Below are 144,179 nucleotides of genomic sequence, written 5' to 3' on the forward strand. Positions count from 1 at the left end.
AAATCCTATCTTTTAGGTATTTGAAATAGGCAAAGGAAACTTGAAATTCGGTAGAATTGTGGGTTTAAGAAGTGATGGGCCGTAGGTCGGGCAAACGTGGGGGTTTGGAGGTAAATCCAACTACAGGCCAAATTTCGGAAATATTAAGGACAAATGCACGGAATTCATTTTTCATGGAAAAGCTGATAGATAAAAGATGCAAGGCCGTAGGCCCAGCAAATACCAGGGTCTGGGAATGAAGGCCCCCATCTAGCCAAAGGCTAGTCTATATTATGAAATTGAAAGACACGATGTTAGTTACACTTAACATCCTGAACTACCCAACCGATTTCGATCTAATTTTCAACGTACGTTAGATTCTGGCCTGGGAGTGTTTTTATTTATTTACTTTGACGGTAAAACTTAGGGAAGGGGAGAAGGAGATATAAATAAAACTTAATAACTTTCGAACAATCCAAGCAATTTGAATTAATTTTTCAATATAGATGAGGTTCTGGGAAGCTTATAATTATTTCATTTTTTACAATAGATAAGGGAAGGAAAGAGGGAGGTATATAAAAATAAATAAACATTAATTACTCTCTAACCATTCTACCGATCTTTATCAAACTTTCAGCATAGATGAGCAGCAGACCTGGGATTGTTCTCATAATTTCACTTTGATTGTGGATCGTAGGGAAGGCAGAGAGGAGACATAATAAAAGTGAAAATGAAAGTGACTGTTTTTGTGCTTTAATAAATCTTGAACCATGACCCCGATCTGAATCTAGTTTTTAACATAGATGAGGTTCGGACCAGGGATGACTTTTATCATATCAGTCTGACTTTGCAACTTAGGGAAGAGGGACAACGCGAGATATTGAAAATGATTGAAGATGATTCATATTAATGTCGAATCTATAGTTTTCTGGGTCGCTGAGAAGAACAATGACACCTTGTCCAATCCAAATTAAGCCCTGAGCTCCTCCGTGGCAAAGCGGTTTGCGTGCGCGCCTTTGGCGTGGAAGACCCGGGTTCGAATTCCTGGCGGGAGCTCATGTGTTTCGGATTTCCCGTTAATCAGTAGGTCCAATCTCATATAGCCTCGCTGCTGGAAAAGAACGTTAAACTCAAAATCATCATCATCATCCAAATTCAGCCCTGTAACTGAATGAAAAGGGAGGAGGGGATATATAAAAATTACCATTATTAGTGTCAAATCCGTAGTTGCTGGTTCGCTGAGTTGAACAGTGAAATTCCCGATCCTGTTTACATCCAAACAGCCATGAAAATTGGGGTTGGTGAGGAGGAGATGCATATAAATGATCAAAAATGTCCGATATTAATGTTGAATCTATAGCTTTCTAGGTCGCTCAGATGAACAATGATAATTTAGATACTGTTTAAATTCATGCCACTAAAAACATAAACAGCATATTTCACTGGTATCAAATACGTGAGATAAGGAGAATTTTTATTTTAACCCAGCTAAGAGGGTAATCAATTCTAGTTTGCTCTAAATTTAGAAATATATAAATAACTTTCCCAAAATGATAAGTTGTATTCACAGAAATCATATTGTTTTTATTTTTTTAGAAGTTTCTTAATCATATAGTATACAGAATGACTAAGTTATAATGTTTTCTCAGGCTATTTCTTGAATTACTGTTGTTGTTGGATTAGGTCTTTGCATCCCTTTCACCAAGAAGGCAATAAACCCACCCTTTCGAGGTTTGGACTTATTGTTTAACGTGTGATTCGACACACTAGTGGGCCCGAACGGAAACGAACACGTGTCTACCGTGCCAAAGATATGTATGTTTACCAATAATAGTTAAGAGGGAGGGAACTGTTTTCTGGAATTAGAAATTTATATGTAATAATATTTGGGGAAATAAGGAAGTTAGAATAATAAAGTGCTTTCGCTTTCACCTACAGAAAAAATATCTTTATTAAGAAAAGACAATTTGTGTCTAATTTATAACAAATGTATATACATGACGGGATAAACTGATATAAAAGAAAACTGAAGTTGTTCTCGCTTTCTTGCTGCTTTCAGCAGGGAAACGAACACATCCTTGGGTTCGAAAGCCACTTCACAAAAATGTTATGTGGCTTTGTTGAAAATGACCATCTCACAACTCTGGACGGAGCTCAAATCTCGCACAGGTTACTCAGCGCAGCGTACTAAGAGAGAGAGAGAGAGAGAGAGAGAGAGAGAGAGAGAGAGAGAGAGAACGAAGCGTAATAAATGCGCTATTGGTAATCTTCACATTAGAAAATGGGACAAATAGAGAACTTAATTAATGCTTGTAAAATTCTAAATCCATGTGTTCAGACCTTGGTTATGGACTGAACTCGATGAGAAATTTTGTAACCGTTTGTTCATTCCTAACTTTAAAAATGGCCGAAAAGTTTTAACGTTATTAAATAGGGAAACTCAATTCAGTGAAGACCTTCCTGCTGCCAAAGAGACTATAATCAACCAATTAATATTGGATGCTCGAAAATATTGCTATATACTGGTATATTCATATGGAGGTATTTGTTTCAGTTTAGCGACCCGAGTCTAGGTGAGATATATATCTACAATTTAAAGCGGAAACCAAACTACCGTACTGCACAAATGTCTTCTTACCCGGAATGAGACTCGAGATCTGGTGTACGGAAAGCGCGCGCATTGGCCATTGGATCAGCGGGAATTACATCTGACAGTATCTCGGTAAATAAGTTGTTAATTCTTGACGCATGCTTGTGATAACCTGAAACTGTATAAGTAAACTAAGCAAATGATTTTCTGCTTATCAATCGTATATTCTGAAATTTTCCGAAATCTAGCAAAGTACGAATACTTATACTAAATCAATCTTTCCTAACATTGGAATTTTCACTTTACGGTACGTACACGTCAGATTCATTTTATTTAAAATTAACAACTGTTTTCCACTATTTAATAAAACGTGTTCTTTTGGTTTTAATACAGTGTGCCAGATATTATCAAAATATGATTCTGAATCAGAATCATGAACTTTGAAACTATTGAAAATGGTAGTTTGAACAATTACTGTATACTTCTGGATTCAAGACGACCTTTTTGTCAACATTTCGTGCTCAGAATTGTATGGTCGTCTTGGTTTCGTTGAAACATAAAAAAGTTTCTCTCAACAGGACCACAACTTTCAATTAAACTACAAATTTACCCACCTCGTTGCCTACCACATTGAACGTTAGGATATCGCGTGGACCATTCCAGTAAGGAAGAGTAAGGGAAGCCTGTATCTGATATGATTATTAGTATAGTTTTAAAGTTCAGAAAACATAGGCAGTATATACTGTGAATGTATCTTTTTCTGCAAGGATGTCATTTGGAGAGGATATGGGACAATTCGTCTGATTAAATTTGAAAACACATGCTTTGGTATACATTGTATATCAGGTATACTAATATCCTAATGAAACATGTGAGACTCATGTCATCTTACAATCTTGCTCTACCTGGCAAAACTTAAAATGACGTAATTGGTTTCTTGTAAACCTTTGTTAAAGAATAGGGGTCGTCTTGAACTCGGAGTCATCTCGGATTCAGAAATGTAATTCCTAGTCTCATTCTAGTAAAAGACCACATACGTTGTTTCGATGTGAATAGAAATCTAAGAGAGGAATATCTTTTTAGGAAATATTTGGTCCTCGAAGTTATTTGCCGTTTTAGAAAAAGAAAGTGAAGGAAAACAACAGAAAGCAGCCTAGATTGTGTCACTATTGGTAGAGGACTTAAGGAATGCTATGTTTTTGGCCAGTGATACACATGATAGCACCTAATAATAATAATAATAATAATAATAATAATAATAATAATAATAATAATAATAACAGTGGTCTACATATGAGTTTTCTGCTTATTTAGAAATTTTAAATGATTATTTATAAATCAACTTTGCCAATTTTAGTTAGGAAGTTACTTTCTTGAATCACTAAGATTTTTTTGGAATTTAGTCATAACTAACATTATTCTATACATGTGTCATGTAATATTATAAAGTGACCGATATTAGCTTTTCATCAATAGATTAATGATCGTCTGAGATGCATAGTGATAATCTCTTTAAGATTACCCCAATTTTATTCCCCATCGGTATGAGTGGTGAGGGGATTTCTGTTGGGAACTGCTGATTACGAAACCATAATGCAAATATATTGTTAGAACTAAAGAGTATCTGTCTGAAAAATTCTGCTGCAAATTATTTCCCTTTCGAGGGTAGCTGTGTTGCGTTTAGCTGCTTTAAAACATTAAGCACTCATTGTCTTCTGAGTTAAAGGTATTTGGCTACAGAGTTTTATGTTTCCCACTTCTATCGTTTCAGAGAAATATTTCTTCAAACAGAAATAAATGGATAGAAAATGAATTTTACATACAGTAATAACAGCAGAAATTTCCGCGCTTCCAATTTAAGGACGCCAAATTGTCAGTATGTACGGAAGAACTTTGAATATACTCATCTAAGATCAACTGCGACGTTGCCAGCTTGGGGACGTCAAATGATCGGCAAGATGTATAGAATATACTCCTAAATGTATATACAAAACCGACTATGGTACGCCTAGCGGGAAAAGTTGGAACTACCAAAAGTATATTATTTTACAACTTTCTATCATTTTAACGTCCTCTTCCATTTCTTCACTTCGTTCTAAAAGCTTTAAATTAATACTAATAATAAATCTTTAGCTCCAATTACCCTATATATGAATGAATCTATCAGACTCATGCATCAAACATAGAAAAATAAAAACACAAAGTCGATTTCCAATGGCTTACAATTTGACGTCCGGTATACGGACGTCAAAAGATCGCGGACGTCAAATGTTATGCAGAAACGCAATGTACGGAAGTCAAATTGATAGAGTTCTGTATATATATATATATATATATATATATATATATATATATATATATAAATGAAAATATATATAACACTATAACAACTTCGTGAGAACTTTTACACTTTTAACTAATACACCAATTAGAACACTTAAACTATAAGAGCAATAACTGTATTCCGAGGAATTTAAATATAAGATATAGAACCAGTATTAATTCGATGTGCCCAGTTCTACATTTTGTTCCGAATGGCCGCTTAGGTAACCCGCAGCTCATTCGAAACTCAGTAGTTTTTAAGTTTTCCTCTAGAGACGCTGCATATGCCGAGTGTCCGGATGTTTAGCATAACCTCTAGGATAACATGGTTTCTTTTTGTTGTTTTTTTATTTATAACCAAAATAAAGTGTCATAAAAGTTATCACACGCAGCAACTATCAGAAATGAGTTACCACCTCTACAGCGCGTGCTGGGAGTGTCCCCTGTTTTGATTCACACACTGGTTAATACATTTCACTAGGTTGGTACCAACTTTATGAAGCCTAGAAGTGTTAGTGTTCTCAATGGCACTGCGAATGTTTGTTTCCAGGTCTTGAATAGTTCTAGAATTGTTCTTGTAAGTCTCTTGCTTTAATAGATCCATATAAATGAATAGTAGTGTTCCCGGGTGCAGGTATGTAAAAATTTTATCACGATAGTTTTTAAATTCGTTTTTTCATTGTATTCCGAAATTGCATAATGTTGACAGATCAGCAAGGTTGTGTTAATTTTTGAAAACTACCATTTCCCTAGTAGCTCCTTACAGATGCCTTATCCTATTAGTTTTCGGTGGAAATGAAAAATCCTTTTTTCTACTCCATAGTTTGCATGCTACTCCAACTGAAGAAACTGAATATTAACGACAGAACATTCATACGTATGAGCCCGAAAAGTGAACTTTTTGGTGGAGAAACACCGAGTGCGTGGGTTTTCTTGGGGGTTCTCCCGTTTCCTCCCACTTTCATCATTCGACTATTTTGTTCATCACTCATCACCACCGTCTCCTTTAGTATAACAGGCGTAAACGTAGGACGTAAAACTCAAACATTTCATTTCATTCTTTAAATTTATATGTTTTGTCAAAATTGATTTACACCTTTAGTTACATCTGGCAGCACTGTGTTGTTCCTAGTGTACTTCAATCGTTGATTTCTAGTTTAAAACTTTTTGCATGAACAAGTCTTCATTTTAGTGTAACCATTATTTGTTTGTCTCTTCAAGTTGAAAAGTTCTACTATCCCAAACTCCAGGTTGCACTGTATATTGGACACCTTGAAATTTTAATCTGCAGTAATCATTTTCATAATTTTTCTCTTTCCTTACTTTCAATAAGTAATTTTAAAACAACAAAAAGTGTTTATAAAATTAGAAAATGATCCAATTATTTACGAGAAATGTTATGAATTAATAGCTAATTGAGTATATATACTTATTGAAACTAAACATTTCGGTACACATTTGATGGTGTCATAATCGTCTTAAACTTAAATTCTCGTTCCGTATACAAAGTGTTGATACATATAATTAGATTATTAATTAACATTTTATACGTTTTACGTGGTCCAAACGTATCTTCTTTCTTTTCTATCGCTCTGTATCTCCCTTGGGCTTTCTGTTTAATCAGCTTTTGATTAAAAGAAGGACGAAACGTGATGAAAGGTCTTAATATTCTGTGCTATACTACTCCCACCAAGGCAAAAATATTGGTATACTAGAGTTTCTGCCAGTGAAAACTCGGTTCACCCAACACTTTGCTAAATTTAGACAATTTCCATTCTACATATTCTATCAGAAATATGGTTTATGTGTTGGGCAATGTAAGGTATTTTCAATCTTTGAAAAAGTTTTTGTTTACCTGGCGAAATTAAACCAGAAAGAGCTTCCAATAAAATTAATGAAGTCAGTTGGAATTAAATGTACCTAGATAGCAGTAACTTAAACAAAAGAATAATAATTATTATTGTCATTTAATATTCTTATTATTACTGTTGTTACTAGAGCTTTTAGAACGAAACTGATAATGTTGCTATTGAGTGTTAACATATAACTTTTCCATCTCGATACAAATCTATATTTATTAAAGATTATTATCGAAAGCAGTTTAACATGTATATAAAATTTCCATCATAACTTTGAGATAAGTTATGATAAGTTATGTGTATGTAATAACTTGGTTTTAGGTTAACTGAATAAGGCCGAAACAAATAGAAGTTGTCAGAAATATATTCTTCATGTTGACAGTCATATACACTGAAAGTTAAAGGGAAGTTATTTGTATATTTTTAAAATATGAAATGAGTGACTACATGTGATTCCAAGAACTGCAACATTACAATATTATAAAATCATAATCATTTCCTTTAGATTAAGAATGAGAAATAATAACATTCTTTAAGATTTATATGACATTCCCTTAGAAGAAAGTTCATTTGTTTCTGTCGGTGTGTATTGGTAATTGTCATATATTATCAAAGTAATTATCCATATTGAATTACGTATCAATAAGTCTGTTGTTCTACACGTACAGAATACTTAGGTCGTTCTTACTATTAAGCACGTCAAAAATCAAAGAATACATGCTATTTCTTAAAAGAAAAGCGTTTAATACAATGTCTACGTTCTCGCAAAAAACCAAAAAGATTTTATTTCGTTCAAGGAAGCAAGTGAAGCAAAAGAACTGAAAATTGAAGCTAGGTTTTGTCTTCCTATTGTTTTCCTCAACAAAGCAGATGTAAAAATTAGAAGGCTGTGGACGTTTGGTATATGGGGCGATGCATACATTTTAAATTAGTTTAGTGTGTGTTTGTTTCAAAGCATGTCTTCCAAATCTTTAGTTATTCTACGTAATAAACAAACAACTTTCTATGATTTTTCTCAACGTATGTGCGTTTGTAGGTACAAATACAGTCCGTAGTTATTTGCCTAGTATAAAAGGCTAAAGTTTTGATTTGGATTATGTTTCAATACTAGGTTACTAACCATATAACATTCTCTTTTCAAACTATAAACCTCAATTAAAGATGTTTTATTGTGTTGCGTTACGATTTCCTAATATATTAACGCCAACTGGCAGGGGAAAGCGTTGTACCTTTGAAACAATGTATCTTTGAACACCTGTGCTTTTCTCGAATTCAGAGCTATCTAGGTGTAGTGATTAAAATTCGTTTGAAAGAGTAAATAAAAGAAACACTACATACGAGTTTGGCTGTTGTTTACTGAATGTTGTGCCGAGTAATGTTAATTTTTAATCTTTTCACCCTCAAAACGAAGATTTTTTGTAGTTAGCTTTTCAGTTTTGTGCTTTTCAGTTTTCGCTACTTGTGATATTTATTTGTCCAAATTTGAATCATTGGTGAATACAGTAATATTTTTAGTTTTAACTTCTCTTCAATATTTAAGCTAGTGGAGATTTATTTTTTCCTCTTGTACCTATGAACATTAATGCATCATGTACCTTCGAACGATAGATAATACTGTTTAAAGCTACACAATGTAAGTAGTTAAAACAATTGACATATTTTATATAAGTTAGGTTAGGATATAATGTTATTAATTATAATTTTATGTAGTTTCTAAATATTCGCTTATTGTATAACATATAAGGTTGTTAATATTTTTATATGTTCAACTTTATTGTTCACAAGTTTTTGTTAAATCAATTTTTAATTTAATTTAAAAAAATTCAATTCTGGGGAACTCTTTTATAGCTAAACCTTTTTTGCAATTTATAACTATTAATATTTGCGGCTTCTTTTTAGATTATTGCCTAAGAAACGTTGTAATTATCACTTTGTTCAAAGGTGCAAGAGGGTCCGTTCAATAGTAAATGACCGTAATGTACCTGTGAACAAACCGGATGTGTTCTTCTTATATCCCATAAAAGCTACTGTAATTATGTTACACGTTTAAAAATCATCCTAGTTGATACCAAAGAGATGACATTTCAAATATACGAGAAAAATTGGGTTAAAAGTGCTGAGTGTTAGCACCAAAATTTCGAAGACTAAAAGTGTTCACAGGTACAACGCCTTCCCTTACAGTAAAATGGGTTCAAGGAATTTAGCTATATATCTCAAGATCAGTTCATCGATGTTTCTTGGAACCGTTGAGCATTTTGCGTTTAACGTATTGTCCTTTCACTGTTGAATTTATTATCATCATATGTTTGAGTGTGAAAAACGTAAACGCGGGACTTAGAGCTAGCAAATAAGTAAATAATTCTTTTATCTTTTCCAAATTTTACATTGTCGAATTCATACAGAAGCAACTTTGCATAGACATCTCCACAACTAGTCCTATCAATTTGAAAAACCATCCATTTAAAAGCATCATTCGCCACCTTTTGAAACAATGTCACTTGCCACATCAACCTCCCTATTTCGTCAGAAAAAAAAGCTATTGATAAGCAATCACTGCACCAATGTAGTGTAGGGAAGAACACAACACACAAGAATTTGAACACTTCTTTACTCACTATAGGCCTACAGAAATGCCAAATTGAAATGATTGTCTCCAACAAGAAATAAAGCTATGCCTTTGAAGCAGACAACAGTTCGTACAGAAAAATCAAAAAAATGTAATGTGTAAATAGAAAGTAATGTAATAAATCTGTAATTAAAGATTATAATTATAGCAATATATAGGTAACCAAGAAAGTTCTTTCACTTTTTCACCCATCCCTTCGAACACCATATATCACTTAAGATGTACCTGTAAGATCAACAATATTCCCCATCAGCTCCGACGACCTTGTGCCAACGTTCTGGAACGTCATAGATTTCATCGTGGTAGAATTTGGAGGGCCGTGAAGAATCCATAAAGCGCATTTTTACTTCTACTAACAATTTGAACTGGTGTCCTCTTTGTACAAGTAATGGATATGGGATAATCGGACGGTGCGATGTCCGGTGAATACGATGGATCTAATAGTGTTTTCTTTCGAAGTCGTAGAATAGTGTGCCGACTTATCCCAGCTACTTGGGGCGGAACGTTATCCTGTAACAGGAGTACCCCTTTGCGATTCAGGAGTGTTGGCTCCAGAGGTTTGAGTTTTTCTTGAACACGGCTCAACTGTTAACAGTACACAGTTGCTTCGTCCAGGTGTTAGCTATTGCCGGTGCTGGTAGCTGCACGATGCCTCGAGTAGTCCACCGAAAACACAGAATGACCTTTTTCTGGTGCAGTGGTGGTTTCGGCAATTTAGATCCTGTTCATGGGATCTTAATCAATGAGGGACCTTCGTACAGGACCCACTTCTCATCTCATGTCAACAACCTGTCCAGAAATGGCTCCTTCCTTAGACGAGAAACCAAAGAAACACAGGTGTCAGTTCGTGTTGCCTTCTGGCCTGGCATCAAATAATGTCGGACCCATCGTCCTAACTTCTAATATTCCCAACTCAATGAGCTGCAGAATGTCTTCTATACTCATATTGAATTGTAGTCCCAGTTCCTTACATGTCTGATTACTGTTCTCTTCAATATATTGCTGCCTGAAAGTCTTCTTTATATTGGGCTTCCGGCATGTGGTGCGTCTTACAGTGTTTCGTCATTGTCTTTAAACTTGCTAAACCACCGCTGCACTGTCCATGTAGTCACAAAACCTTCACCAAAAGTCTGGCATATCTTCCGCTCCGCTGCAGAGGCTTTAAATCCCAGTTTGAACTTGTGCAGCATACACTCCCTTATGATGCTGTGTGCAGGTCCCATGTTCACTTTGTCCTTGTGGAAGTTCACGGTGTAATTGAACTGCCACAATCAGAATGCATGTTAGATATGTCCCCTATCAAGACCTGACATTCGTCTTATCTAAATTCGCAATCAACGTCCGTTGTGAGGGCCAATTGAACACAGATCTCCATAAAAAAGTGACAGAAATTTCTTTGTCACCATTATAAACACTGTATAAGCATATGATCTATATTACTGAAATTTTCAAATTTGATAAATTACTTCAATTGTACTTGTTTTAACTTGTGCTAAGTTCTAGCCGACAATAATTCGAAATGCACTTACTTATAACCTGATAAGCTTTCTCGTATCGCATGCGACAAGAAAGGAATACAACGTAAACAACGTTGATGAATATAAGATGGAAATAGACGGACCAGATACTTGAAGGACAGTATTTAACTAGCATCTTCCTGAGTTAGTCTTTTCAAAAGATGGCTATTTTAAATAACATAGTTTTTTATACGTTTCACGTTTTATACTATATGGCGCATATTTTACCATTCATACAAATGCACGAGTTGCTCGTGCTGTGCGGCTACTCGTCGGTATTCTCTACAGTTTCCAGAGATGAATTAAACATTAATTAAAGGATTGGATATCTTTCAATTAATAATTTCCATCTATTTCTTTATATGTAAAGTAGACTTGCTTTATTTATTTATGTATATTTTAAAAATTATTGGTAGTGTTCATGACGGATTTGTAATGCTATGTAGTGCTACATAGCTGTGTTTGAAATTAATCTCATTCGTCGTCTTTACATATAGAGATATAAGAAATATGATACTTAAATCCGTATGAAATAAAAAGTGTGTGTTGTTTTCATTTTAAAAATTATATCAAATTCACCTATATTTCTCAACACTTAAAATGTGTAAGTTTGCGACACTTAATAAAATATGAAATCCCAGACTCATGTAAGACAGGTAACCCGAGCAGTACGTCAGCCGGGGTAGGGGGAACGCGTACGATACAGTGGACAAAATTTAATGATGCAATGTGGAACACTTTTATGCATGAGTTTAAAATACACTTAAATAGTGAGTGCACAGTAGCATGTATAAATTGCTGGTTGTCAATCTGACATCTTTCGTCCTGAGAATGCCCTAAAACCCGTAATATTTAATTCGTACCACTTTCGGTTTCAATAATGGCTTAAGGTAGGATATATAACCTATTCTTGAGGCAATAAGTAGATTTTTTTTAAAAAATAGTCTTACCGTTTTTGCTCTACGAAATCAGTATTCAAATTGTAAGTATTAGTAAGTTTCAACTTTTAAAAAATGTTGCAAGCTTAATTATGCATACTTCTGAGATGCTGAATCAACCAGCGGAAATCGATTATCAGTATTATCGTTTTCGTCGTATAGTGATGAATGTAGGAGTTGCTATCGTTGTCTTTGTTGCCATATTGAAACGGGTCGAGTTCTGTGGCCTCGCTAAGTGTATAGTACCACTTACAGGTCCTGAAAGTAAGCTAGTTTGATGTGGTGGTGTAACTAAAAGTTGGGAAGAAGTTTGTAGAGAAACAAACTTTTCATGCGGCGATACTGATGACTTCTGCGTTTATACATCGGTGATAATTTACGTAGCATCATCTTCATTCGAAAGATTTCATGAAACTTTCTCATCTTCTGTCAATTCATCTTTGCCGAATTCAGAGAGATGTTGTGCCATACTCTTTGCAATGGTAACAGCAGAATAGTTGGTGCCAACTTTGCGTGCAGTATCACCACTGTTGTTTTGCAGACACAACCCCAGAATACTTCAGCTGGTTGACAACCTTTGGCACTCAGAACCTGGATGAAAGGTCGCTGGTCCTATTTGCACGGATTGGGGATGTTGATCGCCATCTTTCACTTGTTGTATCTGTTAAACGGAAACACATATCAATAACTATCCTACATCCAACACAGAGGGACATTAGCCATTGCACGCTATTAAACAAACAATATCCTCCTACACACTATACCAATAATACATAGAACGGACTTTTATTTAGACATACCATTAGGTTGCACATCCATCAACTTGGGAATAGTACAAGTTGGGTTGATGAATCCCAATTGATATGACTTCGATCCAGAAGGCAACACGAGAAGACACTTGTGTTCCTTTGGTGTCTCGTCGGAAGAAGTGATCATTTCCGGACACGTTTTTGACATGTGATGAAACGTTGTTACTGAGCGAAACTCCATCATTGGTTAAGATCTCATGAACCGGTTCCAAACACCTGAAACCACTGAAGAAGATTCGCTTGTGTGTTTTGTAAACTGCTCGCTCCAGCGTGTGTCGGGAGCTACTATCAGCTGGTCCAAGTTTCAATGCAACTGTGTACTGTTAGCAGCTGAGTCGTGTTCAGGAAAAAGTCAAACCCCTGGAGCCAAAACTCCTGAATCTCAATGGGGTACTACTGTTACAGGACAACGCTCCACTCCAAGTAGCTGTGATCAGCCGGTACACCATTGTACATCTTGGATAGGAAACACTATTGCATGCACCGTATTCAACGGACATCGCACCGTCCGATTATCACTTTTCCATTACTTGTACAAAGAAGACAGCAAATGAACTTTATACCTCCTTCGCTTCACGGTCCGCCATGTTCTACCACGATGGAATCCATGGCGTTCCAGAACGTTGGCAGAAGGTCTTCGGAGCTGATGTGGACTATTGTTAATCTTACAGGTCTTGAATGACATATGGTGTTTCAAGGGATGAGTGAAAAGCGAAAGAACTTTTTGCTTACCCATATATTTCTAAAGTGATGGTCTTTAATTACAGATTTGTTACATTAGTTTTAATTTACACATTATATTTCTTTATGTTTCTTTACAAACTGTTGTCTGCTTGAAAGGTATAGATTTAGTTTCTTGCTGGAGACAATTATTTCAATTTGGCTTTGCTATAGCCCTATAGTGAGTAAGTTGTGTTCAAATTCTAGTGTGTTGTGTTCTTCCCTACACTACTGTAGGGCAGTGACCAGTATATTTTTCTGACAAAATAGGGAGGTTGAGGTGGAAAATGACATTGTTTGAAGAGGTTGCAAATCATGCTATTTCAGGGGATGGCAAATTGACAGGACCAGTTTGGAAGATGTCGATGCAAAGTTGCTTCTGTATGGATTCGACAACGTATAATTTGGAAAACAAAAAAGGATTATTCATTTATTTGCGAGCTCTAAGTCTCACGTTTACGTTTGTAACGCTCAAACATATGATGATAATAAATTGAACAGTGAAATGACAATATGTTGAACGCAAAATGCTCAACGGTTCCAAGGAACGTCGATGGACAGATCTTGAGATATATAGCTTAATTCCTTGAATCCATTTTACTGTACCAGTTGGCGTATATATAATTGGAAAGCATGAGGCAATACAATAAAACATCTGTAATTGAGGTTTATGGTTCTAAAGGCAAGATTATATGGTTTGTAACCTAATATTGAAACATAATCCAAATAAAAAACTTTCGCCTTTTATATTATTCAAATAACTGCTAACAGTATTTGTACCTCAAACGCACATATATAGAGAAATAATAGAAAGTTGTATCTTTCTTTCATAGTATAATGAAAGATTCGGAAGACATTGTTTGAAACAAACATACATTAGGGAAATTTAAACCTAAGCATTGTCACATATACTAAAAGTCAACGGCCTTCTTATTTTTACATGCGCTTTGTTGAGGAAAACAATAGGAAGTCAATACCTAGCTTCAGTTTTATGTTCGTTTGTCTTACTTACTTCCTTGAACGAAGTAAAATCTCTCTGGTTATTTACAAGAACGTCGACGTTTTATTAAATGTTTTTTTTTAAGAAATAGCATACATTTTTTGATTTTTGAGGTGCTTAATAGTAAGTTCGACCTAAGAATTGTGTACACGTGGAACAACAAACTTATAGAAACGTAATTTACCTTGATAAGATATGACAATTACCAATACAAACCGAACGGATAGGAAGGTATATTCCTTCTAAAGAAATGTGATCTAAATCGTAAGGAATGTTATCATTTCTTATTATTGATCTAAAGGAAGTAATTATGATTTATTTATATTGTATTGTTGTAGTTCTTGGAATCATATATCAGTCACTGACTTCATAGTGTAAAAGTATGTAAATAATTTCCTTATAGCTATTAGTATATATAAAGTTAAATAGGAGGTATAGATTAGTAAGTTAAAGCAAACCCTTTACCATTAGACTGTTAACATGAAGAATATCCTTCTGACAACTGCCATTTGCTTCGGCCTTATTCAGGTAATTTATTACAAAATTATGCATTTTTATTCTAACTTATTCGAAACTTATGACAAAAAGTGGTATATATTTTAGTTTATATAAATGTTAAACTGATTTTAATATTAACCTTCAATAAATACAAATTCGTATCTAGATTGGAACGTTATTTGTTAGAATTGGATACCAGAATTATAAGTTTGATTCTAATAACTCTAATAATAATAATAATCTTTATTTTAGTGCCGCGAACAGCTTTTGGCAAAAAATACAGCACTTGGTATCAGAGTATGCGATGGAATAATAATACTACTAAAAATAAATAATAAGAAAGGAAACAATAAAAAGAAGGGTACTAATATAAAACACAATGTAGCTAAAAGTCAGCTAAGCAGAAATAATTCCTTGTCAACGCAGTAAAACTTACCAAGTTTTCCATCCATCTAAAACAACAAGAAGCTAAGAACAGCAGTCATAAAATTACATTTGGCTTAATGTTTCTAAACGTCACTGATTAAAACCTGTCAGTCAGATTACATAAAACTTTCACATTGTTTGATACAATAAGTCTAAAATGAGCTTAAAGAATATGTCAATCTTTTTAAAATTTCACATTTCCAATTCAGAGGAACTGGTATTTCTTATGCTACGATTTGGCAATTTAAAACCTATGTTTTGTAAACAATATTCACTGATATAAATGTTATCTAGTATTTTTTGCATGCATACTCTGTCGAAATTTCTTCGTCTATTCATAAGGCTTTCTAAAAACCAATAACCAGTTCAATATTCATAACTATGTGAGTAATAGCTCATTTTCATTGTAAAATATAGAAGTCGAATAAAACATCTTTGCACAGATTCGATCTTGTTTGTTAAAGGTTTAGAAATGCTGTTCCAAATTACCGAACCAAATTCTAAGTTTGCTCTTACAAGTAATTTATATAGAAATACAAACGTTTTATCTCTTTGAAATACAGGCCACTGTTTAAAAATAAAACCTGTTATCCTTCTGGCACCTTGTACAATACAATTTATATGATTAGAAAACTTTAACTGACTGTCAAATGTAATATCTAGGTCTTTAATAATGCTTACTTTCTCAATTTGTACACCATTGACCTCATATTTATTGACATAATATTGAGTTTTATTGGTGTATGTCATAAATTTTGTTTCCTTATTATTAATTTTTAGAAAATTATTTCTACACTACGTGTTTACTGCATTTAAGTCTTGTTGCAGTAAATAATTATCGAACTCATTGTTGACTAATCTGAACAACTTCATATCTTCAGCATATAGGAGAATTTTAGAGTATTTTATTTTTTCTGTCAGGTCATTTAAAGATAAAGAATATAAGAGAGGGCCCAAGGGCGACCCTTGTGGTATTCCGTTTTTTACATAGCATAGAATGTACAGGTCCGATTTTAACTTCGTAAGTTCTGTTTGACAGCTTTCAAACCAGCGAATGTACAAAGGTGACAAACTAATATTTGATAACTTGCTAATGAGATACTTATGGCTGACAGAGTCAAAAGCTTTTGATATATCTATGTATATTACAACGCCTTGCAATTTATTTTTCAGTGCGTTATAGGTATAGTCTGTAAAATGAATTAGATTAGTTACAATTGACTTGCGCTTATAAAAACCATGTTGAGACTCATTTAAGATATTTCTTACATTAAAATATATGTGTTTATGGACAATTAGTTCAATATCTTCGAGAATGCATTGACAAGAGTTATTGGCCTGTAGTTGCTTGCAATCTGTCTATCACCTGATTTATACACCGGAACAACATATACTTGCTTCCACATTGAAGGATATACACCTGTACGTAATGAAATGTTAAATATATTTGCCAAACTAGTTGAAAGTTCAGTTGCACAAGCTTTTATTACATAATAAGGAATATTATCTGGACCTGGAGTAGTGTTCGGTTTAGTTTAATTGCTTCCATTACTTCTAAAACAGTAACGGTAGGAATTCCGATTACTAACGATATTCTCAGGCAATACCTCTTGACCTGCTTCTAAGTTAAAAGCTTCATAAAGTACTCTTAAATGCCTCAGCAATTTCGACAGTGTCTTGAATTAGCATACCATTACAATTTACTTGCTTCGGTACTTGTTTACAGTCAGACTTTTTAAAAACGTTCCAAAAATATGAGCTGTTCTTATAAATACTATTTTCTAAACCTGAATAATAAGATTTTCTTGCTTCAATATATTTCTTTTTTACAAGTTTGCTTAGGTCTGAATATCTCTGATACCATACGTCATCATTTGTTCTTTTGGCTTTAACAAAATATTTAGTTTATTTGTTTATAAGTGCTTTCAATTCTCGCGTCATCCATGGATAATTATATTTTTGTTTACAACCAATTGACTTCTTAGATACATGCTCATTAAATACAGAATAAATTAAATTATATAAATAGTCAGTGGTTTCATTAACACTGTTACTGCAATTGTTTATTAAGTCAATTTCTCTAATGCCCTTGTATATACCTAGGAAATTTGCTTGTTTGAAATTATATGTATCGTACTGAGGAACGGGACAATATTTGCCACTATCTATAATTTTCCACTGAAACATGAATGGGGGAATAATAGTAATAATAATAATAATAATAATAATAATAATAATAATAATAATAATAATAATAATAATAATAATAATAATAATAATAATAATAATTTCATCTAGTAATTGCTTGTATTTATAGTTATATTCCGTAATTTTTGACAAATTTCCTCATTTCCTTGAAAAGTTAAAAATACAGTACAGTTCATTTTCGTTACGTATAACAACTTCATACACATTTCAAACGCATCTTCGACCAAAAATGTTTTGGTTTCTTGAGGACAAAAGTCTAAAACGCTTTCGTGAAGTGATAGATTTGAGAAGGGTTATTCAAAATGGGAGAATGTTTCCCCTCATATTTAAATATTTCTCAAGATAATGAAACCACATTGTAACATTACTTCCACTAACATTTCAACTTGTTATTGTCACATGCTCTGATACTTTGTCACTAGTATAGAAAGTTTCATCAGGAATGCTTTGATACAACCGGTAACTGATAAATTATTCTTGAAAGAATTTTGTCTATTATTTCTTTCAAGAAATTATATAATACTAAGACAAACATTGTTTCACTGACGAGGAAGGCATTTGTTTCCGGAACTCTTCTAAACACTTCGCTAGTAAATGTTCTTCATACTTTGCAAGAACTGGGATATCACCAAATGTTGATTTTGTCTGCTGTGTCAAGCACTTTTCAGAGTTGACCTGAGATCATAGTATTTTTCAATAAATTTAATTTTCTGTCCACCATGAACTGTATCGTATATTGTATATCTTTTTTTCTATAGTGAGCCATTTTTCGTCAGAGAAGTCCTACTCTGAAACAAGGAAACAGACATTTTGGTACTCTTTCCTCTTTTGTAGACTGTATAATCTTTCATTCGAAAAATTACTTTTTGCAAGCGAACTCTAGATTTCCTAAGAGAACAAAAATCACGTTTTCTTCTGCAATGAAAATATTTTGCTGGATGTTTCCAAAGATTCGCAACCACTTAAATTGACAAAGCAAAGTGAATGAACCTAAGCTTGCCTGTCCTTTTCTTTTAAAAATTGAAACAAAAGGAACTTAATACAAGTTTTAAAATAGGATTGTTGATTGGTATTTTTAACAGACCGAGTCAGTTTTAAAAAATCTAATTGATACGAGTTGAATACAAGTATTATAATTGGTTAATTTTAGAACACTACATCCAAGGAAAAATTTTGTACATCACTTAAATCGGGGCACACAAAGAAAGATAATAGTTTTCATAGCCAGCAAAGGAATGTAGGTTCCTCACTTCAATTCATAATATCATTGATAGGCATGCAAAGGACACCGTGATAGGCTCTGTATCAATTACTGTAATAAGATAAATTTTATTTCCAGTGACCTCCCCTGATGCCTTCTGCTCTTAACATGCGGCGAGCAGGAAAGCAGATTTCTTAGGATTAATTACTTTCACATGCTCGTGGCAATAAGTTGTATTACAAAGTAATAAATAGAAGTATCAACGTAAGATTATCACTTAAAAGGGTTACACATTATCACAACGATATTTACAGGAAATGGTTCTCCTAAACGTGCGAAATAATATTGCTTGGAACCAATGACTTCTGTTCTTCTTTGTTACACTTGCACGGTCTTCATTTTACATGAGGAAACAGGATTGATATGTAAATCTGCACATTATAGAAATAACTTTGTAGTATAAATGTTAAATATTTTCTAAATAACTTACCCTATGGCCTATGGAACCCAAGGATTCAATGCGAAGATTTAAGCTCTCTACTGACTTCTATAATTAGTCAATTGGATAACGTTTCTAGTTAGTATTCCTATTTCTGCGAGATCTATCTTAATATTGTCCTCCCATCTGCGCCTAGTTCTTCCTCATTCTCGTTTCCCGGTTCGTGGGATTTTGAAAGCGATTCTACTTTCTTCCATCCTGGCTACATGACATGTCCATCTGAGCCTCCTAGACTTGATGACCCTAACAATGTTTGGTAAAACATATAAATTATGTACCTCCTGAATATTAAGTTTCCGCCATTCCCCATTACCGTTTTTCTTGGGTCCGAATGTTCGTCTCAGGATCTTGTTCTCAAATTCTTTAAATCTATGTTGTTTCTTCCGAGTAAGTGACCGTGTTTCGCAAAAATACAGAACTACAGGCACAATCGTTTTTTATATTTTAAGTTTCAATTTACTCGACATAAATTGCAACTACAAGAGATTTTGATCTGAATAGTAACATGAATTCCCTGTTTTTAGTCGACATTTAATTTCATCGTGAATATGGTTTATGTCTTGTTACGTGTGATAGCTTGATCACACTTTATTTTGGTTATAAAAAAAGGTAAAAAGAGAAATAATAGTTAAGCATAATGTTATCCTAGAGGTTATGTAAACGTTCCGAACACTCAGCTTATGTAGCGCCTCTAGTGGAAAACTTTGAAATTACTGAGTTTCGAATGAGTTGCAGGTTACCTAAGCGGCCATTCGAAACGAAATGTAGAACTGGGCAACATCGAATTCATACTGGTGCTATATCATAAATTTTAACATAATCGGAAAACCGTTATTGTTCTATAGTTAAAGTGATCTAATTTGCGAATTACTTAAAAAAGTGTTAATGTGTTAGTGATATATTATATTATCATTTATATATATTTGGTGTCTAAATATATGCGGGAATTTAGGGCCGAAATTGAGAAACTGTTCTCCTGGAGGTATTTAACGGGTTTTTTCAATGTGATTGAAGAATGGTGAGTGTTAAACTTTTCTCATATAAATTCTAGTAATTTTTACATAAGGTATCAATATGTGAGATAAATTATATTGTTATAACTTCTATATGAATTCAGGAGGAACTCTACAAGAAATAAATTTTCTATGATTTATAATATCATTAAAGAATTTAGTAGTGTCAGGATTTGTACCTTTATTGGCCTATTTAAACTCGTGCTGTGTTGCATAATAGGATATTATATTCAAAGATATTTCATATTAGTTAACATATTTCATATTGTAATCATATTTAATGTGTACTTTCAATAAATTTTTGATAGATGATATAAATTCTTCTAAAAAAAGAGAAAAAACTGAATTTTCCATCAAAAAGAACGTACTATATATATATAACCTAGAAAAAAATAAGACTAGGGAAGTTAGTTTAGAGCGAAATTAAAACATGGTTATTATAATATATATATATATATATATATATATATATATATATATATATATATATATTTAAGGATAATTTATCCATAGATAAGGGTCCATAGATTAATGCTCTACATCTTTTGATGATATACCAGTTTATTAAGAAGGAAAATATATGTCTAAGAACTCTAACCCCCAAAAATATTTATTTAGGTTTCCTGGATCATATGACCAGCGGCCCAGAACGGAGCTCCTTTGAGGCTCATTACAGACTGCTAATATTGATCCTAGATATTTTAAGTATCCACATTTTCAAAAGTATTATTTGATATTTTAACGCATCCATAATTTGCCTATTACGGTTCCGACGAACTTCCAAGTATTTAGTGTTCTCTGCATTTACTTCTAAACCCATGTCCCTGCAAGCGCATAATAAGGCCTCTGTATTTATTTCTGTTGTTCTTCTATCATCTCCAATTTAGTTTATATTACCAGCACGTGCCATAACCTGGTGAACCCCATTCAGCTCTAGGACCTGGTCGCTATCTTTGATTTCCCTTATAGTGTATTCCAGAAGAAAGTTGAATAATAATGGTGGCAAAGAATCTACTTGTTTTCACCCATTCTCGACGGGAAAGCTCGTGAACAAAAATTTAATTTACTTTGGGATTCATTTGAACATATCTTGACTAATGTAATTAGATTTTTCGGTATTCCAAATTCTGTAAGAATGTTTTACGATGCTTCTCTCCTAACTAAGTCGTAAGCCTTTCTAAAATCAATAAATAGTTGCTGTACAGGGATATTGTATTCAAACTTATTTTCGAGTATTTGTCGAATTGTAAATATTTGGTCGATAACTGATCGATTTCACCTAAATCCGCACTGATAATCTCCAATAATTTCATCTGCGTATGAAGTCAATCTTGCTAATAGAATGTTTGAGATAATTTTATAGGACTTTGACAGAAGATATTTGCCTCGATAATCACTACAGTCAGTTTTGTCTCCTTTCTTGTGAATTGGAACAATGATTGATTCTTTCTACTCTTGTGCAGTTCTTCCTTGTTCCAGATAAGAAGCTTGAGTTTGCGTATTTTGTCCACAATTTTTTGCCTCCAGTTAAAATTAACGCAGACGGAGTTTCGACTACACCCGGAGATTTGTGTTTCTTTAATATATTTATTGCGATTTCTACTTCTATTCGGTTAGGTTCTTGTATATACGGTTCTGGGGTGTGTATTTCCCTTTCTCCACGAACATTAATTTTTGATTGAGTGTTAAGCAATTCTTCAAAGAAATCTTTCCATCCAAAATTTAAGATGCTATCTGTGTCAGTGACAAATGTTCCGTCAGCTTTCTTTAATATATACGCACGAGAGTAGAAGTTTTCTTAAATTCGTTGATCTCTTTATACATATCCCGAATGTTTTATTTTTACTATTATCTTCAATTTCCTTAATTTTAGCTTTCAAAAAATCGCATTTCTTTCTTCTAAGATTTTTGGAAATTTCCACCTTATGTCTACAAAATTTTTTTGTAGTTATTTTATTCGGATTTTGTACCCAATGCAAATTTGCCTGTCTTCTCCTCTCCGCTAGTTGAATGCATTGCTGATCGAACCATGATTTGTTACTACGTATTTCCACGTGCCCTAATTTTTCTTTTGCTGAAATTTTAATGCTACGTCTAATTTCAATCTAAGTATCCTCAACACTAGTGCACTTCTAATCTTCCAAAACCGAGAATCTATTCGAAACTTCAATTTGGGTTTCCTCTCTTATCTGGCTCTCTTCTAATTTCTTTAAATTAAATCTCTCCGTTTTCAGACGTTGAATATTTCTTTTATTCAACGATAATCTCTCTCTTATTACATATATATAATTTTTCTTATGTTATTATTATTATTAGTTTTATTTAAGTATGACATAGGTGACTACAGAAATGAGACATTTTAAAGTGTATTGTTCTCTTTAATAGGCTCTTGTATCTTCTAAGATAAATCATCTTCCTTCAGCGCCATCAGAAGGTAAGACTACAATTTTTATTTGTATTTACAATTTCCAATGAAATTTAATTTGCAATTGTGTTTATTTAACTCATAGCATATGCTATGATCGATACCAAAAATGCATTCTTCCCATCAGCGTGGTTTCTTGTCCAATGAGTCTGGTAATATATAATTCATTTGAGTGGTGTTTTTTGTAATTTATGTTTACTTTGCGAACCTGAAAGTTTCCCTTATTCTAATTGGTTCATTCACTACAATGGTTTCCCAGAACATATGAAAAGTAAATATGGGTGTTTATTCTCAACTCTAGGAAATATGTTTATAAATGTGTACTGAAATATGTATAGTTAACCATAAGGGGATAGATATCAGTTTCAAATTAAAACACATTATTGTTTGTAAGATAATTGATCTAACAGAGTTAAAGAGTAGAAATTATATTTAATTTCTGGAATTAGTATAATGTTTATATCACAAAACACACTACAAATATTTATGTAAGACATAATAATTACATGTAGGGACTTGTTTTTACAAACTTTACAAGTTGTACAACTCTTCATTTAAAAAAGTACTGTAAAACAGAAACAATAAATTCTTTGAAAATTATTTGCAATAGTATTGGTCCTAGTAGCTTAATGTTAGTAGTGAATTTTATTCTGTACTTCCAAAGCTTGAAAGATCATTACCGTTTATACTAAAAAATTCATATGAGATCTGTGTTTTATGAAACGTGTCCCAGACTGCCGAAATGTATGGAATGTATTTTTTTTTAAAAAATACATAACTCAAGTACACATATCAAGTATAAGGAGCACCTAATGGAGACTAATATGAAGAAGTCAGAAACGTCAAACTAGCAATGATGTACGAATTGAGGAGAGATAAGAATATCACAAAAAATAAGCTAACAACGTATTTTTCAAGAACATTACAATGCAATAACACTAGATATCTCATTTTTATTATTCAAACCTTGAAACCACATAGAATATCTACGGTATTAAGTGAATATGCCAATTATGGTCCTAATGACTATACTCTGGCTCTTAATCCTTAAATATACTTGCTTCAGATATTAATTAGCTATTCAAATTACATTTGTAGGACATGGTGCGAAACTACACAATTCCAACAGAATCGCAGGTGGTATAGTTGGACTTCCTGGAGAATTCCCATTTATGGTGAAGATGTGGTACCCTGGTGGGTGTGGTGCTAGCCTTATTAGTGATCAATGGGTTATGACTGCAGCTCACTGTCTGAAGTAAGTTGTGCGTTCTATTTCAAATTATTATAGATTTTATTATTATAATATAGTTTGCGGAAAAGAATCGCGATTACGTACTGCATATCACTTGTTCTTCTGCAGTACTCCAACATGGTATTTCTATTTGTACTTGCTCCTCAAATAGTTTGTGATTTTCAACATTAAATATGAGTCGGCAGGATCTCCTTCCAGACTGTTTTAGAGTCTTTGAATCGTCTCCTTGCTGTTCGCGGGAGAAGTAGTAAGACACGTACAAAAACAAGAATGTTGGTTCCGGTTAAACCGTACTGCATGTACGCAAATAGTTCCCAACACAGTGCACAACTATCACTAGTAACACGTAGAAGAAAATTTGAAAAAGACCACTTATATTAGGATAAGTTGAATATATTATTTTCAGATGACAGATTACAACTAGAGTTTATAAAGTAACATATGATGTCTTCATTTCAAAATTCTTCTAATTGTTACGTTAATCTAAATATATAAGGTACTTCATGAAACAGAATGAAAGAATTCCCCAAACCACAAAGCACATTAGGAATACCATCTAAAATTTTTTATCTAAAATTTATATATATATATATATATATATATATATATATATATATATATATATATATATATATTATTTTTATTTATTTATTTAAAGAAGAAAATTAATATATTCGGTGAATCCAATATATTAAAGAATATACATAAAAATACAAAAACATATTAAATTATAAAATAACAATATACAAAATATTAATGAAAATTAAATAAAAGAATAAGAAAAAAATAACTGCTACAGAAATTAACAAGTAAATTTTCTACTTATAAGTCCTATTACTTCTCTAAAGGAAATCGGACTTCCTAGATTCCCTTTATTAGTAGAGTTTAACGTACCCGGTATTCAGAGATGACAGGACTTCGGATTTCCAGAAGTCATGTCTATCTCCCAGTGTCGGGTAACTTTATTCAATGCACTTATTTCTATATTGCCAATTTTTTGTATTTTTTATGCAAAGAATAAAAAAGATAGAAAATGGCTCACATAAGCAAATGCTTGTGTGTGAGCCTGATTCTCGTGTTTTATTTTTCTTATCGTAACATATGAGGTTTATTCTTACTTTTAGCTAACAATATTTTTTTTAAACACTTTTTAATTCTTTTAAACACTGTAAAATTAACCTTTTATATGTTTTCAAATTACTTTCATCTTTGATTCGGAGTGGGAGTTCATTACAGATCTTCGGAGCTCTGTAATATGTTTGGTATTGAGTTATAGATCTACTCGTTGCTCTAATTTCTAAATTTTTGTTTGTCACATTTCTGGTTATATACGTATGTTTTATTACTTCCAATTTATTTCTGTTCTTTTTAACATATATTAATACCTTCTGCAAATATAATTTTGAAAGTGGTAGTACTGAGAATTGGTCATAGATTCTATCTAGTCTACTTTCAAGTCCCTTTTTAAAACATATTCTTACAATTTTATTTTCCTGAACAATCAGAAGTTTTAAATGAGTAGGGTAAGCAGCACCCCAAATTAATATACCATATGTAAGTATACTATTTACCAGAGCATAATATACAGTTCGTAATATTTTTATGCTTGGAATGTTTCGTAATTGAACAAATTTATATAATAATTTTCTTAGTATTGTGGCGATATGTGTAATGTGAGAAGACCATTTTAGATGCTTATCTATAAATATACCTAAGTATTTTACTTTATTTTCACTAATAAGAGGACTACAGTTACATTTTTCAGTATTTTGACAATATTGCAATTTTAGTGACATGTTCTCTGGCTGTCCTGTTATAGTTGGTGAAAACGTTATATACCTGTTTTTTTCAGCATTTAATACTAACTGATGATTATCAAGCCATTGTTTTACTTTCTTCATTTCTGCTTCAGGTTTTCTGAATGCATCTGTCCATGTTTTACCAGCAAATATAAGTGAGGTGTCATCAGCAAATGATTGTATATGCCCGTCCATTTTTAAATTACACAAACCATTTATATAAATTAAAAATAATATTGGGCCTAATACAGTTCCTTGAGGGACTCCTTGTTTTACATATAAATAATTGCTTTGAAAGGTACCTATTTGGACGGCCTGTTTTCTGTTTTTCAAGTAACTGTTAAACCAAGATAGCGACAAACTCCTTATTCCACATCTTTCTAGTTTATTTAAGAGAATTTTGTGTGATATTGTGTCGAATGCTTTAGCTAGGTCTAGGAAAACTGCAATTACTTTTCATCTTTATCAACATTTTTACAAACAATCTGTGTTAAATTGTATACCGCATCTGATGTACTTTTACCTTTTTGAAATCCATATTGATTTGAAGAAAAGAATTTATTTTGTTCAAGAAAATTAACTAATCTTCTATTCATACATTTTTCTAACAGTTTAGCACAGTTACTGAGGATTGATATAGGTCTATAGTTATTAGGGTCAGCCTTTGAGTCTTATATATATATAAGTTTTATTACAGCAGTCTTAAAATCATCGGGAAATACACCTGTTTCTAAGCTTAGGTTAAAGATATACTGAAAGGTTTTAATATATTTGATTTCGTATGTTTCAATACACTTGCTGATAATCCTTCTATACCAGATGTTGTTTTTGGTGATACTTCATTTATGAAGCGTTCAATTTCCTGTTCAGTGATTGGAGTGAAGAATATAGAGCTTACTACTTTAGTTTGAGAATTCAAATTCAAATTTATTTTATCATCAATCTCTTTGTTAACTATTTCTTTGCCAACACTGGAAAAATGCTCATTAAAACTATCAACTATTAACATTGGATCACGTTCAAACGTTACCATTTTTAGTGTTTAGTTCATTTATTTCTACATACTTTTTGTCATTTTTATCTATAATATCTGTTATTACTTTCCATAATTTACTAACATTGTTATTACATAATGTAATTTGTTTTCTATAGTACTCATTTTTAACTTCTTTTATTAATTGTGTTAGTTTATTTCTATACCTTCTGTAATATTCCTTAAGTTCTAAATCGTTTTGGTTTTTTATTACTAAACGACTTAATCTATCTCTTTCTTTTACAGAGTTGACTAATCCTTTTGTTATCAATGGTTTTATTTTGCGATATTTACTACTTACTTTTTTATTTTTATTGTTAATACGTGAATTACTTATACAATTTTTCATTATTTGGATGAAATTCGAAGTTGCAGTATTAACACAATTACTGTGTTTTACCAGATTCCAGTTACATTTTTTCAATTCTTCATTTAATAAAGTATAATCTACAATTGTTTCATATGATATATTTTCCCTCTTTTGTATTGTAATGGGAACATTTATACTAGTGAGAAAGTGGTCAGTTATACTTGTTTGCAACACAGCTTATGTGACGTTCAGTGGACTTTGATACTTTAAAAATATATTATCTATACAAGTCTTACTATATTCTGCAACTCTAGTGTGTTTATTTATGCATGAAACATAACCATGACTATATAGTAAGTTTAAATACGTGTCTATATTTTCACAGTATTTGTCACTTAATATATCTAGATTAACATCACCTAAAAGCAAAGAGCAAGTTGATGAATTTTTAAGCTCATCATTTAGTGATTATATGTAATACTATTGTCATGAACTATATTGTATTGCAAATAAATATTTAACTTAATATTTATGATTTCAGAAATACAACTGCTTACTACCAGGTAATTTTGGGAGATATGAATCCATACGACACTGATAAAAATGGAAGCCTAATTATAAATGTAACTGAAACATACATACATTCGGGATTTCCTACAATAAAGCACGACATAGCACTCTTAAAATTGCCTCAACCAATTCAATTCACCGGTAAGAAAAACATTACAAACTACTTTATTAATAAATTCCTTGAATGGTAAGATACAGCTTGTTTTCGAGGAAATTACTTCTAGTATTTTAGTTCATATTTGAGTGAAAAAAATGAAATATTAGTATATTTTTTCACTTTCTCATAGCATTATCAAAAACAAGAAACGAATATGTGTAACGTGAGCGTGAACCAGATAGATTGAAAAAGCTCTAAGTTAACGAATACAGTTTAAAGAGCTTCAGGTAGCAATGGATTCTTGTATGGTCAGAAATTGAGGAGGAGATGAACCATCAAAGGGCCCACTGTCATTTTTTTTACGTTATGTGTTATTATTGAGTCATGTACAGAAAAATAAATAATTGTTTTACACTATAGTAAAGACTTATTTTCTTTAGTCTTATAATAATAGATCTTAATTTTATTGAGCATAATCATCTTTGCAGGTTTCAGATCAACTTATTATACTTTGTTTCCACTTACGTAGGAACCTACCTTTTGTATAATTATGAAGTTAGAGAATTTTATATTGCCATTAGTTTGTTTTCATGTATTTCAAATTCAAAATGAGATTTTCTAATCCATATCATAGTAATTGAAATTCGATATTACCTCAGAAAGAATGAGGAAGGTTCTCACCAGTCTTTCAGTTTTTGTGGAATACATATTTAGAGTTAACGTATTTTCCACATAAACGAAATAAAGAAGACTTGTTCAATTTCAGTTTGTGCCTTTTTAGCTGTTTTATTTTTGATTTACTGTTAGTGTTTAAAAGTAAAATTTTCCTCTAAAGTTACAGTAATTTTTGACTAACAAAACCTCGGCAGAAAATTGAAGTACAATAATTCTGTTACTTAACTTGGATTAACGCTTAGTGCAAGCTGGGTTTGAAGGACTTTTGAAAAAAGTAGAATCGTACTATGTTTTAACTAGAAAATTTAAAGCGCTGATCGCCAAACCGCCGATAGCGAGCTAGTAGTAGGTTGCACGGATATTTTCAGTAGCTATCGTTAACGCTTGAGTTGATTAACTTTGATTCCTTCACTGAGCTAACCCTAGCAACAAAACTGCTTGTTTCTCGTGCACAACCGCCATTGTCAGCGTCATTTAACAGTTGATTGTATACGCGTGGGGTTGTGCATGTTATGTTTTTTTGTATATATTAGATCTTTTCTAATTTGCATAGTTAAATTTTATATTTACTAGTAATGTAAGTTTATAAGGAAGAAACAAATGTAAGGCTTTTCTAAGAAAAAAGTTGATAGTTCTCAGTTGGTAGATCACAGTAAAATTTAAAACCGGTACAGTAGTTTAAAGGCTTTATAAATTTCTGACAAACGATTTAAAGTATTTTACGTTACATAATGAAAGAACAGAGTTAAAATCATCTTATGAAGGAGTGTATTTTTCCCCTTTTTGTGAAATACTAGTTCATGCACCTTTAATTAATAACGTTTAAAAATTGAAATGAAATCCTTCAGTGTAACGTCCCACGATTATTCTCTTTAGTATAAAGGAGATGATGCTCATAATGTGTAACTGTTAGCAAGTGATAGTGAAACCATTGATAATATTGAAAGGTTTTATTTCAGTTACTTTTGTTGGAGGGTTTTGAGACTTTAATACAATAATAGCTGTGTTTATCAGGTAAAACATTTTCTACCAGAAAAGTTCATTAATTTTATGTAAAGTCTTAAATTTATACTCCTTAAATTAAGGAAAAATACACATAAAATAGCGACTATTTTATTTAAAAACACTTAATTAACGATATGGTAGCAACTATAGAATTTAAACTAACAAATAATCATGTCTTCCAAAGTCATTTTCAGTTATTACTCTGTTCATTTTTGACATGAAACCCGTGCAAAACAAGTTTACACCTTAAAAATAAACCCAGTTAGCCTTTCAGAAGTAGCACAGTATTTTCATATACATACTTATGGATTAATCTATAATTAAGTGTACCTTTTCATATTCATTGTTGAATGCTGCATGTAGTAGAAATCAATTAAAACCTTGATATTTAATGAATGCCACCATAGTAATTGCACTCCAGTTTCATTATTTATTATTACACATAAAGTTCTCTAATGACGTAAATACGAGGGTCATTACGAAAATTTTGAGATCTGAAAAAACTTACATACTTAAAATCAATTTATACACTTACATTTTCTCAAAGTATTCACCATTACACTGTACACAGTTTTGCATTCTGGAAAACCTCTTTTGGAAGCAGTGTTGCCAGTCTTTTTCTTTAAGTGTTGAAAGTTCATTCTATTAAGCCACTACAGTTTCTTCAGGGCTGCAAAACCTCTTCCCAGGCATGCGATTTTTGATCCTGGGGAACATAAAATACCACACGGGGCCAGGTCAGGGCTATACGGCGGATGAGTCATAAGTTTGACCTCCGTAGATTCTAAAAACTGTATTCTGATGTTGGCCGTGTGTGCGGACGCGTTGTCATGATGAAGCAGGACCCCACGCAATCCAGTTCTTGGACGCCGTTTCCGATCTTCTGGAACACTTTTATTAGGCAAACAGTAGTGTACCACTGAGCAGTAACCGTCCTTTGTTCTTCTAGTGGAACAGTTGCAACTTGGCCGGATTTGGAGAAGAATGTTGCATATCATATTCTTCCTCACACTTTCGTGGGTGGATTTTCGTCTGGAAAGACCCAAACTGTAGATTGTCGTTTACCTTCAGGATCAAATTGATAGATCCAAGTCTCATCGCCAGTAACAATGTCAGAGATGCGTCCAGAATTGCCTCCATCAAATTTTTTCAAGCATTTCTTCACAAGATTCCACACGCATGCGCTTCTGCTGTTCAGTCAAAGTGTCAGGCATCCAACGAGATGAAACCTTCCTGAGCCGAAGATGATCACGAAGAATTTTTGTTACTGCTGGCGATCCAATGTTCACAGTAGATTCAATGTCCTTGAAAGTTGTTCGAGGATTTTTTCGAATCATTTGTTCTACAGCGGCAATGTTTTCATCTGACACAGCTGTTGCCGGACGTCCAGCTCTCTCTTCATCTTTAAGCGATGTCCGTCCTCTTCTGAATTCATCAAACCACCGAAAAACTGTAGCACGGGAAGGAGCAAGGTCCCCAAATGCCCCCTGCAAACGATCAAGGCTTTGTGTCTTGTTCAAACCACTTTTGAAATCGTAAAGGATCATTGTCCGAAAATGTTCCCTTTCGAGCTCCATTCTAGACAGCCGAATATTGCTCACATGAACAAACAAGTGAAGGTGATATGTCCACGCCGATAAGAGAGGCGAGTTGAAACTTGCTTCGCTTCTTCGATCTGGATATCACTACCGAACGCAATTGTTGGAATTCAAATACTGTGCCACAACAATGCCTATCTCAAAACTTTCGTAGTGATCCTCGTACAAATTGATAACACGCATGTATCAATTCCCATTGGAAAATGTAAGCATCCCTTTTCGTATAATTGTTTTTCCATTTATTAATTATGAAATGCTTCAATGAGTTCTTTTTTCTTTAGATTTAATCAAACCAATAGGGTTGCCCTCCAGAAATGGTGATACATTTGCTGGACGTTCTGCTATAGCTGCCGGATGGGGAATCGATGGTGATGGTAAGTAAACTCTTCCATAAGTTCTTATGAAAAATGAACATCAACCAAATATTAATAATTTAAAGTATGAATCACAATAATGTGTTTTCAATCATATTACTTTTTATTTCAGAGATGTTAGAGTAGCATATCTTGAACTTAAGTAGTTGTTTCTAAACATAGTTGAACGTGAAAGAAAAAAAAACTAATATTTATCTCTTTAACTTGAATCGTACTTTCTTATTTATAGATTATTCTCTCGTTAGAGGCTCCAGAAGTTTATAATTGGATAGAGACGTAATGGAATTTATCATTCAGAAGCGTTATTCATAAATTCACGGGCTCAGTCAATGTGTACTGAGCGTTTATTGCACAGAGAAATATACTTACCAGAAATGTAGAAAAAGAAAGAAGAATGTTTGGAGTAGTACGACATATTGAAAACTGTTCCCTAAAAGCAAACTCCCATTCTGAGAATGTTGTTCAAAGGAAAAGTTCACTGAGTTTTTTATTAGGGCAATTTTCATATATGATGATCGTAACATGGTTCCAGTGATTTATTTCACAAAACAGTAGAGCCTGCAATTACTTTTGACTATACTGAAATATTATGAGAATGGAGAAAGCAATGCAAATTAATTGCAATATTTAGTGCTGTGACTTTCGATTATTTTATTCTGAAAATGACTAAGAGAATTTCATTTTGTTTTCTATTGCAGAGAGAATTTATTTTGTTTAAATCTATTGCGACACTTTTGTATTGTCCTTCATACGGCAGGGAATATTGTGTTTATTATCTAACGTCCGTTTTGAGCATAATATAAAAAACTTTTATCTTTCCTACATGTCTTTCTTCTTTACCTTAAGCATAATTTTGAATACTTTTGCACTTATAAATATATTTTAATGGGTATGTCTTCATTATAGGAAGATTATATGCGATATTTTCCCCTTTTACAGGCGATAACACCAATAATGAACCTTTAACATGGACAACACTTAATGTTTTGAGTGATGAAGATTGTTGGTGGTGGAATGTTGATCCCTATGAAGTTTGTGCTGTAGGAGAGCCAGGGCATAGCAGCTGTTCAGTGAGTGTTAAGTTTTAGGGTAATAATATTTTAACACAAATTAATATATTGTAAAATTTAATATAATGATTGCACTAAATTTAGTTTCCAGTAACTCATAACTCGAAATACATTGTCATAATAACACTAAATCCAAAGTAACGTTATAGTTTGTAAGTAATTAGTGGAACTCAAACTCTTTTGCGTGGATAATATTGTTTGAAACGCAATCTAATAAATCAAATTGATACATCCAAAGTGATAAGTGAAAATTAAATATTTCTAAACCGTATGTAGAGTGTGTTGCGAATACAGATACATACAATAGTGAAAGAAAGCATTTTTCCTAAGGATGATAGTAGCACCAAAAACCTATGGGAATCGTGCCATTTGTACTTTATATGTCTCTGCCTATTTGACTTACCATTCGAAAATACTGAAGTATATGTAGCGTATATATATCTGATTTTGACGTAAAATTAAGAGATTTTTATGAACTAATAAATATATTATTTGTTGCCACCAACCGGTGCTGGTAAAATATATTTCTTATATTTTTTCAGTTTCGAATTGAGTTTTCGTCGTATGAAAATAATTCTACCCTCCAGTTAGATGTTGAAGTAGCTGAAGTTCATACCAAACTTTTATTAACATATTTGTACGAAACTAATTTGTTTTACACATTTGATTTAATTTTCATTTTCAGTTTAGTATCCGTTTTCAGCAGAGAGGCTATATTAGACCTAGCCCTATAGTTTAAAGTGGCATCCAAATAACAGGAGCTCCCGTCGGGAATCGTAACCGGGTCTCACACGAGAAATGCTCATACGCTAAACAGTTTGTCAAGAAGGAGCTGAATTGTTCTCTATGAGAGAAAGCTAACTTCAGGTTTGATGGGTTAACAACAATTTGAAATTCTTTTAAAATCGAATTTTGATATCTTTGTTTTTCAGTTTAAAGTTGTCTTTTAGAGTGTCAAATTATTTTTTTTAACTTTGAGTCAAATTTTCTGAATTCTGATAATCGAAGTATAAGTTATAAAAGTGTATTATAGATTGTTTATGATTATATAATTTTGAGAACATCAATATAGTAACCCTACGTGATGCTACAACAGTTTAAGTTTTACGACGAGTGTAGCTCGTCATTGCGCGATTTGGCACCAGGAGGCCATGACAAGCTAGACATGTCATTCTAGTGCAAGAGATTAATGAATGCCCTCAATATTGTCCTGATAATTTCTTTGATAGTAGCATGTATTAAATTAACGATATGCATACTATAAAATCATATATGTATTAAAGAAGACTTCGTTAGGATGTATCAAAACAGATACACCAATAAAATTGAACTTTCTTAATAGTCAACAAATTGTTTATTAAAAACTGATTATTTTGAAAATGTATGCAAGGAAATATACATATACACTGATAGTTATATAATTGTTGAAGACAACTAGTTTAACAAGTTAATTTGAATAAAGTACTGCCTTATTCAAATAGGAATTATTACTATTAAAAGTGTCATATTATCTGTTGGTAAGAATTGATAATGAAACTGCTTTAATCATATGTGTATTGGATTGAATTTGAGTTTAGCCAATCCCATTCACTAGTGAGAGTATATGGGATATAGACCGACGTCTTAACGTGTGATCCGAAAAACTCGAGCTTCCGTCTAATATCAAAGCCTGGCCTCCTCTCCCACACCAAAGGCGAGTACACTATTTATCTAAGCATATGTGATCACGAAATATTTCGACTGAGAGAACTAGTGTATGGAAATGTTTATCAATTTGCATTATATAGGTGTGGTCGTAGAACCACAGTCGGAAATACGCAACTTACAAATTTTAATATATTGCATGTGTAAGACCACATGGAATGACATTTTAAGTGATTTGATTAGATTTCTTTGGCTTTCATTCGTTTAGCTGGAATTAAATAAAATTACACTTTGACATAATTGGGGCAAGCGTGTGTGTAATCATTTGATCTCATTCAGTGGTAATTTATAATGGTCTGCTCCAAAACAACACAAGATCTACGTTCTATATTGGGACAATGTGGGAAACAGTATAATTGATTTTTGCAACGTTTGCCTTGAGAAGTAACGAAACCTGGTAAATAATGACGCTGTTAGTATTCATTAATTCTTACAATGCCATGAAACAATTACAACTGAAATATATTACAGTTAACATTGCTGAACACTATTGCTTTTACTTTCTGATATGAAATTGTTAAGCTATTTCTAATAGAATCTGTTAAGGTAAACTCTTGCCTAAAATAGAACTCTACAAACTTCTTTAAAGCTTCTGACATTCCTGTTCACTGCTCATATACAATAATATGTACTTTTCACAATACTCTTTATTTCACATTTCTACAATAACATATTCTCTGAATACCATCACATTTCTTGACTAATTATATGTCTTTTCTCTCACCTAACTCTGTTTATCACTTTACAACATTATTCTGCAACAAGCTCCGAAATAACAACAACTAACGTCATATCTCTCTAAATTCCATAAACAACTAACTTGATATCTTCACAACTACATAGCAACCATTCTCAGTTCTTCTTCTCTCTCTCGCTTTTCCTAGTACAGTTCTAATACTAAAATACTTTCCACCCCAAAGTATTACTCAAGCCTCATTCCATACACTAAGCCTCATACCCCTAACAGAAATGGACTTCAAAATGTGATTAAATGTGTTGTGCCTATCATAAAGATAGAACACGTAATAGGAGAATGATGATGCATCCAGAATATAAAATTGATACCACAAGGTCTCACATCACTGACTAGCGTTAAACTACCTTCTAATTTAACACACATCAATATTGTTTATGAGAGCTTTGGCATTGATGTAAAAAATAGTCCCTCAGTAAATCCACAATGTATTGATCAAAATCAAGCATAATTAAAAGAATCACAGTTCAGTAACTACACAAATCACGAATATTTATAGTAATTAATATACCGGAATTTATGTGATATACCTAACTACCATCAAAAGGAAGTACAATTGGACCTAATAGAGAGATTAAACCCGGATTCTTCCAATTGCACAACTACAACATTAAGCGCCATCCTACAACCTTCATGAAGTATACCTTATGTCCTTAATAATAATAATAATAATAATAATAATAATAATAATAATAATAATAATAATAATAATAATAATAATAATAATAATAATAATAATAATAATTGTGAATATATTTTAAATTGTTACGTTTTCTATTTCTAATATTATCACTACTATTACTTTCAGGGAGATAGTGGAAGTCCTCTTGCCGTAGTTGATGGAGATGGATATGTACAAGTTGGTATAACTTCAAGATCTGATGGAAACTGCCCCACTTCCAGACCAGGAATGTATACTAGAGTATCATACTATCTAGACTGGATATCAAATATAACAGGGATATCAGTATAAACATTGAATACTATATACTTATATAAAAGAATGTTAATGATTTTGTATATTATCTAGGCAGTCGAATAATGTTTTTTGACCTTATTTTTGACATGAAATGTTAAATCATTTATATAAATAACACTTTCGATAATCTTGTACTTAGTTCCAATGACCATGAGCAAATTATATATACCTTTCAAAATACTGTTTTATTATGATAATTATGTGTTGTGTAATGAAATCCTAACTTCTGTGTAGCTCTACAATTTTATTAGTACGTTCTCAAATATTTGAATAAAGATTATTGATATTAATGTACAGACGTTTTGATAAATAATCCCAACGTATCTATTACATATTAATATAACTTCTCAAACTACAACTTATACTTGTAATAAGAAAACAAACATTTTTACACCATTCATTAGTACACGTTCTAAAGTATGATATGTTTGTGACTACTCCATGGATTGTTTTGCACAAATAGAATAATTTCTTACCGATAAATGTTGCATTGTTTTGTGCTATTATTGGATAAGTATCAGCACGTTTGTTGGTTTACTCTTAATTGTGGAGATCATGTCTGTGGAATTTATGTAAATACTTTACATCTCATCTTAATTTATTCTTCCAAGGAGAAAAAAATGAATACCTAGTTACTACAAGATATGAATTAAGTCTAGAATGGCACATAGTGACATACTAACTTTGAATGTATCCGTACTTCCCTAAGAATGAGCCTAATGTATTCGTGAATTGTTTGTTAAACACGTTACGTTCTCACTGTCAGACAGTACGAATCAAGGTTGTAGACATGTGTCGCAATGTTATTAATATTTCCTCTGTATAAAAGGTGGTTCCAATTCTAAGACCGAGAGAAATGGGATATTTTTCATATTATTATACATCAGAAGTATCAACATTGTAAATGATTAAAAAAATTCCCTAACGACCTACGCGGAGTCGAACTTAGGACCCTTTCGTTACGAAACGAATGCTCAAGCCACTACTCTAAGACCGCTCTGTTAAGTAAGAGGGACCACCCATGTTTATAGCAAATTGCATACCTTTACTATACAAAGGTTTTAATAAGGATGATACACTCTGATTTCGGTCATGATAAAATACTATAGTGGAGAAAATTCTAATGTAAATTACAAAACAAAAGAAGACACACAAACACGAAAGGACATGAACCAGACAGTGATTTTCAGAGTCATTCGAACGCTTCACTTTAACATGGTGCTTCAGACTACTTCTTAACTACAAATCAGATTTTGAAAAAGTTGCAGTAAAAGTTGTTCGCTTCGAAGATGGATATCCAATGATACCACACTCGACCCCCTACCCCCATCGTCGGGGGCGGGAGGGGGTGAACTTTGAAATCATAAATAGAAACACCCATTTTTTATTCCATATTCAGATTTTCCCTGAAAAATACGTAACTTTTATATTGAACATTTTTTTCGTTCGTAATGGATGGCGCTGTAATCGACAGAACTCAAAATAGCTTAAAAAGACGAAAAAATGAGGCATTTAAAACTGTTTTTGGACATATCTGGAAAACTACAAATTTGATTTTGAAAAGGTTGAATTAAAAGCTGTTCGTCTCGAAAGGGGACATCCACTAATACCACACTCGACCCCCTACCCCCATCCCCCGGGGGCGGGAGGGAGTCAATTTTGAAATCTTAAATAATAACTCGGTTTTTTATTCCTGATTACCACTCTCCATGTAAAAACGCATAACTTTTGTATTAAAACATTATTTTTGTTGCGCGATATATTGCACAGTAATGTACAAAAAATCAAAATAGGTAAAAACTGTTAGGGATGGGCCGAGTCGAACTACGAGTTCTGAGCCGAGTCACTGTTTATGACCTTGAGTTTCGAGTCGAATCGATTTTGATAAGTAGCTCACTCATTCAGCTCGTTTTAACTCGTTTTGAAATCATGGCCTGATGAGAGTGCAAAGCGAAAGTCATTTAAAATGTAAGCAGTAATGTGGAATACTTTTTGTGCTGCTCACGAGATGGGACACTGGTCGCTTCTAGTCTCGTCTCGATAAGAAGACGACAAGAAATTTTTATAACGATCTTAGTTGGCCTCGGTTCAACTAAGCCGATGTGTAGAGCCAGCTCGCTTGAGGTGAGCCATCGGCTCGGTTGGGATGAGCCATTTCCTCCGTTTGGTTGAATTGAGTCCAGAACTCGAGCAAGGTTGGTTGGGTGAACTGTTAGCTCGGCTTATTGTTCGGTTCGGCTCATTAGTGAATGAAATGTGAGCCGAGATGTTCGAGCGGTTGATAGGCCTAAGCCCGGGCCGAGCAGTTTTGAACTCGTTTAGACGGCGCCTTCTAACTTATAAGTTTTTGGCTCGAGCCGGAATACTTCCTCCTCTGGATCTCAAACCCAGAACCTTCTGAACGATGTCCTTGCTTCCTAAGCTTCACTACTACCGAGGTCGGCAGACAACTAGTTTCTAATATTGAGATACAAACCGCCTATCTTTCGTATTTATACACGGTGTTGTAATAATAATAATAATAATAATAATAATAATAATAATAATAATAATAATAATAATAATAATAATAATAATAATATGCAGGAGTATCTTTGATAATAATTATATTGTCTATGCAGGACAGTTGAAGAGAGTACTTGAAACTACATAGACCTACAGGAATTAACTCGTGTTGGGTCAACTCGACTCGAAACTCGACCCGAATTCTAGTAGAATTGGAGAGAATTTTTCGAGTAGAGCTCGGTTGAATGTCTATATCGTCTGTTTCGAGTCGAGCTCAAAGAAATCTATTTCTAGTCAAGTCGAGTTTCACAGAAAACTCGCTCGAACTTGCTCGTGTCCATCCCTAAACGGCATTGACAAGCGATAATAATAATAATATTAAAATGTTTGAAATGGTCACTATTTTCTGCGATACATTCTTTATCATTCACATTTACGTCTATGAAGCAAGGACTGCGGTCGTGCGTAGCATTCGATGGTCAGACTCTCATTGTACATGTAAAACATACAATGTGTGTTGCAGAAAACGCGCACCATTTGGAACATCTGTTTCAGGAAACAATGGAGATGTATGAGAAGCAAGGAGACTCTCCTAAAACAAGCACCTCGATGGTGAGGGTCCATGATATATGGGCGCGAGACGTTTAAGAGCGGCCCCTTGGGCGCGAAATGTTTGGACGCAAAACATTTTATACAAATAGGTTTCCTACCTACATATACTGTTTTTCATTACTAGAATCCGGATGTATAGGCACTAAAATATGAAAATAGGCACTGGAAATTTCAAAAAAAACTTCCACAACAATTTTGCAAAAACTAAAAATAACATCTTCAACACAGCAAAGTTCCTGCACGTCATGCATAACTTATCTGTACCAGTAAAAAAATAAATAAAAAATGCCAGACTATCCGCATCTCTAGTATCAGATCTCCGTACCGGGCCTGTATTCAGGGGGTCTAGGAGGAAATATTTCCAGCCTCCCTAAAATTTTTACAGTAGGTTTGAAATGGACTATAATATGGCGACGAACTATAATATGGTTGGATCGGAGCCCTTTAACATTTTTGGACTGGCTACCGACCTGCTCCGTACTATGCGATTAATTTTGGAAGAATATTTATTTTTAATAAATTAAGATATATATGTAATAACGACATGTAATTTGTGTAAAAAAAACATTTTTTCTTAAGGTTTAGTTATTTTAAAAATGTGACTTAAAATGTGTACAATACTGTACATATTTTCATTTTTGCATTTCCTTTTTCTATAATGAATTATGAAAACGAATGTCACAAAACATAGGAAATATTTATTAATTACTGGTCTGTATCAAGAGGTCAGAAAAATGAATAAGAGCTGTTTCTGAAATAAAAATGGAGTTTTAATGTTATGGATGGGTGGTTCAGGAAGTGAGTATTTATTGAATGCTTTTATGTTATTCGATCTGCCCATTAGGCCGTATAGTACAGACTCAATTGTATTAACAGAAAGTTATATCAGATTTCATAAAAATAGGCACTAACTATTCGTTGGAATAGGAGAAGTGGTTTAAATAAAATTTACTGTAGGCAGCCTGTGAGACCCCAAAATAAAATTCTGTCTTTTTGATATTGATCGACTTGGCAGTTTATTGATGCACTTCGAAGGACAGAAAAAAGTAGAACTTATTGTACGAGGCAATGCTTCGAGAAGAAAACCTCCCATGGAAAGAAGAAAATATATTCGGGCAGATGAAAAATTTGTACTGTTGTACAAAAATTTTGAAACTGTTCATATTGTAGAATACTTGCAGGGTTTGGCCCATAATTCCGTCATGTAATAATAATGTCATGGTAAATGTAACATAAGATTTTTCTCCATCTGCATTAGGCATATACAAATATTAACTAGGACAAAACTAGGCCTAACTATTTAATGCAACCGAGACTTTCAGTGACTGTTTTCCATAGGGCATACTGTAATAACGTAACGAAAATTTAGTTTTTTGAAGATTTTTTAAAAAGAAAATTGATGTAAAATTTCATATTTCTGAATTTCTTAAGTTGTGCAGTTATTTTTTATGACAGAGTATTTATGATGTTAGTGATTATTTTCAAGGCTTTTAGTGCGAAACCAACCGAGTTCTCGTTATGAAATACATTATAATTATAACCTATTTAAGTCGGTTAACCTATTTAGATATACGGCTTTGCGCCCAAACATTTCGCGCCGAAACGGCATTGCGCCCAAACGTTATGCTCCGGATGGTGAGAGGCAAGGGAACTTGCATTGTAAAAAGCATCCCGAAGGGAACAAATTATGATATTACTACATTCAAGTCGTTGTTCCTAAGAAACGCTAATACTAGATTTTAATACATTGATAAAAACAAACCGTGAATGTTTCTAAATGCTGTCTCCTTAAGTGACATCTGTGACAGAAATTACACCAATAATGTGGGCATAGTAATGTATTAAATTGTGGAGAATCAAGTGTTTTTGCTATAAAAACACCGGTTTCTCATTACAGATTTTAGAATAACTGTCTTCCTAATATCAGATGGTAGTGGGAGGGATCAACTACTATGTAATTTGATAGCATTTGTGAAAATAACACAAGTATTAACTTTTCTAATCTGATGTGTATTTTGTAACGTAGCCGACTTTAATTTTATTGACTGTTTGTAACCTATCTTTATTTTGTCTATTACAGCGCCGTCTATCATGCAAAGAAAAAAAGTTCAAAACTTACACATTTTTTTCACGGAAAATCAGAATATGCAATAAAAACTGGGTTTTCTATATAAGATTTCAAAACTATCCCCCTCCCGCCCCCGAGGGTGGTGGTAGGGAGTCGGATGTGGTACTATTGGATGTCCTCCTTCGAGACGAACAACTTTTGCTACAACTTATTCAAAATTCGATTTGTAGTTTTCCAGATATTCCCAAAAACAGTTTTAAGTGCCTCATTTTTCAAGTGTTGGTAAACCATTTTGATTATTGTCGATTACAGCGCCATCAATCACGCAACGAAAAAAACTCAATCAAAAGTTACGTATTTTTACACGGAGAATCAGAATATGCAATAAAAAATGAGGGTTTCTATTTAAAATTTCAAAGTCGACCACCTCCCGCCCCCCGGGGTAGGGGTAGGAGGTCGATCGTGGTATCATTGGATGTTCCCCTACGAGACGAACAACTTATATTACAACTTTTTAAAACATCCGATTTGTAGTTTTCCAGATATCCCCAAAAACAGTTTTAAATGCCTAATTTTTCGTGTTGGTAAATCATTTTGATTATTGCTGATTACAGCGCCATCTATCACGCAACGAAAATAAATTTCAATACAAAAGTTACGTATTTTTTCACGGAGAATCAGAATATGCAATAAAAAAATGGGTGTTTCTATTTAAGATTTCAAAGTCGACCACCTCCCGCCCCCAGGGGTGGGGGTAGGAGGTCGTGCGTGCTATCATTGGATTTTTCCCTACGAGACGTACAACTTTTACTACAACTTTTTCAAAATCCGATGTCTAGTTTTCGAGGTATCCGCAAAAACAGTTGTAAATGCCTCATTTTTCGTGTTTGTATGCCATTTTGATTTTTGTCGATTACAGCGCCATCTATCACGCAACGAAAAAAATGTTCAATATAACAGTTACGTTTTTTTTTCACGGAGAATCAGAATGTGCAATAAAAGATGGGGTTCCTATGTAAGATTTTAATGTTACAACCTCCCGTCCCCGGGGTTGGTGGTAGGGGTCGAGGCGAACAACTTTTATTACAACTTTTTCAAAATCCGATTTGTAGTTTTTCAGATATTCTCAAAAACAGTTTTAAATGCCTCACCCGGTATATATATATACACTGACGGTCAAAAGTTTCCGGGCAGGCGCTTTAATTTACATTTTCATGAGCTAATTAATATATATTCGATAGAGAAAGCCATCAGTTCGAAATATTTTGTTTGTTTATGCCTCTATAATGTTTCAGGAGGATAATAGACGTTTTTCGTTTTTGTAACATGTTTACATGCAGTAGAAAAGAAAGATTATTAAATTATTGTAAATTGTAAGTAAAAATAACGTGATCAGGATCATGAAATAACTTTGCCTGGTCAAAGTACGGTTAAACGTTAGCAGTTAATTCCTTATTATAGTTACCCTTCGAATATAATTCCTTAGTATACAGGCCTTATCAGACATAAATAATGTCAGAAGTTTACATTATTAGTGAACAATATTATAAGGTACAGTACAGTGACGTTTTGAGCAGTGTTTGTTTGGATGTTTTTGCCTCTTCTGACGATTTCTTGCCGTTATTGTTTGAAATCGTGCACAAAGGTAAGATATTAAGTAAAGAGGTACACGTTGGTTTCATTGCGCTTCATAATGTGGGCTTTTCTATTCAACAAATACCTTCCAAACTGAAATAGACTCCATCTAATTTTGCTGATTCCATCAAGCATTTTCAGCGAAGACGTAAGAACGTGGACGAAATTCAAACTGGAAGATCCTCGTATTACGTCACGTACGAAAAAATGTATTATTGTATTGTTTGGGAAAAAATTTGAAACTTACTGCAGCGGAACTATACTACTATATATATTTGTGTGTGTGTGTATGTATATATAGAGCCTGTTTCAGAATTTGTGTAATTTTCTATAACACTGGAAGAAGATTCACACTATTAATGTGAAATTCGGCATTCTTATTGACAAATATCTGAATTTTACAAATTTTAGCAGTAAATGAGAGAAAGTCATTGTTTAGCCCCTGTTGTGGTGACGTAAACACAAAACTTAATTTTCCTCATGGGAGATTCAATGATAATTTTTTGAAGCAGTTTTCTTCAATGATTATTGATAAAGATTTTGGCACACATAAGTATATTTTGTTACCAAATGCAATAACACTAATCCGAAATAATATTATAGTCGTCCCGAACATTAATTTGTAAAGCTCCTGTTTTGTGTCGTTAAGCGATGGTCGATGGAGAGTCACCAAAATCCCAAATTGTAGTTTGGGAACGTCAGTAAGCGTCACCTTAATCACAAATGTCACAGAATTAATGGTATGATTAATGGTGCTCCTTGCATGTGCCAGTGACTGTTATTGGGCTGTATTCCAACTTTTAAAATCTCACACAAAATTGCCTTAAATATTCTTAGGAGGGACTATCAGAATTTATTTTCTTTGGATCAAATGATATGAAATTCGGTGTTATTGTAGTAGAAGGGTGTGCGTAAAATAATATAAGATATTATTTTGATAACGCACTGCCTTAAGGGAGCCCAGGGGGGAACAGATGATTGTGAATATCTATGTGAATTCCAAATTTTAGTGTGGAAATGCCAATGAGCGTCAGATTAATCATAAATTTCAAGGTAATTATATTCCAATGTTTCTTACATGTGACCGTGACTGGTATGGGGCCTCAGCTCCCGTCCAAAATTCACATAAAAATTCGGTATAAATATCCTTAGCAGGAACATATGGGATTAAACTTTGTTTTTAGTCAATTAATGTGAAAATTGGCGTTCTTGTAGTATAAAAGGTATGCATTTTTGAAGTCTGGATTGCTGTCTTAATAAGGCAGCTCGATAGGGGCCATAGGGTGCGTAACATATGATGTTGAATCTTTACAAAAACTCTCAATTTTATTTTGAACATGAGAGCGAGTGCCAAATTAATGACAAATGTCACAGAATTAATACTCCGATGCTTCTTGGATGTGTCAGTGACTAATGTAAGGCTACAGACACTCTTCTAAAAATCACATGAACAATTTACCATAAATATCCTTAGCAGAAACATACCAGAAGAAGCTATATTTTGGATCAATTAACGTGAAATTTGATTATGTCTTATTAAGAAGGTATGAGATTTTCAAATTTGGAATGCTATTTTGGTAACGGCCCGCCTTAGGGGGAATCAGGGGCAAAGGGGGTGATTTTTTTTATAAAAATGCAAATATTTTCTAGAAATGAAAATTGGCTTCAGATTAATTCAAATATCACAGAATTATTTTTCTAATGCTTATTGCATGTGCATTTGGGGCTACGCTCCCCCTTCCAAAAGTCGTATCAAAATACGCGATAAATATCCTTAACATGGATATACGGGTACAAGGTAGATGTAATGTATTTTATCATTATTGCAGACAAATTTTGTGATATTGTTATTTAAAAATCTCAAATCTACTGTAAATAATTATCTTCTTTCACTGTAACAGATTATGCATATAGTTTTGTTGTTATGGTATCACTGAAATATAATCAGACAATTTGCATTTGTTAAAAATCAATTGGGCTCTTGCTATAGCACAGGATGACACACACAAGTTCCATCGTACTTTCTGCACACTTAAGCAAATCCAGCTCGAAATAGAACATAAAATGACAATGGAAAATGTCTCAGGAACCACAAAGTTACAAATTTAGAAAGTTACGTTTACATTTCAATATTGGTTTCTTTATTCGTAAATAATAAATCTTTTTCATACTTCTTACACAATAACTGTATGATCCCACTTTCCAGATAATAAACTACTCTTATGTACTGTATACGTAAATACATCAATAAATCGTATAATATCAGCACACGGTTGTAGTAGAAACAAATGCCTCGCCAGGAATAAGAATCATTTCTTCAAAATTACTCCTTCTTGAAAACAACACTTTGTGGTCCAATCACCATTAAATGCTTAAAAATATAATTAAACTATGTATAGGAGAGATAATATCAACTTACTTTTATTCAGCATGTTCTAGTGAACGAATAAGACAAAATAATGTGAACACCTAGAGCATTGTGAACACCTTCTCTAACCTAACTAGAGTGATCATCTCTACACCCTGGACAATTCTCTGTTTTAACTCATCAGGTAGATATGTTACAAAATGTCAAGTTAAGGTTGGTCTAAAGCCATGAAATAGTGTCGCCAGAAAGAAGTACAATTTTACGTTCTCAGGGGGCATAGCTTTCAGTTTTTACGAAACTTACAAAAATAGATGGCAGTGTTGTCGAACCCAATTTGGAAGATTGAATTAGAAGTTTACCTCCCCTTCTTTATTTTTTTCCTCGCGAAGGATGGGGGATTTGGTTTGTCTGCGACCTTCCTAGGAATTCTGGTAAAGAACGCTGAATAGCAAAGAGGAGATCAGGCACCCAAGTTTATATCGTATACCATTGATCTGTACAATATATGAACGGGTAAAGTGCAAACATTTGAATTCTTTATCCAGTATAGGAGTTTTGAAATGCGTTACTCCTTTAAACCTTCATGTACTATCGGTGTGGAGTCATAACGCTGTTTAGCGATGAAGACAATATAAGAAAAAGAGAGAGAATTGGAAAATAATTTTAACGACAAGATTAGGAAGAGAGAGTAGTGTTGTATTTACGAAGATACAATAGTTATTATCAAATATTTGGAATTAATGAAAGAAGTGGCTAAATTGTTAGTCAATTGTAATGGGTCATTTTGGCACATTGTCCTTACTGTTATGTTTAGGCTTTGATGTAGTATGTCATTTTGTTAAGTGCTGGAGTAGCTGCTAATTTCTTGGTAATTTCTCTCTTTGAAACGTTGTTTATATCTAGAAAGTCAGTATGCAGCATTAAGACCAATTTCGAATAAGAAACTCCATGATTATTATTCAATAGCAAATGAAATATTTAGTTTATTTAAAAATTAAAAGTAATTATAAAATATAAACTTGTAATTTTCTGTAAATTGAACCCAAACTTTTGTTCTTTTAAGTAATTCAAACTAATTTATAATTTATATTAAAATAAGGAGAACAAGATGTTGTTGTTCATTTTAACATCCCCTTCAGCAGCAAGGCTATGTGAGAGGGGACCTACTGATTAACGTTGAATCGGAACCACATGAGCTTCCGCCCGGAATCGAACTTGGGTCTCCCACACCAGAGGCACGTACGCTAATTTGTTAGCCACGAAGGAGCTCAAGAAAAGAAAAATACAGAAAGCAAAAATATGGAATTTCAATATTCTATAAATTTGAAATCAGAAGCATTTGATCTACGTCTTGGAATTGCAATATGTAGAATTAAGCTTAAAACAATACAAGTTATCAACATAGGAGTCGTGGAAAATATTTAAATGCTTTATAATAATTGATATATTAAGTACTGAAGTTAATAATTAAGTATTTTTTCCCGAAAGTCAGAATGAATACGGTAAACAAGGGTGACTAGTTAGACATTATCTCTGACAATCTTGTATTACATGATTACGTCTTACCTACCCATTTACCTTTGAATACTTCGGATGTGTACCAGGTGGTAGCGGTTCGTAGTACAATATCAAAGTTATGTACGTACGAGCGTGCTTCCCCTCCCCGGCGTTCTTGAGTGTTATCCAAATAATATTTGGAAATAGGAAGATTGAAGACTCTTCACGCTCTATTTGTATATTTACTGATTGAAGTACATTATCTGATATTGATTTAATATAGAGGCTGTTATCGTCTTTTCTTTCAAACAAAATGTACAATTACTATCATTGTATATTTATATACTATTTATACAAAACGTATATAACGATGTTCCTGAACATGAGATAAATAGAATATAAAGCATGTGTTGTAAGACATAAATGAATAATTTACGGAGAAAACACAAAAAATATGCAATTGATGTATTGTACTCATGCATGCAGTTATTTTTTAAATTAAATACCAAACTATACGTGATTTAAAACGGAAACTTACTTTTCGTAATTTTCGAGTTACTTTTTTTGGGGGGGGCGGGGGTATTACCTTCTGGTTGAAATATAGAATGCTCCTTATCAAATCTCCCAGTTGTCAGAAAAAAAATACTACCGCAAATGTTTCCTGCTTTATTTTCTTTAGATAAACACCGCCCTCCTCCGACAATTAGCATTTGATTATAATTTTTATATGAAATAAGGGCCAGAAATCCAATTATTAGTGACTATGTATTTTTGTCTGCTATTAAATTGTAAAATGCATGAAATCTAAGATTTGCTTCCTTCGAAAGTGTAAAAAGTAATTTATCGAAAGTGAATAAAAGTAATTTACAGGCTTATGTCCTTTAGGCTAAAGGAGGTAGATAATTATTGGATGGAAATTATTTATTAATTTTATTAAGCTTTTCCGCAGGAAATCGAACACGGGACCATGTACGCCATAGGATCAGTTGCTAACCACTCGGAATATGTGAATTTATTTCCTGTGAGTTGTAGGAGTATATTTCGACGTAGGAGAAAAGAACGAACTGCGATTGCAAGCACTAGATATTTCTGCTGTTAACGTTAACTTTATTTCATTTGATTTATTATTCATTCTGTACATCATACTACAGGTATATCATATTGAATTGAATCTGTCATATTTCCTATTTTCAACACTAACGATGTGTTAAATGGAAGAATTTGTTGAAAATAAAATTAATGAACCGATTAAAAATAAAGAGAATATGTATACTTCTGTACATAGCAATATAACTATTTTTTTACTTTCAGAATGATTTCATAGAGTATAAGATCTTGGGGTCTCTGGTTCAATCCGAGCTCGCGTCAAGTAGACTTTGTGGAGAACAAAAATAACGCACTTGAGTTTTTTCAGGGTTCCCTGTTTCCTCCCACTTTCTTCATTCCAATATTTGATTCGTTCTCAATATTTCCTTTCACGCTTATACTTGAAAAAAGAAAGAAATATATCATAACAAAATGCATCGCAGTAAGCTTTATCCTCAAATAAGGAACAGCTAGGCTGCTGGGACCTTCCGACTTCCAGCAGAAGCATTACGAGTCCCGTTTGTTATGGTTGTTTTTTGCCTACTTCAGACCTGTCTTGCAATCAGAACATATTTGATAATTCTGTTCAGATCGTCCTTGGAAATTATACCCTGTACATAATTCCTTGCTTAATCATTATACAATTGATTATATATATATATATATATATATATATATATGTGTGTGTGTGTGTGTGTGTGTGTGTGTGTGTGCGTATTGATAGTGAATTAAATTTTAGTTGTGTAGCGTTATTTTTTTAATAATTTAACCTTTCTTGTTTCATAGTATTTAATATTTGTTATTAACATCTTCTGTGTTTAAGTACTATTTAATTTTCTAATTACACCTTTAGTTTGATTCAAAATATAATACAACAAAAGTTACTGGTTTATTATACTAAATACTATAGATACGTTGCAATTTCAAGATTGTTTTCAACAATTGTTGATTCCAGTGGCGTATCGGGAAATAGTTGGTGCGGTTGAAAAACTCTCCTATCATTCCTTTTCATATACCGTTGAAATGGGACAAATGTGAGTTTTCTTAAATCTGGAAACATTAACAATATTTCTATTATAGTTAATTTAAATGTTAACACTGCATCATTTCCAAATCTTTATACAGTATGAATGAACTAGAGTATACACTTATCCAGGAAGTGCAACGAAGTTTACTTTTATTTAAATTGAATGTAGTCATGAGTCATTTCTAACGATTTAAGTGTTCATCTAATAGTGAAACTCTAATTGAAGCTTGAAGAAAATGTAACAATTGCTTGAGACACTGAAACATTTTTCCATTACGTATACAGGAAAACTCGTGTGAGGTACCGCGATTATGATTTCAAAGTTTCCCAAAGAATACAGTTCCAGAATTTCCCAGTGAGAAACTTGTGTTTGCTTCCCGACATAGTATCATTTATTCTGTACAGTGTATGTCTCCGGAGGTTGTAGTGAAATGAACAAATAATAGGGTAACAGAATATCGGGATCTTCTGTATGGAATTTCAATATATTCGTGAGGAAGACATGATTATGTAATGATGGTCAGGAGCAGGGAAGAAACATATGTTCAACGAAACTTAATAGGATGGATTATTATTATTATTATTATTATTATTATTATTATTATTATTATTATCATTATTATTATTATTATTATTATTATTATTATTATTACTATACCCTGTACATATTAGTAGTATTAGTCAAGGTAGATAGGTTTCACCCACCTTTCGCATTCGAATGGCAGGTTGACGAAAAATTAAATTTCTTAAATGCAGATACAGCTCAAGCTCAAGGTGAGTTATATAGCTATGTAAGAGCAGACTTCTATCAATTATACGAGGACATTAAAAATGAGATGAAAGTAGATACGTTTTCAGAAAATGTAAATAACAGTACGGTAGTATTACAAGATTGTTTGGAAAATATATTGAATGCAAATGTACCGAAAAAGCATATTATACAAAAGAAGAAATACAAGACTCCTTGGATTACTAAAGAGTTAAAAGCATTAATTAATAAAAAACAAAATATTTTGTAAAATTGGTAATTTAGAAAAGAAAACTGGTAATTTAGTCATTTATGAAAAATTTTCGGTTTTAAGAAAAAAAAGTTAAAAGAATGTACAGTAAACTTAAAAAAATGTTATTTTGAGCAATTGGAGAATAGTATTCGTACCAACAAAGTGTATTTTTGGAATAACTTTAAAAAGTCTCAAGACAAAAGAGTACCAAATATAATTTTGTTCAATGGTACCACAATTACATGGGCAAGGCAAATTGCTGAATTTTTTAAAGATGTATTTTACAATAATCTTAATTTAAAAGTTAATACCCTAGATTGTGCTGTAGTTAGTAATCTGAACAGCGATAATATAACGATTCCAGTAATATGTGAAAATGATGTTACTGAAGTAATAGGTAAACTTCGGCCTTAGCATCTTCAGGACCTGAGAGCTTTCCAAATTATATCCTTAAAGCATGTTCGAAAGAAATAGCTCCAGTCTTGTCAAAAATATACAATACCTCATTAAGAACAGGGTCATTCCCATCTAAATGGAAACATGTACAAGTGGTACCGGTTTACAAGAATAATGACAAGTTAAATCCGAACAACTACAGGCCGATAGCCTTATTGAACATATTTTCTAAAATTTTTGAAACCATCATTCACAAACACATGTTTTTTAATGTAAAAAATATATTGCAAAAGTCACAGCATGGCTTTTATAAAGGGAAATCAGTTGTAACCAATCTCTGTGAAATAACGGATTTTATCTACTATGCAATGAAAAGTAGACCACAAACTGATGTCATATACATTGACATGAGTAAAGCTTTCGATCAGTTAACCATAGATTACTATTTAAAAAAACTGTCAAATACAGATGTAACACCCTTATACCTAAAATTTTTTGAAAGCTATCTGACTGGTAGAACATACCAAATTAAAATTGGAAATGTCATGTCAGATTCAGCCCCCGCAAAGAGAATTTTGTGGTGGATAAACAACGAGTGCGTGGGTTTCCTCGGGATTCTCCCGTTTCCTCCCACTTTCTTCGTTCCACCATTTCATTCATTACTCATCATCACCGTCTCCTTTAGCCTAACGGGCACAACGTGGGACGTAAAACCCAAAGATTTCATTTCATTTTCTTTTCTAACGCCTTTGATAGTTCGACTTTAGATCCCATCGAATATTTCTGGTTGCGTTGTGATTGACAACCATGTAAAGAATATTAGGTCTTGTAGCGTCTCGATCTCTTGCCTATTATGTACGAAAGTCAATTTATATTGATGTCTAATTTAGTCAACTTCAGAAAAATAATTGTGCGTCTTTTCCATGCAGTTTCGTTCCATCCAATTTCTGTCTGATTATGAAGTTAATGTTGATCTTCCATTTACATTTTGATACAATAGTGTTACAACCAGTGACAACGCCAGCTTGTTCGGGAATCAAGTAGGGCGGCAGAGAAATTTTTGGAACCAGTTCTTATAACCGAAAAATCCACTTTTCTGTTACTTGACTTACAATAAAATACATGTCTTCGGGTTCAGTCGACAATGATGGTTAAACACCGGAGGGCGCTCGCTCCATTTCCCCATCTGCTCTTGTAACTGCATTTTCCTATTGGGTGCTACAATTTACTCATTAATCTCCTTCTAATTTTAATACCTGAAGCCGTTCGTTCATTTCATTGAAGTTTGCGTATCTTTCATTAGCGAGGCTATATGGAATGTGGACGTTTAAACCAGACCTTCTACTCCAACGGTGCGTTAACTAAACGTATAGCACAAGGGATCTCTAGGATCGCCGTTCTGCTCTAAAATAATTATAAGTAAAAAATACTTTCTTTCTCTTGACGGAAATGTTTTTCAGATGAAGCTGAATCTGAGCTGACCTGCGGTTTTTCAATGCTAGAATCCTGACCGCAGGCGCGTTGGGTCTCTGAATCGATCTAAAGTCCCACTAGTGATCTTCTAATCTGGGCATATCCCAAAGAATATGGAGATTACAAAACATGAAACAAAATAAATATCATTATACTGCATGAAAACAAAAGTAATTTTTGCAAGTTCTACGAACATGTAACTATTTCTGTTTTTATAAATAAATTGTTTAATAAAAATTATTTGACTGTGAAATATAGTGTTTTCTTGGTTTGAAAGTTAAGGCTTGGTCCCAATTTCCACAATTGTAATTAGTCAGAATAGAGAAAGAGAATACATTCAATTTTAAAAACAAATTTAGTAAGGGCTGGATCATTCGTTGAAATTACCAGATTTTAATTAAACTTTGGAAACACTTGAAAAATAAGTGAATTTCAAATTACTCTTATGAGTCTTCAGTGAAATTCGATTTTGATGGGAAAGTCATATTTTCTTTTAGACTTTTCAATAATCTTTACTGATTGTGGTTTCATTCGGAAGAAAACAGTTAAATTTGCTTGTATCAATTAAAGAAAAGTTCAGCGATTAATTTTGTAAAAGAAAATCTAAACAAGGGTTCTGGTTTATTTGGCATATAATTACACATATTATTTAGAGTTGAAATTAGACAGAGGAAATTAGTCGTCCCTGCAAGAAAATAAAAAGAAACCTAAACTAGGCATATTTAGTTGCATTTGTTCAAAAATAAAGGGAAAGAAAAGCTTTTTTATGAACAAAGTCGTATGCTTTCACGAAGACTTTCTAGTTGAATCTATATCTTATGGTTGACGTCAGGCAGGATAAATGATGAGTTCAAATTGTTACTTAGGTGTGAAGGGGAGAGGTGATTTAAATCTCCCTTTATGCTAAAGAAAATAGGTTTCAAGAATTATTAGGTATTGTTTTTTTTATTTTTTTAAAAAAAATATGTTTCCAAGCATTTATTTTCTTTAAGACTTAAGATTTACTGCTATTACTTGGAGTTGACATTAGAGATAAGGATCAAATCCACCGGATGCTGATAAAACATCTAATTATCTTCTTTAGCATTATTTTCTTCGAATCGAATAGGGTATATGCTTTGTATACGGATTCCCAGCGGGGTTCATCCTTTGGGATTGAAATTAGTCTGAGAGTTGCGGATTGCAACTCAACCATCTTAAAACAATGTGTATATGAATCTTCAGGAGAAGTTCTCGCGGAGGTGCCCTTCCCACACCCCTTAGTGGCGCTACAGAGTCTTATCGATGCTAGAAACCAAAGTTGAACTTAAAAGGTGTTAAGACTATTACCGAATATCTTATTGATCTCATAAATGATTAATTGATTATATGTATTAGTCTTTTTCGATTGTTTGCATATCACCCTTCCCCAGACTTGCAGGTGGATGCAGAATTTTGTGTTAAATGTTATCTGGAATGTGTCAAGCAGCAGCGCCCTAAACCTATGTATTCGACATTAATATCGACCTTGTTTTGATTATTTTTTTGAATCACCTATCCATCCCTAACTTCATTAAGAGTATTGAGACTTCTACCACTCGTGTAAGATGAAGTTGTACTTGAAAAATATCGGAACTGTCACCAATTAACTTGGAGACATCGTAAATTCTAGATCCGACGTTAATAGATGTAGTTTTCAAATATTTTTACACGTCATCCATCATTTGCTGAATGTGGACTTAAATGTCATCTGTAATGTCGCTATTCACATAAGTAATCCACTAAAACTATGAATTGAATACTAATATTGGTAGTGTTTGACCATATTTACATCTTTCTTCCTACTCCCTCCAGGAGTGATAGATAGATGTAATCCACTGGGGGGTAACCTTGGACTTTAAAAAAAATCTGAACTGCCAACAATTAATTTAGCAACGCCGAAAACTATTGATGATGTAATATTCGTCCTTTTTTAATTATTTCTATAAGATAGATCACTGTTTCACCCTACTGGGTGCTAATATCAGCTAAAATTGGTCATAAAGCTCATCTACAGTATCACGATTCATCTCAGTAGCATCGAAAACTATGAATTCGACAATAATATTGATCATTTCCTGTCATTTTAATGTCATCCCTCCCACTCTCTCCTATGAGCGAGCTGATCGTGCACCAACAGTACTGTCTTCCAGAGAGTAAGTAATATGTCTACCAAGTTTGAATAGCATTGCTCCAACTGTTTCAAAGTTATACTGGAATGTACACACATAAGTATATATACATATATATATGTATGTATGTATGTATGTATGTATGTATATGGTCATTTTATATAGATAGAATATTTGAAACGAATATCTGTTGCAGAAATTTCATCACATGTCTATTAGTTAAATATACTAAACTGTTCAATTTTGTTTCTTTATTACATTCATAAACAGTCTTTACGGTGTATTCGTTGTTGCAGCAAGCGATGCGACAAAGCAGATTATGTTGTTATTAAGTGCATTTCTAAATCCATTATTGGATACATCTTAACTCAAGTTAAAAATGAAATCCTACGATCTTAACATTTCTAAACTTAAGATTCATAATTAGAACATTATTACATTAATTTCCATTTGCATATAGTTGTTATTAATTTTATTTTTCCAAACTCTCGTAAGCGTAACGGTCATAGCATTTAGTTATTTGTTAGAGATAATTACTTGAAGTTGATTTTGCTGTAGTTCTATAATGCGTAGTGAAGCATTCAAATTTAAAAGAGTTGAGTGATACCGTGTTGTATACATTAGCAGTTGGCAGTGATGTTGGTTATAGAATTTTGTGGGAAACTAAGGACAAAGGATACTCAATGTTGGTTTTGGTACAGGTTGAAAATTCAAACGAGCAATTTTAGAGATATCAAATCAAACATTGCTCAATATGCATTCGACAATCTAAATTTTGGAGAAAATAAAAAGAGTATTTATTTATTTCTGAGCTTTATGTTCCACATTTCTGGCAGAAGCAAATGATGATAAAGAATTCAAGATTTAAAGGACAATATATACCACATAAAATGCTCAGTAGTTTCTAAAGTCTAGACTACAAGCTTTTAGATATGTACCTTGGTTGTTTGTACCATTTTTGGTACAGTAGTTGGTGTAAATATGAAAGGAAAACGTCAAACAACATAGTAAAATACAATAGTTTGTAAAGACAAGATCATGAAGATCGTAAACTTCTTTCAAAACGTAATCAGAACGAAAATGCAGTTTATATGTATTCTAGAAGCGTCGGACCTGAAGACGCGTACTCGCTAAACGAATTCGAGAACAGTTGCAGATTTATGTATGTAGAATAATACCAAAAAATGTAAGACATAGATCAAATCAAATACGAATTCCACAAAAGACACTGAATCGTAAGTAGGGTTGCATCTAGTAAAAGGCCCAGTTATTATTGTTAATAAAATCCGTGTGACCTTTTGAGCAAACTAGATTGAAGACAAAACTTAGTTTGAAGTTTATATTTCTTTTAGTTCACTTTGTTTCCTAAAACAATGTAATACAATTTTGGTTCTCCGCAAGAAAACCGACAATGTACATGCTTTCATTGTAAAAAAGTAACATTTATGTTTGAGATATTTGAGGGGTTCAACATGTTGAACGAAATAAGCATAGAATACGGAGGAGTCAACAAAATTTCTGATACGTAATTTAGAATGGATTATTACTTTGGTAAGATAAATCAATTACCAATACACACTATGTAATCTAAATCCTAAAGGCATGTTATCACTTCTGAGTAACAGTCGAAACGAACTAGTTATGATTTATTGACATTGTCTTAAAACACTCAATAAATACTACAAATTAAATTCCCCCTTATTTATTCTATAGCGGAAATAAAGAAGAATTCAACATTTTAGATTTTATAATCATATATACCTGTAAGCCATTGACTTCATGGTTTAAACATTTACAAAGAATTTCCTTATACTTAGAGGTATATATACAGCTAAATAAGCGTTGTAGATTAGTACGTTAAAGCATACTTCTGAATATTAAACTGTCAACATGAAGAATATCCTACTGACAACTGCCATTTGCTACTGCCTTATTCAGGTAATTTATTTCAAAATGAAACATACTTACTGTAAAGTTACTCATATCAAGCTTATGACAAAGTTATTCATATATTAGTTAATATAAATGATAAGTTGCATTCAAAAATAATTTTCGGAAATAGAGATTTATATTTAGATGAACCTTAAAACTGAAATGATAATAATAATAATTTGGTTTAAGTTACTATTTCATACGTTCTCGAATATTCCGTTCTGTAGAGTGACAACTAATTGTAAATAACTACATTAAATTTAATTAAAAATGCTTCATGTTTCTTTTTGTGCACATAAAGAGATATGTAATGAAAGATTTTAAATGTCTTATACCTAGCAACGCATAAACTAGAATATGAAGAATGAAAATTGACTCAATTAATGAAAGTATATCGAGGTTCTCGTGGCAGAAACTTGAACATCTCACCACTGTTCTTTTGAGGGTACGAGTATAAAACAGAATATTCAGACAGTTTATTACGTTCCCTCGTTCTTGTAAACAATTACTTTTTGAACAATATAATAACAATTATAATTCAAGACTGTTTAAGCAGAAAATGAACTTAAGTTCATGATTATGACATCATAAACTGTCAATTCAAATTTCTAGTTTGTATAGATAGACCTCACTGTATTTTTTCTACACAATATTAGACTCAATTTCCATTTTCATGGGATTTTTGAAAATTGTTTAGTAAAAGAATGAAATGGGGAGAATATGGAGATTTAGTTAGTATATCTGTAAGATAGAAACTTCTAAAAGTAATAATACATTACTGTCGGATAATATAAAGGAATAATTGATATACAAAGTTCGATTTTTTTTAAATTGTGAGAATCGTGAGATACATTTTTTCCATAAATTCTAACTTACAATTTCAGTCTTAGCGTTTCTATTTTAGTCAAAGTAATTTAGTGAAAACCCAAGTTAGAGAAGGGTCGAGTAAGGGACCGAAAATGATCCAAATTAGTCCCGTAGTTTAAGAGGAGTTAAGGGGAAAATAGTTTCAATCATACAATTGACATGGTAGAACGAACATTAGAATTTTATAGAAAAGTTCTATGCAATTCAGATACTTATAATTTGTTTGTATACAATTATTACGTTTTTCTATATATGAGGACCATTTATCTAGAAATATCCTTGAAACTTCATGGCATATGATATGTTACCACTAGAATAAAAGTATTGCTAGTCGACTAAAAACTCATATATTATAAATGGAAATTCATAGGGTAATTTTACATTTCAATCTTACTTGTTAAACAAGAACATACTTTGTCATATTTATCATCGAGTGTGGAAAATTAGAGACGCCACATTACCACAAATATCTAAATTATGGTGCTCATTACAGGAGAAATAACTCACGTGAATGAACGTGTTAGTTCACATGAAAATACCTTCGTGCAGAGTAGTATAGTCACGACATAAGAGAATGAATACAAACAAGATATTGAAAATTATTTCATGGAACGGCTTAGATAAGCATCATATTCAATTATGTCCATGATTTTCAATTTATTTGAATACTAAAATACAATTTACAGTAGAATTGATATCTACTGTCCCTCCACAATTACTTTAGAAACCAGTGAAGTTGAAACACTGTTGACATTATGTAATTCGGAGATCTTGTTTTAATTACAGCTACCAAAAATCTTGATGCAACATTATGGAAGAAATTCAATAAATAAATAGTTTAGAAAGTTGCCAAAATGCGAAGTTTCAAGCAGTATGTTAAATTTTACTATTTTTATAACTCTCGAATCAAATTCCTGTAAATGACATGATGATCTTTATGTCTATTGGAAACCATCTTTGTAATTGAATCTGATACTTTTCTAGAAAGCCTCTCGAATAATATTAATTACAACATTTGTCTCACTTGCGTTAGTACTCTTATAGAATCTTGCAAAATTTGGTTGCTTTCCGATTTTTTTGCTACTGTAGCGTCCTTAATTTGCATCACTGAATGACAAGTGTGGCATTGTAAGTTTTCGTTTTAGAAATAGTTTTCAAATATGTAAATAACGTAAGGGAGTGTCAGTTGAAAAATACAACTTTATGTTTGTTAGCGATACTGGTAACCCGAGTGTATATCAGAGTATTATGAACAGTGTCCGTCTATCGCTATTTACATGTTAGAAGCTCTTAGCGCTTTGTATCTAGTTCTTCGGAAGTCGAAAGGAAATATAAATATACATGATCCACTCTACATATACAAATAACTGTAGGAATTCAACAGAAAAATACATGTAACAATATGAGTTTATACCTTATTCTTTCGGCCTTTAAAAAGATACATCTATCGTCACTATTATTTATGTAAGAAATCTTCGAGAGCACATATATTATTGTTATTTATGACATGGTTTGTTACAGAAATAAGAAATGTTCATGTGTATTTTTCTCTTTAATAGGCTCTTGCATCTTATAAGATCAACCTTCTTCCTTCAGCGTCATTAGAAGGTACGACATCAATTTTTGTTATTTATTTTTACATTTTCAGATTAAAAATACATTTGGAAATCTATTTCACACTCTCATGTTCTGTGATCGACATGAAAAGTGTACGTTCCCATTCATTGTGTTTCCCAGTTAATAAGTTCGGAATTAACCAACACAATTTGAAATGCAGCTTCCAGTAATATATATATATATATATATATACTGAACGTCTCGAAGATATCTGAATTATAATTGGCCCATTAATTTCAAAGTTTTTTACAGGATGCAGATATGGGCGTTTGCTACCAATACTAGAAAAGAGTTTTACAAATACGTAACGAAACTTATTTAATTCACCATAAGAATATTTGTATCAATTATAAAATAAAATACATCATTGTTGAAAGATAACTCACATTATAATGGAATTAAAAAGTAAAAACAAGTATATTTACATCCTGGGGTAAATATAAGATTTTTATCATCAGATACAGTACAAATATTTCTGTAAAATAAAAAATGCATGGAAGGACGAGTTTTACAAAATTTGAAAGTTTTACGACTGTGTTTCAAAACATTAAAAAATAACTGGGAAACAGAAACAACGAAACAATATTAAATTCATTTGCAAATAATATTATTTAATAGCATTATGATTGTCCTTGTAGATTTGAATATTCTATCATTAAGAATTCAAAGGTTGTTACCTTTTTCAGTTACACGAATATAATATGAGCTCTCTATTCTGTAATACGCTCTCCAAAGTATCAAAGGAACAAACAACGAATTTTAAATGCATACATAAGGAATACGTCTCAATGGTAAGGGGCTTCAATTGACATTAATATGACAACATGGTATCAAAGTACGTTTGGGGTTAAACAGATATGTACGTTTTACTTTCAATACCATGGAGTCACAAACAATCACAAGAATGTAACAAGCTTGCAGTAACTGTGAAAATAAAACAAAACTTTATACACTATAGCATGAGATCTCATGTCTCAACTAAGAGCTTATAAAACTTATAGACATATCAATTGTATCAAACTAATACGTCAACTTCGGTGTCAAGAACACTAGTCTGTCTTTCAATCGTATAGGGTGATTATTTCTAGAGTTTAAAAGTTTAATCAGTTATAATTCTTTATTGGAACCACATACAAACTTGCGTTACAGGTCATTATACTGAAAACACTTCACATTTTTTGTGACAAATCCATTATTTCTCAATGTGTGTATTTGCAATTATCCTGGACACATCCCAAGGAAAGTCGATATACTGCCGAACAGTAGAAAGCATTTCGGGAGTATCATCCGCTGCTGTCATGCGATATTTCAGTTCAGTAACATTATCATTTAGGGAAGGGGTGTACACCGTATCATTCACAAACACCCACAGAAAGAAGGGAAGTGGCGTGTAATCTGGAGACTGTGACGGGCAATTGGTCCACCACTGCTTATTCACTTATCTGGAAACGCTGATCAGGAAATTCCCTTACGTCTTTCAGGTAATGAGGCACGGAACCATCTTGTTGCCATCCTGGTCATCTTCATCTAACTGCGGAACAAAGAAGTTCTGGAGCATATCAAGATAGAAGATGTCGGTGATGATGATTTTTTTCAAAGCATATTGATCCATACACCTTTGCTCTGGAAACATCGCAAAACACTTTGGGGTTGTAACGAACCAGCTCCACGCGCTCATGTGGATTTTCTGTGCCCCAAATATGACAATTGTGTGTGTTGAGTCAGCCAAAAAGGTGAAAAGTTGATTTGTCAATGAATACCACATTGTTCAAGAATGACTCATCACCACTAATGCGATTCAACATGGTAACACAGCATTCATGTCAGGTATGTTTAACCGTTTCACTCAGTGCTGGAACCAAGGACAGTCTGTGCTTCACGCACAAATATCTACGCAATACACGAAAAACAGTGGTCTGAGGTATTCAAATTTTTTTGTGATGCACGTCGTGAAGATTTACGAGATGCGGACAAAACTCTCCTAACTGCTTCCACCATATTGCCAGTTACAGTTGAGCGCCCTGATGTCTTTTTGTGTCGCACAGAATAACCTGTTTCAACAAATACTGGAGCCATTTTTACACTTTACACCGTGTTGTATGCGAAACTTAGGCTGTTCACTCTTTGCTGACTTCGTTTCTTCAAACCAAAACACGCAGTTAGCTCTTTCCTCACAGTGAAAGTCTATTTTCAACGACTGACCGGTGGCGCCGTGTGTGGTCAACTCCGCAACTACTCACTACATGAGTCAAACTTGAAGTGTTTTGCAGTATAGTGACACGTAAACTAAGTGTGTATGTGGTTGCAATAAAGAATAGTAATTGACTGATGTAAACTCTATAAAGAAGCACCATATATATATAAATGATTAAGATATTAATCTGCTATTCTAATTATATTTTTAGTACGTGATGGAAAAATATCCAGTAGAATCGCTAATGGTTTAGTTGCAGATCCCGGACAGTTCCCATTTATGGTAAAGGTGTGGAGTCCCCGTGGGTGCAGTGCCACTCTTATTAGTGATCAATGGGTTTTAACTGCTGCTCATTGTCTGAAGTAAGTTATTCTTGGAATTTTAAATTATACTAGTTTATATTATTATAAAATAGTACTGTACGAATGTCGCTATGAGTTGTACATAATGTATTATTCTACCATCGTCTATTATTACTAATGCTATTTCTCTTATCATGTTTCAAATCCCAGTAGCTCATTAAATGATTCATGACTCTTAATTAAGTGCCTGTAGGACAGAGTATCTCCTTCTAGATGAAATCTATGAATCACTTCCTTGCTGTCCGCTAGGAGTACTATGACTTGAGTAAGCAAAAAGAATATTGATATTAACTTAAATTATGAGCATTTCAGGTAAATAGTTGGCAACATACAGGGCTATAATCGATAGTGACACGCAAAAACAGAGACGAAAAAAGCCACAAGGTTTATATAAGTTTTATTGTTAATTTTCTATTGAGATATTGTGAGTTTAGGTTACAAACTAATCTATGATATCCTCTTTAAATATTTTTAATCGTGAGGTTGCTCTGTACATATAGTGTAATTCATGAAAGGAAATGAGACATTTTCTCCAACTACAAAGCGAAGAACAAATATTTTTGCAAAACAAATGTTCTATTACTATATAAACGATACATATAAATTGTATGGAATAAATATTCAACTTAATATTTTTAATTTCAGATACCTAACTGCTTATGCCCAGGTGACTCTGGGAGATACGAATCCATATGACACTGATAAAAATGAAAGCCTAACAGTAAATGTAAATGCAAATGACACATATATTTATCCTGAATATTATACAGCTTGGCACGACATAGCACTCTTAAAATTGCCTCAACCAGTTCAGTTTACCGGTAAGAATATCATTTCAAATTACATTTATAAATACCTTGCCTCAATAGTAAAATACAGCATCTCTTTAGAGAAAATATTTCAAGTATTTTTGTGCATAGTTGTGTGAAAAAGGATTGCAAAATTATAATATATTTGGTTTCAACATTAGAAATAACATTTTTTATCCTTTATAACAAATTCACATTAGGCATTTAATAAGATTCAACAGAATTTGTGCAAGGCGTTGGTAGAAGCCAATTTTACTGTTAACGACTACTTACTCTTAAGAAACGACTGGTGCTCTTTACATTTAAATACCAGTTTTAACTACAAAAATAGAATATGAATAACTTAGAAATTGAGGACTAAATAGGCTAACGAAAATTCTACCAATTAACTAAGACAGTTTCCAATGTTGCAAGTAACATTTTTCTTATATACCCGAAATTGGAATATGAGGCCTGCTGTAGAAAGTCCTAATAATAAGTGTTCTTACACTGTTGGTTCGTATTGAGTCATTTTCAAATGATAAAAGAATGTTGGAAAGAATAGTGAAGAACCTTATCCTTAGTTTTACAACGATATATCTTAATTTTAATTATCACATTAATACTCACAGTATCAGATAAACACATATACTTTGCTGCTGCTGACGCCGAAAACTCCCTTTTACATACATATATAAATTTTGGAAGTGATTTTGCTGCGCTAATAACACTGATCAACAGTGAAAATGCTTCGGAGATAATAGTAACCAAACTTTCATTCTATTCACTATGAAAGGGACAGAAATCAGGAAGTCTCGTTTTTAACGTTGGTTGCTACTAAATAGCAACGGTAACAGATAGCGAAAAGCGGTTTCTTTCAATCAAATAACCGTCCCAATTAAACATTCCATTCCACAAATTGTCTCTTTAAAAAACCTAAAATTGGTAAAACTCTACAACCAGTCCCATTTTCAATACTAATGAAGATAATATCAGGTCATACAGATCGAACTTCACCAAAGAGTATACAATGACACTGCTGTTTGTTCATTGTTCCTAAATGTGTGAAACAAATTAAATGAAATAAAATCTTCAAGTTTAACATCCCACGATTTTGCCGGCTGGGTTAAACGAGACAGTGATGAGGAGAATGAATGAAAGAATGGAATGAAGAAACTGAAAGGAAACGGGAGAAATCCGGGAAAACCCACGCACATGAACTTTGTCCACCACAAGATTAATTTGTGGCGAGCTGGGATAGAACCAACGATCCCATACACCAGAGATGAACACTGTACCACTGATTCGCCGCTTCTACCATGGGTGAAACTGTTACTATGCTCATATATGTTATGAAATCTCTGCCAGTCAAGTTGTCAACTCTGCCAACATTACTTCTCCTCCAAAGGAGCACACTATTTTATATAGGAATAAATAATTATGAAGTCGTTTACAAATAGGTATACTTTTTCTAATATTCATTATTAAACAATGTGTACAGTAGGAAATTACTAAAATCTTAACAGTGAATTGAATAAAATCTTAATATTTGATTTTCACTTTTTAACAATGAGCAAAGAACTTTAATGTTATAAGCCATATAAATTGAAAACAATCATTAATTTACACAAAAAATGTATATCGAAGTTCTTGTGTAGTTATCTTTTACGTTTATTAATTATGAAATACATTACTGGGTATTTTCTTCCTTTAGATCTAATGAAGCCAATTAAATTGCCCTCCAGAAATGGTGACACATTTGGTGGACGTCCTGGTTTTGGTGCTGGATGGGGAATAGATAATGATGGTAAGTAAATTCTTCGATAAAACCTTGTCAAATGTGAACTTCTATAATATTACCATTTGAATTACTAATCACCAGAATAAGTAGAAACAGCCGTTTTCAATCAAATTACTCTGTTTTAGAGAAGTTAGGATAGCATATCCTTAATCTAAAGAGTCGTTACTAAATATACTTTTACTTCTAAAATAAAATTTTATTATTATATTTTTAACTTGTATCAAATAATCTTAAATATAGTGTGAAGTAATTGTGTATTGGGTGTGAAGTGACTGTGTATTAGAAGTAACTGTGAATTTAATTCACTAAAGTTCGATTATCTTATTAAATTACATTATTAACGAAAGAAACGTGAACTTTTGAAAATTCATTGGAAGAAAACTTTGATCAGGATTGTACATTCTCAAACACCTGTTGTAAACACATATTTATTAAATAAACTCGACTAGCTTCCTCATTACCCTTCCGCATACCTTCAAGCATAGCCTGTTACTTCCCGATTCATTGGACTCTTAGGTCATCATTCTTTAGCGGAACAAGACCACGAGGGACACAAGAACAAAGGGGTATTCAACGCACAGTTAGAATAGGTGCAGGATCATCGAAGAGAAGCGAATCGCACCGTTGGAGAGTAACCAGTTCCATAGGTCAAGAGTACCATTCTGTCGGTTCATCGCCGCAGACACCTTTGAGATTGTTAGCAAAGTAGTGGAATGAAGACGTAGGAGAACATCATCTTGAAGACGCATTACCGATGTCCCTTGCAGATCAACAGGATAGAGATCCAGATGTTGACTGTCTCCAGCTTATCCAGGCACCTTCAGAGAAAGTCATTAATCGTTCCAGATGACTAGGGCGACGCCAGCCTCGTTGGATCTATCAGGCTAGTGCTCACGCCTTTATCTTAGTTAAAACCTTTCTCTTTCTCTTACCTTTCCCACAACTAGTCATTTTTCAAAATTAGAAACGTTTGAATTTTATTTAAATTCAATCATAATTTCACAGTTAAGTACCGTGTTGTGCATCAGTTTCGTCCCCATTTGGTTGCGTCTATTTAATAAGTATATTGAGCTACAACTGATGGCACAGCACCGGCACAATAAATGGCTTCTCTATTACAAATTAGATAAAGACGTAGTGTACATCATAGACCAAAAGCATGTTTTCTAAACTCTCACGCTCAGCCAACAGGGTGTACGGTACACTCATATTACAGAAATAACACTTAAAACAATAGAAATGTAGGGAAAGGAAGAATAAGTGTGACTGTCGTCGTTGTGACTGTTGGAAAATTACATAATAGAACTAAACTCGAATTCTTCCGATATCATTGAAAACAAAAATAAACTGAATTTTTTTTTTTTTACTACGAAAATTTTGCTTTGAGAAATTAATGTTATCGAAATGTATCTCCAGAAATCTATTTAAAAATTCAGCAAACATTAGAAGTTAATTATTGATCATCTGTGCATAAATAAGTTAGCATTGATCTTGCCTGTTATGAAAACGATGCACTTTACTTACCTATACATAAAATTAAACAACAGCAGAATAGTGTACGGAAAGAGATCTAGTTTCAGTGATATTTGTCCTACCGAAAAAAATATTTTCTTCCGAGAGACTTTTATGGAAGTATGATTTATTGAAGACAATAGCCAAGAGTTTTTCTATACTAATCATGGAAAAATTTCATAATAAGTCAGGAAGCCATGAATAGTAGTGTATGTATTTACTTCAAGCACACTATAATGTTTGTGGTACGAATATCGCAAGAAATGGTATTTTGGAAATTAGTCTAGGCGCTAGCCCATGTCGCGTGTGCATTATGTGTTCCCTCATTTTCACCGCTGGGTGTTATTACGCACTTAAAAGACAGTTATTTCTTTTGGCCATGTGACCTGGTTCATAGTCGTTTAGTCGCCATATTGGATTCAAGACGGCGGATCATGATCTTTAAATGCTCGTAACTCCGTCATTCATGGACCGATTTTGATCATCATTTTTCCTCTGGAAACAGAAAATTATACTGTAGATATTGTATTCTTCCACTTTTCTCGAACTCTGGGATATTTTTGTGGAAAATTGGAAAGAATAGAATTGAAGATAAAATTTTATTTTAGTAATTCTCTGGAAAATGGCTAATAATTCAACATTTTAACAAGACATGAAAAAGAAGCAGAATTTAATAAGCTTTAAAACGGTATACAATATGCTGGATTTAGTTTAAAACTAGGGTATATATTAAAAGAAAACGAATAGTATGTATAATTTTAATTGGGCTTACAATAATAGCTTTAAAGCCGTTTTTACCTTCTAGCAATATATCTGTACTCCAGGCGCTAGAATATATCACGTTCGATGTTTCATGTCCCCTAAATCTTGTTCTGGGGTTTGTTAAAAACTCATACGAGTATAGAAACGGTCACATGATTCAAATCATAGTCGTTTGGTTGTCGTATTTAAAAGTGGATGACTAATTACTAGATTTTTTGTCTAAGTATATCTACGTACCCAGTGATCCGAATTTACAGCGTGGATGCTCATTTTACTTCTTTGTAAATAAATCTCATAGCTTTAAATTATAGTGCCATTTGGAACAAAATGGAAGAGTGACGTATTTTCAGATGCAATGTTTTCTCATAAAAAACGAGGATAAAAAGAGCAAAACATAATTTTACAAATAGGAGAAGTATGTACTTTTAAACAAATACGTTGTAGTGGATAATACTGATACAAATTAATAACCTACTGCCAAAAATTAAAATGATTATTGCAAATCTTTCAGAGTTGAGATAAAGACTTAAACATTATTATTTCTTAAGGTTCCTGCATTGATACACACTAATACTTTTACATTTACATAAGTCACAATACAATATTTCTAACTTTTTATAGGGACATACTGTAACTCTGAAGCACATCTGGCAATTACATTGCGTAGAAAGGTATTTAGACTCCAATGGGTCATCTGTCACGTCCGGAATTAAAATACAGTCTTGGCTTATGAAACCATAATCCAACTGAGTGAGTTTCTCAGATGGTTCCAAAGCATGAATCCATTTATAACATCGGAAATATCTTCTTTCTATGTGAAGACTGATAGATTTTGAAGTAGGGGCCAAAACTTTAAAGTTTCGAATTGTTTTGATGGAAATGATGGAAAAGTACCTAAGCTTGAGCCAAGTGCACGAACCAAAAGTTCTTAGGCTTTTTTCATGTTCTCATTTAGTGGTGCTTTGCCAAAATGTAACAAGAGATCTTTCGCACATGATTCTTGTTATCACTGGTGCGGGAGGCCACGTCTATTTATCCTTTCACTTAAAGTCAAGACACACTAACATGGGAATATCCCAATCATCTACCACACCATGATTCATATCGTGTTTTGCCAACTGTCACTTAAACTTGGGAGTATTTAAGAGAGAGTTGGTACGCAACGTATGTGGTCGTGTTTGAGCTATCTTTCTGCAATGATTAATACTATATGCCTATCTTTTGCCTTTTTAAACTCAACGCGAGGGATAGCTCACTGCTTCTATAAATTACCAGAAGCACAACCACAACCTACGTCCTCGCGGTATGAAGGATTTTCAAATTCAATGTTAAATGATTACGCTGATAACGTTTTGCATTTAAATGATCATATTTTCAATTCTAAAGTTTCCTATATTACATATTCCTATAATTGTTTTAGTCATATAATACTGCATGTACATAAGACCACAATAAGAAATACATTGACATTACTTTACAATATGAATTCATTATACGGCCGTAAAAATATTAAATGAACTTTATTGCCCTAACTAAATATTTTTCTTTCTTTACTTAAAGATCGATGAAACAAAATATACGAATATATATATATATATATATAAAACTTATATTACTTTCCTTTCTTTCCTTTTCTTAATTAAATCTGTAGTTGGCGTGCTGGCTGTATGATCAATTCTGATTTTAATACAATATTCTCCACACGACCCTTTCATTGTGGGGTTTCGGTATTCGCTTCCCGACTGTCTCCGTGATGAAGGTTTTAAGGTTCGCTGCCCGACTGATTTGCGCTTCTTCTGGTCAACGTGGGTCCTATGACTAGCAACAACCCACTTGATGTAACATTGTCCACCATCGGTTGATGACCAAAAATTGTCCAATCGGGAATTAGTTTATGCGTCATTTGGGTACCTGGGATGACTTGCTACTTTTTCTTCCCGTGAAAATTGACTCAGGAAAAGTCTCTCAGCAAGTTTTCGAAGAAAGAGGTATTGCTTTAAGCACATACACTTACAAAGACATAACTAACTTTTGCGTCTTTGAGTCGAAAACGACGATAAGACTGATTGCACCTTTGCTAACTCGTGTCTTTTTCACCAGAGTTCTGTAGAAAAACTAATAATGTGAACGTTTTAATTTTCTTGCTTTGACGAGCGTCCCACTGTCGATGGAAGTTTGCAGCTTTCAAAGCTGCTGACTATAGTGTCGCAGCCGGTTAAAGAATGAATAGCTTGCAAAGCTGTTAAAATAGCAAGCGGTACTCTGCTTTCAAATGAGTGAAGTGGATTGCACCGTCATGATTCGCCTACTCCATAGCAAATCCAAAGTTCTTGCAGTCCTAAACTTTTCCACCTCTTTGGGTAGTGATACAAAACATCAAGAAAATAACATCGGTATCAGCAGAACAAATAACCACGTTGCTTACTTTTGAAGTCATGTTATGTTTGAAACATGGGAGAGGATTCTCTCCTCTGCTTCTTCATGATCAGATTCCAAACTAAGTTCATTCTCATCCATCCAATTCTTTCTTGAAACACATATTGGCTGACTATGTTTTACTACACCACCAAGATAAATAGGAACAAATAAAGTAACAGAATCTTTTCCCCGGGATATCCAACCAGCAAAGTATGACAGAAACAATTCTTTGTTTTTAGGGGAGGCCTCAGTATCTGCAGGAAACGATGTGCTGTAATTTAGGGCTCCATATTCTACAGGTTGTTTCCGTGATCGCTTGCTGTTACAATTTTCTTCTTATAAATGTCGAAAATAATGTTGATGCACTCACTTGTGTGAGAATCTTGGCAGATAGCTTTCCAAATGCTTCTTACTAACTCTTCATATGTTTTGAAGTTTAAAGATTTTGTTGGAATCTTCCTTGCAACCGCCAAATGGTCCATAACTGTTGCTTTACCAGATGATTGAGGAATTTCAAAATTTGGCAATGTTTATAGCTTTTTTAGTTCATAAACCAGCTGTGATTTTTTAGCTTTTGTCAGAAATCCATTTCTCGTCAGAAAATAAAGATGTAGAAACTAATTTAAAAATTACAAAATTTTCAAGATTTGGCACCTACTTCAAGACCTGTCAGTCTTCACATAAAACGTAGCTACTTCTAATGCTACAAATGGATTCATGCTTTGAAACAGTCTGAAAAACTCAATCAGTTGGACGATGTTTACATAGACCAAGACGGTATTTTAATTCCGGACGTGACAGATGACCCATCAGAGCCTGAAGACTTTTCTAAGCAATGTAATTCTCAAATGTGCTACAGAGAAACTGTATGTCCGTATAGGAAATTGAAAATACTGTGTTGTGACTTTTGTAAATGTAAAAGCACTAGTTTGTACCAATGCAGAAACCCTCATAAATAATGTTGTTTAAGTCTTTATTTCGACTCTGAAAGATTTGCAATATTCATTTTAATTTTTGGCACTATATTATTAATTTGTATCAGTATTATCCACTACGATGTATTTGTTTAAAAGTAAAGTACTTCTCCTATTTGTAAAAAAAAAATATTTTGCTGTTTAAATCCTCGTTTTTTTAATAAATTTGTATCTGAAAACACGTAATTATTCCATTTTTTTTTCAAATTACGCTATAATTTAGAACTAAAAGATTTATTTACAAAGGAGTAAAATGAGCAACCACGCTATAAATTCGGATCACTGGGTACGTAGATATACTTAGACAAAAAAAATCTTGTAATTTGGCATCCATTTTTACAAATGGCTACCAAACGACTATGATCTGGATTGTTTGACCGTTTTTATACTCGTATGGGTGTTTAACAAACCCCACAAAAAGAGTTAGGGGATATAAAAGTTCGCACGTGTGATGAGCTAGGGTCTGCAGTACAGATATATTGCTAGAAGGTAAAAACGGTGTTAAACCTATTTTTGTAACAATATAAAATCATATATACTATTCGTTCTCCCTTAATATATAGCCTAGTTTTAAACTAAATCGCGAAAGATGAAAGAATATAATATTGTATAGTTTTCTCTATCCCGAGGGAAGAAAAGATTATCTAAATCGGTCAATTAATGGCCGAGTTATGAACGTTTGAAGGTCATGATCCGCCATCTTGAATCTAATATGGCGACAAAACGACCATGAACCAGATCAAGTGATCAAAGGAAATTAACTCTGTTTCAAGTGGGTAATAACACCCAGCAGCAAAAATGAGGTCACGTATAATGCACACGTGACAGAGCCCACACTTTATTTTATACTCAAAGAAAGAGAACTTACTTAGAGCTTTTCGTTGGTTTGCTCACGTCTATTAACAACTTTCGTTCTACTTGTCACGCGCTCAAGTGAAAGTTTCTAGCAAAACAAGAGGATTTTATTTCCTAAAGTCCGCTTTGAGCATAATATGACGAATTCTTATTTTTTTCTATGTTTTTCAGTTCTTTACCTTCACTTAAATTATTTTACATATATAATTTATTCCAATCCCCTTAGCTTCATTTGAAAATATCATATAAAATATTTCCACATTTAATAGGAGATAAAACCAATGATGGGCCTTTGAAATGGGCACCATACACTGTTTTGAGTGATGAAGATTGTTGGTGGTGGAATGTCGATCCCTATGAAGTTTGTGGTTTAGGAGATCCTGGACACAGCAGCTGCTACGTGAGTACTTACTTTAATGTTGAAATAGAAAACAATGTAATACATAATAATTTATTATAAAATTGTGTATAATTTAGTTTCTAATATTCATACTAAAAGGACATTGTTATAGTACCAAGTACAACTTGCTTTCTAGTTTGCTACTAATTAGTAGTTTTTAAAATGAATTGCGTGGATAATAATGTTTTGAATGCAATATAATCAATCAAACGTTGATACAATTAAAGTGGTAAATGAGACATAAGTATTTCCTAATTCTACGTAAAGCGTGTTGAGAACACAGAGAGATAAAATAATGAAATAATGCACTTTAATACAACGAGTAGTAGAAAGATCCTGAGGCGAATATTCGGACCCAAGAGGAACGGGAATGGAGAATGGCAGGAAATTTAAAACGAGGAACTACATAATTTATTTCGTTTACCAAACATTATTAGGGTCATCAAGTCTAGGAAGCTCAGGTGGACGTGTCATGTAGCTAGGATGGAAGAAAGTAGGAACTCTTTCTAAATGTCTATTGGGAGTCCAATCGGAAAACGATTATTTAGAAGGACCTAGGCGCAAATGGGGAAACACTATTAAGATAAATCTCGCAGAAATAAGAATAGATTGATACGGTTGGCTAAGGATAGAAATCAGCGGGGAGCTTTTCAGAACGTGGGATTGAACCTCTGGGTTCCATAAACCATAGAGTTAGTAACATAATTTGTGGAATTACACCATTTACACTGTTGTTTGTATCTGCCTGTTTTATCTGCTATTCAAATGCGCTAAAGTAGACGAAGCGCACATATCCGTCATTGAGAAATAAAAAAAAAAAGATTTAATTATAGAAACAGTAAAACATATAGCTCCCTAGTTACTAAGCAGTTAGCGTACGCCACTTTCCAGGGTGAAATGTAGATTAATTTCGCAACGAGAACTCATGTCGATCTGGTTACACGTTACACTCTAGTTTCAGATCTCATATAGCCTCGCTGCTTAAATCGACACTAAACTCAACGCGAAATTTGGTATATAAATTTTAAACTAAGTTTTTGCCATCAAAGTAATTCTGCCTGTCCTGTGAGATGTAGCACCAGCAGACGTGAAAAGTTAACCATCACACCAAAACTGTAACAACCTTATTGTACGAAAAATTATAACAGTATTTTAATGAAAGAAATAGTATAATACGCTAAGATGGATTAACGACAATTTCGTTCCTTTAAAATTAATTTTGAATTTCATTCTTTATTCTTTAAATTTCATCTACAAGCACCAGTGTTTCTTTACTGTCTCCACTGATGAAGGAGACATGTGATAAGAAGTTGGTAGCTGGTAGAACGTTGGCGGTAGGTCGTCGATGCTGATGCTGGAGTATTCTTGATCTACCATATAGTGTTAGGAGACGCATTGATATTCGGAGGTGGTGGGTGAAAAAGCCACAGAATTTGCTTGGTTACCTTTAAATTTAAACGGAAAAACACCGACAAATGAATTTGTACATTAAAATCAGTTTTGCATTATATAGGTGATGTTGGTAGAGTTTGGTTGCGAATTCCAATTTTCGGGGTTTGATATATTGAATGTGTGATGGAATTGTCTTTTTTAACGAGTTGATAAGTTGTGGGAAGCCTCTCGTTCATTCAGTTATCGTAAGTTGAATATATATATATATATATATATATATATATATATATATATATATATATATATATATATATATATATATATATATAAGGGATCTAGTATCGAAACCTACATTATCCACTTTTCACCTCTACTGCAATATCCTGCGTATGTTGTCTAGAAAGCGTTATTATTACTGAGTGATCAATTTTGTTCTTGCGAACATTTATATAAACAACAATGAACAGATTTCATTGTTGAAAGAACAAAAAAGTCACTTGCTATAACAGAGCTACACGTTTTTATTTTTATTTTTTTTATTTTTTCATTTTCTGAAAAAGTGAAAAATGGATATCGTAGGTTTTGAAACTAGATCGCTCATATATAAGTGTAGTAATTTGGCCATATTTTGGAATGCAATCTGTAACGGTTTCTACCAATATAAACGCAAAATCTGAGTTTTATTTTGCGACTATATCTATGGCAGTATGATTGGTTTCCTCATATATTGCGTTGTGTTACGATAATTAATGTTTGGATAATCTAGTAAGGAGGACACCCTTGGTTTCATTAATTGTTATGATAAAATACCTATGTAATGAGAGGCATAAGTCATGTGTCAAGCGTAACCTTTCCATTCTCTTTAGTTGAAGTAGTATTGGCGTTATGAATATGACTATGTAAAATTTGTGAGCGCCACGCGTGAGTAATTTTTCAGTTATCATGAGCAACAAGAAGAGCAGATTCGGCTGTGACTTTCAAAGATACAGAGAAAACAACTGTACAATGTGCCACCTGTTAAATGCCAAACTATGGGAAACAAACTGTCAGCATCTGTTGGAAGTGTAATGGTTGACATCGAGGCAGTGATGAGACATGGAGCAGAACAGTATCCTATTGAAATACCTATGTAATGAGAGGCATAAATAGAGTGTTTACACTAAGATATTTATCTTTCCTTTCATTCGAAATTTCAGTCTTAAAATTTGAGTAGTAGCAACATATGAAGAGCATATACTGAAAACCCGCTCTAATTATGTAAATATTTTTAAAATGTAATGCTAGTGTAGTAATGATAATAAACATGAATGTTTACGTGATAATTATAATCAACTAAGTTCATTTTTATAGGATAACAGAAATAGACTTGATAACAAAATACCGGTACTTTGATAATAAAATGGATACACGTTATAATTAAAAACGAGTTTTATATAAACACATTAGAATTTTATTTGAGAAAAGAATAATAATAATAATAATAATAATAATAATAATAATAATAATAATAATAATAATAATAATAATAATAATAATAATAATAACTCTATGGCCTATGGAAACTGGATGTTCAATGCCGCGTTCACGAAAGCTCTCCACTGACTTCCATCCTTAGCTAACTGCATCCAGTTTCTACTTTGTATTCCAATCTCTGCGAGATCCATCTTAATATTATCCTCCCATCTGCGCCTAGGATATATTTTAATAATAATAATAATAATAATAATAATAATAATAATAATAATAATAAATCACAAAAAAATCAACATATAGATATGTGATCAAAATAAATTCTATGTAAGTTATAAACAGTGATTGAAATGGTTATATTGTAAGTGAGCACGTCGCTCACCTGTTGACCGCTCGCGTCACAAAGCAACACTCGATCGTTCCGGGGATAAGTTTAATCCTATAACATAGTAATAGGGATAGTGGTCAGAAGTGTTGTTCATGTTAGCTGATATATTTAAGTTCTACTTTTCTTACTTTATCATAACAATTGAAGAAACCAAAGGTGTCATCCTTACTAGATTATCCAAACATTAATTATCGTAACACAACGCAAAACATGCGAAAACTAATCATACTGCTATAGATATAGTCGCAATCTAAAACTTAGATTTTGCGTTTATATTGATAGAAACCGTTACAGAATGCCTTCCAAAATATGGCCAAATTACTACAATTATATATAAGTGATCTATTATCAAGACCTACGATATCCATTTTTCACTTTTTCAGGAAATGAAAAAAAAAAAAAAAAGTGTATCTCTGTGATAGCAAGTGACTTTTTTTGTTTTTTCAACATTGAAATCTGTTCATTGTTGTTTACAAAAATGTTCGCAAGAACAAAATTGATCACTCAGCAATAATAACACTTTCTAGACAACATACGCAAGAAATTGCAGTGGAGGTGTAAAATGGATATGGTAGGTTTCGATACTAGATCCGTTATATATATTGAATGCGGCATTGAACCTCCGGGTTGCATAGGCCATAGTTATTATTATATTTATTATTATTATTATTATTATTATTATTATTATTATTATTATTATTATTATTATTATTATTATTATTTCCTCAAATAAAATTCTAATGTGTTTATATAAAACTCGTTTTTAATTATAACGTGTATCCATTTTATTATCAAAGTATTTTGTTATCAAGTCTATTTCTGTTATCCCATAAAAATGAACTTAGTTGATTATAATTATCACGTAAACATTGCATTTTTATTATCATTACTACACTAGGATTATATTTTTATAATACTTACATAATTAGAGTGGGTTTTCAGTATATGCTCTTCATATGTTGCTACTACTCAAATCTTAAGATTGAAAAGTTTCGAATGAAAGGAAAGATAAATATCTTCGTGTAAACACTCTATTTATGCCTCTCATTACATAGGTATTTCAATAGGATACTGTTTTACTCCATGTCTCATCACTGCTTCGATGTCCACCATTCAACTTCCAGCAGATGCTGACAGTGTGTTTCCCATAGTTTGGCATTTCACAGGTGCCACATTGTACTGTTGTTTTCTCTGTATCTTCGCAAGTCACAGCCGAATATGCTGCTGTCTTTGCTCATGCTAACTGAAAAATTACGCGTGGTGCTAACAAATTTTACATAATCACATTCGCAACACCAATACTACTTCAACTAAAGACAATGAAAAGGTGACACTTGACTTCCACACAGTAGACACATCAGGAGACAGCTAGACGCCGCCTCAGGTCTGTAACCTCACGAGTGCGGCTTTCAAGCAAAACCATAATCAATGGTGAGCGCTGCGCTCACATGTGGGCCGTTCTCGGGTTAAAAACGTAAATAATCATGTTGCGTCTATCAAGAACATACACTTATCAAATAAATTTACGAGGTTAACTTACAACAACAAAAGCAATGATGCTGCCAGAAAGTAAAAATTGTCAATACAAGATTTCATATCTCAACTAAACATTATAATACCTTCTAATATGAAACAAATTAATATTGTTTTTGTGAACTTTTAATTAGCATCTAGTACGTTAAGACCGACAATGCAAAGACTACCCTAACAATACTACACCGTTTACTGGATAAATGTATACTTGAATAACTATAGCAATCACAAGTAAATATTGCAATAAGATGTACCATATTATATTTCATAAGACTAATCAATTTTCTGAGGAATGTACAATGAGAACAAATGAATAGATTTTTAACACAACTCCATCTAACTGAAGAGGTACTAGGAAATCACCAACCTACACGTGTTTGCTAAGTTAAAATAATTTGTCTAGTACGTCAACCTAATATGCCTCTCTAACGTGTACGTTTGTGAATAATTTTTTATTTGATACTTTTCTACTCCTAATATTATTATGTTTCTAATTTCAGGGAGACAGTGGTGGTCCTCTTTTCGTAGTAGATGGTGATGAATACGTACAAGTTGGTGTATTTTCAAGATTTGATACAAAATGCCCCTCTACCAGACCAGTCATGTATACTAGAGTATCCTACTATCTAGATTGGATAGCAAATATTACAGGGTTATCAGTATAGATATTGAAAGTTATATATTGCTATTAAAGTCAATAAAGGACACCGCACTTTTCTTATGGAAAGTGGCTTTCGGCTAATGTTGTTGAAACTTCGCTGGTTGATAGTTCTTAACATGTGGATCAAAAGTCTCAATGGGCACAAAGACCAAAATCCACTCCTTCCCCCCAAAAAACCGCCTCTAATTAGCTGGGGGGAATTGAACTGATTTCAGCATGTAAAACAATTTGTTGTTTTAATCAACTCAACAAGGACACCAAATAACCACATGTTAGACTATCAAACTACCCCACTTGACACCGCCCTTTGCCCCCCGCATATCCCCCCCGCGAATTACCTTACGGATGTTCCATATTACTGTAGTTTATGGTTGCGCGTATGTGTTGAAATACCTACAGTTTTGGTCTCACCGACGATATAACGGGTTTCACGTATCGCTGATTACGAATCTGAGGTGAGAGTTCTAGAATTCAAGATGGATGATCAATATGGCGGATCAAAAACACGAAACTCCTGAATGTAGCCACAAATAGCTGTTTACTAGGGTATTTTGGGTCGTTGGTTACGAATCTGAGGTCAAAATTCTTGAATTCAAGATTGCAGATCCAATATGGTGGATAAAAACGTCGAAGCCACAAACCGTAGTAGACTAGAGTGTTTTTAGATCGCTGTTTAAGTACGCAACATTCCTTGATACTTCAGCCACCATGTAGAATTATTCCGCACCCTTGCCCTTTACCAAAACCCACCACAGATATCTTAATGCTGAACGGTGTTAAAATAATTCATCAATTATCTGTTCATTATTTTCATCATTTCGGTTTGCAGCATGTAATGTGGTACTTAGCAATGAGTCATCGGGATATCTAATATTCTGTAAATGTCGTGCATGACCTAAATACCACAAGACACTTGCAACGTGCGCACATGTACCTAATGTACGAGCACCGCTTTGACATGTACAGTAGTAACCTTGATTAACATTTTGATCATAATCCTGGTCATCTTCATCATTGGCTACATATGCTATGAAAACTTGATGCTTAGTTGCATTGCGGAACCTTGAGTAGAGACGTATGCGCAGGAGTCCCGGTTCAGTTACGATTTCGTCAAGCAGGAATTGCTCATCGTTATCTCGTATTAGTTTATCTTGGACGTAAGAGGATGAGAGATCTACTTGATATGTGCCTACAGTCAAATCTCGTTAGTAGTTTAAGTTAAGTACAGAGAAATCAATTAGGCCTTGATCATTCAGCGGTACCCATTGACCGTTCCTTGAAATAAGATTATCTACCTCCACCCTTGCTTTAACAACGTTCGGCATGATTGACCTATTTCTCATTTCTCTAGCTAATTCAATGGTTGCATCTTGCATGAAAGTAACGGGATGGTATCTGTTCAAAATAGCTCCAGCTATGCGATAGAAACTATTCAGTTTCTTTGCATGTTGCAGATTCAACGTTTGTACTAGAAACTTAAAAACAGATCTTAGATGCCCGTTTCTTGCCTCGACTATCCATCGACTTTTAGTAACTAGTCGAGAAGTATTCGCATCTTCTGTTGATAGTTGTCTTTCACGTGGTAGTAGGAGTGCGGGCATTCTATGATCAATTCCTAAATATTCCAGTAAAGGAATTGCATCGCGGTATCCTCTGTCTACTAACACAATGACCAGGATTATGATCAAAATGTTATTCAAGGTTACTACTGTACATGTCAAAGCGGTGCTCGTACATTAGGTGCATGTGCGCACGTTGCAAGTGTCTTGTGGTATTTAGGCCATGCACGACATTTACAGAATATTAGATATCCCGATGACTCATTGCTAAGTACCACATTACATGCTGCAAACCGAAATGATGAAAATAATGAACAGATAATTGATGAATTATTTTAACACCGTTCAGCATTAAGATATCTGTGGTGGGTTTTGGTAAAGGGCAAGGGTGCAGAATAATTCTACATGGTGGCTGAAGTATCAAGAAATGTTTCGTACTTAAACAGCGATCTAAAACACTTTAGTCTACTACGATTTGTGGCTTCGATGTTTTTATCCACCATATTGGATCTGCAATCTTGAATTCAAGAATTTTGACCTCAGATTCGTAACCAACGACCCAAAATACCCTAGTAAACAGCTATTTGTGGCTACATTCAGGAGTTTCGTGTTTATGATCCGCCATATTGATCATCCATCTTGAATTCTAGAACTCTCACCTCAGATTCGTAATCAGCGATACGTGAAACCCATTATATCGTCGGTGAGACCAAAACTGTAGGTATTTCAACACATACGCGCAACTATAAACTACAGTAATATGGAACATCCGTAAGGTAATTCGCGGGGGGGATATGTGGGGGGCAAAGGGCGGTGTCAAGTGGGGTAGTTTGATAGTCTAACATATGGTTATTTGGGGTCCTTGTTGAGTTGATTAAAACAACAAATTGTTTTACATGCTGAAATCAGTTCAATTCCCCCCAGCTAATTGGAGGCGGTTTTTTGGGGGGAAGGAGTGGATTTCGGTCTTTGTGCCCATTGAGACTTTTGATCCACATGTTAAGAACTATCAACCAGCGAAGTTTCAACAACATTAGCCGAAAGCCACTTTCCATAAGAAAAGTGCGGGGTCCTTTATTATGATTTTATTTATTACCTAGTTATTTCAATAATGCTTATTGACATCATTTATTAACAATAGGATGTGAAATGATTTATATAAATATCGTTCACGATTGTCTTATACTTAATTGTAATATCGACGATGAAATGAAACATACATTTCTTAGAAATTGTTAATATAAAAATAGTGTGAGTTGTTTTAAAGAAACCTCAATTTTTATGAAGCTCTAAGAGTTTATTAGCACAATTGCCACTGTCATAATAAAGATAGTTAATATTATTGTGCAGACGTTTTCATAATTAATGACAACATGTATATGTATATTCACAAAGTGCAACTTATATTTGAATAAAATAGCAAACATTCCTGAATCTTTCATTTCTACCCATTTAAAAGCATGGTATATGTTTGTGAGTACCGCAAAAATCGTGGTGCAATACATTTTTTACAATAAATATTGAATCGTATTTATTTTATTATATATGTTGTTACCTCTTAATTCTATAATCTATGTCAATGCTATATAGGTAATTAACTTAAATCTTCTCCTAACGTATTCTTGTAAATAGAGTAGAAACTATTCTCTACACTCTTCTAAATAGAATAGAGTAATAAACAGTTACTACATGACTTAACAGTCAGAATTTTCAGACTGTCTTGATAATGGATATTAGGGCAACAAATCTAACAGCTAACGATAATTTATTTCTAATGTAGATTCTACGAGTCAAGTTGTAGGCATTATCTCTCTTTTATTCATTTAGGGAAATGAGGTTCACATTCTATAGTCGTTGTCATTTAATTTTAGTAGCTTCCTAAGTGATTAAAACTGTGAAATTGGAAAACTAAAAATGACCAGTTTCCACCAGACATTTAACAAAAATACAACTTCCAATCATCGGATTACGAGACAGATGGTTTCACGCTTTTAACGTTCTAAAGCATAAAACATAAATTAAATCTAGTTTACGTATTATCAAGCTAAAGAAGTGTATTTATCCTGATCTCTAACGATAACTGAAAATTATAACAATGCGAAAAACACTTAAAGCTTTCTCTTTTATTGAATAATTACATTTGATTAAATGTATACATAAGATTCTATAAACATCCCAAACGTTTTCAAATTACATTTTGTTCCCATCAATAATTTGACCGTATTTTATTTTGAGCTAAAAATACCACGCAGAATACGTCGCATTATTCTACAGTATTTATTTGAGGAATTGATTCGGTTAATAAAACATTAAAAACAGAAGAAAAGAAAGTGAATACTTTAACATGTATTATTACTTTGATTTGTTTTATGCAAGCATAAATTGTATGTTGTTCTTATCTAGAAGAGAGCTACGAGAATTTGATTTCAGAGACAGGATTAAGGCGCTTTGGATCAAGGCAAAAGTATTAAATATTTAAAACTTTATATTAAATATATGTTTTGCTATTCCTCATTGATGCTACTTTAATAACGAACGTGAAACCATCATTATGAACACACTTTTCTGTTAAATTTCGTTCCGTGTACTTCCTGTAACTACGAAGTGGTTGAGGGCTAAGCTTTTGTTTCATTTCTAATTTCCGCATTTTTTCAACAAATATTTGGTTTTCGTGTGAGGTTCGTGAAGATTGAAGGATGTGCTAACACTAATCTTATAAGTTCACTAGCATGGTGAAGAAACCATATAATAAATTGCGATACAAATTCTAATATACCTAGGTATATCGCAAATTTGCTACGGAAGAAGCAAAATATAAAACAAATGCATATATACTTTTATATGCAGATGTCAGTTTCCAACGGTCAAGAGGCGACAGCGAGTAGTGACGAATTAGTACAAACACTATACTGTGTGAAGAGTTTAGGCGACAGTGTGCAGAGAACTCAGACAGATGATGATGATGGTAGTGTAAACTGGACGAATTCTCTGATTTGGAAAGAGGACAAATTGTTGGCGCTAAGTTTCGTGGTATCAACGTGACGAAAGTAATGTATGAGGTCTGTTAGATAAGCATCCGACCTTATTTTTTTAAAACGGAAACGTAATGGAGTTGAAGCAATCACGCTTGCGTGAGCCGACCTTGAACATTCGTGCGTACATTTGAAATCTTTCCCGCCTGTCGATCGCACCAGTTGCAAGAAATTAGCATTTCAGTGAGTTAGTGTGCAGTGCTCGCGTAGATTTTTCGGTCCAAGTGAAACGACGGGAACGACTGGAGCTGCACTACTGCATCAGATTTTGCCACAAACTGGGCGATAGTCAGGCGGAAACCATTCAGAAGATTCAGACGTCTCACGGGGACGATGCTATGGAAATCACATAGATTAAAGAGTCGTACAACCGATTTAGAGCCGGCCGAACAGCAATGGAGAGAGAGAGCCGGCCGAACATCAATTGAGAGAGAGAGCCACGTTTCGGTTGCCCACAAACATGCCGAAATGACCAGGTCATTGCCAAATAAGGCTGTGGTGATGCGGGACCGTCGTCTAAATTTCCGAGAAATAAGGGAATAAACGGGCATAAGCACTCGTTAGGCACATTCCGTTTTGACACAAGAGTCGCGGTGAAATTCGGGTCGAAGCTAACAAAAGCAAGTTCGTGTTGAAGTCACACAGGACATTCTTCCGGCTCTTCCCCAAACTCAAGAGGTCATTGAATGAAACGCGATTTCAGACCCGAGAGGACATTATGATAACGACGACAGCCGAGATTAACTCTCTTCCGAAAAAGGCCTTTTACGCATGTTTCCGACAAAGGCAGCAGTACTCGGAGAAGTTTGTGCCGTCACAAGGGACCTACTTTGGTAGTGATTAAGTGCCCAGCACTCCAGATAAGCCACTTATTTGCCCGGTCAAAGGTCGGGTACTTTCCTAACAGCCCTTGTACGTATTTCTGTGCCACACGAAACAATGGAGACGGTATGAGGAACTGCAAAACTGATAGAGAAACACATTCAGATAAATGTCAATGGCAAAGAGAGAACCTTCAATGTGAGAGATCCTGCCGAAGATTAAAGCGAACTTTCAACTTTCGCTAAGGGTAAAAACATACAGAAGAGATCTCGCGATCAAAGTCGATATTTAAGTCGCGGTTGCTACTACGATACTGGCACAAACACATGGATTGAAATGGGTAAGCACATGCCGAAAAGGTACACTACACCGCAACCTGGTAGCGATGATAAACAACCGAGTTTGTTTTTACATCGATGTTCAGCGGAAGCATCTTTGTGGCTCGTGTTCTCATTGGTTCTCCCTAAAACGATCAAGGAATATAGTCTTCATTTGTTTAGAACATCATCTGGACAGGATTGTGTGTGTCTATGTTCCAGTGATTTTGCTGCATTATTAAATTTGATTATAAAAGGCATATTAATAGAGGTAGTGAGGAATGTTCCAGCAATATTCGATAAGAAATACAAACATCATAACAGACGCATTTTAAATAGAAAATAGAATAAAATAGCAACTGAAATGGAAATGTCAGATGAGTTATTCATATTTACTTAAGAATTAAAAAGTAGATTATTTTTATATGTCAGTGGCGGTTAGAGGGGGATGCTTCCTGCCTGAAGTCCGTAAATTGTGGAATTTCTAAAAAAAAGAAGAAACTATTGTTAATCATATCTATGCTTAAAAACTCCACTCCCTTATCTCTAATTCCGAGATTACTGAAAAAGAGTTTATTCTTAATTTGTTACTGATATAAGGCAAAGAAATTCCTGTAAAGACAGGCACGTATCCATAAGGAGCAAACGTCGAATAATGGAATTTCAGTGACGAGACTTCATTTGCTGAAGTTAACACATCCTCCACCTCAAAACCTGAAGACATACTTATAAAAAAATATAGGAAAATTATTTCTCGCGTGGCACACAAAATTTAAAAAAAAAATGTAAAATCCCTTGGCTTGTTGACAGAGATGGACAAGAAATGCGAATCTAATATTTTTGCGAAACAAGAGACGAGACTTAGGAATTTCTTATATCTGAAGACCTTTTGAAATTCAATACAGAAGTGGTGAATTATTTTGTAGAGAGACTGAAGAAAGAGAAAGATACTTCAACGATCTTACTGAAGAAATTTCCAATTTTCATGAGAGAGTACTTCATCTAGAATATTCACGAAGTAATAGTGTACGCATTCTTGGTGTACTACATAGGGTAGATGAAGATTCTACAGAATCAGTAATCTCACTTTTTAGGAAACAAATGGGTAGTGAAGTTACACCAAGTGAAGTGTTTCGCAGTCATCGTGTTGGCTTCCAGGTCTCAGTCATAATGAGACCTGTCGTAGCTAAATTAACCAATTATCAGAGCAGGGCTAAGTTGTTTGCAGTTAAGAACAAATTCAAAGGAACAGAAATAACAATTCAATAAGACAGAACAGTTTACCCTAATTAATACAAAATATTTCAACAGTTCCCAAACTGTAAAAAAAACTATAAATTCCCTTCTCTTGAGCAAAGATAAGGATACGAGTAGCACATGAGGCATCTTTGTCTTACCAAATTATTAACTACCCACCTATGAACACACACTCAATTGGTAACCCATGTTAATTTGTAGAGCATATATATATATATATATATATATATATATATATATATATATATATATATATATATATATATATTGATATTTCTAGTATCGCCATGTACAATATTTAATTTATATTTCACCATGTTACTTTTATTTCAGATTGTATTCATATATATGCGTCTCTTTTTGTTTCCTCTGTTTTATATTATTTTCATTTTTTGCTTTAAAATATTTATTTTCTTTTTACTTAAGTAGCATATTCTTTTTTAATTAGTTGAAATATTTCTCTTTTGAATTTGTTAATTTTTCTATGTATTGGTGTTTTTACTTAAAGTGAATGTACGTGGTTAAGTGCTCGAATAAGGCTGCAGGGTCTTGATTTTGCAACGTAAAAGAAGTCGTAAATAAATAAATAAATATACAGAATATTGTAAAAATTCAACATAAAAAATACTTGCATTTTAGAAGTTACATCTATCATTACTATTATTGTTAATAAACATGGTTTGCGAGCACATATTATTATTATTATTATTATTATTATTATTATTATTATTATTATTATTATTATTTATTACAACATACATGACTACAGGAATAAAACACTTCAAAGTTGGCTGCTCTCTTCAATAGACTTTTGCATATTCTAAGATAAGTCTCCCTCCTTCAAGGCAATTACGAGGTAAGCCATTATTTTATTCTTATTTTTTTATTATAATTTGAGTATAAAATTAAACAATGAAATTCAATTTCATATGATATGATCGACATCAAAAACCCATATCTCCTTTCTACATCTTTTCTTTTTAATAAGTTCGAAATTAATCAACATAATTGAAATAAGGTTTCCAGTAATTTGCATATATATTGAGCGTGAAGAAACCTATATGTATTATAAATTGTCCATTCATTCGAAAGTTTTGTACAGGGGAAAACATGGGGTTAAGGAAATGGATGTTTGATCTCAATATTAGGAAAGAGTTACAAAACGATGTAGTGAGGCATGCTTAGTTAGCCATAACAAGATTGTTATCAGTTAAGAAATAAAATAAGTTACTGTTTGGAAGATAATTGATATTATAATGAACTTGAAAAGTAAAAGAACACATTTACATTCTATGATAAATATATTATTTGTATCATTAAACTCGCTACAAACATTTCTGTAAGATAAAACAAACATATGCAGGGATTTGCATTACAAAATTTAGAAATTTCACTAGCGATATTCAAAATTAAAAATATAGTATAAAAAAGAAATTTTAGTGATATTTTGGTGACAAAATTACCGTTGACGAAATAACCGTGACGAATTTTCCGGTGACGAAGTTCCCGGTGACAAAATTACCGCCGCCCCGTGTTAGCATGCGGTGTCATGTAAAATTCAGTTCCACTCTGGTCTCGTTTATTGCCAGTTTATCGTTATTTATTGTCATGTTTCCTTTAAATGTAATCTTTAGTAATTTACTGTATTAAAAAAATGTTTTAAACACTTAATGATTTTTTCTTCGTTCTTGCTGTTGGGTATGTGATAGGAGATAAAATCCACCTGAACTTGCAAGTTTTCACATATACATACAAATCAATTGAGTAGTAGTAAGGGCGGACTCAACATCGGATAAGTTTCTTAAATTCGAGTGATAAGTTTGTAAACTTAAAACATTTATCAAATTTCCAAGGGAAGGTTTTCGAATTTTCTTCTTCTCCCCCCCAAAAAAGGAAGTTCACTAATAGATGAAAATGAAAATACTTTAAGTTAACATTTATCTAGGAAGGATTGCTGGTAGTCCTAACACTGAGATTGAGAAATGCTTTAACAAGTTAATATGAAATTATGAGTGCATTTTCTGTAAATGGGTGTAATTTTCAATTTTGATCTGAGTTATGATCTCGTTTGGGCTTACGTCTATTGTACTTTTCAGGTAAATCTTCGTAAACATGTCCCCATTATGATGAGATATAATACAATGTTGAAAAATATTCAACATAGCCGGTACCTTGAATTGAACCAGAACTTTTATGGCTGGGAAGCAATCACACAAAAACGAGTGGTACAACGATTTGCTATTTCAACTAGTATGTAAGCATTAATGGTGAAATAGGATTATTATTAAAATAAAATATTTGCACAAACTGATGTTTGGAATAATATAGGAAGAAAGAAATATTATATACCGTGGTCTATTATTTTTTTTACAAGTAATGTCAAGATCGCGTGAAAACGTAGTTAGTTTCTGATCCTCTTTCGCCATAAATTCTTGTAAAGGTGAGAAAGTACTTAAAATAACAAGCAGTACATTGCCAAAATAACAAGAATTTTCATCGAATTTCGTTATTCAAACGCAATTTTTTGCTCCCTGTCATCAGGGAAATATCGGATAGTATCTTGTTCAAGGTCAGGATTACTACTATGTAAACTTACCTCGTAGGTAGCTATAGCCTTAATGCTGGTGATGCTTTCTTCGAAAAATATTTTCAGAGAAGAGTGGGATAAAACAAAACATTTGCATTAGTTGGTGAAGGAAAGTTCTGCACAAGAATGACATTTAATTTATCTTTGTTATTAGGATTAGGTTTATTTGTGTTTCCGGAGAGAACTAAGTTCCGGGAAGTATGCCTGGAAGAAACATTGCTGCTGGTTGCGTTAACCTTATCTTTCATTTTTCTTTTCTTTGTTTTTTTCTTCCTTTTTTCTTTTTCCTTTCTTTGTAAATAGCATGGCATATTTTATAGATCATTTTCAATTCGGCGACAATTGGTCAAATGCTATTGACAGTCATACTTCTTATTTTTAATATCACAACAAGGAGCCACAGCGCTTCAGTGCTAAAGCACTTATCACTGGTGCGTGGGGTACCTGGTTCAATCTCCGTGCAAATAACTTTGTGTGGGCAACATCATATCCGTAAGTTTTTCAGGGTACTCTCACTTCCCCCCCCATATTTCATTCCACGAGTTCACTCATCACCATTCACTTGTCTGAATCATTGTCTCCTTTAGTCCAAATGGCATAATCGTGGGACGTTAAACTCAAAGATTTCATTTCAGTATCACAGCATGAGTAACTCTGAAGGAGTGACTTCATCTTTATAAGCACCTTTAACTGTGTGAAAAAAAAACAAATGTCCAAATATTAAACTTAATCTTAAATTCCTAGTCCAAAGGCATCAGGTTCGATAAGTTTAGCGAGCCAATATAAGAAGTAGAATCCGAACAGCATGAACTCCCGTCGAGAATCAAACAGGGCGTCCCACACCGAGGACGCATACGCTGACTATATAGCCATGAAGGAGCTCTTATCATTTGAGAATTCAGATGAGGAAATCTGAGATTATAACGATGCTTACCAAAGGTAATCGTTAACCTGGTTCGGCTAATAATTTAAGTCAAATTTTTGTGGTAGTAATTATTCACACCTGAAAATATCTTCTGTGAGTACATTTACTTGTATTCTCACCTTTTATACTGAAATTACAAAACGGTGATACGTATTAAACAGTTTTATTCGTTGATTCTTTATGAACGAATATGCACATAGACTGCTTTCCAATCGTACATGTTTGTTAGGTAACTATCAACAACTACATAGCAAAGAATTATATAATAATGTAATGTTTCTTACATATATTAAAAACATTCTTCTTTTGTTATTTTTAAATTAACATTATATCTAGTATAGTGCTTATGTAGAAGCACTTTCTGCCCAAAATACAAGTAATTATCAATTTATACAAATTATCTCGTTATACAAAATGTCGCCCGACGATGGGACTGAATATAAAAGTTACAAGGAAGCTTGGCTTTTATATTTAAGAACCACTGGTCCGTTTATAATAATGGTATTACATTACTTATGTCCTTTACATTTTGATCGGCCCTCGTATATATATCTTCATTAAGCTTCATATATATAAATACATTTATAATAAATCTTTCCTTCCATTATCATTTATCTTTTATTATAAAAACGTCGTCGCTTAATAATCTAATCAATGAAGGGTGCGAAGTCAAAATCGGTAAAAGGCAAATTACTTTTTAAAACATAAATCTCAATGATTACCAGTTTCAATCATTATTACAAACGGTGATGTAAAGGAAAAAATGTTTGATCTTTCCAGGGCGCATTATATAATAACTACATTAGATGATGTTTTAAAATATACATTGTATCAATAAAGCGTCAGAATATAGAAGAATCTTATTCGAGTAATATGTAAGGTAACGCATAAAGACAGTCGTCGGATAAATAGCTTAATAGAATGAACCTTATTCTTAACATAATCTTTGACAACAAATTCTCAACACAAATCCATATAATATAAATAACCTTTGCCTTTAATCAATTACAAATCGAATTATAATTCTTCACATTAACAAGAGAGAATTAAAATCATTTGAAAATTATCATTGGTTAATGAGAATTAAAGAAAATTAAATTGAATAAAAATAAAATAAATGTTCATGAAAATCTATAGCTGATATGGGTTTAACCCTTACTTCATCAATTGTAGTCAGCTTAAATTCGTATTTGCATATGATTCTAATAAAGTAGATTGTACTGCACAATCGTTATTATGTCCCACACTGTTTCGTACATGAATTGCGTTATGACTTTGATTTTTATATGAAGTGCCATCTCTTGCACTACGATTATGTCTATCCGTAGGATTTGTAGCATTTCTAGAATTTCGCCATGTATTTCGATTGTTTTTGTGTCTACTTCGGTTGAGTGATCTGACATAATTATTGTCACGATTGGTTAGGTTAGGTTGATTCCCTACATAGCTTTGCCTATTTTGCTCGTTCTGGTTGCTTGAATTTACTCGGTTTATGTTGTGCTCCGTATCGTTCACACTACGGATATTTAGATTTCGAACAGGTACAAAATAATCTGAATTATTTTTACTTTTACCTACTCCTGCTTGTTGATTCAGAGCATGGTATTGAGTTTCATAACATTGAACAAGCATTAATAAGTGGTTGAAACTCATACACTGTGTAGAAAACAGGATCTGTTGTAACTTGAACGGTAACAAATTTCGAATTGATGCTATGATTCTAGATTCTGATTGCAATGGATTTACGACTTTTAATTCATTGTATGTATTTACAACAAACTCGACAACGGATTTGTGCAAACGAGGATTGAAATGTTGGTTTCTAATCGTGGCATCTCTATTTGCAAGCAAAATGTCATTTTCATAATTTGCGATTAGCGCTGCTTTAAACTCCTCATACGTACTAACGTGATCTCGTACTGCTTTAAACCATAAAGAACATGGTGGGAGTAATAAATGAGGGATTAATTTCATATATTGTGATCTATCTATACACATTATATTGCACTCGTCCTGAAATTTTTCTAGGAAAGAAGTAGCATTCTCATTACACTTACCACTGAACTTACTCATGGCACGTATTTCACTCATCTTTACGCTTAACTTTACCTTCCTTCTATCATTCCGTGTTCTTCTTGAGTGACAATTCCTATCTATGGTGTGATGTGTAGTTACACCGTCTCTTTTCCGCCCATCTGAACTCCTCGGATGATTTTCTTCCAAAATAATGTCCTCATCAGATACGGGTGAAGGCGAGGTCATCTCTGGCGAACAAGGGAATTCCACACGATCATTAATCGTGTTGTTGGGGTACGTGTTGTCCTTGATCTGTAGTGTCCTAATTTCCTCTTGTAAGATAGCTATCAACTGCGTGTTCGCACGTATCTGATTGGAGTTATCCGCGACCTGGATTTTTTGTTGACGTACAGAAGATTCTATTGCTTCTAAATCCCTTTTTACACCACTGACTTCTTGGATTAGATGGCTGTGACTATCTTGACAATCCTCAGATATTCTTTTTAACTTTTCGTCAAACTGCGAGGTGATGTCATTCATCGCCTGAAGAATAAATTGTTTCGTCTCATCTGACTTCTGCTCCATCGACTGCTTTATGGCTTCCATATCTTCTTTTCGGCTTTGTTCTTGCCGTTCCATATCTTCTTTTCGGCTTTGTTCTTGCCGTTGTAAGAGTAGTAATATTCGGTCTTCTAGCGTCATTCCTGGTGCTGCACTTTGTTCACCATTATCACTATCACTGATTTCTTTTTCCATTGTTTCCCCGTTCATATTTCTTGAGATTATTCTACCACTTCTCAGTCTTGTCAAGTTCGTAGTCATTAACTTTTTTGCAGAAGTAAATTCACCCTTACTTAACTTCGGGAATTGAATTTACAAGTTCCCGGGTGAGGTAAACCAAAATTTTTATAACGATGCTTACCAAAGGTAATCGTTAACCTGGTTCGGCTAATAATTTAAGTCAAATTTTTGTGGTAGTAATTATTCACACCTCAAAATATCTTCTGTGAGTACATTTACTTGTATTCTCACCTTTTATACTGAAATTACAAAACGGTGATACGTATTAAACAGTTTTATTCGTTGATTCTTTATGAACGAATATGCACATAGAGTGCTTTCCAATCGTACATGTTTGTTAGGTAACTATCAACAACTACATAGCAACGAATTATATAATAATGTAATGTTTCTTACATATATTAAAAACATTCTTCTTTTGTTATTTTTAAATTAACATTATATCTGGTATAGTGCTTATGTAGAAGCACTTTCTGCCCAAAAATACAAGTAATTATCAATTTATACAAATTATCTCGTTATAAGATTTAAATTTTTTCTCCATGCAATGAAAATTGATTATGGATTTTAATTAGAAAATAATGTCTCGTTTTGTGCAATAGGAAATGTTAATTTAGCCGAGATCATGCATCAAATAGAAAAACAAACTAGATTGGAACGATGAATCCTGGTTAGTAAACCTGAAAAACGATTTGCGAGGAAAACGCAAGAACAGGTTTTCTCTTCTGAAAACAATAAAACCAGAACAGGGAGAATATCGTGGAAAATGCAAGAGACCACCTGCTGCTCGAAAACCCTTTCGTCTGAGGGGTTTATACGCGCCGTATTTACGCTCGAAATTAAAAGCACTAACCTATTGACAGCTGCTAACAAGACTAACGTATGAAATTTTATGGTTACGACTGAAAAATACGTCAATGTTTGGCCGAATTAAGATGGCTTCAGCATAACTACCAAAACAAGGCTCACTCCAACAGAAAAAGCACTGAATCCTGGTGGGTTAAAGTTGCTAGAGGATGAAATCCTTGCTCGGAACACATATTATTCCAGGTTCATGGAGTAGGTTTGTGGGAAATCCTCATAAAATGTACGCGAAATGTAGATATCGCCGGCGTTATCCACTGGTTTTTGAACGCATGGATCAGGGAGAAGAAGGGTTTGATCTCACTTGAAAATAAGAAAAATAAAAGTAACCTGAGAAGACTGATAAAGTAGAATCAAAGTGAGGGAGGAAATGGAAAACGCTTCGAAAACATTCATGAGATAAGAAATAAGGGAGGAAGGGGAATGTAAGTGCAAGGGTATGTTCATATAAAAGAAAACTAAAATTAAAACGAAGAACGGAAGATAAAATAAAGGGGTCACATGAAAAATAATTAAAAAATACAAATCAAGCATGAATATAACCTGTAATTGCTGCCCACAAACGAACAAAATAGCAACAAAAAACACTTTGGGGAGGGAAGAAGAGTAGCCGGGTGGGTCCAGAATAATCATAAGATCTGAAACCATGTCCTGTTTCTGCGAATCTTCTTAAAGCTTGAACGTGCCACGTTATAAGCCGCCTAACACTCGGCTTTCAAAAAAATAAGAAAGATATTATGATTATCATAGCAAAAGTTGCGGTTGCACAAAAAAGAAACAGAAAGAATCAAATCTAGGTAATAAACTAAATACGTACTTGAAATCAACAGGTCCTGAATCACATAACTGATGGGCAGTGCCTTATTTAAGGTGGGCTTCCGGGCTTAAGCTCCCCCGAAATTTCATTTACTATATTAAAATAAATGACATATCTTGCAGAATTTTTACTTTTCCAGGACTAAAGTTAGCGAAACCCCCCGAAACAAAATGGTAAATACGCCACTGCTGACGGGTTTTGTACACATAAAGTCAAAAAAAAACAAAAAAGAAAAGTGATAAATTCATAATCCGAACAAATACTCATTGCATATCGACCAACATATCCAACTTATCTCCTATTGAGTTGTAGTCTACTAGCCTGTATCTAATATTAGTACAAAGCCTCGTAATCGCGGAGGAAATGTTTCTATAGGCAGTCGTGTAGAATCGTCCAGAGCCCGAGACTCATTTACAGATGTAACATGAAACAAAGGTAGACATTTTTTATCAGAATTATTACGCACCATTGGACATTAGAATGCCGTTTGTATAGCTTATGTAATAAGATAACCCCAATAAGTAAAAGAGAGATTTCCAAAACGTGAACGACATCCCAAGCGGTATCTCGGAGCGAAACGTTTCCTCCGCTCTGACCATGAGGAAACAGGAACAAAAAGAAGGAAATTTCTAGAGAAAATACAGAAAAAAAATAATAAATACAAAGAAAATATATTGAACTAAGCATAGTAGATAAGTGCTTTATCTATAAACTAATGGCGAATTCCAACTTTTGTAAGTAGTATGCATAAATTTAAAGGTGATATACAATGGATCGTTCAAAACTCAATCACTAGGAAACGATTAACCTATTTACACAATAACCTGCTACCGCTCCAAAAGTTTTGGACCAATTATGCTCACTTATACAGGGTGTCTTGAATTAAAATTGCGACATTCCAAAACAAGTGAATCACTCGACGAATCACTGGGTTTCTGTCCGAAATATTGAACACATCTCAGAAAAATAATCTTCACATACCATTTTTAAGAAGTTTCACACATTCAGAGACAAAAACTGGAATTTGACTCCGTAGCGAAATACGTCAATAATCTGACAAAATTTGATCTATCTCAACACAAGCAAACTCTATGGTCGTGCAAAACTGAAGAACCATCCCGGGTTTTGTTCGGCGCTTGATTAAACAAACACTACCCTTACAACAGGAGCAAATTCCACAAAAACAAGTGTGAGTCGTAAACCCAAACCAAAAAAGGAATGCTGAATGATGCCCGCACGTAAATCAAGAAACAATTAAATCTTTGATTTAAACTACTAACTCAATTCTAAGATAAAACAAATTTACTAATACATAAAAAGTAGGATTTGGAATCCATGGCTTGTACAGAACGAATTTTACTTTTGAAGTTACACATCCATAAACATAGAATACAAATAGCAATGATCAAAATTAACAATATAATTGGGATCACTATCAAGTAAGAGATATGTAAAGTATCAAAATTTTAACGAGAAATTCGGTTTGGGTTAACTTTAAATTCTGTAATTCTGAGTCTAACTCAGTATGGGTTTTAATTTACGCAAAGAAGTTTAGGTGGGATAAAGAAACATACAAATTATTGTTTATATTTTCGTTCAGTAAGTTAACCTACCAACTTTCCTAGGTGTAGTGCGTAAAATATTGTGATATGTTCTTGAAATCACGTGACCTGGCACCAACGACGAAAAAAGCAAACCTGAAAGCGTATACAAATGAGGAAATTTACCAGTTGTAGTAGGGATATTTGCCAGTTAGCAAAATGTTAAGACTGAAGTATATATCTGTAATACATCTTGATCTATGTTTTTGTGCGGGCCTGGTGTTTCACAAAAGTACAGGAATTTATTCCAAACACACTGTTGATTATATATTTCCACAAAACGATTATCGGATAAATAGGCTTCTTTAGGTATCGAATACCTAAGAATTTTATTTGGTATTAAGATACCTAGAATATCAATTTTAAAACTGAGAAATTTTGTCTGGCGTAACCACAGCTGTATTTAACATTACGTCGATGTTCCAAGAATCAAAGTGAAATTTATGAGAAAAACTGAAAAAGCCAGATACAATAGACCAACATAGTGAAAGAAAAGAGTATATTTGAGCGTAGCATGACTCTTAACCATGGAAAGTATCTGAACTGAATTCAAAATTCCATAAGTTAACTGATTCAGTAAAAGATCTGTTAACATTACGTCAATATTCATAGTAATTGTGAATAATCCAGAGTCGCCTTTCGTTCATAATCACTACAGTCAAAAGTTCCGAAATTTCATTCTGAATCTAAAGTATGGCATGCTTAACTGCCAGTACCGCGCCTCGTACTGTTTTCACCCCATGATTAAAAGCTTTCTTAATACTATGGAGTTCGAATTGCAATTAGTCATCATGTTCCTGAAGAGTATTGGGTGACTGCCTTATACATTGCGTCTGTGAAAAATTGTAGGATGAAAATCCAGAAGAGGAAATTCCTAAGAGCCATGAAACTATCGAACATGTAGGGCAATGCTGGTGCATACAGTATAGAGAGTTAGTGGAATACTGGAATGCACAAGGTATGACAAAGAGTAATTTAGCGTAAAACTCACGTTCCATCGTAAACATATCACTAAGAGTCAGGAGGTGGTATTTAGTTTTGTAAGGCCTAAATCCAAATGTATTGGTAATATAGCATAGACTGTATCTGTGATATGCACAGCGTATTTTGCATGCGAAATAGCGATAATTACTCTTGCCAACGTAGCTTGTTTCCGATGATCTATGTCCCGTTCAGAAGTAAAGCATACCATTTGCAGTGGAAAGAAATTTAATAACCAAAGCACCTGAAAGGAGAAAAAACTCGTTTCAGCACAAGCTCTCTTGTAGGGATTAAACTTATTATCATTTAGAGTTAATCCACTGTCATTCATCACTGACACTAAACTTCTTTATTTCCAGGTATGTCATCTCAAATTGTTGAAGGTAAACATAGGGCAAAATAACAGAGTAAAACAAAAAATGTAGTCCTAACTGGATTCCTTTGGACTTTGGATGGTGGTGATAAATTGAATGTTTATCTTTTCCTGTGCTTCTGACACATTACAATAGGACGACTGTATACTGCACGCCCGTAATATATTCATGCTAACATAGCTCATTATCGCATCATATGCTAGCAACAATCTAACCAAAACAATAACTAAAATATGTCTTCTTTTTCAGGTTTACTACGGGAAATAAACATGCATTAGCCTCTCATAAATTCGTTGGTTCTCATTGTCAAATTGACACAACACTATTGAATCCAACATTCCAAATTGTCTTCCAAAAATTTCCGTATGGAGTCTTAAGTGATGCGACAAGCTTCTTACTAAGAGCAAAAGAAAACGCCACTTGCGACATTCTGGAATGCTATAGATCTAAATCTATTCTTCAGCGCTAATCCAAAGGCTTTCTCTTAACAAGTTTGTAGTTTCATCGGGTTCTTGTCATATAGAAAACTTGCGTGTATCACATATGATGCGGAGAGTTTGTAAGCATACGTCATGGATCGTTATTGACGGTTGGTAAATAGGAGTCTTTGGTACAATCATGAACATTAATAAATGGAGACTGAAGCCATTATTTCTTATTGCTGCAACCTCCATTTATTAATGTTCGTGACTGTACGTTCCTCTAGCATAGTGGGGGAACAATCAGCCTACTTTTGGACGTCCTTCCTACCAGCCTTCCCTGAGGGGCACTACTTCTTAAAACGATTTAGGGTGAACGATTCTATCATAATTTCACCATGACCCGTCCGGAACTTTACGTAATTAATATTATCATATTTTCTTCCTTGCATCACACCTGGATCGAAATGTCTTTTTAGAAAGGTCTTAGAACTTCCTTTTCTAATTGTCGAATCATATCTCCAAACCAAATAACCTTTCTTAAATGTTTGTTGCTTCTTGATTTTTGCATATGACTTGGTGTATGTCTGGAATCGCTTATATAAAATATCCCGTGCTCTCTTCCTTATATATTTCAAACGTTCTAGACGATCTTGGTTTTCGGAAAATTGACACTGATGGTCCACATGACCGAAGGAAACGATTTCGGAGAAAACCCATAAAGGCACTCAAAAGGAGAGATCTGCATGCTAAAATTAGCAGTCACTTTGTAAGAAAAAACAATCTGGGGCAAAATGCAATTGAACTAGACTGGTTATTTTTGCGCAAAGCAAGTTTTAGCAATTGCTCTAGATGTTTTATGGCACCACCAACAAATATAGAGAATAGTGCGCCGAGGCATCCGCAAAGTGTAACTGGATGTCGAAAACGTTACACGAAGACTTGACTTGAAAAAGATGAACCAGGATCACATATCAACTAGGAAAATATACCATATTTCAAGATGACTGTTCATACAAGAAATGTGACAAATGTGTCAGTCAGCGAACCAGCAACAGAGAACCGAGTCTCCTCGTCAGTACAAACAAACAAGTAGCTGTGTTTGAGAATATTGTCGCTAGGATACTTCTCAGCGAAATCAATATACATCCAATAGAATGGAGGGACACTAGGATGAATCTGAAGGTTCCCAAGAGACTTGTCACTCATGTTTTTCAAAACCTGGAAAATGTATATGTATTCCTTGCATTTCCGGTACACATTTTTTTCATGCCCACAAAATAAAGAGAATCAAGCAGCAAATTATACCTTTTCAAATCCAGTGTAGTTCGCAGTGAGTTTCTCGGCATGACACTTCTCAAAAACTCGGTCTCTCACAAATATATGAACGGCAACCAAATAGACTTTTAAAAGAGGCATTGTGTTAACATTGTACAGGTGAGAATTCCTAATGATGAAATGAAATGCTCTCTCTTCGAAGGCAGGATCCTTGTCGAGAGCATCTTCTAGCCAGGCAATGATATTCTTGAAATAGTGGTCTGGTCTTTTCTAATATCTATCGTACCATCATATTCAATGAAGAATATGCGAGGATCAGATGCTTTTGCGTTTTCGCCTGAAACATCACGTTAGAGTTTTACAAAACGTTTGAATCCATCACCCTCTATGTCATTGGCCGCAGAAACATAAGAGACTGTAAACTGATAACTCTTAATTTCAGAAAGTCAGCACGAGATTTCCCTTGTCAAATTCTTTCTCTTTCTAAGAAACGTTATCACTTTCGAGTCAGTGTGCAAGAGAAAAGTGTCTTCCCAAAACGTAATAACAAAATGAGCGCAACGCATACAAGGGTGCCAAAAGTTCAAGATGGTTCAGTGATAGATTTCTCTCTCTTGGCCCTACGGAACGAGACGGAAATTCAATTGGCACAAAATTTGAGTGAGGATCGTCCGAAACTTGTTGCTTTGCGACTGCGGCCAGATCTTTGATAGAGGCATCTCTGTAGATTTGCAGGTCACGATCCGGTTTATATGCCATTAAGGGGATAGCTTCCAATATGGCGATCTTCAGGCATCGCAAGAATCCTGTTGAGGCTTGCCCCACGTAAAATAAACGTCTCCCTTCAGTAACTTCTGGAGTAGTTCCGAGATGACTGAGAAGTCCTTGACATAACAGCTCAGGGACAAACGGACTCCGAAAAACTCTTAATTTGGTTGTTCGTCCGTGATCGCTTGTAGCTTCTGATTGTATCCAACATTCTACCGGAGACAAACATTCCGAAGCTCTACAGCTCATGTCCACGTACGAACAAAGAATGATGGGGAGTTTGGTCTTCTCCGATGACAGTTTTAATCCTCTACAAACAAAATATTGCACAGGTCGACAATTTCATCCACGCTAGATGCAACAACGTAGAAGTCGTCAGCGTAATACTCACATCTGTGCCAGACCGGGAGAACACATAGTAAAAGAGTGGGTGAGATCCTAAAACTTTTCCATGTCCTCCGAAGGGAGATTCACTCGGATTGGATCACACATCTTCCATGAATCTGCTAACTGCTCAGGTATATAGTTGTACTCTTCAACAATTTTAGCAACGACTGCATCTGATTCATCGTTCACTTCTTCGTACTCCTGACCTAAGTCAAATTCTGTTCCCATACGTAGCTTTACTGGACGGGTGGTGGGACTCGTCACATACACATCCAGCATCTATTCACCAAAACTCGCACATCACACTACAAAAACACACACACCACATTATTGTTCGCTGGAAAATATGTTGTATTCAGAATCAATAATCAATTATTGTTCGATCAGTAGCAGTCTTTATGTGATCGCCAGCACAAACATACAGATTCCTTTATAATATTGAAATCGACCACATATATCCTTTCAAAAGTGTTTTTGAGTGCTTACCCACGAATTCTTTAACTTTTAATTAAGAGTTTAAGTATCAATTTTCACATCTTCATCTTATACGAGTCTGTAACGCGCTCATTAGATCAGTCTTATACAGATGTATGTTTTATTCAAGGATTAGTGATTATATTGTCAGTTTTCTTTATCGGAGCGCGAGACGGCCCACCGGAAAGGAAACCAAAGTAAGTCCAAGTAAGGCCGTTCGCGATAACGTTGGCGAAGAACGATGAATAATTTAGTTCTTTTTATGTCGATCTTCAGTAGATAGTCAGAAGTTATATCATCAGGTATACATTCAGAGTTTAGAATAAGAATTGAGTTACACACTTCAGATAAGTAACACTTTAGCATATAATATAATAGTCTGTGACATATTCAAGAAGTAAATAACATACTTTAATACGTAACACTAGCAAGAAGTAGTTAAACTTGTACATTTCCACATTCTCTGAAAATACATTTTGGAATTAAACAATTAATACAATAATCTAATCTTACATTCAATTTCCTTCTGTACATGTATAGGAGAGTGTTGTAGGGCATAGAGATTCACACGGGTAAGTATTACAAGATGTTCCATGAGGATAAGTATTTTGATTAACAAATTACAGAGAAAGTAGTTAGTAGATTAGATTAGTTTAGGTGTAAAATTGTAGATGATAGTTGTAATAGTGATGATGATATAAATCCAAATATAAGTCCCAACGTAATTTAGTGATAATGCAGTTAGTAATCTATATTATAAAATTGAAAGTACAATGTTTGTGACTCTAAATCTCTTGAACTGCCCGACCGATCTCAATCAAATTTCTAACGTAGATGCGGTTCTAGCCTGGGAATGTTTTAGCTTTTTACTTTGAAAGTATAATTTAAGGTTGGAGAGGAGGGGGATATAGAAAAAATAAAACTTAATAACTCTTGAACCACCTGACCGATCTTGATCAAATTTTCAATGTTGATGAGGTTTGTTACTAAGATGACTTTTATCATTTCATTTTGACGGGGCAACGTAGGGGAGGTGGTGGAGGGGGAAATATATAAAAATCAATAAATATAAAAAGTGAATATGTTTGTGAATTGATAACTCTTGAACCACCCAACCGATCTCGATCTAATCTTCAACATGGATTAGGCTTGGGCTTGAGATGCTTTCTTCATTTCACATTTACAGTACACCAAACGAGACGGAGAGGGGAAGGTATATGTCAAAAAAGTAAAAATATAAGTGACTGTCTTTGTGACTTCATCACGCTTAAACCACCCGACTGGTCTTTTAAAAAATCAACGTAGATCAGGTGATTTTTATCATATCAATTTAACGGTAGAACTTAGGTTAGGTTGAGTGGAGGGGAGAAATCCATAAAAATAAATTACACTGAAAACTCTTGAACCACCAGAGCGATCTTAATCAAACTTTCAACATGGATAGGGATCGGGGCTGGGATGTTTTCGTCATTTCACTTTTACGGTGCAGCCTAGGGGGGAGGAAGGAAATAACTATATAAAACTTTAATTTATATAAGACTGAAAGTGACTATTTTTTAACTTAATAACGCTTAAACTGTAATAAGGACCTCAATCAAGTTTTCAAGATACATGAGGTTCGGATATGAAAACATATTTGCAAATTCACTTTAACGGAAGATCCTAGGGGAAGGGCAGAGGAGAGGACAAATAAATAAAAACTAATAAAACCTAATAACTTTTGAACCACCCAACCAATCTCGTTAAAATTTTCAACATATATGAGGGTCGGCCTTGGGAGTTTTTTATCGTTTCACTTAGACGAACCAACGTAGAGGAGGGGGAGATATATATGTAGAAAAGTAAAATAAAGTGTCTGCCTTTGTAAATTCATCGCTCTTGAACCATCCGACCAATCTCAATCAAATTTTTAACATACATGAGTTTAGGGGCAGGGATGGTTTAGGCTATTCAGTTTGAGGGAGAGGTGAAGGGGGAGAGAAATTTCCAAATATAAAATATGACCGATAGTAGATGTGAATCCATACTTTTCGGAGTCGATGAGAGAAACAATGACACTTCTGATGCTGTTTTGAATCCAAGTTCAGTCCTGATAGTTGGAGAGTGGGACGGTACAACGTAGGGGAGGGGAATAAACATATAAAAATGATAGAAAATGACTAATATTAGTGTCGAATCCATAGTTTTAGGAATAACTGGGATTAACAGTGACAATTGTGATGCCGTGTGTTGCAGGAATTAGGAGGGGTAGGGGGCTATTTATAATAATAATCGAAAATAACCAATATTAGTGTCTAATCCATAGTTTTCGGAATCATTCAGATGAACACTGACATTTGAGATCTGGTTTCATTCTAAACTGCCCATCCACTTGGGGGAGAGGAAGAAAGACATATATAAAAATAATCGAAAATTGCCACTATTAGTGTCGAATTTATAGTTTTCTGGATCCCTTAGATGAACAGTGGTACTTTCGATCCAAAATCAAATCCATAACTTTGGGGATGGGAGGAAGATATATTTAAAAATCATCAAAAATGACCGATATTAGTACTGAATCCACATTTTTGGAGGTCGCCGAGATAAACGGTGGCAATTCTGATGCCTTGTCTTGCAAGATGGGGTTAGGGCAATGTATATATGAATATATTCAAATGGTCAAAATGACAGATAGTACTGTTGAATCTATAGTTCTTGCGGTCGACGAAATAAGCAGTGACACTTCTGATGCTGTTTCAGTCCATTTTCAGCCCTGACACATGGGAGATGAGGAGAGATGACATAAATTAAAATGATCCAAAATGAGCAATATCAGTGTACATTTAAATTATTTATTTCCGTCCATCAAAGCGGGTAGTATATGCTAGTTTAGAATAAGACTTATTTTAGGATCTTTGGGACGAGAAGTAGGTCCTGTATTCCAATTATAGCAATGCAGAGGTTGTTACGAATAAAATATTTCGTTTATAATGCTAGGCATATTAATCAGTAATTCAGAAGAATTCTTTTGACCTTCAATTTAGAAGGTAGCTTAGTCAATAAATTGATTCAAATAAAGTTTTTTGTGAATGTTAATTTAAGTTTCAGAAATGAGATAGATTTTGATAATCCTTACAAAACAGAATCGAATATGATAAGGACATGTATTCTTTATTTGCATATTGCTTTCTTTTTCCTCTTTTTTTGTTTCTTAAGAACTGCAATTGATTCCTCTGTCCAAAACACACCAAATATTTTACAAATATAGGAGTAATCCTTTTCACAACGATAAATATTATTTATAATAGTCTTGTAACCATCATTATCCTTAGTTCCAATCGCAACCTAATACTCTCTCCGTAAGTATTGACAAATTTTCAGTGATCTAGTTTGAATCAGTGAGTACGTTGTTTTAATCGATTATGTAATTGATACAACTTTTACGCACCGTGTCTGACGTTCAATCCGATTGTGACAAATAATTCACATGCTGTCGGCCCATCATAACTTTCAATCAATCAATGACGTCTCAAGCTCAACCATATTTTGTTTCCTTTAATTCTCTCCATTATAATCATTTCACAATATTTGAACACACTGCCACATAATTTACATGGTATATGAAAATTATAGTATGAGGTTACTCCATTAAATGTAAACATGCTCCAAAAATGGAAAGATAGTAATATTGTTGGAAATAGGTGGTCGGGAGTTTGAAAAGTTGACAAACAGTTGAGTAGAAAGCCATCATGTACGACTGAGCAAACGATTAGAACGTGAATGAAGTATTTCATACTTTTCTCGTATATCCAAATGTATTTTCTGCATAGTAGACAGTACAAAAAATAATTATTGAATTAATTTAACAAAAACTTCAATAGTAGATAAATAATATTATAAAATGTTTTAAACTGGTAAGCCTGTAATGTTTGCAATCCAGTCGAGGTATGAAGACGTTCGTGTATAAACCATAGGCAGGGATGAAGGGCATTCACCATCGGACCCGGCTAAAACACCCAGATGAACAAACTTCCCTCCATCAATTACAACAAGGGGACTGCCACTGTCTCCCTGTTAACAAGAATCAACAAATTATAACATTAATATAGGAATATTAAATATTACTAGCAATAATAGGTTCACAACTAATATACTAGCTAATAAAAGTTTGTCATTCGGAATTTAGTTTCTGCTCATATTTTCTTTGCTGATTCGCTAAATTAAGTCAGTTGAAAATATACTTAAGTAAAATGAGATGAACTCCCATGTAGAAACACCGGAATAACACCAACTAAAGTCAGTATACTGACAATAATTCATCTTACTTTAAAAAAAAACATGTATCTTGACTGGTGACTAGTGTTGTAAAATTTCCGAAACATCCGAACCTGTTGGCAAAAAAAAAAAAAAAAAAAACGTTTTTTCCGCTTTCTTTCCGGAAAAAATGGGAAAATAACAACCATCTTTATATTATTTTAATTCTACTAGTAATGGAACCTTTTTTTTTCTCGAATACGTGAAAAATGTAAGTTGGGAAATTTCAATGTTGGGAATATTTAAAGAACAAACATTCGAAAATCAAATTGTTAAAATTATTCCTGAAAATGAATAGTCTACACTCATTTCCTTTATGTGCTTTTTAGTCGTTTACTTGTAGGTGTGCGTTAAAGAACGTTTACAGTTGCACTCACATTTATCATCATTAAGCGTTTGAGTTGCAGCAATTAGGGTTCTTCAATGAAACTGAATTCCAAATATCCTATTTAATCTGGTGAAATTTTGTTGATTTTAATCAAACTGCTTCTTAAACGAGAGAAGACTAGGCACATTTCAGTAATACTCATGCACTAAAACATGTAATTACTATTATTTGATATTATACTATAGACTTCTATAAAAAAATTATGTACAAAATTTTGTATGTAAAGAAATACATGTTTTCTAGTGCGACAAATTCTCTCTATATATACAAATGAAAGTGCCTATATTTGTAACTTAACAACTCTTGAACTACTAGACTGATCTCGATAAAATTTTCAACATGAGTGAAGTTCGGTCCTGGGAATTTTTTTTTTTTTTATTTCCATTTGAAGATGTAATTTCGAGGAAGAAAGGGGAATACTTATTTAAAAAAAACGATATTAGTGTCGAATTCATAGTTTTCGGTGTTTCTAAGATGAACAGTGGCACTGTCAGTACCGGTTAAATCCAAAACATCACTACAAATTGAAAGAAGGGGGAGGGGAGATACATGAAATGATAGAAAATTACCGATATTAGTGTCGTATCCATAGCTTTCGGTGAGGTGCGATGAACAGTCACACTTCCGATGTCGTTTAAATAATAATGCAGTCCCATAGCTTAGTAAACAAGCTGCATGATTGTAGGTTATACTAATCTAACAAGATTTTTTTAAAGCTTTGGAAAAAGTCAAATGCTTATTTCATCTCTCTAACGTTGTTCGAATACATCATATCATGATCACAGTATTCTCTACTTGGGATATGTGTTGCCCCCTTCTTCTTATTTCTATGACGTAATTACTCTTATAGAAGTCTTCATACTCTGATCACTTGTAAAACTTACTTTCCAATATTACATAATAAATGTGATATTCAATGCTGCTGTTTAAAAATTTAGTTTTAAAACATTTACCAATCTGGCGTTAGTCTTTTGGAAAAACACACTATTTTGAAAATGTACGTTGACAACCATATTTATAATATTTGTATCATACACATTTTGCCGAATTTTGTATCCATAAGTTTAGAAGATACAAGGGTGTGTCATTTTAAGTTCTAGTCCCTATACATAAGAGACTTGAGAATATTTATTTAATTAGAGTTGCATGCTCTTTGGCAGACGCCAGGCATGCTTAGGTTCGAAATTCATTCCCCGGATCTGAGGATTAATTTAATGTAAAATAACGTTTAATTATAAATAAACTGGGGGCCGCGGTGGCTCAGTGGTAGAGCATTCACCTATGGTGCGTGAGGTCCCGGGTTCGATCCCAGCTCCCGCCATGTGAACTTTATGGTCGACAAACACCGTGTGCGTGCGTTTTCTCGCGGTTCTCCCGTTTCCTCCCACTTTCTTCATTCCACAATTTCATTCATTTCTCATAATCACCGTTTCCTTTAACCTAAGCGGCATATTCGGCGTGGGACGAGAAACTTAAAGATTTCATTTCATTTCATTTTTCAAAAATAAACTAACCACTGAGCAAAGCAAACCAGTTTATTATTATCTAATGTACTTCTGTCTTGTGACAGTTTCGCCAACTAACGACGTAGCTAAATTATATAATTTGTTTGATGTGTCATGAAGTCAAGTTGTTAGTTGACGAAACTATTACAAAGTACACATACAGGTTTATAATATAAGTTGGCTTGATTTGCTCAGCGATTAGTTTATTTTTTAATATAGTATCTAACGGTCAAAGTTGGTGTAATGAAGATTATGACAATGTGTTTAAGTTAGCTGTTATTAAAGAACGCCATTTAACCAGGGATGACACATGTATGCTTCTGATTGGGGCAGCTCCGATTTAAGGGTTGTTTGTTGTCCTAGTGTTTCACTGGTTTATATTTACCCGAGTTTAAGTTGGCACATCCCGTTTACTAATTTTTTGTGTACTACTAATATTGCAGTATTCTATAATATTATTTTCGGTATTATATAGCTTTACATTAACTGCTACATATGTAATTTTAATTTACAGTATACATAAACATTGATGTAATACTGTACGCCAGGGGAAAGTCAATATACGTATCGTGGCATAAAGTCTAATGTGCTTGTTACTTTCATAACAATGTGTACTGATACATCCAAAAGAATGGACTATAAAATTGATTTTCTACTGCTTAGGTAATTAGATAATTAAATAGCTCCGCCGAACAACGATGCAAGCGACAATTTTTGTTACATTGAGATTTTAATAGAAGAACATGTAAAACGACATTTCCCACCATGTAGGGTATTTCTTTTTCCATAATATTGAGTTTGGCAGCACTTAACAGCCAATGGATTGAGTGGCAAACCGTTACTCTCTGGAGCAACGTTAGAAGCGAGATGATGTAAACCGCGGATTCTATTATTCTTTCGCCTATTAACCAAAATCGTTTAAATGATGGTAAAAAGAGGACAATTATTGTGAGTGGAAAGAGCAATGTCATAAACGTGTAAGGAATGCTGGAAGTCCGTCTATATCTAAAAGAAAGCGGCCTCTGCCTGGCAAACTACAATCGGAAGAAGTAAATGGAACAACGTTGCAACCGAAATACATCAAGTTTGTATGCATCATTACTGCGAAAACGTTTGTTATTTTAGTAACAATACTACTAACTTTAGATGCTTCTCGTCCATATTCTAACCAAAAACACAACAAACTTCGTGGAAGAACATTCCATAAATTACTCTAAAGCTGGTCAACGCATAAAGTGCTAAGAAAGAAAAAGGAAAGAAAAAAGACAAAGTGATGGGTCCGAGGAACAAACGAAACCCTTCGGTGAACGTTCCCACTTTCCCACTTTTGTATGATGAAAATCTTACAATCAAAGCGGCAAAAAAGGACTTGTTAGAAATGAGCATGTACATCCCTAAACAGTTTGTGGAATTTTGTGAAAAAAATTAAAAAGAACAATGTTAAATAATTCCTCGAACATTTTTTTTCTAAAACGTTGATGTTAACGATGTCCAATAGTGCATTGTTTTTTTTTTTTTTTTTTTACTAACATTCATGTATTCATAAAAATTGTATTTTCAAACTGACATGCATTACTGTACTAGCCCCAGTGTTTAGTATAGCTGTCCCAAGAACTGCGTTAGAAGGTCCTTTGCTTGCAACGTTGTTTCTGGAATAAATGCATTTAAAACATCAATAGCTCCGTTAAATGGTACTGTAATGGTAGAAATTGCAGTATACAATAGCACAATAGCATTGTATACAATTGTATACAATAGCACTTGATATAAAGGCATAGTGTAAACCAGAAAAGGAAACTTAAAGCCAATAAATAATCAACATAGTGTTTCTTTTTTCGAGTTTTGTAAATTTAGAATGTTGTCGCTTGCAACGTTGTTCGGCGGAGCCATTCAATTGCCTGTGGAAGGAATGAAAGTAAACCTCCTACCTGGGCGTTCTCGTTTTGAAAATTTAATTTCTATCAAAAGGTCCCACTTCGGAATATGATAAACATGAGAACCGTAGCTAGTGGAGGGAGTAGGGCAGTTGTCCATGGCGCTGATGGCAAGAGAGTGCCGAACGAGCAAAAAGAGCAGGGAAAATGTATTGGAAATGAGTAACGATCCGTCGCCCAGAAAATATATTGACGACCTGTGAAATCAATATTATCAGAAAATATTGTAATACAGAAAATGTACGATTATTACTGTAATTTAATGCTGTCACCTACTTCAGACATACATAGTTTCTGATGTATTAAAATTTCCTTTCTTATGGATAGTAAGAAATATTGTAAGTAGTTGTAAATTTCCATAACTGTTCTCCAAGTGGATCTGTATAGAACCAAAGGCAGATTTGTGAAGTTGATCCGAAAGTCCAAAATAAGCCTGTTGAAAATACTTCTTATTTGTAAAAGAATTCATAATGATCGCTTTTGCTTTTGCAATGGTCTCTCTAAGAAACTTGATAAAAATTCATAAAGCATAACAACAAGAGTTACTTCTTTTAAATGTAAAAAAAGGAAAAAGAGAAAAAGAAAAGCTTGGTAAGGTGAATGTAGGGGGAGCCGAATTGTACTTCGCCCCGGGCGCTGTAATATCTAGCTGCGGCTGTGATACAAGATCATGGTGGCACTGATACAAGATCATGGTGACTGTACCTGTAATACGATTATATGTACTTATTTGTTGTTGTCGCAACATTTTAATTGTAGAAAAATGAACTAAGTTAAATTATTGCTATTGTTGCGCCTGTATTATATCGAGGCACCAACAATACTTTAATGATTTAACTGATATAGAGACGAAACATATAATTAGTTTCTATAGTAATGGAATTTGTTATTAGCCCCTAAAATGTTTAACACAAACACTACATACGGAGAAATCACAAATATTAATACATGCATATCCACGTCGTTTTAGATAAGGATGTAATATAGTAATTTTTTTATACATAGTTCTCTTGTAGGCCTAGTAGTATGGATTTTTTATGAACTTAACGAAGAATGTCATACATGTACAGCCACTTACTTCAGAAAAACAGAAAACATAATGTTTGGTTTTTCTAGTATAATGAACCTTGCATATAGGTATCGGGGAATACGTAACTCTTACGATCTATGCATATCCACTGTGTTCAGGCAAGTGTAAAATTCTGCAATAGAGGTACAGAAGGTAACGATTGCGAATAACAAGGAGAAGGTTGGGTGTGATACACAGTAGAAATTGGCTGTTGTGCATAGGTTGACATTAACGAACTAGGATTCGTTTGATTATTAAAGTCATTCAAAGAAAATGTTGAGAGACGGTTATGTTGGCCTATTAAAGAATGAATTGCCTGTGACAATTCCGCATAGTTACTCTTCTGTATGAGATCCTGAGCTTTTTCTAATTCATGGAATCGATGCTGTAACTGCTGTACTGTTTGGAATGATTCCAAAGCTATCTTCTGTAAAAAAAATTCTTTGTAATCCTAATGAAAGAAAATGAATCTTCTGTTCCTAAGAGGCCGCTAGCATTAGCTGTCTAATGGCTCTTAATTTTCTTAAGAAATATAAGTCGACCTCCTCATTTTCGTTCTGCTGTATTTAAAATATTTCTAATTCTGCTTTATATATTGGTAAATTTGGACGAGGCAATGAAATTAATTTAGTTCTAAGATGGTCGTAATTCATGTTGTTAAATTGATTTTCGTTTTGTAATTGTAATACAAAATCGAGAGCTACATCCTGCAAATACATCGGTATTATTTCTTTCTTCTTTTCGGGGGTTTATACCTGGAGCAAAACTAAACGCTTGAATAACATAAAATATCGATCCGGGTCGCCTGTACTGTGACCTGAGTATCTAGTTAAATGGAGAATATTAACAGGTATTCGGGAGCCTGATTCGGCCATATTACTATCGTTCTCTCTATACGTATTCTTTCCAGATCTAGTTGTCGGCGTAAATTCCTACCAGCCTAAAACGAATCAATTTACCGCTAAGAGTAATGGGGGTGCTCACGGATATTATCTTTATATAATCCTGTTTTTATGATCACGAACACTAATACACTGCACATTAAAACGTTTCTAAGTCCGTTACTGTTAATAAAAATAGCGTCCCGTAGGAAAGTCCTTAAGAAATGTCTATTGAATAGACGCCAACGCATCTATCATGTAAAATTATCACTATTGATGTAGGGTAGAGCAATTATCGTACACGGGAGATTGGACTTTCCCATTACCTATTATTATAAAAGATTCACTTCTGTACAGAAATACATTACAATAAGTAGTTGCCTCTACTATTTTTAGGTAAAAAAGAGGAAGGAACCCAATGACGAAGCGTCGTAGTGCTTTTTAGGAAAGATATCTCTCAATTAACCAAGCGTCGTGAAAGAGTAAGGTGTTCCCAAATGGCCAGGCGCCTTAGGGCTTTGGTGGTTTGATCATCCTGAAGAGATTGGTGATTCTTGATATGTGCCGCTCTCTTTTATCCTAAAATGTCGGCTACCTTCGTTTATCTTCGTCTTTCCGACTGTTGGCGATTGTGGGCGACACCTCTTCGGTACTGTCGTCTACGTTGTATTTTTTACTGCCAAGACGTGTAGTAAACATATGGCTACAGCCTGGTCAGGCACGTAGCCAGGATTTCGTGAAGGGGGGGGGGGTCCGTGACATGAAATACTGTGGTTATCACACCAGGAGCTCGATCGTTCTAAACTATTTTAATGGAGCATATATTGGTTGGTTTAGCCAAGATTTCGTAACGCGGGGGGAGGGGGTGACATGATATTCTGAATGCCCAGGAGCTCGATCAATCTAAACTACTTTACTATCAACATATATTGGTTTGTTAGGACGATAAAATGAAGATATGATTGTATGTATTTTAATAACAAACTATGAAGAAATCTCGAGTAAAATAATAAGAAAACGTATTGAGAAAGATTTTACAATATTTACGTCCTTATTCTGTTCATTCAAATATAAAAATTTTGCTTTCATTATGACCTCAACTATTATAAAAAGTACATATTCACTATTATAAAAAGTATCTACTCAATAATATTTTACTCTTGTACTCTTGTAAAATATTATATTTTACAATATCTGCGTTCCTTTTTCTGTTGAATCAAATGTTAACAGAACTTTGTTTCCACATTTTTTTTATTATACCGTCAACTACTGTCTGTTCCAAATGACAGGTTAAAGGAGCAGTAGAATATTGTTTCTGAAATAACACGTTTGATACTGCAAGAATGCAATAACGAAAAATTATGATAAAAAATGTCCACGCTGTTACACAACGGTACTATATTTTCGGAAGCTTGAAATCTCCCTGACTAGTATCAGAAATTCTGAGAATTCCGTAACTTTTCTTGAAATTCTGAGAATTCCGTATCTTTTCTAGAAATTTCAAATTTCTTGACTCTTCCAGGATATCTCGCTTACCTCACCACCATGTATTGCAGGTAATAAAAATCTCCTCATAAGAAAGTATAACCAAAAGCCTCCTGATCTTTATTTTACTCTTAACGCGATCCTTTTTTTTTTTTGTCATTTCATTTATTTTCTTCCTTCCTTACTTTTTTTATTTCTGGTCTCTAAGGGGGAGGGGTCCGGACCCCCCGGATTCCCCCCTTGGCTACGTGCCTGGCCTGGTGTGAAGGCATGCGGAAACTTACAGAAGGATGTAACATAATTGTTTGCTATCCGCATGTACTTTTTCTATTAAGCGAAGAAACATGTAGTGTGACTCTCAACAAGAACTACACCTTTATATTCACAAGATTTCTATTCAATTTCTTGCAGCCATGTCATACGTATCTTTGCATTACATACGTATAGATAGTACTTATTATCACTCGTACCTATTCACTGTCGGAGCTTGAATCCTGAGTTACTGCATCAGGCTCAGGTAGCAAGGGATCTAACAATCATTTTCTTACATCTGGTGAAAGAGACTCGGTGTGACTGCGATAGATAATAATAGTTTGTGAGATTGAAAAAATTACGGTATCTGAAGAATACAACAATGTATGCAGCAGATTCCTTAAAGTTTGTTCGCGAGACATTTTGTGGTATTTCGATCAGAAACTACGTCCGCATTACGCCCCACTTAAAATAGCTCCCGACTTTTCATCGTCATATTTGCTGCACAAAATAATATAAAATTAATAGGCAAATCTTGGCAGCTAGATTTCCACTATTAACTCTTTATAGTATGTAAATCAAAACAAAATAAAAATGAAGACGTAATCTCAATACATCAGTTAGTAAATGTTTACACACTTTATGTATAATAATTAAAAACACATTTTTGAGCTTTATATAGTTAAAGACGTTTTTCAAACCGTCCTAATTATAAAATAATACGACTACCAATTTGTAAAGAACTACTTAAGTATCTAGTGCTTAATTCATTCTCAAAATATTCAAAATCTCAACCGAACTGGCGAAGAGATGTTTTCGCACACATGGAAATAATAGCTTCATTTGGACACAAGCAGAAAATTTAAATATGGTCACCATTTAATGATTCGTACACGCCTCATTAGCTTACTTATCACATTGCTTTTAATGACATCGCGTGGACTCACTATCTCTTATTCATTACATATTGCCATTTTAGGTATAGGTGTTGGTTGGGTTTCGAATTTTCAAGTGCGCCGGCGGAAAAATTGTAAAGTATTTGGGGGTCCGCTTCCGATACTGTCCCTAGGGCAACTGTTTGGTCGCTGGCGGCCCGCTCTCGGCCGGCCAGTGGATTGTCAATGAGGTAAACAGTAAATTGGTTGGTTAGTTTCGTTTAGTTTTGTACAGCGTACGTTTTCTTAGGAAGAATAATGTAAATATCTAGTAATAGTAGTTATACGTGCTAGAGGGAATGGTGGTATTAACACCCCAATAACACTGAATTTCAAATATGTATTGTCCCCAATTACACAAATGCTCTGCTTTCCGGAATTCTGTCATATACTGATTTCGGGCCTCGCTTTCAACTCAATCTGGCGATCTTATTACTAACAATGAAACAGTTACCTTCAAATGAGACGTAATACTGATATGACTCAATATTGCAACGTTATCATAGAGTTTGTTTTCGTAACTTAATATGTTACTTAATAAACCTACTTTTGCTCTAGAATAAAATTTTAAAACGTTCGGTTCATTCTATTTTATATCACTTAAAGAGACAAAATCCTCTATTTGCCTCCATCACAACTTTTATTGTTGGATGAAATATCAATAATGTTATCTATAACAAAAATCAGTGCTTATCCCTTTCACACAGTGTCTATTTCATTTAAAATATCCATTCTTTTCACCCTTTTCTCTAGACACTGAATACATCTTACATTGACACTCTCATTTAGAAAAGTAAACGAGGAAAAATTATTACTTAAAATAAATTATCATTTACTGCTTTAGTGTGAAAGTACACAAAGTACGATTTGATGTTTAATTTCGAATTCTTTACTTTTAATTTACATCAGTCTAACATTCAACATATTCCAGAAATATAACTAAATGCAATTCGCTGTATTTTCTTTAGTTCGTGAATTTGGTTCTGAGCAGGGATGAAAGTGGATCTAAAAAGGTAGAGAGACGCATGACATCACGCAGTCTAGCGTACCTATGTTTGCACATTGTAATTTTTGTGCAACGTAATATATATTTTCTGGAAGTAGGGGGACGAGTTCTACCCTTGGTTCTGGGTGCCTTATTACAAGACTACACACACACACACACACACACATATATATATATATATATATATATATATATATATATATATATATATATATATATATATATATATATATATATATATATATATATATAAAGCCGACCAAGGAAGTTCTGTGGCATATTCACCCTACCAACTTCGAACATCGATATGTAACCTAAGGGTGAAAACATATCGAAGAGACCTCGCGATAGATGTCGAGGTTTAAGTCGCGGTCGCTACCTCGATGTCTAGGTCGCGATAGATAAAGGGCGCACATAGCCAGGAGGTCGCACCTTCGCTTCAAGTTCTCAGTTTGAGGAGAAACATTAGTGTGACGCGTGTGAAATTATTGAAAAATACATCCCTGGAAAACAACATTTTGAAATTGAAAGTACCCAACACTTTATAAATACGGATGGGCGCGAGACGAGAAATGAGAAATGAAAATGATTCTATTATTCGACGTTTCCTCCGTATGGATACGCGTCTGACTTTGAAGGTATTTCTTTACCTCATTTATCAATAACAAATTTAGAAGAACCCCTTTTTTATTAATCTTGTAATTGGAAGGAGGGACGTGGAGCTTTTAAGCATAGATATGATTAACACTAGCTTCTTTTTTACTTTAGAAATTCTACAATTTATGGACTTTAGCACGAAAGTCCCTTGCCTGTAACCGCCATTGTCTTATACAATGAGCTACAGTATAATTCTCAAAAATAAATATGAATAACTTATCTGACATTCCAATTTCAGTTGCCGTTTTTTCTATTCTCTATTTAAAACGTGCGTATTATGGTATTCTTTGTGTTTCTTCTCCCATGTTGCTGGAACATTCCTCACTAGTTCTATTAATATATCTTTCATAATCAAATTTAATAGAGCGGCAAAACCTCTCGAGCATAGACACAATCCTCTGCAGACGAAATTCTAAACAAATGAAGACCTTATTTCATGCAGCGCCTCAGGGAGAACCAATGAGAACAGGAGCCACAGACAAGGGCGCCGATCCTGGGGGTCCAGGGCCCCTCAAATCTCATGTGGACCCCGCTATTGTATTTATGAAAATACAATATTTGGAAAATTTAAATTCAATTTGTCTGAAAATCCTCATATATATACCTTCTGCATCTGAATGGACCCCCCAAAATTACAGATAAAGCGGCGCCCTTGGCCACAGCGATGCTTCCGGTGAATATCGATTTAAAAACAAAAGTCGGTTGTTTATCATCGCGACCACTAATTCACCCTCGCGGTCGACCTCTAGGTCGCGATGTAGAGTACAACTTCGTCATGCGCTTACCCATTTGAATCCATGTGTTTGTGCCAGTATCAAGGTAGCCACCGTTTAAGCACGACACTGGTATAGCATTCAATAATAAAGAACCACAAGGGGAGAGTAGTAGGAAAGAAGAGGTATACGAAGAAGACAAACAAACGAAAATAAGTCCCGTCGTTTTCTGACAGGTTTACTGTACATGTTAGTGAGAAGAAATGTACATACCTCATGAACGCACGTCACTTGCTTCCACGCACGCCACGGCACGGCAGAGCATAAACCAGCGGCTAGACCCGAATCACAATTTAATTTACTGCAACAACAACAACTACAACTACTACTACTGCTATTACTACTACTACTACTACTACTACTACTACTACTACTACTACTACTACTACTACTACTACTACTACTAATAATAATAATAATAATAATAATAATAAAAATAACCATATAAAAAGAAATGTACACAAGCAAACACCAGTGATAGACAATTACATATACACAAGGAAAGACATGATCTCGTGACCCCGACCGCTTCCTTCCATGGTTTCCAGCAGTTCCACCAGGCGAATGCCGGGATGTTACCATCTGTACACTGCCCAGGGCTGCTGCCTTCCCCACTCCTCATCCTAGCCAATAGGGCCACTGTGACCTCGGCCCGAACCATTCCCTTAGTCCTTTTCCTCCACACATATCTAAATCAATAAATCAGCGGTAGGAAACGGCCATAGACACAGGCGACTTCAGTTGGGATAATGGCTTCCGCACGCTTACCTCTCACAGTAAAACTGTCAGAAAACAACACGACTTATTTTCATTTGTTTGTCTTCCTCGCATACCTCCTCTCTCCTACCTTCCTCCCTTGTGGTGCTGATGCCACTGTTGTGGGCTCTGGGAATAGGTCTGCTCCTTTGTTCCTTAATTTTCTCCCCTGTCTATTCTCTTTGGCCCAAGGTATTTCGCGCTGCAGATTTTTTCGTTCCATCTTGTCCTCCACTGACTTGGCAACGTTGCATTGTTATTTATTATTGTGTGCTATATCAGTGTCGAGCTTAAAAGGTTGGTCAGATTACGGAAATTCCGCCATTTTAGATTGAAACCCACACTTGGCAATCAAAATGCTCTCTTATAATTTATTCATTATCGTCAATAGTTACCGAGTTGGCCTATGGCAAGGGACTTTTGACTTGCTCGCATACACAGGGTGGTAGGTAACTCCACCGACAAACTTTGGGAGGTGATTCCTTATATGAAATGAAAGAAAAAAGTTCTTATAAACATAGGTCAAAAAACGTCCCATTTCTTAGTTATGAACCGTCGAAAATTCGAAAAATCATGTTTCGAAACGACCTGCATTAAAAGATATAGGACCTATAACAAGCGGTTTAAGGAATTGCACAGGAACTTGTATGCGAACTATCTAAATATCCATGTTTTACGCAACGAACTGTAAAAAGGAAATTGACGTATAAGGATACTTCTTTAAGTAATAAAAACGCGTTCGTTTCGCCCATAACGGGGGATGATAAAACATGGATATTTAGATAGTTCGCATACTAGTTCCTTTGTAATTCCTTAAACCGCTTGGGATCGGTCCTGTAGTTTCTAAGGCAGAGCGTTTCGAAACGTGAAGTTTCGAATTTTCGGCGGTTAATAACTCTGAAAGGAGACGTTTTTCGTCCCATGTTTATTAAAACTTTTTTCTTTCATTTCATATAAGGAATCACCTCCCAAAGTGTGTCGTGGAGTTACCTATCACCCTGTATATATATAGAAAGAGAGAGAGAGAGAGAGAGAGAGAGAGAGAAAACGAATGTAAACTCTCTTTTAATGTTAAACAATGCGATTTCCAATTGTGCGTAATACCTTTTTAAGAAGCAATATTGATTCCCACAGTTTACCCATAAGCCAAAGAAGAAACTACTTGGAAAATGTAATGAAATCTTTCAGTTGTACGTCCCACGGTTATGCAGGTTAGGCTAAAGGAGATGGCGATTATGAGAAATGAGTGAAATGGTGGAATGAAGAAAGTGGGAAGAAACGGGAGAGCCACGAGAAAACACACGAGCACCACGACAAAGTCCGCACGGCGCTAGCTGGGATAGAACCAGGGACCACAAGTACCGGAGGTGAACGCTTTCAAAAATCTTTGAATTTCAAACATTTTGTATAGCACTGTCCTGCGATTAATTATATCATTTTCAGAGTGTCACATATACATAGCATGAACGAGTTTGGTTTGTATATGATCAAAATCATTTCTTAAAAAGGATGTGGCACTGGATCATTATAATTCGATTTTATAAAACAGATATTTGAGCAGAATGAATTCTTAGAAGGATTATTCGACTGTAAGAAACAACTCCCTGTAATTTATTTATTGCCTTTTTCTTTTATAGTGATCAGCATTAAAAGCAGAAGTGGTTCATTACTACACCACCTTGTTTAAATATCACATCTATTAGTAAACTCCTTTTCTAGTTTTTGGACCTCTAAATGGTTTCTAATATTGACGTTGGTCCATTAAGTAGTTCTTGACAGATTTTGTTTCCATGAGACGCATGGATGCATGGTGCATAAGGAATGCTGTCTTCTATGGGCATGAAACATAGACGGAATAAAAATAAAAAGGAAATTTATAAAATCAAACTCTTTTATGAAACATGGAATATCCATAAATAATAAACTAATCTCTACTACTTACCATGCATACATTTTGTCCTGGTCCACCAACAGCACATATTATATTATAGGACGTTAGCACGAAGACATGGCATTCTTCATTAGGTGCCACTATTAATAGAACCCATTTCAAATACTTGTCATTCGAAACATCATCTAAAAAATACAAAGAAGTGAAATATTGCTAACATGATACATCTGCTTGCAACGCTAACACTGCATTATTTTAGATTTCTTTACTGAGGTGGAAAGCTCGTTTAGGTCAGTCATGTTTTAAGTGTAATAATTTGTCTTGGTTGCATAAGTTTAAAAATAAATATAAAAGATTATTTAGCTTATAAGGAATTTCAATATGAATCTATATTACGGTTATGAATATAGTATTTTTAATCAATTGTATTGACTTCCGAAAATGAACCAGCAAGAATGTCCACTTTCACCGATTATCAGTGCCAGTAACTCGCTCATATCTGCACTACGAAAGCATTTGATTACAATTCGAAGTCCACATTATAAGACAAATGAGAGGAAAATTCAAGACATTTAATATGGTAAAAAAAAAGTTGTCATAAGTGCTACATGTACAAGAAAAAGCATCATGTTTGAAGTATAAAAGAACATATGAATATAAGTAGACAAGAAGGAAAACAGGAAGAGGTTAGTACGAGAACTAATGTAAATAGAATTACATAAAAGCACTTTAGAAAGAAACGCTAGCAATTATGTGATATTTTATTACATAAATAATAATACGAAACAAGGTAACGATAATAGTAGGAACAGCAATACTAATTAAAAAACCGTAATATTATAAATTATAACAAAATTTAAGTTCGGGCAATATTTGATTGCTTATACTGAAATGTAAAACTACAACCTGTAATAATCAAAATTATACCACAATAATTGCACATTATTCCCAAAATTATTGAAAGTCTGATTATCAATGCAGTGATTATCTAAGAAATGTATATTAATATAAAAAACAAACAAACGCAATACCAATAAATATTTTAACGAGACGAAAAGTTAAAAAAAGATTTGGGAAAAAAATATTTTTATTACCGTATCTTCAACATATTAAAGATATATTGAGTTTTGTAGCTCAAATTAAACTAGTATTGTTATGTTAAGCTACTGTTGAACCCTGGTACACACTGATATGTATGCCTGTAAATTTGATCCTTTGAAACAAAATTATTACGAAGTAACTGTAGACAGTCGTAATACAAATTACTATAACACATTGTAAAATGTCTATGAAGGAATATTAAAACTAAAATGTACAGAATATTTTTTTAAAGATGATATTAGCGTTTAAAAGGAAAATGTCCGAAGATGTTAAGCATACAGACGTCGACATAAACGTAGCATAATCTATTATAGCTTGGTACTGGTAAGCAGTTGAGAAATCAAATTTTATATATAGAAACATAGGCCTTTTGAAAATATAATAATTCATAAGATTACAGCCATCTTTGTTTCCATGATATAAAAGACGTTCGAAATTTTTTGACGTTAGTCATTAATCAACTTTTTCAAACACGCAGAGATCCTAAATGATTGCATTACATTGAGTGTCATTTTAAGCTTAGAATCGAAATAAAATACTTAGGTTTTATATCTACGCGATGACTCCATGAAAGAATTTTGGCCCAACCTCTGAGAAACTGCATTATTATAGGAATTCTTCCTCATTTTCTACTTCCCCCTTTTTAAACCAATGGAAATCACTGAGGACAAATTTTGCTGTATTCTAAACTTGAATTAGAGTTAATACAGGCCATTTTCAATAAAAACCAAAGACCAAGTATATTTTTGGAAAATATTTTTTTATACTCGAGGTACTGAGATAGAAGTGTCCATTCTTTCGTTTTCTATTCTATTTCACTTTTATGATTATAACATACAATGCTCCATATTGTTGCAAAAGTTTGCAACGTAAAATCGAAGCATAAACGTAAAATGTTGCAACGTAAAATCGAAAGAATCCAATTAAATTTAAATTTGATTTTAGGAAACATTGCCTAACTATTAAGAATCGTCAATACATATTTTGTAAAGTAACTTTATTTTTCATTTCAATGAATGCTATACCTACATTCAGACTCTCTTGTTACTATGAAAATTACAAATTATACCATTGAAATTAAGACATGGGAAAATAGAAACAATACCAAGTTAGATACCTCGGCATTTACGCTAGATTTCAGAATCATTCCATACGTCCATCCTGTTTTAAATTTAACTTAGTTCGAATTTTTTCTACTTATTATATAATTTTGATACTTTGTTTTTATAAAATTATTCGTTCATTTCTTAATGGTATTTTTCATTCATTATTCATGGAATTGAATAACTTGAAGCATATTGTAGAGATGTAAAACAAAGAGAGCGGAACAATCAGTACAACATAGTAATTAAAAGATACATGTATTGTCTTCTACTAAACTACCTAATTAATTATCAAATAAAATATCAATATTCACTTATTGAGAATCACTCATCTATTGTGCATATTACCCTTCCGTAAAATTAAATTGGAAACATATGAACAACATGATGTCATCCTTTGGTCGTTAGTGTTTTTCTGTAATAATCTTGCAGCAAGTGAATACATCAATAGGTAAATATCAAGAAACACTCACCATCATCATCTTCGCCCCAGCCAAGAGCAAATGCAGGTCTTCCTACAAATGTGTCTCCATTTCTTGAAGGCAATGCAATGGGTTGAATCGTATCTGAGAATTGAAATATTTCTATTACATAGCATGGTCGGAAAATGAGTAGATGCTGTACAATCGTAGTATTTTCTTTCTTTGTTTCCTTTCAATACATGTTTTAAATCATTTTCAATGAATATTTCCGTATATATAAATCATAAAATAAGAATACAAACTTTCTTACCAATTTTAGAATACTCTTACAATGATGCCTTAAGATGATTGTAAGATCACATGTAGTGAAAAGTAGAAATGTAATAATCCTCCTGAAGACAGCGAATAAATGTAGGAAGATTATGCTCACTAATTTGAAATTCTGCTACTAACGATACGAGGGAATTTATAAAGAGGGGGATGGATCTCAACCCCGTCCATTGGTGTATGCCACCAATCTTACATTAAATTCAAAGATTGTACATAGCGATTCCATTTACATTACACAAAGTTCACTGAGGTTGTTTATGTCAAAAAGAAAAGAAACTACAGCAATTTTTCACGCCTAGCTATTTCTCATCCATCCTGTAAATATAGATAATTTTACTAATCTTTTCCAACAATGATATAATCATTCTTAGAACTCATATTACTGATTTAAATTTATTTGCTTTCTGTGCAGTTAGAGAATCTCGATGTTACAAAGGACAATGCTAAAACTGAATTTTCATTCGAGGATGAAAATATTATTTAATTCCATATAAAGTAAAAGTTTATATATTTCGTTCAGTAATGTATTTTGTTAGTTATAAATCCCTTTTGCATTTAAATTTCCGAATATATTTAGCATATGTGTAAACTAGTACTAGATTTATATGGTAGTACCACATGTGTCATTTTTAACTTGATGAAAAAAATAGTATATCTTTCAAACACTGGTTGAAAAATTAATAAAAGTCAAAAACCAAAAAATATACTTGCCAAAATAACATCCTACAATAAGTAAGAATTTTAGGAAATAATATGCCAGTCATTTTAATCGCTGTTAGAATCTTAATTAGATGATAAGCACACTCCTCTAAGTAGGAAAATCAATGTTCTCTAGTAAACTTCATCTCGAAACGGTAAAGTCAAATTATTAAATCGAATTAAAAACTTATCAAGCATTAGTTTAAGACGAAGTCATTTTTGTATACATTTAAGTATCACTTTAGTTATAATGTTCATCACAACTAGTTTAATAGAATTTATTGTTTCATATATAAATAATATCCGAAACCTATTTTGCATTTCGCAAAACATTTTTTGAGCTTATATTCATCTTTAAAAATAAATGAAATTTCATGAACTTGCAATTAACATTTCCATCCCTGTATACCTACTATATCTGAATGTTGAATATAAATAAAATATCTTAATTGTGAATCATTTTATTTCTATAATCACCTTAGTTACGATTTAGATCATGACGATGAAAGTGTTAGTTAATTCAATTAATATTGTTCCGAGAGACAATATATATATATATATATATATATATATATAATTATCAAAGAGTAAAAATGAATTACACTTCAATGTGAAATACAAGAAAAACTCTCTTTGACACGATAAATGAGGATTTTTTAAAAAGCATTTCTATCAGGCTGAAATAAAGTAGGGTAAATTTTTTGTTAATAAAAGAGTATATGATGAATCGGTCACGTTACGGAAAATAATTTCTGAAATTAAACTGCACCACAAAAAAAATCTGAAAGCAATACGAATAATAATATTAATAATGAGTTACGTTTTTGTACCTCAAAGTATGAGAAAAGAGGGTCGGCAGAAAGACAATGTCTTCACAAGACGAACACTATAGAAAATGATAGACATTCATGCATGTATAGCCCCAGCATAACTATCTCTCCTCCCACTGAGTGCTCTAATTCCATTACTTGGGGTCCAGATCATTTGTAGTTGTGAAAACGCCTTGGATGGATGCAACACAAATTACCTTGTAGTTGTGAAAACGCCTTGGATGGATGCAACCCAAATTACCCAGTTTTCTAAGCCCTGAATTTCCATTATTAGGATCGTATTGGCCAATTAACACCATATATTAATTTTAACATTCCTGTGTGTGTGTACTGTATTATTTCATTAAATACTGTATATTCAGAGAAATAAAAACACTAACCATTCATGAATCAGAACATGTTTGGAAGTTGATGAAGCTATCAAATCTAGAACTACGTACTGCAGGAAGTTTGTATGCCAAATCTTCATTGACAGACCTTCCCCAGTTGTCCTCATTCCAACATCTTTTTCTTCCTAGGGAGGAGAAATTCTTGCTTCTCACTCTGAGCATGTATTGAAAATAAAATAGAAACTTTTGAAAAGTTTGAGGCGCATCACCCAGACTATTAGCTAGTTAAAATCATTTGATCTAAGATTATAGAAAAGATACTAATGCTCGTATATGTAATTGTCAGAACGGATTACTCGAGATTTCCTTCTTTTACTTATAAACAATTATATAGACCTTCCTTAAAGAGGATAATATCACGTAACTTTCTTCAAGTTAGTCTACCTAATAATTTTCAACGATGGTCCCGATTTACATTACAATTCTTACTCAACTTCTATTTTCCAAACAAGAAAAGGCGGCAGACATAATTTTCGCATTCCTTGAATTGTATAAACACGTGAAGAAATAGAAAGTCCTATTTTATCTTGTATAACTACTAGTTTATTTTCTTAACATTGTATGAAGAATTTGTGGCAGAGTGATAAGGGAGAAAACTCTTCTCGCAGAGACCTGGGTTCGAATCCTGTCGCGGCAATTTTCCTTTAATACACGGTATTGTTCACGTAATTGGTATTGTAATTCCGTTATTCCTTTATTATTATTATTATTATTATTATTGCAAAGTCGAGACTTGGCGACAAATTTTATATTTTATGAAGTTTCTGATTGGATTTCAAGTCTTTTTGTTGAAGAATCAAGGCACTCCGTTTTAAGGGTTTGGGAGAAGGAAATATCATTATGGTTTTTGTGTTTGTTTATTACTTTCACTCTAAACCAAGCCTGGATACTACATTTCAGCTTTCTGTTTCAAAGAGAAGTATCCTAAAGATTCTGATGATCATTAGAGAGTAAGTGAATAAGGGACGAGAGCAATGAACTTTGCGTAATAACGCACCAAGTTTTAGGAAAATTTATGATGTAATGTATTTTGAATAGAACATGACAAATTATGATTTGTGAATATACTAGAGTTATTCAAATACATGGATATTTTTTAGAGTTTAAGAATAGCTAAGAGTTTAAGGATTTTGTGTATTAATATTGCTCTGAGGTTAATTTGGCTTTACAGATTTGACAACAGCAGTTAAGAGTAGTACCTGTTGAGGGTTCGAAGCCGTCTAAGGACCTGTTGCTTCTTCTTGTCCTTGCGTGTTTGTATGTTTTTTCTTTTCAATTCAAATTGAATTATCTGGAATATTCTTTTTACATAACACTTTATTGTGATTGAAATCAAAGTGTTTCGTCATTACTACAACATTGGAATCGTAAAAAGTGTGCAACTTGCTGACTTCACTGGACATTGAGTCTTTTCTCTTCCTCAAAAGTCAATTCTTATAGTACTGGCTTAAGAGTCGGTTTCATAATCTTAACGTTCTCGGTTCCATTCCCGTTGTATTAATTAAAGAAATTTTGATTATTAGCACTATTGATACTTGTGATGTATACTAACTTCAGTTCAATTTCAATTTCTCTTCGTTTCAGAGTTGAGGCGAATTTTTTACAGGTAAAATAACAACAACACAAAATTACATCATCCGCATCAAGTTGGATTTATTATGTCTGGGAACGTAACGTGAATAGTAAAAAGTGGATGAATACAAAAGACTGATCCTTACTGTTAGTATGGGCTAAACATGTCAGTGATCAAGAAGAAAGTTGTTCTTTCCTAGCAATTGTGGAATTGTTTCTAACTGTGCACAAATTGCAAATAACAATGTAACTTACAACTCTGGTTAGAAGAACGGTCCAATCTAAGATGTCACCTCACCTATCTAGACGAAGGGCGAAACAAAATACGTTACTGTTATCAGATAACAAATATTAATACAACATTTCTTGTTGTCATAAAATGAAAATTGTATATGCAAATCCATAATCGTAAGAATATTATTTTGTTCATCTGTAAACCTGAGAAAATCTGACATATATATATATTATGTTGCTATCAATAGCTTCGACTATGTGACGTTTTCTTTTCTTCTTCTGTAGTTAACCATTTCAACATGGCGACAGTCATGGCTTCGTTGAGAACACTACTTTCCTTCCTTCTTGTACACGACAAAATTGGCCTATCACAAACCCAAAAAACTGCAAATCGTTGAACAAAACTTTCATAATCACTGCAGGCCGTTTCAAAGCACAAAAGTCATAGGGGCACTTCTACATCTAATCAACCCGCAAAATTGTGTTTTCCTTTATTGGAAGTATAATAATAATAATAATAATAATAAGAAGAAGAAGAAGAAGAAATATGCTGTTTTCGTAAAAAGAATGTTCTTTCAAGATCTATAATGTATAGGTGTGTTCGCCAAACTTAGGAAGCTTTTTAGCTAGTGTACAGTTTTTAAATCCAACTGTAAGCTATCAATCAAAACAAATAATATATTTTTGAAAAAAATCTTACATTTGTTTGTAGCCTACAAATTTATATTTCAAGATTAACCAATTTGAGAGCTAACGCGATTTACCACAATGTACCCGCGAGCTACTAGTAGCTCGCGATCGACGGTTTGACACCATGGTGTAGAGCTATGTCGACGATAACTTACTAGGCATGGTTTATTTAAAAGAGACCGGACCACACTATTCACTAACTTATTGTCAACATTTAGGTCTGCAAGAAAGGATATTTCTTCGTAATAGTGCCTACTAAAGTGTAATGATATGTTTCTATACAATTTGCTTTTCTCGTTTGACTAGATAATTTAAAAAAAAATATCTTGGTAAAGAAAATAAAACATATGGCTTTACCCGGAATCGATATGAGGACCCTGCGAACGTGAGTCCACGTTGTTGTCTATTATATCTGCAAGATTTATACTTTATCAAGAGAGGAGAGGTAAATCACATTGAATATTTTTCTTGTTTTATTTTTGTTGGGTTCATTCTTTGTTTTTTCTCGTGCAATGCATGATGAAACAAATACATTTTTTACAACGATGTCCAAGAATGTTGTTCTAACTTATTCAAAAAATAGGAAATTACTGGCAAAATGATATGGGTTAATGTGCGGTATTTTATTTTTATACCGTCTATAGTAGTAATGGACAGATGATACTATCCGCGAAAAATATGCATCAAATTGTTTGATAGAAAGTAGAACAATGTGGTGATTAAAAGTGCGTGGGCCCGAAGTGGTCATTTGCTTCAAACGATACCGAAATCAGACATTCATTAGGGAACGATTATACCATCAGTGCTGTGGGATTTTAAAAAATCGTGTTTTTTGAGCTTATACTTAAGAACAAAACAATCGATTCTGGCACTGTCCAAGTACTGTCGTTAACTAAACAGTTTGAACAAAGTTAACATTAAGAAACGGCCTGAGGGGTCAAAGGTGTCACGTTAAATCGTAAAGGGGTCAAGGTTAATCACCACAACTCGAAACTACACACACGTTCGCACCCGTCAATAAGATTCAGAGCTTGGATGAGATGTTTAATCACACCTACCATACTCGCCCGACCTTGCCCCAACAGACTTGTCATTTTTCGCTCTCTTAAACCGTCTCTGTGTGGTGTAACATTTAACTCTGATGAGGCCGTAGATCAGCATCTTCCACAGTTATTAGCAGATAGCAGAACTACCAGAATATAATTTAGTATTTTTTCAAAGGAAGGTGACTATCTTATCCTAAAAACGGAAATAGGATCCAGAACGTAACGCTAAAAACATACCGAATCGCTTCGAGAAAAGATATAAATGACAAGCCCTTTCGAGTTCTAATTGGGAAAGAACGATGCTGCGACACCAGATATTGAATTGTATCTTGGTAATTCAGTGCAATATGTTGCAATGTATGTGGAATATTCCAATTTATTAATTAACTGTTATTTATTTATACCGAAAATCAATGAATGCAGGTATAAGACTGTGTCTATTAATATAATTAGCGTATATAATAATAGACCGTAAGATTTAACAACTTCAGTGTTCCCTAACAGCCAAGTCATCAAATTTTCTTACCCTAAGATGTAGAGACTTTTACTGTTCTTAGACTCAAAGTACCAAAATTTGTATAGTGAGAATAATCTTGTCTCTACATGATATAAGTGTTTAAGAGTGGCGAGGCTCGAGGCTGAGTAATTTCTTTACATGAAATATTTTTGATGAGATTATTTATTTTTCAACAAAACCAAGTATACAGTATCGTTAATGGTAATAATAAAGGTAATAATAGTAATAACAGAATTACAATATTAATTACGTAAACAATACCTTCCAAGAAAGAAAGCATAGCTTCCTTTGTTGCTTTAACACTTCGCCACAAATTCCTCATACGAAGATAAGAAAATAAACTAGTAGTTACTACATGTGTTGTTAGAATTCAAAGAATGTAAAAATTATTTCTTTCTTTTTTTGTTCTTTACAAATTAAAAGTTAAGCTGAGGAAGAATTGTAATGTAAATCGGAACCATCGCTGAAAGCGATGTTGCAGCCTCAACTTGAAGAACGTTTCGTGTTATCGTCCCATTGAGAGAGTTCTACATAACTAATTTATGAGTTAAAGAAGGAAATCTCGAGCAAGTCATTGTGACACTCACATAACCAACGTCTACTTATACGATCAAAATGAAGTGATGTGGTAGGTAAGTAGCTAGCGCATTGAAATTCTATTGGGTGGACCCGAGTACAATTTTGCAGAAGAATAATTTTGCTGGAATGTTTCAATTTCAATTTCAATGCATACTCAGTGCGACAAGCATGATCTTTAACTTTCGAGAAAGAAAAAATGTTTGAATGAGGAGAATTTGGGAAGTTCTGTTAATGAAGACAACGATTTACAAATGTATTTCCTGCAATAGTTCTATATTTGATATTTTCGTCTACGTTCTGACACATGCATGGTCAATGTTTCTTTTATTTGAACATACAGTGTATAATTAAATAATACATTACGTACCCAGCACTATTGAAATTAATATATGGTATTCGTTCGACAACACGTTCCGAACCATAGATGTTCACTTCAGAATGGAGAACTCTTTCGTGTGTCATCTATTCAGATTGTTGCTTGCATAAAGACCTGACTCAGTGCTACCTACTGCTGTTATTCGCGAGAGAAAATTACTTGTAAGTTGGGTTGCATTTGTCTAGGCCTTTTACAAACTGCAAATGATTTGAACCCAAATAATGGGATTAGATAGCTCAGGGGGGTGATACTTATGCTATGGATGTACATTAGAATTTCCATATCTCTTGGAGAAAGAGATATGTAACTGCAAGGTATAACCAATATTAGATTAATATTTTTTTTTAAACAATTCGAAAAAATAATTAATCCTAACTAAAATATCTGTGAGTAATATCTGTATAACATTAAAAGAAAAATACTATAAATAAAATACTAACTCATTAAGGAATATTCTTTGAAAAATAAACATAATTTCAAGCAATTTATTAGCACTAGGTTATATTACTATTGTACACACTGTAAGTTCTTCATATCAAGAAATACACCATAATTAGGTAATAGTAATCAAAAAACCGTACACATTCAGATCAAACAACTTACTGGGAAATTATATATAATATGAAAGAATATGTTAATAATATGAAAAGATATGTACTATCACCATGGACACCCGAATGGGAGGGCAGGCTTTGGCCCGGGCCCTCTTCTGGCCCATAGAAATGTATTAAATTTCTGAGGATTTTCCTAATACAAATAAAAAATACCAAGCGTAATATAGTAACCAGGGAGATGAGCTCCCTAGAAAATTTTCTTCGGGCGCCCATGATTATCACAGTGATGATTTATACTACCTGAAAAATGAACTGGTTTCAGTAGCTTAAGAACGGCAATATCCTCGTAACCTTCTATAAATATTTCATCTACTTCCATAACGATGCCTCCCTCCGCAGCTGGGTCATCTTCATTGAGTGCACCCAATATTGCTTCTATACGATACACACCACTAGATTTCAAAGAAAAAGAAAATGCTAAAGTTAGGATTTATTAATCATTTCATTTTCTCATACTGTAGATTTTAATGTATCCATGTGCTGCAGAATTCAAGAAGGAAATTTTCAACATAATCCTTTACCCAGTATACAACTTGATTGTTTTCCTTCGTGTTAATAGCTGTCCCCATTAGTTCAGTAATACGGAGAATATGATTATGAAAATGTATGTTTACTTATAATTAATAGAATCATTCAATTTCATACATTAGTTACAACGAAGCTTTTGTACAGATATTGGAATTCGATTTCACCTTAAAGCATATATAGAGTGACTGGGCCGGTAGTTGACGCCCTTAAGGAAATTTTGATTTTGATATTTTTTGTCACTTCTGTTTTAATGTTATAGTAGTGGTTTTTATTCATCTAAAGGAAAATATTGCTCTCTTTCAGTGTAACCATAGTTGCCATTCATCAAGGGAAGCACTAAGGAAATATGCCAATTGATAATTGGTAAGAGCAGTTTTGCCAGTAGTGGTATTTTTTTTTATTTTAGTTGCGGTCACTTTTATATTCAGTAGTGGTCATACATTTTAGGTGACACTTACTACAGGCTACTGTATTTGTTCGTATTGCATTCTCTTGGTAAAATTTAATTTACATTGAAATGATCACTACTCTAGTGTTATCAAAGTAATATTGTAACTAAGTAATATTAGCTAGGTACATATTCAATGAAAATAAAGAATTGCATAAACATATAAAAGGAAACAATAATATGATTACATTTTAAGTAAAATGTTACATTTATGAAAGACAAATATGTTAACCTATATTAAAGCTATGCTTATGTACCTTTACATTGATACACAAAGGTCTAATCTGGCTGAAAATTATATTTTAAGGATCGTACAAACAACAAAATTAAACTACAACTAATTTTACAGTGTTTCTGTAATATCTTCTAAACAAGCAAAAGAATTCTAGAAGTGAAAACGCGGTGCGGCATAGAATATTATTTTGTATGCGATATTGTTGTCGTATATCTTGACCTAATATCGCTTTGAAGTTCTTTATAGATTTGGCATTTATTCGCGGGTATATAAATAACTGTACAGCAATAGCAGATAAGTCATGATAACGATATCACATGCAAAATAGTCATGTGTAGTGCACTGCGTTTTCGATTATTTGAAGTATTGCCGAAAAACTGTAAAATTCGGCGTAGAATCTAGTTTATTTTCACTGTTTGGAAGATCCTTTATGCCTTATTCTACATCGTCTGAACATATATCACTTCAGTTTTCATTTAGATTATTTTCTCACACAAAACGTTTCATTCGTTTTCAGAATCGGATTCAGCAATTTTATGAACATAGAAAAATCCAAAATCCTCACAATGTTTCCTGGATACACAACTAATATGAAAACACCTTTTACATTTAGTACACTGCACCCATCTCGACATATTCCCGGCGTGGACGTGCTGACATCTTACATTACTCTTTTGATACTCACGTCGTTCGGTTTTTCTTTTTCTATCAATTTCACAAGTTGCTTTTGCAACACGTGAACTGTTTCAATTCTTAGACATCGATTTTGCTTTATCTTGTTTTTTATATAAGAAGTCATTGTGCTGGTTTGAACTTACTACACCAGGGAATTGAAGCATCCTCGTTTTGGAATTTTGTGTTTTTTTCTGAAGTATCTTTGCAACAACAATTTTCTTTTGAATGGACTAGACAAATAGTTTTGCAATTTAGAATTTACAGTGGACTTGACTATGATATGTGGAATTGTAGATTTATTAAAAAACGGAAACCGGTTCATAGAAAAACCGCAATCCAAAAGACCGAGATTTTGGTTTTTCCAAAACCAGCTCGGTTTTTCACCGAAGCAGGTCTTCTTTTTCTCCAAAACCGGTTGGTTTTTCTACAAAACTGGTTTTGGTTTTCTACAAAAAACGGTTCGGATTTTCACCGGATCTGGTTTTCGTTTTCTCTAAAAACCGATTTCAGGAAAAGCAGTTCGTTTTTCCGCTGTAACCCGTTTTCGTTTTACCTGGTTTTCTCTAAAGACCGGTTCCGGTTTTCACCGGAACCGGGTATTGTACCGACACAGTTGTAAAAAAAAAGGTTGTACAAAAACCGGTTCATTTTTCAGCGAAACCTGTTTCGGTTTCTCCAAAATCAGTTTGTTTTTCCACTGAAATTGGTTTTGGTTTTCTCTAAAACCGGTTTCGTTTTTTACCAAAAGGAGTTTCGGTGAACACCAAACTATTTCTGTGGAAAAGGAATCTGTTTCCGGACAGCAAGGAAACACTATTCTGGTCAGAAATAGAACCAAGTTTGGAATAAACCCGAACCGGTTTTGGAGGAAATCGAAACCGGATCTCGTGAAAACCCGTTTTTTAATTTTCAAAAACCAAAAACCGAAAAACCGGCTTTTGTGCCCACTACTAATATTTATTCTGGTTATTTCTATGACCACTAGTGTAATTGTGCTTTCAATTATGGTCACCTAGTGTGCAAGTTACTAAAAAGCAGTCATTTTTATATTTTAGTAGTGGTCACCGATACAATTCACGTCTGTAACAGTGAAAGCGTAGAAAGTAAATATATTTTTGAATGGCTGAACATTATTCAATACTTACATATTTTAAAAAATCACAATACTTATAAAATGAACTAGACATATTTGAATAAATCGAACGGTTTGCTTACCTTTAAAATTTGGAAATTGGAAAAATTCTCCACATACGCATAAAAAACCTCTTATAGACTCGTACTCCAACTAAAAAAAGCTATCCATTAGGGGTGCAGTAAACAGAAAGGCATTACAGTAAAAATGGAAACTACAGCTTATTGGCTATACAATTCTGCACTTAAAATTTATTGTCCTAGGTGGCCACTACTGAAAGGATGACTACTACCGGCCAAGTCACCCTATTCCGTGTTTAGAGTAACATATACTACATACATGTTCCAATTTAATAAAGGAACATTCTATTTCGACATAACTTATAAGAAATGACAAACGCAATGACATCTTCATAATATAAAATAGCAGATCAACTGGAAAGAATATTTCTAACTATTTAATATCAGTTGATTTCTACCATAAAGGTTACATTAAAAAAATAATATTTTCTAAATATTACAATCTGCTCCCTAACTGTACACCAAGAACAGCTTCCAGAAACAAAAGTTTTAAATTATCATTTATTCATGACTAATGAAAGAAAATGGATCAAGTTTATGAAGTAGGACAACACACTGTTGTGTAGTATTATCTTTCTTTTGTGAATGAGAGTTTCCAAAACTCGTTTATAAAAAGAGTTCATTCCGGTTGACGTAAAAGAAATGGTTCCTGAAATTTAGAAAGGAACATTTAAAATGTTATGTATTGAAAAGTGCACAATTATTTGGCATTAGCTAGTGCGTCTAGTTATTTTAGGGATTTAAGAAAAAACTTCGAAACTGTTTATTTAATAATATTTGGCAAGTACTATTTGGTTGACTTTCTAAACTTTTGTGTTGATCATCGTAATGGACATTTCCTTTTTAACCAAAGATTGTAAATCAAAGACACCATTATGTAGAACTAATCTTCAATATACCACATACTAAAAATCTCAGAAAAATATTTCTTCGTTACGGAGATACAACGCTTCCAGCAATGGAAAAATGAGCTGCTTACATCACCGCAGCACAGACAAGGTTTTAGCGTGACTTCACAGGCCCGTATCGTTCTGCGAGTTGCATTGGAAGCTCCAGGGAATCTTTTCGTATTACAGTTTCTTACTGCAAACTACAAATAAATTTAGTAGAATAGTGAAAGAAAATTTCAAACTCAGTAATACACTTACTGTACCAAATTTCACAGATATTAATAACCACGTTAAGCGGGTTTGCATATCAAGTCTCCTAACTATGGAAACATGTACGATCACTCCCACCCCATTCATTTCACATATTCAACCTGTTGTATATAAGTTATTAGGGCGTAAAATTAAATGCAGTTTATACGAAAAATACTTCTATGCATTGCAAGACTTCTACCTCCCAAACCTTCACCGCAAACTTATAGTTGTATCGACATAAACAAACACAACAAAAGTGTGCAGCAGGAAACCACTTTACACAAAAGTCAAAAGAAGCTCAGTGAAGACGTACTAACTGGTCAAGCGGTTTGGGTCAATAGTCTATCAATCACAAGTTTATGTGTCCAAATCCTGTAGGAAGTATTCATTTTGTTTTGTTTTCTTAAAAGTGTGTTCCTATTTTCATCAGAGGACTGAGAACATTTCTTTGAATAAATCTTTGGCAAAACTACTTTTCTCTCAAATCCGATTAGAAGGGAACATTATTATATGAATTGCAAATCTAAAATCCACAGCTGAAAACAAAATATTAAGTGTGTTCAATATTTCATCATTTCAATATTGATTTCTAAGGAAATACTAATTATAAGCATTGATCATTTCGGAAGATTCTCCCCGGGTAATGGTCAATATATGAATGAGAGAAAACCGATAAAACATTATTAGTCCACTTTCAGTTTTATCGAAGATATGACCACGAAGGGGGAAACTTATGTCGACAGAGTCTCAAATTCTCCCACAGGCCATGACCTGAAATCATCACTGTTTGAAAGATTTCCTTAACAAATACTTAGGTAGAATATTAAATTTATTTCTCGTTCTACGTTTTGAAATGGCAAAATCATAATTTTAAAGATAATTATAATACAATAAGCATAAAGATTTATAGAAATAATGAAGTAAATATTATTGTGTAAGTTATCGATTTCTAATCGGATTAAAACTAGAATATTCGTTTGCATCACTCTTTAAAGTAAATCCTCTATATATATAATCCTTACTGGAAAGCATGTTAACTACAATTAATCAATATTTTTAACAATATCCTTTTATTGTAATATTTTTACTATTCAATATCGTATAAACCTCATTTCCCAAAGCAAAACCTCACAAATGTATAGTAGGCTAGTGAATATTATCAAATAAATTATCATTTAGTTTACGTAAATACTGCATCGCTTGATTTGAAACTTGATACTTTAACTAATAATAATAATAATAATAATAATAATAATAATAATAATAATAATAATAATAGCAACATCTTATAAGAATTTCAGACTTACGCAATAAATGAATTCGGCGTGGTCTCTATTCGAAGTTATATTTATTTCAATCTGATAGAATTACAAAGAGAAACTTCGAGAACAGGTAAAAGAAAAATGTTACTTTAATGGGGCTGGAACTAACCTTTAAGAGTTCCTTACAATTTACAGACAAGTGCCTTAGACACTTTGTTTCTTGTCTTTAAGGTAACTGAATCACTGAACGTATTTGAGTATCTTGTCTGTAGTTTCTACTCGGTTATACACGTGTTATAATCATTCCCTTTAACCTTGAACGACAGGAACACGAATACAAAAATATCTACTACAATTAAAATTCCCCCACCAGGAATCAAACCCGGGACCACGTAGATGAAAGGCACACGTGCTAGCTACTAGTCCAGCGGGGAGAGCGAACGAAATGTATTTTAAGGTGTCTGAAGTTTATGCCTATTTCGCTCTGAAATAAATCTCTATTGATGTTTTTATGTTTACATTATTCGTTACTTTAAGGAATGATATTTGTTATTCATATAGGTTCTATTACGTATTCGTCCATAAATATTACATAAATTACCAGAATTATTCATGATCTTTTATAGAAATTCACTGGTGCATGCACAGTAGACAGACAGTGTAATTGGAAGGTCATGCAACAAATATTATGTATTTCGCCGACATTATTTAATAGCTATGTAAAAGAGATAGCGAAAACGGGTCTAAATAATAAAGATGGAATTTCGGTAGAAGATAAAATGATGAGGTGTATACGGTTTGGGTTTGATATGGTTTTTGTTGCAGAATCTAAAAAGAAAATTAATAAGATGTAGAAAACTTGAGAAAGGCTTGTGAAGAATATGGGAAGAAAATAAATGTTAGAAAGGCAAAATCCATGGTGATTGAAACGAAGCGATCAGTGTCAAATATAGAAGTTGGAGCGGGAGAAAACAACAAATCACTAGTTTTCGATACATAAGTAATATTATTAGTGATGACATGACATGCGAACGTGAAATAAAAGCAACAAATGGCGAAAGAAGCCTTTAGGATGAAGAAAATACTATTTTATGGGACCTTGAATAGAATTGTAAAAAAAAAGACTCATAAAATACTTCGTGTACTGTATTTTACTGTATTTATAGGGTGAAAACAGGGACATTACACTAAAATGATGAGAAACAACTTAAGGCTTTCGAAATATGTGCGTCGAGAAGAATGGAGAGAAATAGCTGGGTCGAGAGGAAAAGGAACGAGAGGGTGTTAGAAATGGAAGGAGAAAACTACTTTTAAGAAGAGAAAGATAAACTGGTTGAGATATTGGTTAAGAAGGAACTGTATCATGAGGGATGTGCTAGAGGGTATGGTGGCAGGGAAGATACAGAGAGAACGAATTAGACTCAACATAAACAGAATTAGGCTATTAGCGATATCAAAGCAGAAAGATCGTGTGTGAAGATGGAAATGTTAACAGAAGATCGTGGAGCATGGCCGCTTCTCAGCCGCCGTAAGTGAACCGCTGGTAATGGCGGAATACTCCTAATATAATGACGCTGATGATGCACAGTAGAAACCGAAAGGTCCACTTTACTGCCATTGCTAATACGAATGACAATACAAATTTCTACAGGCTGTCAAAATGCCTTGCTCTAAAGGCTGTAGAAAACTATCTGTTACCATGCGAAGGGAAATCGTAGGTCGAGTAACTATTGGACAAACTGTCATTCAGATAGCTAGGGGTATGGGCTGTGACCAGAAAACAGCGAAGAAATTGATTTAGTGGTATGAAGAAGGTGGTGAATATTTCACATCTCGGCCAAGAAGTGGGAGACCAATAATAATAATAATAATAATAATAATAATAATAATAATAATAATAATAATAATAATAATTTCAGGAATTTATATTTATTTCCAATAAGACTTTAACATACCCTCCTAGTGCAATATTATTGTTTTAAACGATTATTATAAATTTGTAGCCCACTAGTCCACTGGATATTTGTGAGGTTTTGTTTTAGGAAATGAGGTGTGTACGACATTGAATTGTAAAAGTATTACAACACAAATATATTGCTAAAACTATTGATTAATTAATTTGACTTAAACATGCTTTCCAGCAATAATTGGTAAGGAAACCTTTCAAACAGTGATGATTTCAGGGCATGACCTGTGGGAGAATTTGAGGCCCTGTCGACATAAATTTCTCCCTTCGTGGTCATATCTTTGTTAATGCTCAAAGTGGACTAACAATGTTTTATCAGTTTTCTCTCATTCATATATTGACCATTGCCCGGAGAGAATCTTTCTAAATCATCGATGCTTATAATTAGTTTTTCCTTAGAAATCAAAGGATAATAATGAAATATTGAACACACTTAATATTTTGTTTTCAGTTGTGGATTTTAGATTTCCAATTCATATAATGTTCCCTTCTAATCGAATTTGAGAGAAAAGTAGTTTTGCCAGATTTATTCAAAGAAATGTTCTCAGTCTTCTGACGAAAAGAGGAACACACTTTTAAGAAAACGAAACAAAAGAAATACTTCCTACAGAGTTTGGACACATAAACTTGTGATTGATAGACTGTTGACCCAAACCGCTTGACCAGTTCGTACGTTTTCACTGAGCTTCTTTTGACTTTTGTGTAAAGTGGTTTTCTGCTCCACACTATTTTTTGTTGTTGTTTATCTCGATACGACTATAAGTTCTTGATGAATATTTGTGCGTTACAAGTCTTGCGATACATAAGTCTTTTTCGTATAAACTGCATTCAAGTTTACGTCCTAATAACTTATATACAACAGGGTGAATCTGTGAAATGAATGGGGTGGGAGTGATCGTACATGTTTTCATAGTTAGGAGTCTGGATATGCAAACCCGCTTAATGCGGGGCTTTACTTCTGTGAAATTTGGTACATAAATGTAACGTGTTAATAAGACCTATTTTCCTAGTTTGAAATACATTGATGGTCACTTGTAATGATCTGTCGTTACAAATATTTTAGATAATTCTACACTTAAGCTATTGTATTAGCCCAAAAACATTAGAATCTAAGCACTATATCAGTTCATGCGCAGAATGAGCATATCTAGGCCATGTTTGATGTATGGTGATACATTTGCAAAATATTATATCGTGAAATTATCTGAGGTCCACAAGTTAAAAAAGTCATAAAAGCAAACGATTAAAGAATTCATTCTTTGATAAGTTTCGTCCAGTAGATTGAATTCTCTTATAGTGTTTCACTCACTGGAACAGAATATTGTGTTCATTATTCGTCATGACATATCACAAACATTCATTATAAACGGATAGTGGAGCAATAGTGGAGTGCTGACCTCTATTGTGAGGGTAACCTGGTTCGAATTCAAGCCATATGAATGTGTGGTGGACAACATAGTCTCCGTGAGTTTTCTCACGATTCAGATGTTGCCTTCCGCATTAATATTCCACCGATTCTTTTATAATCATTCACTCTTATTAATCATTCGTCTCCCTTTGCTTATACGACATGGAACATAAAAGTAGAAATTTCATTTTGTTTTATTCAGTAATAAGCCACTGTAACTAGTGTATCATTACTGTGAGATCACATCTGTTTATTTGTTATTCTAAATGTTAACTCATGTGTTCAAAACCCTTCAGCCAATTTGTAAATGTTCACATGGACTAAAATAAACAATTTACGAGTATGTTCTATGGGCTAAAGAAAATGAGAACAAGCGCGAAAATATTATGATTAAATAGTTGTTCTAAGGTGTAAAGACTTTGAAAATAGCACTGGTAAATTATCAGAATGTTCATAAACATAATTATCATCCTACGTTTGTGCATCCTTGTGTTGAACTCAATAAACAATTTAGATTATCTTTACTTGGAGAAATGTTTTTTTCATGTATTAATTTCCTTGGGCTTCCTCCTGAGCGCACAACTATCGAATCCACGATGAACTTGCATGTAGGAAATTAGCACTCTACTATCAAATAACTATGCTTTTATATTGTTGATTTTTTCTTATGAACGAATAAAATTCGCTTTGTAAATTCGGTTGGTGATCGAAACATGAGATTATTAATTAGTTTCTTACCTCAGGCTGCAAACAATATCAACAATATAGCAAATTAGTACACTGAAAGTTTGTCCTAAGATATTCAAATATATTCAAATAATTGGTAATAAATAAATAAATAAATAAATAAATAAATAAATAAATAAATAGTTTGCATTTTAAATATACCCAAAATTCCGTTACTCTTCTTATTCTCTGTGCCATTAGCAACGTCTTACACATTTGAAAAACATACATCGTAGCTTTCGCTAAGCCGTTTCCCTAATAAGCGGCGCAGACCTTTTTCCCTGTACCGACCTGTGACGTACAAGCATGGTGGTCGTTGTTTTAAGCGCACGAGTAGCAGACCAAAATTCAGTCGCAAATTTCGACTAGTTAGAATAGTCGCATGAGCGAAAGGAAGTGTTCTCCATAATCAGCTATCTCTTAAGTTTTTTAAGAGCAATAACAAAAAATCAGTGGAAATGTCTATTCAGCAAAATTTAACATAAGAGGAGGTAGTAATTGCATCTAAACCTTATGACTTATAGTGCTGTCTTTGATTGAAAAAATAGTTTTTGTTTGATCGAAATCGGTTTACTAATAGCTGAGTAATGCGAACTTAAAGTTTAGTATATCGCATATGGTTGTACATGTATACACACTTTCGCCACACATATACATATATTCAGTTGAGAGAAGCAATAACATACATGTACATGAGATTTATAGCCTCTCTCTTTCCTTCTCCTCATGCCAACATACATATATACATATACATAGAGTCTTATAGCAGTTGCAACATGTTTTCTTTCTTTTTTAGCAGCTGTTTGGACTTCAGCCAAATGTATCTCACGCTTTTCTCCCTGCTCAGTTTGAGAAAGACTTATCTCAGACACTTTTCTTGGCGGAGCGTCTTTCTTTCGTTTCTTGATCCACAATCGTTGTTCATGCAAATTTCTGATCGGACAACTTCAACTACGCCAATTAAAAAAAAATTCCGTGTTACTTAGCTAGCACGAGGGAGAAACTGTTTATATATACCGCCAACAAAACTAATGTTTTTACCATGCAGTGTTTCCAAAAATATTTTTTCGGAACGTTCCAGGATTTTAATTTTTCAAGATATCTCTTTAAAACATATAGGGATGAATTTACCCCATTACTAATAAATATGACAATTGTTAAAAGTGTGTTGGCAACACTGCAACCTCACCCCCAAATAACGTTAAAATTCAATAGCTAACTCCCTAATTAACCGATTTCAAAAATTCAAATGAATACTAATAACATAACCAATTTTATAAAATGCATAAATGGTTGCACAACCCTCAGGATATTTCTCCCTTTTTCAATATCTCTACAAATTTCATCAAATCGAAAAAATAAAAATATTACTCTGTTCTACATAAAATTCTAAGACTTTTTCAAAGAATAACTTTTTCCTAAAAACTCAAAAATAAACCCGTAAAAATTCCCGAAATTTTGAATTTGTTATAACTTAGTCAAATATTAACTGATTTTCAAAAATACAAACGGCAATCAATAGAGAAATAAATTTACCGAATGTCTTGTAGGTTGCATAACTCTAAGGATAAAATTATAAAAAAAAACAAATAAATCCCTCATTTATACATGTATCTTTAAAATTCAAATGACATTGTGGTCTCTATAGTCAAAGGTCTTAGTTTTTATACTCTTGATACTATAAAAACACTTATACACTTAAAACATACTTAAAAATACAAGTTCGGATATTGATAATGAAACCATAGAAACACTTATACACTTAAAACATACTTAAAATTACAAGTTTTATTTTTGTTACTTTTTGGATTCATTTCTAAACTAAAACTGATGTATTTTATAACAATTATCTAAATCTTGCAAACCCTCATACTTAACAAAACAGCTTATACTTTTTCAAATCTTTCAATACTTGCTCAGTTTCGTCATTATATCTTTGTGGTATAACGTCTTATATTTCTCATCTAAATGTATTAAAACTCTTTGACCATAACTCTGTGTTTGAATCAATTTCCATAATGTTATCTCGTACGATTTACCTTTTTCTAACTCATCTATGCGAAGGAATCTCAAAGCTTTAACGTCATTTTTTTATTCAAATAAGTAGCCACAGCTTATTTGCTATAAAGGAAATGTTCGTTTTATGAGAAATTCATAAAACCAATCCTCATTTGAAATTCATAAAACCAATCCCCATTTGAAATTTACATACAGAACTCAACAGTTGGATAATTGTCTTTTAGACCAGTGTACTTTATTTTTATTCCATCTTTAACGATCTCACCAGTCATTTTATCTGTTAAGTGTTTTGTAAATCTAGGTGGAAGAAAGACCTTAAACACCCCACACTCAACTAAAATGCTCTGTCCAAACTTAGTTTTAATCTTTTCCATTTTCACAATCTTATATTCTGTACCTAATTCTAATTCTCTTAATGCAATAACTTGATTTTGCTCAATACTTCCAAGTTTATTTAAAACCTCAATATGACTTGCCATCGTATTTATTATATAGAAAATCAACGATCACCTTTCAATTTTTATCTTTAACCATAAACTTTTTAATCATTTTTGTCAATTTCGTTTATGGAAAACTCTCATAAACAACACAAAAATAGATTTAACAATCTAAACCTCTTCTACTACTTTCTCATTCTTAGGGTCATATGTGAAGTTCTTTTGTCCAATTAAAATCGCATAGCATATAATATTATCAGCAACAGCTGCTGCAAAGTCTTCTACAATCTTTATGTTTGTTCTCTCATTTACCGATACATTTTTCCTCTTACTGCAATTAATCACATAGATTGGTCTGTTATATATAAACTCTTTAGGATCATAGTACATTTCGGTATTGCCACATGTTATTCTCTTAAATGCAGTATAATCTTCGTACATCTTAAAATAATCTCTGTTAGCAATATCTAAGTTTCTTGATTCTTTTGGAAATACCTCATTCCTCCTATTCTTAAGATAGATATTCTTTACCTTACAATGATCGAACTTACTTGCATCTGCTGTTTGTTTACCACTTCTATCAGTTTGGAACATTACAACTACGAAATCAGGCATATCAAATTGTCTAGAATGAAATTGACTAGTAACATCAAACTCCAAGAAAGAACCTACAACAGTCTTCTGAACACATTGATAAGTATGGAATAAAAACATGATTTTAGGTTCTTTAAGAATATTCAACTTTAACTGGCTTTCATAATTAGATTCGTATTCAACAATAGGCATTCTTATCTCCATACTTTTTATTGTTATTTTTCCATCATGAGGAGCTGCTGCACCTGCTCCTGATGCAGTCCATTTGTACAAGACATCGTTATTGTTGTTAGCTTTTTTAAATGTTATTCTCAACCCACCTTTCCACATAACCTCTTTATAATCACTTAAAAACCCTGGAATTAATCTTAATGGGCACAAAACACTAAAGTCCTTTCGTAGACCAAGTTTATCGTCTGTTTCAAATCCTGCTTGTTTTAAATATTCAACCTCTGGCTTGGAAATCTTTAATGTTCCAATAGCTGTAGACGTTATTCCAGTTAGTTCAAACTTATCTATAACATCTCCATGCTTTCTAACCTCAATTTGAGAAAAGGAGAATGGTAAGAAGTTATCTACAAGTTTTATAGTATCATTTGCACCAAATGTTCCTCCAACTGATGTACCAACAACTTCAAAAGTCATATGACAATCTGCTTTGTGTGGATCTATGAATCCCTCCCCACATCGAAATCAAACTCAATATCTTTGTCAGTTTCATTCAAATTATTAAATGTTCTTGTGTTAGCTTTAAAACTCTGTAACTCGTAACTCTCAACACTATCCATTTATTATAAAGAAAATCTTGAAACAACGCTTTTATGGGATATACCCATAAAAGAAGCATACATAATAACATTTAAAAACTTATAATCCCCATCCTAACTCAACCTTAGCATTCATAGCAGTACCAACCCCAAAAGCAGCTAATCGTTCACCAATTGATGCATTACTACTAAATGCTCTTTTCCATGCTTTAGTTTCTAGTTCCTTATCTGCAATATGTCTTGACTCTATATCTTTATTGTCTCTGTAGTGTATATCGTGTTCTTTACATGCCTCATCTAATGGGTTAATACCTTCATCACCTCTCTCTAACATTTCTTGAAGCTTAGTTCCCCGACCACAATAGAAAATCCTGGAATATGTAATTCAAATGGAAGTTTATTAATTAAATCATTTACTAATTCTTTTCCAAGCTTCTCATCATTCCAGAATCGTGGTGGTAATGTATTTAAGATCTTAATCAAATAACCTATACCTTTTGGATCATTAGGAATAAATTGTGAAAGCTTAATTTTTAATCATACTCACTATACCTACTTTCTCATTATAAGAGTTATTATTACCAGCCTTTTTCCTCCATCTATAACTATTAGCCTATCTATAAGCTTTCTCACATCATCCATCCATATATATTCTTTAGTTATATCTGTATATTGTTTAATGCCTTTACCAGTCCTTTTAGGAGTTGGAGGTAAATATGGTTTAATATAATTATCACAAATAGGCTTGATAATATTAATATACTTAGAACCTCTATTAGATGCTACTTATTTATCTCGATTATATTTTTGGAAGGCAGCATCTAATTCTATTATTATTTCCTTGTACTGTTCAAAATCGTCATCGTCATAATCTTCAATGGTTTTATTAGTATTCATCGTTAATAATTCCCATAGACCTTCTGTTCCTTTATAAGTTTTACCATTAATTATCAAAACATCACCACTCACTTTAACTTCAGAATTTCCTATCTTATTTATTATTTTTCCATCTTCTTCTACAGTTCTTATTCTAAATACACTATCATTTCTTTTACTATAATATTTTGTTGCAACCTTACCAAATGATTGTGCTGTTGTTAAAGGTTCTACTCCTTCCACTTTGTCATTTATTTGTTTTCTCATTTGTTTTATTTCTCCCGTTATAAGCGTATCACTACTACTTGGAGGACTATCATAAGTTATATTTTTAGGTGTTTCTAGTAGACTAGGATCTATTGAAGCCGTCTTATGTACAACTGGAACAAGTTCAGTTATTAGATTTTTATTTTGTTCTGCTACTTGATTTCACTTTGGATAGCATCAATTACAGGTTGTTCTTGTGTCTTAAATTTATCATATATACCTGCTCTTTCTTTCTTCCAAGATTTGAAGCCCTTTATCAAGAACTCCTTTAACTTGATGTTATTAATATTTCTTTCTCATCCATTTATTATATAGAAAACGAAAAAACGTGAAAAAATGTCAAACGTTAAAACGTAAAAAAACCTTAAAAACGTGAAAAACGTCAATAAACGTGAAAAACATCAAACGTTTAAGAAGTGTTTTATCTTGTTCCTATACTTACCGTTGTTTGCCTTCCTTGTCATATCAATTAATATAAAACCATAATCTTCTTGCCGACATTTTGAACATATCTCTTTAAATTTACCATAAGACATATCTCTTCCAAAAAACTCATTGTACACATGTTTAATATTAGTATCATCTTGTCTAAATACACATAGGAAGTTAACGTTATCTCTTATAAGCTGTTTAGGTACTTTTGAATATGTCTGTGCAAGATAGAAACAGTCTAAATGTCTATGTCTACCACTTGTAAAGTAATTTCTAACAGTATCTTGATTTTCTAAAATGTAATCGTCAACACAACAATAGAGTATTTTTCACATCCATCAATAGGCACAATAGAATCATTACCGCTTAAGAAGGTTGCTATATGCTTATTGAACTTTAGTTCTGCTTTTTCAAATCGATCTTTTAACTGCTCATACTTGGCTGATTCCTGCTTTTAGAATATAGGTAAAAGTAATTATTGTTTAACCAACCTGGCTGTAATAAAAATTAAATAACAAAAAAGTTTTACCACACCCAGATGGACCCACAATAAGACATCAAATATCATCAGGTATAAGCTCTCCATTTCTTTTCTTAACTGTTGTTTCTTTTATCATCTCTTTTACATTCCAATTAATAGTTTTCTTATTCATTTATTACAGAGAAAATCGTCTCTTTTATGATCTTATATCTTTAAGTTGTTCTCTGATCTTAATCAACGTATCTTTTATATAGTCGTTATCCATTACACCATATAATGTTATTATCATCTCTAACTGTTCTTTAAATGAGGTAATACAAGTGACAATGGTTTTATATTCATCTTTTCATTTGCTTATGTTTAACTTAGAAGACAAACCTGTTATTATAGGACTTCCAGTTGCAAACGATGTTGTTAATATTGAGTAAATTGTTACAGGTATAAAATATTAATAAACCCAGTTGTTGCAGAAAGTATAACCGATAACGTAATCAAAGTGTAGTATGCATATCTAACAATAGTTTTCTCTTTTTCTTCTTTAAAGTGTATTCTAACTTTTGAATGATATCTTCTATTAACTTGATTACTTTCTCTCTTGGAATATCTCTAGGTAAATCAAACTCACTCATATATTATATAATAAATGGCTAAGGTATTTCAGTTAACGAGTGATACTTCTGTTTTAAAGAAGAAACTCCATTAAGAATTAGACAACAGTAGCAACTATTTAAGTATAGGACTAGTTGGGTTTTACACAACATACTCAACTCCAAACATTACAGAAAGAAATAATAAATTTACATTTTATAGTAACCTTCATCTTAATCTTAGAAAACAACTCATAGTTCAACCTGGTCAATATAATTTAAAAAATTAGAAGAACATATTAAATCAAATCTTCCATACTACGCTGATGCTTTTAAAAATATTAAATTTACTGAGGACCAAGAGAAAAATAGAGTTAAAATATTTAGCGGACCGTGTGATATAACCTTAGATAACATTAATACTCTATTAGGTTTTAGTGATAAAAACTTGGCTAAAAACACAGAACATGTTGGAGATAAGATACCAAAGTTTCACCCATTCGATACAATTAATGTTCACTGTAATATAGCAGATGGTATGTTTGTTAAAGATACTGAGTATACACATAGAGAAACAGGAACTATAGCATCATTTAAAACAGATGGAGATTTTAAATATAGTATTATTTATGAGCCTACTTATCCATTATTTTTCCCTATATCTAAAGACAAGGTTGACAATTTTGAGATAAGGATAACAGATGAGAATGATTCCTTAATTGAATTTGGTGGAGCAAGAACAACTGTACTTTTACAAACTAAGATTTCCTCTTAAATAAATAGGAAGATGTGCTCTATTAAAGGTTGTATGTTTAGTGTTCCTTATAACGAACTAAATGATTTAAATATCGATCATGTATTAACAAAGAAACAACTTAGCGATAAATCTAAGAAAATTGAAGAAGGTAAAGGAATGGATTTAGCTTTAACTACTGCACAAATGAAAAAGATTAAGAAAGAGCATACGAGTGGTTTTATTTTTACAATTCCGGCCATTTTAGCAGCTTTAGGAGCAGTTGGTTCATTAGCAGCTGGTGCAACAGCGATTACTAAAACTGTATTGGTTGCTAAGAAGAATAAACAAGAACTTGAAGAACAAAAGAGACACAATACGGCTATAGAAGAAAAACAAGGAGCAGGTAAACTAAAGAAGTCAAAAAACTAAAACCATTGACCAACTTCCATATAGAGAGGTTGGTTAAAGAATTAAAGATAAAACGATCTAGAGGTGTATTTATGAGTGATGAACTTCCAAAATACCCTATGTAAATGAATGTGGTGTAGTTAACCTTGATAAATCAGAAAACATTGGTACTCATTGGAAATGCTATTGGAAAGATAACAATATAAAGTACGTGTTCGAGTCTTATGGTGGTGTTCCTCCTAGGGTGCTAGTATAATATCTTTTTACCAAAAAACTTATTTTACAATGACGAACGAATACAAGACTTTAATTCAGTTATATGTGGTCATCTTTGTGTTAAGGTTTTAAATCTTCTAAATCAAGGGTATTCTTTTAGTGATGTTATGTGTATGATTAAAAATGATTATAAATGATTAAGTTTAAGTGCTTTTATGATTTATATTCATAAAAGTTTTGTTTTAAGATAAATATGGGAGCTATACACAATAGATTTTTAGATTATTTTGAGAAGCATGAGGATGAACTAGATGCACTAGTTAGATTTAATTTTAATTGGTATTTTCTGGATGTTAGTAAGATAGACTTAAAAGATAAAAAAACAGCGCATATACAGTTATTCAGTTATGGAAAATGTTAATATCTAAATTTTTGTACACGGAAGAAGAGTTGGATAAGTTATATCCAATAATTACCTTAAAGGACTTGTTATCAAATTATAACACCGGACCATTAAAATGTAGTTATTGTGGTAGTAAGTCATTAACAGAAGGTATGAGTAGTTACATTTGCGATTATTGTTGTGTAGCGAATGGTCGGGTTTTCAGTACTAATGAAGGAATGAGAGCTGCTTGCGTAAGAAAACCATGGTATGATACTACAAAAAGATTTAAGTTACATCTATCTCGTTTGCAAGCTTTACAGGATAGAATTATTCCTGAAGAGGTGTTCAAGGTGTTAAATGATGAATTTAGAAATATACCAAAACATTTAATATCAACAAAAGATGTTCTAGAAGTACTAAAGAGAAATAAATACACAAAATATTATGATGATGTCTATTTAATACACTATCACGTTACCGATCGAAAACCATTAAACTTACGACATCTGGAAGAAACACTTATAAACGACTTGGAAAACTTATACGAAACCTTTAAAGAACTGTATCCGAAAAGAGTATTGTTTATTAACTTAAAATGTGTATTGTACTATCTGTTGAAAAAGCACGATGTTCATGTTGATATTGATTTTAAACATTCGCCTAAACAAATAGAGATGTTAAAGAAATGTTTTGAAAAATTAGGATGGGCATTTTCTGTATAATAAATGAGTATGGATATACTTGGTAATGTTAAAGATAGAAAAGATAATGTTGATATTAGTGAAGAAAAATTAAAATTGTTGGAGAATTTTAATGATGTTTTAGCGTAAGTCAACTTAGGTCAATAGAAGCCCAATTAGAGAACGATAGAAAACGATTTGAAGATGCATAAAAACGTTAGAAGACACATACATAAAGAAAGAAGATTTCAAACGATTAGGATGGATACTACTAAATTTATTATTCAAGAAGAAACTATACCCTTTTTATGTCGATTAAGAACTAAAAACGTGAAGGAGCCAACCTTTAGAATATTTAATCTTTCTAATGGTTACAAATTTCTCTATAATGGGAAAATAATGCACATGGAATTAAGTTTGGATAAATACTTTCTAGAGGTACATTTAGGTGATACCTAGATTGAAAATTTACCTTTTAGCTTTAACAAGAAT

General features: G+C 33.4%; 3 protein-coding genes across 3 annotated transcripts in view; 2 read left to right on the forward strand and 1 right to left on the reverse strand.

Moving 5' to 3' along the window:
- The first annotated feature begins 14,802 nt into the window (after positions 1 to 14,802).
- On the forward strand, positions 14,803 to 36,003 carry LOC145679844 (brachyurin-like). Its single transcript, XM_081750362.1, has 7 exons — positions 14,803 to 14,888; positions 22,591 to 22,639; positions 23,729 to 23,885; positions 27,566 to 27,735; positions 31,251 to 31,343; positions 32,283 to 32,413; positions 35,680 to 36,003. Exons 1-7 carry the CDS (start codon positions 14,841 to 14,843, stop codon positions 35,842 to 35,844), a joined length of 813 nt encoding a protein of 270 aa, XP_081606488.1. The 5' UTR covers positions 14,803 to 14,840; the 3' UTR covers positions 35,845 to 36,003.
- Positions 36,004 to 55,558: 19,555 nt separating this feature from the next.
- LOC145679492 (chymotrypsin-2-like) lies at positions 55,559 to 75,789 on the forward strand. The gene is made up of 7 exons (XM_081750071.1): positions 55,559 to 55,606; positions 58,027 to 58,075; positions 60,490 to 60,640; positions 61,286 to 61,461; positions 63,143 to 63,235; positions 70,020 to 70,150; positions 75,434 to 75,789. Exons 1-7 carry the CDS (start codon positions 55,559 to 55,561, stop codon positions 75,596 to 75,598), a joined length of 813 nt encoding a protein of 270 aa, XP_081606197.1. The 3' UTR covers positions 75,599 to 75,789.
- A 24,859-nt stretch (positions 75,790 to 100,648) lies between these two features.
- The window catches only part of LOC145678638 (chymotrypsin BI-like), a 66,019-nt gene continuing 22,488 nt past the window's right edge, over positions 100,649 to 144,179 (reverse strand). Inside the window, exons 2-5 of the mRNA XM_081749005.1 lie at positions 125,441 to 125,592; positions 117,376 to 117,468; positions 114,750 to 114,883; positions 100,649 to 100,923 (exon numbers count right to left, since the gene is read on the reverse strand). Of these exons, the coding sequence (XP_081605131.1) occupies positions 100,759 to 100,923; positions 114,750 to 114,883; positions 117,376 to 117,468; positions 125,441 to 125,592 (544 nt within the window). The 3' untranslated portion in view covers positions 100,649 to 100,758. The remainder of the gene's footprint in view (positions 100,924 to 114,749; positions 114,884 to 117,375; positions 117,469 to 125,440; positions 125,593 to 144,179) is intronic.

This window comes from Thermobia domestica, chromosome 2 (genome assembly GCF_964235325.1).
Source record: "Thermobia domestica chromosome 2, izTheDome1.hap1.1, whole genome shotgun sequence".
Classification (NCBI taxonomy): Eukaryota; Metazoa; Arthropoda; class Insecta; order Zygentoma; family Lepismatidae; genus Thermobia; species Thermobia domestica.

Bases quoted from the DNA above. Each gene is read 5' to 3' on its own strand.
- LOC145679844 (XM_081750362.1), top strand. From the start codon at position 14,841: ATGAAGAATATCCTTCTGACAACTGCCATTTGCTTCGGCCTTATTCAG. The intron at 31,344-32,282 runs GTAAGTAAACTC...CCCCTTTTACAG, and splicing joins ATGGGGAATCGATGGTGATG to GCGATAACACCAATAATGAA. The intron at 32,414-35,679 runs GTGAGTGTTAAG...TATTACTTTCAG, and splicing joins CAGGGCATAGCAGCTGTTCA to GGAGATAGTGGAAGTCCTCT.
- LOC145679492 (XM_081750071.1), top strand. From the start codon at position 55,559: ATGAAGAATATCCTACTGACAACTGCCATTTGCTACTGCCTTATTCAG. The intron at 58,076-60,489 runs GTACGACATCAA...TTATATTTTTAG, and splicing joins TCCTTCAGCGTCATTAGAAG to TACGTGATGGAAAAATATCC. The intron at 63,236-70,019 runs GTAAGTAAATTC...CACATTTAATAG, and splicing joins ATGGGGAATAGATAATGATG to GAGATAAAACCAATGATGGG.